This window comes from Kogia breviceps, chromosome 10 (assembly GCF_026419965.1).
Source record: "Kogia breviceps isolate mKogBre1 chromosome 10, mKogBre1 haplotype 1, whole genome shotgun sequence".
Classification (NCBI taxonomy): domain Eukaryota; kingdom Metazoa; phylum Chordata; class Mammalia; order Artiodactyla; family Physeteridae; genus Kogia; species Kogia breviceps.
In genome coordinates this window covers 18097449-18241574 of record NC_081319.1, presented here as the reverse complement: position 1 = coordinate 18241574, position 144126 = coordinate 18097449, and the positions used below count along the sequence as shown (strand labels likewise).

General features: G+C 43.4%; 2 protein-coding genes and 1 non-coding gene across 3 annotated transcripts; all 3 read right to left on the bottom strand.

Moving 5' to 3' along the window:
* Nucleotides 1-40902: 40902 nt before the first annotated feature.
* On the bottom strand, nucleotides 40903-41352 carry LOC131764552 (large ribosomal subunit protein uL11-like). Its single transcript, XM_059077937.2, has one exon. It carries the CDS (start codon nucleotides 41350-41352, stop codon nucleotides 40903-40905), a length of 450 nt encoding a protein of 149 aa, XP_058933920.1.
* Nucleotides 41353-47109: 5757 nt separating this feature from the next.
* Nucleotides 47110-141130, bottom strand: SHQ1 (SHQ1, H/ACA ribonucleoprotein assembly factor). The gene is given in 12 exon segments (XM_059077918.2): nucleotides 47110-47867; nucleotides 47869-48372; nucleotides 85050-85170; nucleotides 105275-105398; nucleotides 107782-107835; nucleotides 109862-110016; nucleotides 120616-120743; nucleotides 127616-127728; nucleotides 133675-133835; nucleotides 134837-134959; nucleotides 136813-136877; nucleotides 140850-141130. Coding segments are annotated over 12 exon segments (1731 nt in total). The 5' UTR covers nucleotides 140993-141130; the 3' UTR covers nucleotides 47110-47827.
* On the bottom strand, nucleotides 50524-50627 carry LOC131764753 (U6 spliceosomal RNA). Its single transcript, XR_009337951.1, has one exon. It is a non-coding gene; the product is annotated as a U6 spliceosomal RNA (small nuclear RNA).
* Nucleotides 141131-144126: the final 2996 nt, after the last annotated feature.

Below are 144126 nucleotides of genomic sequence, written 5' to 3'. Positions count from 1 at the left end.
GGCATGTGTCCCTCCTTTCCCCTGCCGTGGGTGACCCACAGGTCCTCACATCACCTTGGCGACTTCTGGACCTCCGTTTTCCCCTCTGGTTGTGTCGACAGGAGGAAGGGACGTTTGTTGCTAACACAGCAAAATGTGGTCCAGCGGCCGGGAGTCTCCCTGGCATGATTAATTCATGTTCCGAACAAATGAACAAGACTTTACAGTGTCGGAGGGGTGCTGCACACATGGGGAGGCGGGGCCGGAGGGTGGGGAACTGGAATCTGACGCTGGTTGTCGGCAAGTCCCTGGAGGCACGGACACGGCACACAGAACGAGTCCCTGCAATGCGCCAACTCCCATCTTGGGCTCCGGGAGCCCTTGCTGTTAAAAGTCATAAGCACATACATTGCCTCTGCGGGTGAGAGGGGGCTTCCAGCACAGCATTGTGCATCTCAGGTAACGTTTTTGAGCAAGGACAGGTTTACAAAAAGATAGGAATACAAATGGAAACAATGAATGGGTTGACTACGAAAAGGAGGGGGAAATTCCTAAGGCAGAAGCAACTTGGTGAGTGAGGTGTCCAGGGAAATGCCTGAGAGGAAAACGAGTAAACTTCCCCTGCCAACCCCACCCTTAGGCCCCCATGTCTTGGCAGTTTGCTGCCCTTGGGACCACTCATTCATCACTAGAACTGACACAGCCCTTTCTGACAGGCAAAAATGGGGGCTTTATTGGCTTATGTGACTGAAAAATCCCGAGATTAGGTAGCTTCAGGCATGGCTGGATCCAGGAGTTCAAGAACTGTCACCAAGACTGTTTCTCTCTCTCTGTCTCTGGATCTGTTTTCCTCTGTGCTGGCTGGCTGCTTCCGTGTGGCAGCCACTCCTGCCTAAAGAATGCTTCTCTTTCCTAATAGTTTCCCCAAAATCTCAGGCCTGAGTCTTATTGGCCAGGCTTGGGACATGTGCCACCCCTGGAACCAGGGATAAGGGATCAGTCCCACTCAAACTGGGATGCTATTAGCCAAATTATGATGAATGGCCATTGCACAGACAAAAACAACAGATGTGTGACCACAGAGCTGTGCTGATAGCCACAAGATGACAGCATCCCTCCCGCAAGAATTTAAATACAAATGCTGGTTGCTAGGGAGGGAATGCTGAGGACAGCCCACACATTGGTACTTTTCTGGGACAGAGAGAGCTGGGCAGACAAGATTCCTCCTAAGTGGTCTCTTTGCAGAGTGTACTTGGCAAGTACATCCTGGTGTCTCCAGAATTACCACACCTGCAAGGAGGCATGTAAAGACTTTCCTGGGATGCTATTCAATCATTCATTCATCCATCCATCTAATCATCCATTCATCCATTCATCACTCTCTCACCTCCTCAACTCTCTGCCGTGTGCCTTCTTCCTATATCTCTCAGGGAAGCTTGTCCTTGTGAAAGTTGCCAGTGAGTTCTTTTGTTCAATCCCCTAGACAATGTCGCTCCTCTTCTTCCCTGATGTCTCTGACTACTGGGTACCATTGCCTGCCCCCCTCCTGAAACCTGCCCGCCTCCTCCATGGCTCTGGCCCCATCGGGCTCATCCTTCCCCTGGGAGCACGCACACACCTGTGGCTTCGGTTTCCATCTCTCTATCGGCCCCTCGTCCAGATGCACAGCCCAGACCACCCTGCTGAGCTTCGGTTTCGTGAATCTAAGCACCTCCTGGAACCTCCACTCGGATATCCCCTTGGCATCTCAGACTCAACATGACCCAAAACTAAACTCCTCACGGCCCCACCCCAAGCCTACTCCTCCCCCAGGGTTCCCCTGGCTGAGGGTCTGGTACCACCATCCCCCTACTTGCCTAAACCGGAGACCAAGCCTTGGCCCAGCCTCTCTCTCTCATCCCCACCTCCATTCAGTCCTTGGAAATACCCACCTTCTCCTCCCCACCCCCACCGCCTCCTACTGCGGCTGGCCCCCGCCGTCTCGCATCAGTATTTCTGCCAGCAACGTCCCAACTGGCCTCCCACCTTGTCCCGCTCCAATCCATTATCTACTCTGCAGTCAGGTTCTTCTAAACACATACTGGATTCGGCTGCCTAATTATTGGCTTCTCACTGCTCTTAGGAATAAGTCAAATTCCTTGAGGTGGCATTGAACGCCCCGTTACAACCCAGGCCCTGCTTGCGCCTCCAGCCTCCCTTACCTTTTGTCACTCTCTTCTCAAACTCCACGTGCCTGCCACCCTGCACTGCTTGCCTCCCTCTCTGCATAGGCTGTTTCCTCTGCCCTAGGGTGCCCTTGCTCTGCCTCTTCGCCCTGCTCCTTCTTGCTCATCCTCCAGGTCTCCTCTTATATCTGTCGCTCCCTCCAGGACAACTTCTCTGGGCACCCAAGACTAAGCTAACTACCTCTCCCATGTGCCCCCAAGTGTGAATGAATGAATGAATGAATCAATCAATCAATCATCAGTCAACTCTCCAGGGAAGATGGTGGTAGTGTTTAAGTTCTTGATGAAAAGGAAAGGTCATAAGAGGAGAAGGGAAATCTAGCAGTATATTTTTAGGCAATAAAGACTTTCTTTTTGACACTCATTTTCCAAACAAAAATGTATTTGGTTCTTAGCCTGAGTCAGCTGCAGCTGTGCTGGACACAGATATACCAGCAAACAAGCCAGATACATACCTTACCCTTTAGGAAATGATAATCTAGCAGACAAGATAGATACTAAATAAATAATTCAGCAACATTTAATGTGTACTGGCCCCAACCCTCTTGTAGTAGAGCGTATTTTCCAAAGACGGCTGCACCAACATATATCCCATTTGATAATGCCCTCTCACAAATGTGACACACTCGCCATCGAGATGCGGGGTCTGTGTTCCCTCCTCTGGAAACCAAGTGGACTTTGTAACGGCTCTGACCAACAGATTGCTGTAGAAGTGACACTGTTGGGACTTTCAGTTCCATAAAGGTAACATGGTTTCCACCAATCTCTCCCCTCACCCCTCCTTCTCTCTCTCCATCTTCCTCTCTCAACTCTCCTGTTTGGAACTCAGTCCACCATGTTGGTGAGGAAGCCTAGACCACACGAGAGGCCATATGAGGATATTCCACCCAACAACTCCAGCCAGTGTCCCAGACGACAGACAGCGTCAACCTCTACTCATGTGAATGAACAAGGTTTCAAATGAACCCAGACCCAAGCCTTTGGCTCTTCCAGCTGAGTCCCTAAACACCCAGGAACGGAAAGAAGCCATCTTCATTGTTCTCCGTCAGATTTCCAATCCACAGACTCCGTGAGCATAAGTGGTTGTTTTATGCCACGAGATTTTGGAGCAATTTGTTCTGCAGCCATGGCAACCATATTACCTCTCCAGGCTTACTTGCAGAAAAGAACACTGGACTTGAAAGAAAGAGCGTGAAATATACTGCTGTCTCAGTCTTTTAATAGCTGTGGATATTCATGGGCTGGGTGAGCTTGGGCACGTCGTTTCCCATCTCCGGGTTCTCAGTCTTCCCGTGTACAAAATAAGGGGATGGGGCTGGCTGATTTCTAAGAGCCTAGGAAGTCTAAAAATTCTACCAACGGAGACTCGCTTATGGGATAATCCAGTCAAAACCACTTCAACTGATATGGCAAGAGGTGAGCTTTTGATTTGAAATTCCTGATTATTTTTTAAAAATCTTTCTAGGAGATGAACTCAACTAAAGCCATTAGAAAAACAAAAGGATTCCTCTAATGCATAATTCATGAAAGGAGAGTGGGTTTGACCCAGCAGGTCATTTGGAATAAAAGTGCCATAAAGATAAAATATGTTTCCCTCCCCTTCTCCCTCCTCCGTCCCTGACACTAGCTAATGGAGGGGGAAGAGTGAATTAAACTGGAGTTCAGGTCAAAGGTTTAGTTGATTCATTCCAGAATGGTCATCCCCTCCAGACGCTGCTCCAGTAACGAAAGGCACTGCAGATGTTCAGGCTGGTTTTGTGCCCACCCCAGGGCCCCTCTCCTGAGTGTTAAGGCCCCGCCTCCTTCCCTGGGGAGATGACCTCACCTTCTAATGGCCTGCCCAATTAGGAAGCACAGGAGCCTGGTGAGAACACACCCTGTCCCCTTCAAAAGCTTTGGGGAAATTCCCCAAGGGGCCAACCTGTTTCGCAAAGGCAGAGAGAAAACAGTAGACAGCCCGTAATTAGTATAATAAACTGTTCGGATTCTACCTGCCTGTGATTTCCCCAGCTTGTTCATCCATTCATGTATTCATTCACTCAGGCAACAAATATTTACAGAGCAGCTGTGATGTGCAAGCCCTGGAGAAAAGACAGGTCCCCCAGAAGGAGCTAACAATTTGTGTGCAAGTGATTGATTAAGGAAGTGCTCCCGGGGGGGATCTGGTGGGGAATGGGGGGAGGTGGAGGAAAGGAGGAAAGGAGAAGACTCATTTCAAGCAAGCCCAAGCCTCAGCTGGATCCTGCAGGGAGCTCTGGCATGGAAAGTACACCTCACCATTTGTCCCAATCCAAAGCAAAGGAGTTGAGCTTTCACACTTCTGCACCAGTCATTGGTAAGGGCTGCCCAGTAGGAGCATAAATCCCAGGTACTCTTGTGCCCTGCACATGCAATGTGGCTCCAAAAGTCACTTTGTAGAAGTGAAACAGCACAGAGGTCAGGGGCAGACATTGTTCCATTCTGCCATGCCCATTATATCAGCACTATCTCACCTCATGGTTGCAAGAGGGCTGCAGCAGCTCCAAACATCCCATCCTCTCACAACAATATCCAAAGGCAAGAAGGGAGCTAGTCCCCCCATAGATCTGACTTGTCAGGAAGTAAAATTACTCCCAGAAGCCTCCAGCACACTTTGCATCACATCCTACTGGCCAGAAGTGGGCCAGCGCACACTTTTAAACCAATCATCACCAAAAGGTGACAGAAATACCATGAATGGTTTCCTCGATTGAGGAGGGGTCACCTTCCCTGAGCATGTTGCCCACCTGCTTGATAACTAATGGGTTCTTGTTGACAAGAAAAAAGAGGAAATGGCTTTTGGGTGGACAATGACCTGTATGTGCTACACTGGCCAATCAGAGAGCACCATGCTTCCTGGGCTACAGTGATTGGTTCAGGGATGGGCACATTATTCAAGCTAAACCAATCAGAGTTAATTCTGAGAATTCTGCTTTAGTCACCAGGAAGAGACACTTACTCCTTCCTGAACGCATCTTAGGCAAGAGTTGTGGCAGCCACTTGGCATCATGAGGAGCCTGAAAATAAAACCAATGCAAGGAGGAAAATGAAGTGGAACCAAGAATGGTAGAGAGATCAAATCTGGATGACTTATTCAGAATCCCTGAATCCAGGATTGCCCAAAGCCACTTCCAAACCTGGGCAGAAAAAAGTCCCTTTTTGCCTAATCCAGCTTGGGTTGGGATTTCTGTTCCTCGCAACCAAAAGATTCCCAAGTGATACAAGTGGTGAACAAGGCAGACCCAGCCTCTGCCCTTATGGGATTCACAGTCAAATGGGAGAGGCAGGTGCTGAACAAAGAATTACAGGTGTAATCTGGGCAACAAAGGTCAAATGCAGAGGACTGGCAGCCAATAAAGACAGAGGAGCCAGGCTGGTCTATGGTCTGAGAAGGCTCCTTGGGGAGGGAGGTGTGGTCCAAGCTGAGATGGGAGGGGAGACGGCTGTGTTTTCCAGTGATCGACTCCAGCATGACCCCTGTACTTCACAGTCACTGCAGGCTCTCACTTGGGTAGCCCAGGGATTCCATCCCGCTCTGACACGCCCCTCCCTCACTCCTTCATCCATTCTCCCAATACTCCAATTTGTTCAAAAGCAGCCAAGAATGACCAGGTGTTTTCCCTGCACTCCTGTAAAAGCCTTTCATTCTGGAGAAAGACTGTGGTGTCTTTCATGGTCAAGAGTGTTTTCCTTTTCATTCCTTCATTCCAAATCGGAGCCGTCAAGTCAGGTCTTGAGGTAACAGAGGGATATAAAGAACTCCCAGCCAAGCATAGGTTGTTACTGCAGCTCCAGGAAAAGTGGAACTTATGCCTCCCCAGATAGAAAAACCACTCATTGTTCTCTCCTAATCTGGCCCAGGGATGTTTGTTCCCTGGCATCAGTCACTGACTCAGAGAAAGAAAAACTCTAGGTTCAGATGCCTTGGTGCCACCTCCTCTCCCTAGCTCTGTGGTCTCACACAACACAGCTGTGAGTGAGCGCTCACTCAGAGGGCTCGGGGGGCACCAGAGCTGATTTTCATGGTGAATGTGTTGCTTCTGCGGCCCCCGAGCAGAGGGGACAAGCTTCCTGTCCTCCTGCTCTGCTGACCACACCACCAGTGGCCAAATCTTCTGTTCAGCACTGCAGCTTCCACAGCAGGCACTGGACCAAAGTGGCCAGTTGGAAGGGTCATTTTATGGTTCACCACCTTGGGATGGGAAGACCTGTGTTTAAGGGCCATCGTGTGCACTGCTTGAGGCTATCTAACTGGCTCCTTTGGGGTCCAACTTGGCCACCAGGCCCCTCATCCTGATTCCCAAACGGAAGAGCTGGAGCAGGTCCATTTTACCATCCCCTTTGTAACGTACAGGACTCACCCCCGAAGCCCAACTCCATTCATGTGATGGGGATGAGGCCCCTGGAACTGTGCCACTCAGCTCGGGGTTGATACTTGAACACAGCAACTCTGCCCAGCTTTGCAATCACCACTGGAGCCTGCGGGCATCTTAACGCATCAGGACAACCTCGGAAACAGCCCCAGGTTAGTCTTAAAAAGGTAGGAGGCAGGCAACAGTCTGGGTGCCTGTGGGCAACCTTGGCCTCCGCTCCTCAACCATCCCTGGCTTTCCAAATGGTGTTTCCAAGGCGGTTTCAGAGTTCCCAGAGGAAGGGGGCCTTGTTGGGGGGGCCTCTCTGCACCCTGCATATACAGCACCCCCGTATCCCAACTTCTGAGAGAGCAGCTCGAGTCCTAAACATTTCAGAAGTGGGCTCTGAATAAGAATGTGTTTGGGGCTTCCCTGGTGGCGCAGTGGTTGAGAGTCCGCCTGCCGATGCAGGGGACACGGGTTCGTGCCCCGGTCCGGGAAGATCCCACGTGCCGCGGAGCGGCTGGGCCCGTGAGCCATGGCCGCTGAGCCTGCGCGTCCGGAGCCTGTGCTCCGCAACGGGAGAGGCCACAACAGTGAGAGGCCCGCGTACCGCAAAAAAAAAATAAAAGAAAGAAAGAATGTGTTTGAAAGAAGGGAAAGCAGGAAGGAAGGGGGGCTGACAATTAGGCTAGTGGGTTGTCAAAGCTCATCTACTTTTCCCATTTGATGACTCGCCTACAGCTAAGAATCTCTGATAGACATTTTCGTTCTAATGCCTTCAAGGAGACGAAGTCCTTTCACGGCTGATGTGGAGTCAGTGGATCAGCTCTTTCTTAATCCAAAACAATGCAAGTGGCTCTGAGATAAAAGATTCTTTAGAGCAGCATTACTTCTCTTGATGTGCTCATGGATCCCCTGGGAGCTTGTTAAAAATCCAGATTCCTGAACTCCACACTCCCGAGGGTAGTGACTGCAAGTTTGGGTTCAGAGCCAAGACCGGGGGCCTGGAGTCCCCTCCACCACCCAGCAGCTCTGTAATTTGGAGCCTGCCGTTTACCTGCTCCGTGCCTCCGCTTTCTCATCAGGGAAGTGGGTGTGATCATGTACGTATCCTAGGGTTTGTGAGGCTAAAATGAGTTAGTAAGTGAAAAAGGCACTTAGGACAGTGGCCAGCACATAAGACATGCTCAATAAATGTGAGTTATTATTAATAACAGGTTACAATCTAGGAAGTTGTCATTTAACAAGAAGCCCCGGGCGATTCGGCTTCAGAAGATCCCCGGGCCCCAATACAGGAACCTCAGCTCTACAGGTACACAGAGCAGCCTTCACCACCTGCAAGCGACTCCTTTCCCTTTTGTAAAAAAATAAGGAGTAAGGTGCTTTGGGACCACCAAGCCATCTGTGCCTCTGAAGAGGCAGCAGCTATTTTGTCCTCAAATGGAAATAGCTTGTTATTCCAATTAGACGTGTAACACATGCTAATTACCCCCCAAAATCAGAAAGGTCAGAGAGATGGAAAGAAAATACATCTATCTGTAAGTAATCCCAAAACCCAGGGAAACCAACTAGTAAGTAATGTGTTGTTTCTATACCTACACACACACACACACACACACACACACACACACACAGGGAAAGAAATTTATTTTCTTTTACCATAACCACTCTTTTCTCTTTAATAATGTGATGGGAACATCTTGCTATGTCAGTAAACATAGTCCTGTAACATAGTCCTGTAACATTCATTTCAATGCTGCCCAGTATTCCTAGGTATGGACATAACATAATTTAGCCAAACCCTAATTGTCAGACATTTAGGTTATTTCCTTCGTGGCCAGGCTGATAATCAAGGATGTCCGAGTCGCAGGTTCCCATGGCGCCCTGCACTATTCCTTCAGTAGCAGTGAACATGTCTAGGTTTGGCCAGCCCAATGTCGGCCTCACCTGGGGTGCTGAAAGCTCTAACAGGAAATGGTTATAAGCTGACACTCTCGAGTCAAACCCAGCTCCAATGCTGGTCAGCTCTGTGACTTTGGGCAGCCAGTGAACCTCTATAGGCGGATGGGGGTGGTGGCATCGCAGGGGCTCGCCCTGAGCAGTCTGTGAGATCACGCGTGTGAGGTCTTAGCAGGGCACCTGGAAGTCACTTACCAGGCACTTACCAAATACTTAGTGTACCGAAATGTCACTAAATAGCTTTGCACTTTAGTCAAAACTCCTTAGGATAAGTTCCTAAGGTCAGAAGGGCTACACTTTTTAAAGACTTAACTGATACTATCAAATTGCCCTCCAGAAACACCTTATCACCCGCGAAACATACACAATTAGGTATGTGCTGGGTTAATGTGTCTTCGTTTTGTGTTGGGAGGGGGGGCCTGGAGCTGGCATAGCAGTTTCTTGAGGCTGTACAGGTGAGGACTCCTGAGTTGGGTCCCTGTAAGAAACAGCGAGGTGGCCAGTGTCCCCTGCGGGCAGAGAAGCATTCACCCTCCCTCACTGTGCTAAATCACAATAGACGTGTCTGGACCTTGGAGTCACGTCTGCCAACGTGTGTCAGTGGAACACTCAGGCATCTCTATCCTGGACCCCGGCCCCCAACCTGGCCTGTCTCTAGTGGGCGAGGGAAACGTGTGGAACCAGCGCCGCCCCTTCACAGCGAGGACTAGGGACCGGCACGGATGGTTCTCCGCTTCTCCCAGCCGTCCCGGAGCCTAGGCCTCCCTCCAAGCCCCTCCTCCTCTCCCAGCTGTGACCAGCTGGGGCTGTTTCCAGCCGCCAATGGCTAATTCCAGGATTACACTTTGTAAGTTGATGAAATGTAATATCCAGAGTGTAAAAACTGTGGACGTGCTCCCAGCAGCAAAGTCCAGGGCGTTTCTCCAGGGTCTGATGGCCTTCAGACCACAGCAGAGTACAGCCTGCGCTACTAAACCCTTTCACGCCACACAGTCCCGGGACCCAGAGGGAAAATGCAGGCCCAGAGGTATCCACTTTATCACAACATGTTTTCAGCTCTGGAGGAATTGAAAAATCTGCTCTGAGTCATGTTCTCCAAAATGTGTGGAAAAAGGTTGGCGGGGGGGGGGCGCGGATTTCTTCCAGGTGCTTCGACATCCTCGCTCCAAAGTTTCACACTCAGAGCGCAATTAGGAAAGGGGTTTTGAGGATCATAGAACAAAAAGGAACATTTTCAAAACGGAGCTCTGTCTCATCTTCTGCGGTGACTTGACACCTATCACAAAATAACTTCAACCCACAGAAAAGCCTTTTGGAGGGCTGTTTTTTAAATTTCTTTGTCACTTGAAGAATCTGGGGACATTTTCCCCAGATTTTTTTTTTTTTTAATTAGGCATTCAGAGAAATCTAAGAAAAGGAAATTAGTAAAAAAAAAAAAAAAAAATAACAAGAATCATCATTTATGAAGCACCTAACGTGTTTAAGGTTTTCACTATAATGCTCACATCCACTGAATCTCAGTATAACGATAGCCCTGAAGAAGAAGGCTACAGTATCCATTTTTTTTTCCATTGTTTTAAAGGTAAGGAAACCAAGCTTACAGGGGCAAAACCATTTGATCAAAGTTGGCTAACGTGTTTCTAACCTTTTATGAAAATACGCATCAGAAAAATATACACATTGTAAGTAACCAGGGGGATGGATTTCGTGAAGTGAACATGTCCACGTGTTACCAGCATCTCAGTCGAAAAGCAGAACATCATTACCAGCCCCCCAGGAACCCCTTCTGTTCCTCCCACCTACTAACCCCCAAGGACAACCGCTGCCCCGACTTACACCATAAACTCACTTTGCCCATTTGAAAATGCACAGAAATGGAATCGTGCAGTAGTCACCCTTGTCCGCAATTTCCTGCGACGTCCTGCCAGTGACGTCCTGGAATGGTGTGGGTTTCCATTCAGTAGCTGACCAACTTCTGGGTCGTTGCCAGTTGGTGGCTCTTACAAATGGGGTGGCCATGCCCGTTCTCGAAGGTGTCTTCTGCTGCACATAGGTTTGCTTCTGTCAGCATGCACTTCAGAGTGAAAGGTTCGGCTTTAGTAGAGTCCGTTTTCCTAAGTGTTCGGACGCAGCTACACTCCCGCCAGTGGCGTAGGAGAGTTCCAGTTGCTTTATCGCCTCATTAAGATTTCGGATTGCCTCTCACTTTTGTTCTAGGCATTCTGCTGGGGTCAGATCAACTTTGGGTAGAGGGGTTGAGCGTCAGACCTAGGACACGCATTTCTAGGACAGTGTCTAGCCTGGTGTCTGGCAGCACTTGGCGTGCTCACGGGGTACCGGCTGAAAGGACGAATGAATGGCCCCGATGCTCGCGGCGTTTTTTTCCTACACCATTCTGCTTGTTGCCGCCACCGCAGTCCCGGACTCCTGCCTATTACAGCTCCCAACGTCTCCTCTGAGACCGCACGGTTTCACACATCAGGCAGACCAGCTTGAGGTTACACCTTCGGTCTCCAAGACTGGGAATCAGGAGCAAAAGGAAGCCAAGGCAAGCTGTGAGCTGACTCGGGAGCCGTGGCTCTGGGAAGCAGGCACAGACGTGGGTGGCGTGGTCCTGGGCTGCTGCAGACCAAGGCAAACATCCCCGGGGTCCACCTGGGACTAGAAGTCAGTAGAGACTGTTCCCCTCAAAGAAAAGTCACTGGAGCAAAAGGAGGGAGAAAAACAAGAAGACAGCTGTGCCAACAGCCCCGCGCGTGTGCACTAACACGTCGCACAGCAGAGGAGAGCGACCTCGGGATGGAGAGGAGGCTCTTAAATTCCCTTGCAAACTACACAGCTTCATTAGGGCCACTCTTTCAGAGGAAATCAAATAAATGACTGTTCCAATGTTAAATGCCCTCCTGAGAACAGGATTAAGTATGATTAAGACAATTCTATTCATTGGAAAAAGCAGGCGGCTGCCCAGGGCCTCCTGCCCTCAAACACACAGGGTCTGAGAGCTTTCCTCCTTCTGCGTCTTCTTCGTCATCCTACCAGCAAAGTCTGAGAAGGGAATAATAACAGGAGAAGCATTTTGGCGTGCTTACTACGTACTAGGCACTGCCCCGAGGAGCGCTTTGACGGAGTCACTTCATGGAATCTTCACGAAGATCCTGCCAGCCACGGACTGGTCCCATCCCCATTGAAAGGTAGGAGACGGAAGCTTGCAGAGGTAATAGCTAAACATCAGAGAGCTGGTTAGCAAGCGGTCAAGGTGGGCCTCGGACCCTGGCGCTCCAGTTATGTACCACGGGTAGCAAATTACCCCGATATCTGACGACTTAAAAAGACATCCATTAGGGCAGGGATCCACTCCATGCGGCGTGGACTGGGGTCACCTGGTCATATTCGGCTGGTGGAGGGGCTCCTCGGGAGGGTACGAGACAGCTTCTCTTGCGTGATTGGTGCCTTGGCCGGGAGGCTGGGTAACTCAGCTGGGACTGTCACCTGGAGGGGACAGGCATGATCTCTCCAGCACAGCTGTCTCACAGTAACTGCACTTTGGCATGGCAGCTCAGGGCTCTCAGAGACTTCTGAGGGAGGCAGTGGAAGCTGCCTGCGGCCTGGGGGAGCGTCGACCCAGCACTGTCAGAGTCCAGCCAGATCCAGGGGAGGGGACACAGACTCGACCTCTCAGTGGGAGGAATGTCAGAGTCTGCAGCCGTCTTGAGTCGCCACATTTTGTCTTCGTTGGATTCCAGAGCCCTCGGCCATAACCATGAATTTACACTGCCTCACTGGCTATTGCTGACTTTTCTCCTCTGTGCCAGGCGTTTGATGTATTTATAGATCTTGTTTCACTTAGTCATAAAAGAATGGAAAAGGTGGGGGGAAGACGGAGGAGGGAGGAGAGGGAGGGGAGGGGAAGGGGGGAAACCTAGGAGCCCAACATTTTATAGATGAAGAAACTACAACTCGGAAAAGGGAAGCCCCTTGTCCAAGGTCACATGGCTAGCGAGTCAGGATATGAAGCCTCTGTTCTTTCCATCCTTCACACTTCCTTCCTTCTGGGTCCGTGAGCCCTTTGCCCTGGCGAGTCTGCAGCCATGCTTTTTCCAGGTCCCAAATACCGCCCTACGTGTAAGAGTTAAGGGTATCTTTTGACCCTTCACCCTTGCTTAAAGGATCCCCAGTTTCCAGAACAGCCTCTCCCAAGAGTTTCCTTCCCTGAGCAGAAGCTCTGGTTTGTTCAAAGGTAGAAGAGTGATTACAGGGATCAGCTCTGATGGCAGAGAAGATTTTCCTCCATCTCGCTCCCTTTCAGGCCTGATTTCCCCCAAAAATGCTCTGTGGAGACAGATATCGAAACTACACATGCCATTCAGGGACAAAAAAATATATCTATCCTAGTGGATGTCCAGTGCAGGGGCAGCTTTGAGGATGTACATAGAGTACCCAGAAAACGACCGACAAAGCCAAAGAGCTTTCTGCGCTAGATTTCTCATGTCCACGCCCTGACATAACACAGGAGCTGCTGCTTTTCCCGCACTGTTTATCGCTGTGATGTGACAGTGCGGGTAACAGAAAGCAGGCAAGGTAGGCTTAATTATAAAAAGGAATCTTTTCAAGACACGTTAATTCCCTCTTTTTTTTTTTTTTTTCCTGACAAGAACTCACACACCAACACAAAAATGTGACCCTACCTTAATCTGGGGCTCTCAGAATTACTGCTACTGTGATATCTTAATACCCGTTGGTTCAATGGTACAATTTCAAAAATTTCTGGCTCAGATTTTCTGTGGCTGAAGGCAACAGAGCAAGGAGGTTGAAAGTGTGGGTTCTAGAGACAGCCTTCCTGCCTTCGAATTCGTCCCCTACCCCTCAGCACCCATGGGGCCTCGACACCTCACGCCCAAGCCTCAGTTTCCTCACGTCTGAAATGGAGATGCCAACAGAACCTGCCTCCCAGCCTTGCTGTGAGGTTAAAGGAGACAAATATGAGAAGAACTTAACACAGTCCCTGGCACTTGCGTACTAAGTGTTCATGTTTATTACGTATCAGCTATTTCCATGTCATTATTATCAGGTAGTCCAGAGAGTTCAAATATCTAAAGAGTCACATACGCCACATGGATATGTGTGTCTCAGTGTACAATGACCAAGTATACGTGCCTCTTGTCAGTCACTTCTAAACATGTGAGTTATTATAAAAGTAATTTGTTTACTGTAGAAAATGTTTTGAACATAGAAAAGTGGAAAGAAAAAATAATCACCACCTATTATCCAACTACCTGCAGATAAACTTTTTTTTTTTAAACATTTTGGCCTATGTCCTTCCAGGTCCTTTCAGTGTGCATACATATATTTAATTTTTTTTTCAAGGTACTTGCCTTTTTATGAGACTGATGCCTTTCCTATTGTGCTAAGGAGGCAGGTTGGTACTTGCTTTTTTATAACGTGCTCTCTTCACCAATCACATATCATAAATATAGCCACGTGTCATTAAATATTCCTAGATAACATCATAATAAACAGCTGTGTAGCCTTCCATCTCCTGAATATATCACTATCCATTGAACTGATCCCCTACTGTTGGACATTTAGGATCCTTCCAATATTTTTACAATATTAAAAACAACACTGAAATGAAGTCTCGGAAATAAACTACTGCGTACTCCCAAGGTCTATTCCCATAGGAAAAATTCCTAGAAATAGAATTCCCAGGTCAAAAGTTCTGAACATTTTTAAGGTTATATATAGGACCACAGCACCCTCCAGGAAGGGTGCATCACCCCCGCAGTGGCGAATGAATATTTCTTTTCCCTATATTTACCACCCCTGAGCATTCCTTGTTCAATTCTTTCAACAATTTTTTTTAATTGAGCTCTCACTGTTTTCCAGCACTGTTGGAGATGTCTAGAACACAATCTCATTTCAGTCTGGCAGCTTTATCTCTCAACTTTACTGTCAGAGAAATAGGACTGTCTGATAAGTGCAACAGGGCGGGAGACAGGGCTTCAGCCTCTGAGACTATGAAGGGCCCATTCTTTCTGCCCCTTGGCCAGGAACGTGCCAGTCCTAATGCCCCCTCCTTGCTGCTCTTGGGTCCTCTGTGCCTTGGTCTGCTCTTCTGGTCCAAGCCTTCTCCATAATGCGTGGCAAGAACTTATAACCCAGACAGGAAGAGGGTTTCAATGCAAACACCTACTCTAGTGGATTATAACCTGGATCTCTGACTGAGAAGGATTCTGAGGCTATATTTAAGCTCAGTTGAAAGAGTACTATGATTGATTAGTGATGTCTGCCATTGACAGAGGAATTGTAAATAGTGGCATGTGTACTTATAGATTCTGTTATTTACTCAATTTCCAGGCTTTGGCTGGCCTTAGGGCGGAATCTTGTGGATTCATGTGCCATTTTCCTGTACTTCTGATTTCTTTTGCTCCCTTCTTCTTCCTTATACTCTCCCAGTTCACTTTTTCCTTCTTTTTTCTTTCTGCACTTCACACACATTTCTCATCTCTGTACATCTTGTTTCCTACAGACCATACCGCCATGTGTTAAGCTTGCCGAGAAAGCTCACTGTTGCACTCTCTCTTGCCCCTTGATCTTTCTTTCTCTGCCTCTCTGCTCCTACAGATCATTCACTCAGTTTCTCCTCTCTGCGTTACCAGAAGCTGTCAAAGGCAAATGGTGATTCACTCATGCTGGACTGACCACAGGAGAGGGCTGTTTCCCTCAGGAAGCCCCATTGTTCAGTCAGGAGAGGCCTGACCTCTGATAGAGTCACCAGGAATCCACTCCCACAGGAAACAAAGCACATCATTTATGATGCCTTGTTCACATTACAGCATCCGCTGATTGCTTCACAAGCTCCTGGAGACTGGTAAAATGTCACTTGGAGAACAACTCCACGCTGGCCGGAGGCCTGTGGATAGCACTGAAATAGCCTCAAGGGGTCAACAGTCTTTGGGTTTAGTATTACATTTCCCATAAACAGCCTCCTCTGACAATGGATCTTGCAGGAGACGTGGGCAAGGGGTTTGCATGCATTTGCACGCATTTTCTCAAGGAATCTTCCTGCTCATTTGGAAGCTGGTATCATCACTGCTCCGTTCTATAGATAAGAAAACCGAGGCTCAGGGAGTCTAAGTAACTTGCCCCCAAATCACTCTGCCAGGGAGCTGAGGAGCCTCCAACTGGTCTGTGCCGCTCCACATCATACGTTAGTCAATATAATACATTTCTCCTTGTGCGCGGACCCAGGTGTCCCACCTACCCATCCTGTCCCAGCAAAGAACTCGCAAATCACGAAGACAGAATTGCCATTTTGGAGTTAAACCATAGAGTCAGCCCACAGTGGATCCAATCAGCAAACTGCAAGGTGCTTTTAAAGAGATAGTCTGGCTCCCAGGTTTCTAAGAATGAAGATATTAGCATATTTAAAGAAAATAATTGTCCCTCTATAGGAGGCTGGGCTTAGGGCTTCCCTGGTGGCGCAGTGGTTGAGAATCCGCCTGCCAATGCAGGGGACACGGGTTCGAGCCCTGGTCTGGGAAGATCCCACGTGCCGCGGAGCAACCGGGCCCGCGAGCCACAACTACTGAGCCTGTGCGTCTGGAGCCTGTGCTCCGCAACAAGAGAGGCCGTGATAGTGAGAGGCCCGCGCACCATGATGAAGAGTGGTCCCCGCTTGCCACAACTAGAGAAAGCCCTCGCACAGAAAAGAAGACCCAACACAGCAAAAATAAATAAATTAATTAATAAACTCCTACCCCCAACATCTTCTATTTAAAAAAAGGGGGGGGTACTTAAAGGATGCCCATCAAGAACCACCCAGGAGAGAGGTGGGTACACCAAGTCCGCTCTGTTAGGCTATGCATTCATTAAACTATCATGTTCAGAGCACCTGCTATGTGTCAGCCACTGTGCTGGGCACTGTCCCCGCGCTCACGGAACCTACATCCTAGACAGAGAGTGACGTACGTGAACTAATGAAGTCTGAGCATTGAGGCCCTCCCCTGCCTGGGCCCCTCCAAGAGCCGTATCAGTGTGTTCACGCGGTCACACGTTTTTGTAAAATTCGTCGGTGTAAGATCCTTCAGTGGCCACCAGTTAAGGCCACTGTCTCCACTTTTATTTCCTCTCTGTATTTAAAATAAATACTCACTTCTGTGCTGACTTAATTTGGTTCCCCTGGACGCAGCCCCTGGGACAAGGGTGGGGATACGGTTGGTTTATTTGGGGCGTGTATTGGCAGGCCTGTGGGGAAATGAGACCTGGAAGGGTACTCAGCCAGCAAAAGCCACGTTATCAAGCCAGCTCCCACTGTGGGTATCTGGAGCTTAATCCCGTGGAGGCCTTTGGGGAACAGAACGTTTTAAAACAGGAGATTTCTTATTATTTAGCTAAGGCAAGGCCAACAGATCAGGAGGCGAATGCCATCGAAAAGATAGTTCCCAAGAGGAGGGGGCACGGCACATGGGGAGCCACGTGGAGAAGCACAAGCGTTGGTCAAGAGGCAGAGTGACAGGGAACCATGAAGAGCCTTTACTGTGGTTTCTGCAGGAAGGAACAGGTGACGCAGGGTAAGTATGCTTACCGTTGGCTAACTTGACTAATTTCTCTGGGCTCTGGGCACAGGGCTGTTCCTAGTTGGCTGGTACCTGGCCCTGGAATGGTTAGGGAAAGGGGATGGTGACTTGGAGTCGTGAGAGCCTGATAGACAAGGAAGGTGCTTGGCTTGGTTGGTTTGCATTGGAAAGATACACCCGAGGGCTAACCCTGGGAGGGAGTATTCCCCCAGGGTCAGTAAGGCCCCAGAGGTCAAAACAACAGCCATACAGAAGATAAAGACATAGTTAATGTCCAGGGTAGAACACACACCTCAGAGCAGTCCCACCCTGGGGAGAGGGAGTCACTGGCTGAGGGCTTCTGGTGGGAGTTATTTCCCCAGCACTCTTGGTGGCCAAGGGCACTTGGAGAAAGCTGGGGGTCCCAACACTGAGTGCCAGAGCTTGTGGGACATGGGCAGGGCACCAAGAGCTCTGCTCCCTGCACCAAATTCTACATTCACGGCTGTATATTCTTTTTTTTTTTTAATCAAGAAGGCTTCCAACATTGTATAAGCTTCAGACTCTACAAAACTGGGTCTGCCCCTATGGAGAGACAATCAATACCTGATTGTTAGGGATTGAATTGTGGCCCAACTCAAATTTGTATATTCAAGTCCTAACCCCCAACACCTGAGGATGTGACTGTATTTGGAGAGAGGGCCTTTAAAGAGGTGACCAAGTTAAAAAGAGGTCATTAGGGTGGGTCGTAATCCAGTACAGCTGGTGTTCTGATAAGAAGAGGAGATTAGGGCAGAGACGCCCTCAGAGTGAAGACAGAGGGAGAAGACAGCCATCTGCAAGACAAGCAGAGGCCTCAGAAGACACCAACCCTGCTGACACCTTGACCTTGGACTTGTAGCCTCCAGAACTGTGAGGAAATAAATTTCTGTTGTTTAAGCCACCCAGCGCGCGGTACTTCGTTAGGGCAGCCCCAGCAAACCAATACGCTGAGGAAGTTCCGACAGGCTGGTACCCTTCCACGTTGGTGTCCAAGAACGTCCCTGGCTGGGCCCAGCCTCTGGGATCATCTAATTTCCCATACAGCAGGCCCCTGGCTGAGCCGGGGCTATGGCACTCCACACGGTTCCTATTCCTTCTAGAAAGGGCAGTCATCCTCGGCTCCAACTGACTGTTCCCAGATCTTCTGGTTTCCCAAGAGGAGCCAGAGATCTGCATTCTGTACGAAAACTCCCTATTTTTAAGAGTTGGTAATAAATTCAAACGTTCTTAAAGAAACACTCTTCAGGCCAAACAAAACAACGCTGCAAACAGGATTAGACTTGCGTCCATCGTTTGCAGCCTCCAGCTGTATTTCTTCCTCACAGGGAGCTACCAGGTTCCCATCCGCCAGACATTTCTATTTCTTGTTGTCAGTGAATCACTTGGTGTTGACTTGGGAGACAGATCAACCCGGGTTAAAAATCCCAGCTCCACTGCTTACTCCTGCAGAAGCTTGCACAGCTCACTTCTCCCCTCGTGCCTTGGTTTCCTCATCTGGAAAGTGGGCATCACAAGGATTGATGAGCTGTGAAGGTCAGAGGATGGCCTCAAAGGGTGCAGCAGGCATCCAGGAAATGACAGCACTTTACACAACCCTCATCCGTTGCTTTCCTGGCTGATGTCTGCCTCCCAGGAATGTTGCAGAAGGCAGTGTCTGAGCCTGTGTGGGACCTGTGATAGCTGACTCACAGGGTAACTATCTCCTGGTCGTGACCTTGTCAGGCTGCTGTCCTCTCCTGGGGGTGGCCTGACCTTGAGACATTCTCCTTTCCAGTGTCTGCATGTTGGAATGAGGTACTGTTTGGTTTGGCCTTAGAGGGTCCACAACGCTGAGGGTTAAAAGCTGGAGCTTTTTCCCTGATCAAAATCACTCTTTGAAACACACACCCGGACACTCACTTCCCAGGCCCCGGGTCACCATGTCAGTGGGCTCCAGAAGGAGGTCGGCTCCAAAGCCATCCCTGGTTCTGCCATTGGATTCACTGCATCACACATGTTCGTTTTTAATTCCCATCCAGCCGTGTAAAGACAGGAAGGCACTGCCAAATATTGATCCCAGGAAATGAGACATTAATAAAGCTAATTCTGTCCACCCGGGGCCTGTTCCCACAGGCGGGCTAGAGAGGCAGGCAGAGCCAACATCTTCCTTTTTTTATATTTTTCATAAATTAAAACTGACACTCGGCCCCGTGGATCAATCTGAGAACACAGGCAACGGTGCAGCTACGGTAGGCCAGGTGTCCTATGGATCTGGGGAATATTTTTGTGAGTGTTTTGTTTGTAGAAGGGAGATGGCATAGCCAGCACGTGGAAACAAGTGTCTCAGTCCAAGCTTGATTATTTCCTTGCTGTGTGAGGACTTTGAGCAAGGTACTAACCTCTCTGAGCCTCAGTTTTCTTACCTGTGAAATGGGTAAACAGTAATACCTACCTCAATGAGAAGGTAAGAGGAATAAACAAGAGACTGGGAAATGCTCAGCCCAGAGCTGCCCTTAGCTGCTAAAAGAATCATGTGCAACTCTTTATGGGAACGTGTATTTTCCAGACTATATGATTTTTATGGCACGTTCTCTGGTTTATCTCACAGAGTTCAGCAGACGTTTAAAAACTGAAAAAAATAATTTGTTGTACCAACACATGCTATGACATGGACGAGCCTTGAAAACATTAAGCTAAGTGAAAGAAGCCAGTCACAAGAAAACATATCATATGATACTACACAAATGAAATGTCCAGAATAGGCAAATCCATAGAGACAGAAAGTAGACCAGTGATTTCCTAGGGATGGGGGGTTTAGAGGGAAACAGACAATGACTGGTAATGGGTATGGTGTTTCTTTTCAGGGTAATGAAATGTTTATGGTGATGGTTTCACAGCTCTACGAATACGCTAAAAACCACTGAACTGTATATACTAAATGGATGGATTGTATATAATGTGAATTATTTTTCAATCAAGCTGTTAAAAATTATTTGTTAAATGAATGTATGATTTAATAATTGGATGATTCTATGTATGAATGAATTTTGTTTCCTTGGCTGTTTAATCATTCCAAAGCACTTCGACATTTATCTGTAATTCAACACAGTTATCAGACATTTATTAAGTGCCAGATACAGTGCTAGGGGCTGGGGGTTCAAAGACAGAGGAGACACGGGATCCATCTTCTCAAAGACACACACTAGAGAAAGGGAAACAGACTGTAGGTGCAGCTGCGAAAGATAACACTGACACATCACTTACAATGAGCCAGGCACTTCCATTCTGATTATAAATATAAGTACAAATATATGTTTTTTCATTGAATCTTCATAGCAACCCTTGAGGAAGGTACCGGCATTGTTCGTAGTCTTTAGATGGGAACGCAGACCCACAGAGAGGGTCAGTAACTTGCTTAAGGTCCCTCAGCTAGTAAATGGTCAGCTGGGACTTGCAGCCCAGAAAGCCTGGCTCTGTGCCCATGGCCTTGACTCCTGTGCTCCACTGCCCATGCAGGGTGACACTGTTCCAATGCCGAGGGTCCTAACCATGCCAGTGATGTGAGAGCCAAGGGCACTGTCACATCCCCCCCACCCCTTGGGCTTGGGTTATCAGCCCTGCAAAATCTGTCTTTACACTTTCCTCCCTCACCCTCCTCTCTCTGCCTGGCCAGCGTTTGGCCCTGACACACTCTGGAGACCACAGGAAAGGATCCCCAGCCCTGTCTCTGGCATCAAGTACTGCCCCGTCACCTGTCTGTTTCTCTTCCTTTCCTGTGGCAGAGCAGAAACACCACACTGCTTGTTATGGACTGAATGGTGTCCCCCCCCCCAAATCCATCTGTTGATGTCCTAACCTCCAATGTGACTTCATTGGGAGATAGGGATCTTATGGAGGTGATTCAGGTTCAGTGAGGTCATGAGAATGGGGTCCGGATCTAATAGGACTGGTGTCCCTACAAGAGGAGGAAGAGACGCCACGAGCGTGGTGCACAGAGAAAAGGCCACGTGAGGACACAGCAAGAAGGTGGCTGTCTACAAGCCAGGAAGAGAGGCCTCTCCAGAACAATGTTGCTGGCACCTTGATCATGCACTTCTGGCCTCCAGAACTGTGAGAAATAAATGTCTGTTGCTGGGACTTCTCTTGTGACCCAGTGGTTAAGAATCTGCCTGCCAATTCAGGGGACACGGTTTGAGCCCTGGTCCAGGAGGATCCCACATGCCGCGGAGCAGCTAGGCTTGTGTGCCACAACTACTGAGCCTGCACTCTAGAGCCCGCGAGCCACAGCTGCTGAGCCTGCGTGCCACAACTACTGAAGCCCGCACGCCTGGAGCCCGTGCTCCACGACAGGAGAAGCCACTGCAGTGAGAGGCCCGCGCACGACAATGAAGAGTAGCCCCCGCTCGCCTCAACTAAAGAAAGCCAGCGCGCGGCAACAGAGACCCAAAGCAGCCAAAAATAAATAAATAAGTAAATAAAATTTAAAAAAAAAAGTCTGTTGTTTAAGCCACCCAGTCTGTGGTATTTGTTATGACAGCCCAAGCCAATTAATATACTTCTCTGCACCTGCTCCTCTCAGAGAAGAAGTGGCCTGGCCCTGGCTGGGAGGGGAGAGTGACACGGGATGGGAAGTTCTGAAGTGCTGGCCCTTCTTGGAAGCCTCACCTGGCTATGGACACTGGGTTGAATCTCATCAAACCACTGTTGTGCTGCAACCAGCATACCCTCCCGAGAGCTGGCTCTAACATTTTTAGGAATTTTCCAAGCTGGTTATTAAAACATAGCCATAATTAAAAATTAAATGATATAAATTTCTATTAAATAAATTTTATTAAATATAAAGGTCATAAATACTCAAACCACCTCTTCCTAAGTATTTTACTATGTTTTACTATTATGTGTACTTCTGAGGTTATTTATATCTCCTGTATCTGTAAAGTGGGTATACCACATAAGGGCATACAACCACACAGCTCTTCTGAAACCCAGTTTCACTGACCTCACACGGGTAGCCTCACACAGGTCGAAGTAGGAGTCTTTACACCACAGACATTGGCCAACACTACACATCAGAGCTCAATCTATTGTTTTGTTGATTGTCTAGACTTAAGAGAATTGTGGCGAAAATGTCAACAATTAAGCACATTGTATATACAGCTGTTACACTGTGAATAGAGCAAAAATCAAGGAAATAGTCTTCCAGTATTCAAATACTGTTATCCAATTCAGCAAAGAAGTCACTCATGACATTGATGAATGCGTAACATCCTGACATATGTCTTTGTTGTTTCACTTTCATCTTCCTCTTTAATATAAACAAAAATATCAACCAATATTCACGTCAGAACCACATTCATTTGTCAATTGTAACTGCTGGTTGGATACTGATAGGAGAGTTGGGCAAAAATCAACAAAAGCATTTTGTGAAAATTATCTGGCTATGTGGAATGTATAATATTCTATGTTTTATTATTTTAAATTGTATCTTATACATCACTAATATCAGTAAACTTTATAATAAGCAAATGGTATATATGCAAATACATATATCCATGTGTATACATACATAGTACATATATATACATGTATACACATACATGTACTTTTTGGGGGAGAAGCATTTATTAAACGTTAAACGTTCACCAACACATTGCTGCATCGAATCCTCCCCACGTGAGGAGGGTGCGGTCCAGAGGGCAGAGCACCTGCTCCAAGTAACACACCTAGGTCTCCCGACCGCCCCACCCCCGCCCTGTTCTGCTGTTTCCACCGCATCACAGCACCACCTCCCACCCTGTGGGAGGACAACCCGGCAAGACAGGAAAAGTCCCTGGGGTTCCAGCACTTATATTTGTTCCTGAAATCCTCTCCATGCCATACCAATAGCTAAGCCATAAATCCTAAGGGGTACATAACTTCATTACTCTTATTATGCTTAATTAAAATAACTCTGAGCCTGGGCTAGTGATTAACTCTCTCTCCACCTCCCTCAGCCTCACACATTAGGGAAATTTGCTTCTGAACCCACTGAACAAACACAGGCCAGGATTGTGTTTTTCCTCTGGGTATTTTGGTTATTTTTCACGATTATTTTCTTAGCCCTTGAGGGTCTGATTCCTCGAGATGGACCTTACTTGGGAAAGTGGAAAGGAACGGAGGGCAGACAGACCTTGGTTCAAAAGTGGTTCTGAGAGACCATTAAGGGTATGAAAAGGCTGGCCACATACTGGGGGAGAAATCATATTATATAATGTAAACGTGTAATGTGTCCACAATGTATAAATGTACAAATGCATAAAAATAGTATACATAAAGCATCATTTAACCTCAGTAATAATACGACAAACTATCCCATTTAAAATGGGCAAAGGATCTGAAGAAATACTTCACCAAAGAGGATACACTACTGGCCAATAAGCACATGAAAAACGATCAACGTTATTAGTCGTTTGGGAAACAAAAATGTAAGCTGCAAGGAAGCAGTGCTGGACACCCAATTCAATGCTGAAAGTTAAAAAGACCGACCACACTAAATGTTGGTGAGAATGTCGGCCCGTTGGAACTCTCACATGCCGCTGGTGGGAACGCAAAGCGCTACAAACACTTTGGAAAAGAGTTTAGCCATTTCTTCTAAAGTGAAACACAGAGTGATGATACAGTGCAACAAGTCCACTCCTAGTCACCTACCCAGGAGAAATGATACTAGGTGTCCACACAAAGCTTGTACGTGAATGTTCGCAGCGGCTTTCTCTCTGATAGACGCAAACCAGAAACGATCCAAATGTCCACCAACAGGGAAACGGATAAAGAAATTATGGTCTACCCATATAATAGAACAGCCCCAGTACTGAAAAAGGGATGAACGGTTGTACACAAAGCAACAGGGATGAATCTCCAATAATCCCGCTGAGCCAAAGAGCCAGGCATAAATGAGTATTCGCTATATGATGCCATTGTATAACACGTTCTAGAAAAGGCAAAAGTATAAGGGCAGAAAACAAATTAGGGGTTACCAGGGGCTGAAGGATATTGACTGCAAAGTAGCACAAGGGAATTGTTGGGGGTGACAGAGAGGTTCTGCATCTCGCTTGGGTGATAGTCACATGGGTGCGCCCACTTGTCAAGTGCACATTGAACGTGGATGCTCTGTATTATTAATGAAATGTATACCTCAACAAAATTCATTTTTAAAGTAGCTTTAGAAGTGTAACCTTGGACAAGCTATTCTACTTTTCTGGGCCTTAGTTTCCTCATCTGTAAAATGATGATAATAACAGTTGCTATGTCATGAAAATTAAAGGAGAGAATATTACAAACACTGAGAATTTGGATGTGTACAATAAGCTTGGTTTGCTTGCCTTGTTGATTTTCATTAAACTATTAAAGGCCGTATAACAGGTATTCATTAATTCATTCATGCAACAAGTATTTATTCAGCTCCTCCTACATTCCAGACCTTGTTCAAAGCAAATGAAACACACCAAAGTTTCTTTCCTTCCTGAGATTTTAAATTCTGTTTGGGGAAGACAATTAATAAATAATAAAGATAATACAAGTAACTTATATATGTTATATACAATATTATATAGGTATGTTAGAAGACGACAAGCGCTACGGGGGGAAGAAAAGAAAAAATAGAATAAGGTGACAGATAAGAGCATTCAGGGCTCACACAGATTGCAATCTGAAGTAAAAGAGCCACCAGAGATTTTAGTGAGTAGATGATGTTTCAGCAAAAACTTGAAGGATGCATCCTGATGAGAAAAAGGAAAGAACAGAGGCAGGAAGGAAGGGAGAGAGGAGTCATTATTTCCCAATTCAGTAATCTATCAGTTGCCTAAAGCTGAGTATTAATTCTACCAAGTGGTGGGGGGGGGCGGGAATCACACTCTTTCTACCGTATCAGTTGGAATGATTGTGCTGGAGTATAAACACTGAGGAAATGACAACTAAAGTGAAGAATGTTTACAAGTCACAGGAAGGCACACTGGCGACATGGATTCGAAACACCTAGACTGAAAAGTCATCACAGCCACCTATGAGCCACACGACTTCTGTCAGGTCACTCAACCTCTGCGAGCCTTAGTTTCCTACCCGAGGGAAGGTGATAAGGGTCCCCAAAAGCGCTGTGAGGGTTAAAGGAGACAAGGGAGGAAGGTTCTAGCAAATTCCAGGTGCCCTTCTTGGCTGAGACCCACTCGGATGGGCGTGGCTGCCCCAGGGAGCAGGGCCCCCTCGCTCCACCCGCCAGGGAACAACAATGACTCATCTGCTCTCTGCAGTCCCAGCACTGCTTCCGGGACTCGCCAATTAGCCTGTGCAATTTCAACACTTCTCCAATGAGAAGATGTTAAATTCACATTCAATAATTTATGGAAATGGATGCTGGTATTTTCCCCTCCCCCACCTTTTTTTTTTTTTTTTTTTTTTTTAAAGAGGTCACCCAATTTCTGACACTTGACACAGTGGATGAGCAATCTGCCCGGTGGCTGAGCGGTGCCACCTTTGTCAGAGCTGGGCCTCCTGGGGAGAGCCAGGAGAAAAGAGAGCTTTCGCGAACATTTTAATTGTAAGTGGAGTTCATTAGTTTAGATTCCTTTACGATAAATTACCAGCCACTGCTTTCAATCTTAACAAAAATGGACCCTGCCATGATTAGAGTCTCCTATGTTTGTAGAAAGACCCTATAATAAACCTACACTCGATGACAACTACAGCAGATTGGTCCTCAAACAAATAGGTTATTTGTCCCAAGAGGGAAATCCCCCCATCTGACAATCAAAATAGAAACCTAGTTTTCTTATACTCAGAACATTAACACTGATCCACAGGCAAATCCAATCACGGCACGTGTTGGCTTAAAACCCTCCATGGTTTCTCATCACGCTTAGGAGAAAGTTCTGTCAAAAAATAATGTTCAAAAAATAAAAACCCAACTCTTTTTTCCCCCCAGTTTCACTGAGATATGACTGACGTATAACATTGTATGAGTTTAAGGTGTACAACATAATGATTTGATATTTGTATATATTATGAAATGATCACCACAGTAAATCTAGTTAACATCTGTCACCTCACATAGCTACAACTTTTTTTTCTTATGATGAGAATCTTTAAGACATACTCTCAGCAACCTTCCAATATACAACAGTACTGTCAACTGTAGTCCCCATGCTGTACACTACTTCCCCAGAACTTACTTTATAACTGGAAGCTTGTACCTTTTGACCCCCTATATCCATTTCGCCCACTCCCTACACCATCTCTGGCAACCACCAATCTATTTGCTGTATATTTTTGAGTTCTGGTTTTTTAGCTTCCACATATAAATGAGATCGATCACATGGTGTTTGCTTTGTCTGTCTGACTCATTTTACTTAGCATAATGCCCTCAAGGTTCATCCATGCTCTCACAAATGGCAGTATTTCCTTCTCCTTTATGACTGAATAATATTCCATTTATATGTACACCACATTTTCCTATCCGTTCGTCTGTCACTAGACACTTAGGTTGCTTCCATGTCTTGGCTGCTGTGAATAATGCTTCAGTGAACACGGTGGTGCATATATCTCTTTGAGATACTGTTTTCTGAAAACCCAACTCTTATTGATATAGGATAAAAATGTGTCAGATGTTTATTTAACTCATTAATGAGAGAACCAGTGATATAGTAGAGCTGGTTCAAAGAGCATTTGATGACAGGGGTTTAAACAGTCCCTCAGGAAAGATGTATGGAAGTCAATTTTTATTTACTTGTCCCCCTTTTTTTTGTTGTTTACACTGTGAGACTTGCGGGATCTTAGTTCCCCGACCAGGGATCGAACCCGGGCCCACAGCAGTGAAAGTGTGGAGTTCTAACCACTGGACCACCAGGGAGTTCCCTACTTGTTCATTTTTTTAAAGTTAGAAACAAAATTGACTAAAGTCCTTCAGGGTAACAAAGCGAGAATCTTTGGGGTAGTCTTCTCTACCAGACAGAAAGCACTGACTTCTCTGCAGAAGGACAGCTCTCGACACATATACATGTAACTTCAGAGAGTTCAGGCCCAAACGGTAAAGAGTAAAATCAAACAAAGGTACAAGCTCATAGAGAATTAAGTCATCCTTGGGTGGCTGTGTAAATAATGCTCTGGTCTGACATCAAAGAATCTCTGGTCTTCCTTTTTGCCCTCTTCCTAAGTTTTGGATCCTTTTTCTCACAAGTTCTACGTTTTCAACATGGTGGACAACATCAGCTCCTCCCCCGGCCCAGCCCATCCGTAATGCTGCCCTGCTGAGACAGCTTCCCCAACCTGGGCCACCAGGGCTGCTTCCTTTGTCTGGAAGCACAAACCTCCTTACTCCTCCCCTTTCCTACTCCTGTGCTCAAGTCTTCAGCTGAAGTCTGTCCTCGAGGGAACTTCCCTAACTCCATGGACTAGGTCACACCCCCATGAACACCTAAGGCAGCCTTCGGGTCGGCCTCCCTCTGGCACTTCTTACAACTCTGGTCAATGACCTCATTGTGCAGTTAGCTGTCCAAAGTCTGCCTCCCTGACTGGACTATAACCTCCTGAGAGCAGGGGTGGGTCTGTTTCACTCATCACCGGATACCTGGGGCCAAGCACATAGCCTGAAACGGGAGAATGGGGGAGGGCAGCATCTCTCCTTAGGACCCAGAGTCTCCACACCCGGGGGTCTTGTTGTGCCCAGATCTGGACAAAATCCCAGCTGAGCCCTTCGTGTTTCAGGCAGCTCCCGTGAGGCCAGCTAACTGGTCATGGGGACACGGAAGCTGCACCCCCCGGCTGCAGCCGCCTTCACCCCTCACCCCCATTTTGCTTGACTCTTGGAAAGCTTTCAAACAGATTTCAATTAGTTGTCAACACTCAAGGTTTAGAGTCCAGAATTTCCCGTTCCTCTTGGAAAATCATTAGGCCCAAGAGGCCACACTTGGCGGGAGCTGAAGAGCAGCGATTTCCTACGGTCTCTTTGCTGACCGAGCTGGATTACCAGCTGCGTCGACCACGGTGTAGGCACCCAGCCCATGTCACATGCATCTCCCTAGAACAAGGGCATTTGAGTTTTCAAGCCTTGTGCTGAAGTCTCTATGAACCAATGAGGTCATCAGAAAGAGACACATTACTCTGGCTCCCATAAATACATCCTGCCCAGCCCACAGCTCAGATTCCGTGATGTCCCCTCCCTCTACTTTCAGAACTCACCAGAAGGGAATCTCCGCACATTCGGAAAAACTAAATCATCTGAGAAATTTAAATTAAAAAGTGGCTGAGAATCTTCCATCGTATTTCTCAGTTCTCCTTCCACAGAGAAGGTCTCAAGAATGTCCCCTTAGCTTTACTGGAAGAAAACGCTTTTCTCTTTTATTGATCCGCTCTGCCTTGTTTTATTAGCAGATGAGAACTCAGAAACCCACTCATGTTTCTTTTTGAGCTTTGGCTACCAGGAAACTCAGAGTTAAATTCTGAGCTTGCTTCCAGCGACATTCTTTAGTTTCTGGTTTTCTGGCAACTTGGACACTTTGCTTACTCTGCCCTACACCCTCACTTCCCTTTTGGAGAACTATTCCTCCTGTCCAGACCCCCATCCTTACTCAGAAGCAACCGGGAGGGCAAGCGTGATCCCACCCCACTCTGGCAATAGCGCATGGGTCCAGGAATGGACTCCTGGCTCAAGCCAGCCCCTAAGTCCTTAGATGAGGCATGCTGGAACTGAGAGATGCATTGCTCTTGAGACGTTGGATTGTGGAAGTCAAGTTCATATGACAAAGGAACTGTTGGCTCCGTGTGGATTGGGGTGTAGAGAGTGCAGAGAAAACCCAAATTGGGGGTGGAGAACTCATCCTCCAGTGTTCAAGCCCAGATCTGTTTTTGCCCATGGCTTCTCTAAGACATTCCCACAGTCTTTTAAGAAATCTTCCCTTTTGTTAAAGCTACCTAGAGTTGGATTTCTAAACGTTTTAAAATGGTAAAGGAGGGGACTTCCCTGGCGGTCCAGTGGTTAAGACTTCACCTTCCAATGCAGGGGGTGCAGGTTTGATCCCTGCTTGGGGAGTTAAGATCCCACATGCCTCATGGCCAAAAAAACAAAAAACATAAAACAGAAGCGGTATTGTAACAAATGCAATAAAGACTTTAAAGAAACAGAAGAAAGCAAAATAATAAAAAGAAAAGATTTAAAATGGTAACGGAGACTATGCCATTTGTCTGCTTCAAGCACCCAAAGTCCTTAAAATAAAAGTCGAGCACTTTACCCGATAAGGCCCTGCATGATCTGGCCCCAACCAACCTCTACAAACTGCTCTCCTTCCTTTATTTTGCTCCAGCCACAACAGCTTTCTTGCTATTCCTCCAACTCTCCAAGCTCCCACCTACCTCAGGGCCTTTGCACGTGCTGCTCCCTCTGTATGGAAAGTTCTCCTCCCAGAGCTTCACATGGCTGGTTCTTTCTTGTCACATCAGCTTGTCAGAGAGGCCTCTCCTGATCACCCAACATGTATTTGCCCTCCACCCCACTCCGCCCTTTCACTCCATCCTGTTTACTTTCTTCACATCTCTGTCACTCTGAAATCATCTCATTTATTTGGTTGTTTACTTGGGCTTTGTACAAGTAACACTCAAATGCAAGCTCCACGAGGTCACTGCTGTTAAGACCAGTAACGAACATGCTGGCTGGTACGCGGTAAGTGATCAGTACATAGTCATTGGATGAATAAGAGTTCCTTGGAGCCCAAAGAGCCCTCCTTAATACAACAGACGACAACCCTCTCTCCTTACCCCGTTCCTTATGTGGTTCTTGAGTTCCTCAGTCATTTTACTGGTCTCTGTGTATCTTCACTGGTGGATTCCTCAGAATCTTTCTGGAGTGGACAGAAAAAAATAAGAGAACTTACTTACTTGACAAATACTATGTGCCAGGTATGTTTCTAAGCACTTTACCAATATTAACTCATTTAACCCTCCTAACAACTATATGAGGATTGTAGCATTATTATCACCCCATGTTACAGATGAACAGACTGAGGCAACAGGGGTGGAGTCACTTTCCCAAGGAAAGCAGCCTATTAGGGGCAGAGCGGGAATTCATGCCCAAGGAGTCAGGCTTTGAGCCCACCTCTGTGGCCAGTCTCCCCTCCCAGGTGAAGGGCAGGAAGCGTCCTCACTCCTGGTAGGCGGCCATGCGTCCTTGGGCCCCTTTCTCACTCTTATATTTGGGCTCTTGAGCAGGACCCAGGAAAGCATGTACTCAACCCAGCACAAAGCCGGGGTGAAGCACGTCTGACGAGGGCTATGACAGATTGCAGCGCGACACTGCAGGATGGTTGAGGGCTTCGTCTAATCACACCGCTTGGTATAAATTACTATGGTGGCCGCCCCGAGCCGCATCTGTGGGATTTACACCTCATTAGATCAGCAGTGCCAGATGAAGCAACAGGGTTGGGCCATCCCCTCCTCGGGAGCTGTGTCTGTGCTGGGCAAAAGCCGTCAAGGGGAGCTGGAAAGTAGCATCATAACCCTCCAGGGAACGACAGACAACCGAGCTGGAGGAAACAGAAACGAAAGCAGTCGCAATTGTTGCGTTTGGGCGTTTCTGATTTGAATCCACTCTTTACACTTCTGCCAAACTCCCGCTTCAGCTCTTCTGCAGTTGGCGGTTTAGCCTGAGAACAAGCAAAATTGCAGCCCCAGGTGGTCCGGGGAGAGTGCTGGAAGGCGCCGAGGGTTCTGAGGTTTGGGGATTCAGCCCAGGCAAGGATTCAGCTTTGTTGGGGGAGATGCCAAGGGTCAACTGAGACTCCTCCAAGTTTCCACTGGCCACCGCACCCATGAAACAAACAACGTCAGAGAAAGTGGCACACACAGCTTCAAGATCACCCCAGCACTTCGCAAGCCCCACTCCAGAACTTCGCGCAGCAACTCCAGGCAGCCACCTCCTGTTCCTGCCAACCCTTCCGGAGGTCCAGAGGATAAAAACAGGAAGGCAGGAAGCCAGGAAACCTGGATTTCCTTATTGGCTTCCGAAGGTGGGGGGCGGGAAGGGAAAGAGGCAGAAAACGAAGAAAGGGTACCTCAGAGCCAGGAACAGAGCCCGGACTTGATTATAAAGTCAGGAGGCTTTATGTCATGATGCTGTTTTAGCGGCCATGGGCTTTTTCTCCAGGCAATGTCACAGATGGGTGTCTATGCTCACCCTACAGTTGATGAATGGGCTTGGGGGGGGAGCATAGATAATCACTTGGGTCGATTAGATCCAGCAGAATAGAAGTCTTGGACCCGGTGTCAGGTTCACGTAAAGGGCGCCCGGGTAGACGCTGGCTCCACCCTGCCCAGATGTCCTCTGCACACACCTGCAACCAGGGCAGCTCATCAGGCGGGAGGGCTGTCTGCCACCCCGAGAGCGCGACCTGCGTGTGGGGAAAGTGGAACAGACCCCCGGAAGCAGCCCTGAGTGATGGCCGAGGAGGCCCTGGGCTGACTTCAGGGCAATGTTCTCTGCTGTTCCCCAGAGCTCCCCGCCGCGAGCCGGGGCTCTGGTTGTCCACAGTGACAACCATCTTGATACATACCTGGATAATCCTGCCTCCCCCTTCCCTGCCTGACTGCCCTCCTCCCTGCTAGTGCTTCCTGGGATCCCCTCCCAGACAGAAGACTTGCACTGCAATATTGGTCTCCGGGTCTGCTTCCAGGAAAACCCAAACTAAGACAGTGTCTTTGTACAACTTATTAAGAGGCACCTGTCTGGGTAGATGTGGTCTCAGGGGCATAGGACGGGACAGGCAACCCTCTCTGGCCTAACGAAGACCAAAACCCGGGTACCGACCGGCAGGTGACATGCGGGCTAGACTTCAGCCCCCACCTGAGTCCTCTGCTGGGCATTTTGCCCGACGCAGAGGCACCGTGGCATCTACCTCTTCTCTCTTCTCAGTTTCAGGGAAGGAACAATTTACTGGAAGGGACGCCCATCTTTTTTGAGGCATACCAGAAATTCCACCAACATACTCTTGAGAGCCAAGGAGTTCCGGGCAGCAGCGGAGTATGAAAGAAACAGTGCGGGGGTTTGAGCGTGACTGCTCTGAATTCGAATCCCACCGCTGCCACATCCTAGCTGTGTCACTTTGGGTTCACCTTTTTTGTTTGTTTGTTTGTTTGTTTGCGGCACGCGGGCCTCTCACTGTTGTGGCCTCTCCCGTTGCGGAGCACAGGCTCCGGACGCGCAGGCTCAGCGGCCATGGCTCACGGGCCCAGCCGCTCCGCGGCACGTGGGATCCTCCCGGACCGGGGCACGAACTCGCATCCCCCGCATCGGCAGGCGGACTCTCAACCACTGCGCCACCAGGGAAGCCCTGGGTTTATCATTTTAATACTCCGTAGCTTCCACTGCCTCAGTCGAGAAAGGACACATATTGCTTGAGACATAAAGTCAGGAAGGAAATCATGTGTGCAGTGCCTGGCAGTCAGAAGGTGCCCTTTCAGTACTGGTCCCTCCTCATTCCTCCTGCACCCCTCTCCCCAAATAGCCAGAGGGGCTCGCCGAGTGTTCAGGGTCGGGCTGGACCGCATGCGCATGCTCAGAACCCGGTCAACCCCATGCTAGTGTTGAATGCTCCCGCTGTTAATGCCAGGTTATAAAATGTTAATGAAAGGCGGCCACCCATCAGGTGATGGTGACAAAGCTCCCGTCCCATCTGTTCTCCCCCTCCCTCCTCTTCAGGCTGGCGTGAAAACAACTCCTCCACTACGCCTCTGCTGGGTGAAGTGATGCACAAACACCCCCCTCAGGAGACCCCACGTCAGGAGAGGGTACCCGCCTTCTCTCTGTATTTCCTGACTCTTGTGCTGTGAGTGTAAGGGTCATGGCTGTCACTGGATTTCTTAGCAGGTCCTCCTGGGTTTGGCACCGTCTAAGGTTTTCCTCACCTGGAGGTGCTGACTGACCATGAGTCCTGGGCCTCCTTACCTAAGCACAAACCTTGCCAAGCTTATTGTTTCACTCAAGGGAAAGAGCCAGGAGGACCTGCAGAAATAAGATCCTGGAAGCCTGGAGACCCTGACAGCACCTCCTCCAGGCTCCCCATCGACCCACCCCCAGCCAAGCAAGCCTGTTTTATCCATTAGGACACATGCATAGACACACGCACGTGGACACACACACACACACACACACACAGACACAGAGGCACACATGCACACGCCATCTTCCAGGTCTCACAAACAAGTCAGAGAAGAGGAAAAAATAAAAGGCATTGGCTTGAAACATTTAAAGAAAAATATGCAAAATCAGAATGAATAAATGTGTACAAACATTAGGTCCACTTTGTTCACGGTCAAGTTTAGTTTTCATAAAGATTGTATTACATACGAAGACAATCTGTGAGCTGGTTACCTTGCTTTGCAAGAACTCTTGATTATGCATGATGATTACTTAGAAAGCAGAGCCAATAGCAAATTAAATGAGTGACTATTCATAGCCAAGTAAGTTCAAAAGCAAACTTCTAAAACTTCTTTACAATATAGATAATATATAAAAATAAATATATCTACATATATACATATGATAGGAGTACATTATAATATGTGGTATATATAATATAGGTATTATATATAATATATATTGTATATATATTATGTATAAGTATTATATATAATATATATTATAATATTATATATTATATATAACATAGGTATTATATATATGTATAATATATAGAATATATTATATATATATATATATATATATATATATATATATATATATATATATACACTTATGATGTGGTTGCGATGTAATGTTTGATACAACGTATAATGTAGGGTGTGTGGCTCTAAAAGAGAAACCAGAGCCAATAAACCTCTTTAAATGGCCTGCTATGAGGCAAAAGTCACAATTGTTACTTATTCTTGGGGAACTCTTTACTAGAATATACCTCCCTCCTGAGGAAGGCCCTATTTTTTTCCCCTGGAGACCCTCAGTCACTGGTCATGAAAGATGCACACGAATCATTCCTGCCTTATTATTTCAACATAGGAAAATGGCCATTTTGCCCCTTAGAATTAACCAGCAACCCATATATATGTCTTCCTCGGCCTCTTGTCCTACAGATTTGCTGCCACACCTATTACCTCCAGACATTTCTAGAAGCCGGTTGCGTTCACAGGCAACTGAACCTCTTCTTGAAATCTCTGAAATCTTACTGCCTTTCCCCCACCCCTGCTCCAGCCCAGGAGCCAGCGGCGTGCACCAGGCCTCCCAGGGCGGCCACCGCAAATGTGCCCGTGATCAGGCCCCCCCATCCTCTGTCCCTGATTCTCAGAGGCCGTGCCCTGTGAAACCTCTGAGACTAGAAAGCCACGTGCCCCCGACCCCTGCCCGGCTGCGGCCAACCTCTTCAGAGCCAAGGTGTGAGGGGGCTGTTAGCCACAGGTCATTAGCGGAGCCCGAGCTGACGTGGCACCAGGGCGATCCCCTCACAGTGGGTATCCCTCAGCCTTTTGTTTTCATGCCGCGTCAAGGAGCAAATTGATTTCAGATACACACTTTAGAGCCTCTTGATCGCCTCATCATCTCTCCAATTAAGGCAAAAGGCTCAGGGGCTCGTCTCCACTCTGAGGAAACCACGGGGGTGCCCTGGGCAGCTCTGGGTGCGGAGAGGTGCCAGCAGCGCTGACTGGAGACAGATGGGTGCTGGGCTTGTCAATGAATAATTCACACCCTGAGAGCCCTGCTGATACTTGGCAGTGAAGAAGGATTCTTTCTGAGCCGGGCCGCTGTGCAGATGGAGGGTGGGGGGGGACTCGCAGGCAGAGGCCCGAACAAGCCTGGGAGAAGGAAGAAAGAGGCACGGCTGGAGCTGCACCCACTGACTGCTTCAGGACACGCATCAGACATCTCCGCCAACTAACTCCCGAGCTGCTCTCCCAGGCAGGGCGGCCAGGGCTGAGTTCTTAACAGCACTGCAGGCCGCTAGATCTGGCTCCTGGAGGGTTGTTGAGTGAGATGAGGGTGGATCTTTCCCCTGCTCCATGCAAAGCTTTGCTCCTGGACCCCCCTCCGCCCTCTGGTCCCAACCAGCCCTTGGGAAGCCACTGTTAGTCACATGTGACAGAACTGCAGTCTCACAGAAAGAGAGAACTCACTTCAACAAACACGTATGGAGTGCCTGTGACGTGCCAGGCACCGTTCTGGTGCAGGGGATGTGGCATAAACAAAATGACCAAAACCCAACTTCTCAGGGAGCTTAAACTCTACTGCACGGACTCTCTGGAAACCAGTATGATCCAGTCTTCTCTGGTGGACGAAAAAGTAAAAGGGGTTGAGCTCCAACTGTGGCCCTAACGATGTGTCAGGAACTTTATATTTCTCATTTGATTCTCTCCCTCAAGATGAAATTGTCACCCCTGCTCTAGAGAGGAAGAAATCGAGGCCCCAGGAAGTTTGGTAAGACGCTCCAGGTCATAGAGCTAATGGGCGGTAAATCCTGACCTGTCTTCAAAGCAGGTGATGGGTGTCCTTCATGAAAGCTCCCCATTTCTCTAGCCCATATTATTAGTCTACCTTTAAAATAAAACCCAGTTTAGTTGCTAGTGCCAATATTTAATATCTTTGTGAGCTTGGGCAAGAGACTTGGTTTTGTCATCTGTAAAATGGGACTGATGGCACCCATATCCCTGAGTTGTAGTAAGGATTAGAGGAGATCAGGCCAGTAAAGCCCTTTGTCCAGAGACTGGCAGTTGGTAAGTGTTCAATAAGTGTGAGCTGTCACTAATACTAGTAGTAGTATTTTCATAGTTGATATGAACAATCTCATATAGGAAGAAAATTATAAATTACACCTAGCAGACCACTCCCAATAAAAGAATAAAAACTAAGTCAGAGAGACTTTTATACTAAAAGTAAAAGCATACTGTCAGACCTATAGAAGAACATGTGCTGGGGCCATTATGAATACAGCAGGTGTTCAATGCACTGCGACCTTTTGACTCTGACTGTCACAGCTTTAGGACATAACTAAGAGAAATTCGAAATTGTTAGATGTGTATCTGACCACTCCATCCTAAAGACAGATCTGTGCTGGCCGTGATGAGTGCAATGAACACTGCCCAGAATGGCTGTCAAGGGACAGTGCCAGGCACGGTGCCTACCTGGATGGCTCCTCTCACAATTCAGTAAGTGTCAGGGGCTGCATGCTTAGTACAGATATACCTCACTGTATTGTGATTTGCTTTACTGCCATGGGTCCACCCCTGTGGGGGGACCAGAGTGTAGTGTCAGCCCTTCAGACAGTCAGGGAAAGAGCACCATTATTGTAGAGTGGGACAGGAATGGTTTCCCCGGGAGGATGCCAGACAGACCAAAAGACACGTCTACTGTCGCCCAGGAGCTCAGGTGATTATGGGAAGATGCTTCGTATGACAAGCTTTTTAAAATGTTCAGAAAAGAAGATGGGAGAAGGACTCCAGAAAGGATTACAAAAGTGCCACAGCTTTTGGAAAGACGATCGTGAAGCAGAACTCCACCATTGCTAATCTCAGGAATGATCAGGTAGTTCTAAGTCACTCCCCATCCTAGGAAAACAAGTATGACCCTGGCTGGCCCCTGTGACAACTACCAATGGTGTCTTTGGTTTTTTTTTTTTTTTTTTTGAAAGCAGCCTCCATCCCCTTCCCCTTAATTGCCCTCCCAGACTGGCACACAGAAGCCTCACCCCTCTCACCCCAGCCTCTCTCAGACCCTCCCCCTAAGAGGGCCTGGAAAACCCCAGAAGCCCCGGGCCAGGCACCCAAAATGCTACTGCATAAGTACCCATATCCCAATTCTCCTAAACCAGGGGTCAGCAAATTTTTTTCTGAAAAGGGCCAATTGGTAAAATAGTCTAGGCTTTGCGGGCCAAAAGGCAAATTCAAGGCTATTACACAGGGAAACATACAATGAGATGTAACATATGACAAGAGAAAAAAATTTCTACAAGTTCTTTTCAATCATTTAAAAACATATATATATATATGGATATATATTTTAATTCTCAGGTTATGAGCCATACAGAAATAGGTGATGGGATGCATTTGGCCACAGCGAGGTCTGGTTGGTGGACTCCTGCCCTAAACCATCCAAAGGAGAAGGAGCCATAAGTGAGCAGAACTTATATTGAAGGGAAGAGGTTGCTCTAGGATCAAAATCACAGCCACAGAGGGGGAAGGAGGAAGGGAAGGTAACTGTAGGGGCAGAAAGTGAAAGAGTCAGAGAGGTTTGGAGAGGAAAGGTGACTCTTCGTTTGGGGGCGGGCAGAGACTATGATAAAAGAGTGATAGAGAACAAGAGAGTAAGAAACAGAGAGAGGGAGGCGGACGGATTTACAATATTTGCTGCGCCTTACAATGAAATTCACCAGGGACTATAATATTCAATTGCTTTTCACTTATTGTGTGCACGGGGTTTTCTTTCTCTCTCTGTCTCTCTCTCTCTCTCTCCCTCCTCCCCCCGCCACCCGCCCCCAAGTCTGGGCCCACAGGGGCATGTAATTTCTATGGGTTGCTTTTCCAATCCGCTGGGGTGGCTAATTCGCCCCCCTCTCTGTCCCAGCCATCAGAGCAATGCGGTTCCCTCACCCATCACATCCCTCCACCTGGGACACGCTCTTCCCGCCCCACCCTCCGCCTGCTTAACCAACTCCCGTTTATCCTTTCTTATCCTTTCTTCCGCAATGTTCCTTGACTCCCAATGAGTCCTCGGCTCCCGCCGCGCGGTGCCCTCCCCCGGGAAATCCTGAGCGCCTCTCCGCTTCCTCGCTTTGAAATGGGCCCACCCCTGCTGAAAACCAGGCAACGGAGAAGAAAACACTTTGAAAACTGTAAAGCTCATATTGGCGTTTGGTTCCGAAGACAGCCTACTTCTGATCGTCCCCTCTGTGCCTTCCGCTCCAGGTGGTACTTCCACGGGGCCCCGGAGCCAGGTCTCCACACACAGAGAAATAAGGTGATTGGGAGGGGAATGAAATACGCTTGTGATTTAAGGATCTGCTTCAGGCCAAACAATGTAGTCGGCTTTGGGGGTGGGAGCGGGCGCTCTGACTTCTCCATTACAGCCTCCCGGTGTTCCAGGTGATGATTTTTACATATCAGGAAATTCTGGGCGCGCCCACCCCCAATTAAAGACGCAGATGTCTGCCCTCCCCGGCAGCTCCCAGCCTGCTACCTTCTCAAGCTCGGCTCCGAGCTCCATCTGAACCTGCCTCCTATAATTCTTAACTAAAACAGCCCCCTTCGTCGCTGTAATTAAGCATATACTCAGCCGCGGCGAGCTTGGCATCTGCACCTGCCGCTGGGATCCCCTTTCTCCCGGCACCTGCGCTCCACCGCCCGCCTGCCCCGCCCCCGCTCTCACGCACGCGCAGTCGCGCAGCCCCGCCCGCGCCCCCTCGCCCGCCTCCCGACGGCGCGGGAGGAACAGATGGAGCGATCATCCTCTTCATTCTGCCAGAAGGGCCCCGTTGCTCTGGGGGGAGTTCTGCAGTTGTAAGACACATAATTAGACACTTCAGTGGACAATGCGGCGGATTAGAGGGGGGTGGGGCTCGCGTCACGGAGGACAGGCGTCCTCATTGATGTGCGGCCCTCACGCCCGCGCCCAGCCCGGAGGCAGCAGGGGCCAAGCGAGCGCATCCCGGGGGGCGGACCGCCCGCCTGCTCCCGCGCTTTGAATTCCCGGCCCTCTTCAGCGACGTCTGACTTTTTCTTTTAAAACACCGTGCCAGGAAGAGTTAGGCGCAAAGGATGACAGGCATGTTGACGGCTCACCTGTCAAGTCCCCAAGCTCTGCGGGTCAGTGGGTCCCGCAGCCTGCGCGGTAGACAGACAGTGACGATCTCCACCGACAGCCCTCGACCCCCAGGTGTGAAGAAGTCAAGAAAAGCCCTGGTGGGGCCAGAAAAAACCCTGGCTTCCCTGGTGGTGCAGTGGTTGAGAGTCCGCCTGACGATGCAGTGGACACGGGTTCGTGCCCTGGTCCGGGAAGATCCCACATGCCGCGGAGCGGCTGGGCCCGTGAGCCGTGGCCACTGAGCCTGCGCGTCCGGAGCTTGTGCTCCGCAACGGGAGAGGCCACAACAGTGAGAGGCCCGTGTACTGCAAAAAGAAAAAAAAAAAAAAAAAAAATCAAGAAAAGCCCTCTGGAGTGGACACACGCCGGGACTCAGCCTCTCCTCCCACCTGGAGCTGGGTGACCTTGAGTGACTCAGGCCACCTCACCAGGCTCCTCGAGGACAGCCTCTAAGGTTGTAAAGAGCCCGGGCTGCAGAGAGGTGAAGATCTGATTTGGAATCCAAGGCTTGCCCCTTGCTGCTTGGGTGACATCAGGCTATCTACTCAGCCTGGAACCCTGGTCTCCTCTTCTGTATAGTAATGGGGATAGTCTTTGCCCCTCAGGCACTGTGGGACTCAGTACGTTTGAGCTGAGCTCCTTTGTGAAATTAGAGGTTCACTTGGAAAACCAGAGTATGTCACGGGGGTCCTGTGGGAAGCAGAAGCCAAGAGAGAATTACAAGTGCATCCTCTGTGAAGGATAAAGAGGAGAGGAAACAAGAGTAGGAGGAGAGGGCCTCAAGCAGAAAGAGGACTGATATATGTGAAAGAAAGGAGGCAAGGAAGATCTGGTGGAGAGCCCCACAGGAGCCTCAGCCTGAGAAAGTCTCAGAGCTGTGAAGGGGAGTCCCACGCTGGGTAGCAATGGCCCAGCATTAGCACCTGGGAACAGCCTGGGGAACATGTGGCCCCCGCAAGAATGCTGTGCTGGATCAGGAAGTGAAGCTGCGGCGGCCTGTAGCTGTCGGCTCGCCACATTCCCCAGCAGGTTTTCCCTGGACTGCGGGCTGAGCTGACACTCCTCTGCCTATCCTGCTCCAGGGCTGGCCACTTGATTGAGAAAAAGCCAGCCAGCACATTTCATTGGCCAACCGTGAATGACTGAGCGTGTCCCTAAACTGATCCAATCAGAGTGAACCTGAAGGCACGTGCTGCGGATGCTGGAACACAAATACTCTCTTTTTTTGGATGGATGTTAAGAAGAAAGTAGGTAGCTGCAGGGGCTGCTGGCAGCTGCCTTGAGATGTGAGAGGTGTCCAAACTGGGATGAAGTCAACATTGAGGATGGTAGAGAAGACAAACCACAAGAAACAGGGCTTTGGTCACAAAGTCAGCAGCTGGGTTAAGCCTCTCCTGAAATCTACGCTATCACTGGACTTTCATCATGAACTAATAAACCCTCTTTACAGTTTGAAGCAGCTGTCTCAGGTTTCCTGTTACTTTAAGAAAGACCTCTGATTTGACCAGCAATAAGGGAAACGGATGCTCTCTGATCTCAAAGAGTGAGCACAGGCATACCGTCAAGCCTAATGGAACTGGAGTTGGTGAAAGGGTGGTGTAGGGATCCAAGGCTGCTCTGGGGTCCTCTTAACAGCTTCATGTGTCTGCATCCTTCTCCACCCAGCCACTCTCTTTTCCATGACCAGCTGGTGTCTTCAACCCTCTCTGCTGTATCTTTTCTCCACTGCACAGATCCTTCTAAACTCCTGTTTCTTTGCCTTCCTCTGTGAGTTTGCAAGACCAATTCTAGATCTCCTTCAATGCATCTCTCACCCTCAACATCTGCTGCCCAGGGCCTGATGCCCTCTGCATTTCCCAGTGCAGATTTCTGAGAGCATGAATCTTTTTTTTTTTGTCAAATAACACTTTATTAAATTATTTTTCTTTGTAGTTCTTAACCAGCTGGGCATTCCACCACACAACTGCTGATGTCATCTATGATGTCATGAGGGTGGTGGCCATCAACACTGCAGCCGACAGACTGGGCAGGATCTTTTTAATGGTTCCAGAGAGTTCTCTAGCTAAAGACCGATGCAGCATCTGTCGGGCAATGCTGACGATCTCATCAAAAGTGATGTTTCCACTGTGCTTAATGTTTTTCTGCTTCTTTCTGTCTCTTGGCGGTTCCTTGATGGCTTTGATGATCAGGGCAGAGGCAGAAGGTACCACCTCAGGCTGGGCCTGTCTGTTCTGAATGGTCCGTTTCACTATAATCCTCAGAGGCTTCCACTCACCAGTTGCCTTGGTGATGTCATCACCAGTGTTTTTTGGAGACACACCCAGGGGGCCGATCTTGGGGGCCAGGGCAGATGTCGCACTGACATCCCTACCAGTGCACTTCAGGTACACGACTTTTATCTCGTTGGGGTGGAACTTAGGCGGCATGGTGGAGGCGGCTGGTGTCAGATGAGCCCGGATTTGGGAGGAGTGAAGAAAGTCGCACCTTGACCTCCTCAGAGCCGAAAGCCGAAATCGAACAGGAATCTTATTATTCCACTTTTTGCCTGTTTAGACATCTCCAGAGACTCTGATTCCATTGTCTTCAGAGAAGACTGGGTATCAGTATTTCTCTAAAGTTTCTCAGATGATCCAAGGGTGTTGCCAAAATCGAGAATCCCTGGTTTCAATAAAGCACTCTGGACTAGCAGATCCCACCTTGGGTCAAGTACGAGCACGATCCAGTCAGCTAAGAACAGAGCTACCTGGTCTCAACATACCCAGAGCTGCCCCCATCGGCGGGTCTATGTCTACAGAAGGACTGACGTGGAGACAGGCCCTGCTTGACATGCTTAGGACAAGACAAGCCTAGCACACAGCTTGGTACCATGCAGTGGTTCCACAGTGATGGATGTTATGAAAATCCTGTCTCTTCTCTAATTCAAGGGTATTCTTTCTATAAAATACAGCAGGCTGCAGTAATGCAACTGAGGAAAAGTTGCCAAGGAAGTACCTAGAGAATCTAGGTGCCCATGCTTGGCAAATACACTACACAGCAGGAAAACTCTGATTAATACAATTTACATCTGAGAGTAATCTCTTCTATTTCAATAAGACTACATCAATGCAGCCAGGAAAAGCCTTATTTTAGGAGGTTATTCAATGACTTATGAAAATATTCATGACCTCTTGTTAAGAGAGAAAAATGGATTTACAAATTTATGTAGTGCATGATTCTATTTTTTTTTTTAATATGGGTATATATCTGTATACAGATACGCAGAAAAAAGACTGGAACTACAGATGCCAAACAGTTAACTGTGATTCTCAGGTGAGAGAGTTTCTCTTGTAGGTAAGTGTGTTGGATTTAGAGGACTATTATTCTGAAAGGTCCTTTTACATTTTTGATGATAACACGTTTGTATGGAAGCATGGTTTCAGTAGAATATACGGCCTGTATACATCTATGAACAAAATTAAACACTGGCAGCCTTGTACTCCTCCCTACCCCCCACCCTCGTTTTCTTGTTTCTAATTTCACAGAAGTCTGAATACAGAACTCTGGAACCCACTGCCCTAGGGGACAGCCTGGCAGGAATCTCTCTTCCCTGCTCCAATCCCTTCGGCTTTCCTTGGATTCCAGGCTCTTCCAGCAGGGCCTAGCCCTGATTCGGTGTGAGTTCAGAGGGAGAATGAAGGGTGACCTCCTGGAGGAGGTGGCATTTGCTTGGGGCAATCTGGGCAAACTCACAGGGAGAAGAGAAAGCAGTGCACGAGCAAACAGGTGGAGGTGGGAAAACACAGCATGTACAGAAACAAAGACAGTAAATATGGAACTCTGTGCTGTAGGTGAGGCTCCACGGGAGGCCCTGGGTTGCAGTAGGGCTCCTGTTTTCCGGGGGTCTCTGGGCTGATGGTCAAACTGCTGGAGCTTCAGGCTGGATGGACTATAGGCAGGGCTCTCCAGTCGCTCGGCTGCTCCTTCCGCTGAATGCTCACTCCAGCAAGAGGTGAGGAATGTCCCCCTGGAAAGAGCTTAAGAGACAATGGCCTACCACTTGCAAGACCTAAAATACCAGAGGCAGAGCCTTCAGCATGTGGTCCCAGCTAGGACCCAGGCTTGCGTGGCCCAATCGCTGCTTCCAGCATTTTCTGGGGGAAAGGAAAGCAGATCCACGTAGCAAGATTCTTCTGGGAGGTACATCCTTTCTGTTTGTTTTTTTTTCTAAGTGCTAAGGCATCTGCTCCCACATTCATCCTTTTCCTCCAGCTTATCTTTCCATGACTTTGGAGAGCAGTCTTCCTTATCTAGGAAACAAATGGCCTCTGCAGAGAGTTCAAAACAGCCGAGTCATTTATCTGTTTGACATGTGTTTCCCTGTTTGTTTTCTCCAGCCTTGAGACAAGAGTTGTGTCAACTGTGGATGGCTGAGCCCCAGTCACTGGAGAGGCATGAATCAATTTCCAGCTGCATTTATCACTTGCTGCCTTAAATCAAGTCTAATCAATGCTTCCTTCACTTGGTATGGTCTGAAACTATACATAACACACTTCTTTAGAAAATGGGCAGGAACGGGAGCAGCCGATCACGAACAAAAACTCCATCGGGGATTTAGATGGAATGATGTTAAGGAAAGATTTGCAATCTTTGATTTGCTTTTATGGAGACGCCTGACCAAACAATCACAGAGATATGTGTTTATGAAGCTTTAACTTCAATTTACCAGACATGCAATGACATTACATGACCGATCATTTGCTACAAGAGGATGTCGGCATCTTCCAAGATCTTATAATTAATATAGTCTGAAGAGTTGGTATATTTTTAATACAGCGGCAACTCGAAAGCTGCCTAGTTTCCTTCCTATATTGTCTTTCATTCATTTCCATTTCTTTTAGATGTATCTTTTGTCACCATTGACTATATGGGTCAATTTCTAGTTACAAGATGGAAAATAAAAATCTCCTTATAACAAAATAGATATCCAGGAGTTCCCTCTGATTTAGAAGAATTTTATCAAGTCTTATGGCTGAGAAAACTCGATCCTTTCTCTCATATGCCCAATTCTTGGTAAAAGAATTTGATCCATGCAACCCAAATGGATTTTTCACTAGCAGGTGTGAAAACCACCCCCCCAGCTGTTCAACCAATTTAGAACGTGATAGGGAGTAGCCCTGTGTCATCTGTAAATTAATCCCGTGCCAGTGAAAGATGATATCAATGTAGTCCCTGGCACCTAAAACGGATCATGCCCACAGCGAGGCCCTGTGTCGTTCTTCAAGGATAATGGGAGAAGAGACAGAACATAGAAAACAAGTCAATGATAATGCCCTCCCAGAAGATGAGGCAGTGCTGTGATTCACTGATGTAATTAACATTTCTGTCTAATCTGCTGAAGCGCGTAGACTTTTACAACGAGCACGCCTCAGAAGCGATGGACAGGACTCTCACTTTCCAAGGGCCGGCTCCCCCAGAAACCTGTTGTCAGGTAGCTGAAAAGAGCCCCGTGCAGCACTGGGAAGTGTGACAATAATAATAAACTCTTATGCTGGTTTAATACTTTCCAGTTGATAAAGTGTTTTGAACGTGCAGTCTCATCATCCTGTAAGATTAGCCAAAAAAGTCGTTGTATTCCCATTTCCAAGAGGAAGGGAGAAGTTCAGAGGTTGGCATACCTGCGAACTATGGCTCTGGGACTCGATGCCTTGTCTCCTCAGCCCCGAGGCCCTGGTTCTTGCCACTGAGCTGCAGCTAAGCAGCTGCTGAGGTCTCCTCTCTGTGCTTTCCCTAACTTTTTATTTTTTCTTCCATCACCCAGGGTTCTTGGGAAATGCATATGGCTATAGAAAAATCCCTCGAGTTGCCTGGCAGGTCATCTAGTTAAATATATATATATATATATATATATATATATATATATATATATGTATTTTTGCGGTACGCGGGCCTCTCACCACTGCGGCCTCTCCCATTGCAGAGCACAGGCTCCGGACGCGCAGGCTCGGCGGCCATGGCTCACGGGCCCAGCCGCTCCGCGGCACGCGGGATCCTCCCGGACCGGGGCACGAACCCACATCCCCTGCATCGGCAGGCGGGCTCCCAACCACTGCGCCCCCAGGGAAGCCCTAAAAAAAAAAATATTAAAGGCAGCACCTTTGGATGTGTTTTGGATTACAGACATGGTATGGTGTTCTTAACTCATCTTAAACAAAGACAGGGTAATGCGATATTACAAAGCTTTAACCCTCTGCGAACAAAGAAAGGGTAAAAGTAACGTGGCAGACACGGAATCTAAAATTAAGGCGCTCACTCACGTGGTTTTTAAAACTCAGGAGAGTCGTTCAGCAGGTTCCTCTGCTTTGAGGACGTCCGGGAAGGATCATGTTGGCCCATCCTTTGAGGAAGAGAGTAACAGATTTTTCTACCCAAGACGATTCTCACCAAAGTAGATCCTGTTTAGATTCCTAAGGAAGGACAGAAGGTGATGGAAGGAGAAATTTCCACGGCTTTAAACTTTTAGACAAGAGTGGATTTGCTCAACCTGACGTCAGTAGAAGTAAATGAGGGGGGAATAACGGATAATGCCTTTTCAAACTGGCCTCAGGTCATGTGCTACTGAGGAGAAATGCATTTTCAATGGTCACAGGGATTCTGAAGGTCTCTGGGGAGCCTGAGCAAAGTCTCGAACACATTCTAAAGAAGCTGGTAGGGTGTTCAGGAGTTAACATGTGTGTCAAATAGCACAGTCACCAAATACACAAACACTTGCAACCTATACAGACCCAGAGTAAAAGGGATCATACCGTTTCCTGAAATAAAAATGCTTCTGAGATTAATACATATCAGATTTCATTTCATTTCCTCCCTAAAGCAAATTGGTTTATTTCATTTGTTCATTCATTCAACAAATATTTATGGAGCTCTGAGAATATGGGCACTGATGATGCAGTGGTAACAAGACACGACACAGACATCACTCCCTAGGAGCTTACACTCAAGTAGGAAACTTCACATTTAAATTATTAATGGAGGCTTACGTTTCCAATCAAGATGGGGTAATAGGGACCAGATGAATTTTCCCTCCTGACATAATCAAACAAGAAAAACAGAAATAATACATGAAACCATGGTTTTCAAGACACTGGACATCAGGCAATGAAAGACAGTGATCCCAAGGGATGGAAAGCAAACCCCAGCATCAGTACGAGGGCCTCGCCTACTGCCCTGGAAGAATGTCTAGGCTGCACAGGGAGGGGTGACCCAGGCAGAACCCAATGGACTCCGGAGTTCAGGAGACAGAGCCGGGGGCTTGGGGAGTCCAAGGCAGCCTGAGTCTGCAAGACAAGAGTACGGGAGAGGGGAGAGCTACAGAGAACCCCAGATACCTGGAGAGGGTCGAGGACTCAGAGGAGAGCCTATAAATGAGGCCAGGCAAGAACCACATGAAGGGGTTAGAGGGACCAGTGCTCAGCACCCACACAGCTGTCTATTTCCATCAGCCGGATTGGAACACTCATAATCCGTGGGGCATGGGAAAATCGTTCCTGAGGACGGAGAAATAGTTTGTCCTAGGTGGAGCACTGTTCCAGACCTGCCTATCAAATTACAAAAGCAAGACCCACAAGGATCAAACTATTTCCAAGTAGCTTAACTGCATCCCCAAACAAAGCTAAAGAATATTTTTAAGAATACATATCCAGTACCCAACGGGGTGAAATTCACAACGTTTATGCAATCACAGATTATCAGGCATGCAAGGATGACTCCTCCGGGGCTTTGTATCTAGCATTTATAAAGAACCCTCCAAACACAAAAGTAAGAAAAGCGACCCAGCTTAAAAAAAATGGCAAGAGATCTGAACAGACACTTCACCAAAGATATGTGGATGACGCATACACATGTGAAAAGACGCTCAACAAAAGAAGTCTTAAAAATGCAAAACAAACCCAGGAGATACCACTTCACACCTATTAAAATGGTAAAAATGTTAAACATGGACCACACCAAGTGACGACAAGAATGAGAAAGAAGTGAGCTCTCACAGGCTGCTGGTGGGCGTGTTAAATGGTACAGCCACTTTGGAAAACAGTTTGGCGGTTTCTTCAACTGTTAAACATACACCTACCATACGGCTCTGTCATTCCACTCCTAGATATTTACCTAAGAGAAATAAGAGCATATGTCCACACAAAGACTTGCACACAAATGTTCATAACAGCTTTATTTGGAACAGCTGAAAGCTGGAAACAACCCAAACGTCCATTTAATGAAATACTACTCAGATATGGAAAAAGAAAAACCACCCCCAAACCTCGATACATGCTACATCAATGTATCTCAAAATAATTATACTGAATGAAAGAAGCCTGACAGAGAAGAGTACACGTTATACGCTTCACTTTATATTAAATTCTAGGAAATGCAAACTAACAGATGGAGGCTTGCCTGGGGAGTGGGGGTGGGTGGCATGCAGAGGCGGGGGTGGGGGAGGGGTGACGAAGGGGCAGGAGGACACCTGGAGATGGTGGGTGAGTACAGCATCTCAAGTGCACTACTGGTTTTATTCGGTGTCTGTATCTGTCAACACTTATCGCACTATCTGCTTAAGATATTTGTGGCTTACTGTAATGTCCTGCGTATCTCTGTAAAGCTACTCAAAATATTTTAGGGCTTTACCTTCTAGAGATTCTGGCAGAACTATTATTCTCATCTCCAAATATGAATTACACTTGTCTTTAAGAAATACTTTAGAACTTTATTTTTAAAGGTGCAACAAGAAAACCGACTGGTGTCAACATTAGCTCACTGACAAACAATGTTGTCTACACTAAGGGAAAGTACAAAGTGAAAATGAAGAATTCTTATTCGGTCAACAAAACCAAATCTGACGCAATTCTCAATAACGAACGAGACCACTCAGAGTCAATTCTTGGGCGTCTGCCGGCTGTCTCTCTTCAGCACGCTGTCCAGCAGCAGAGCTCTTGGGCTCAGAAATCTGAACCGAAGTCTCCAGTTGTTCTCCAAGCTCCTGGATTAGAGGCTCAGATGCCCCAGGAGCCCGGGGAGAGGCGAGCGGCTGTCCCTGACCATCATCAGACCCTGGGAGGACCACGCTTCTGCACATCCCACCACGGTCAGCAAGCAGGGCCGTGCTGCTGTCCTCAACAAAGGGACCGAGCAAGGAAGGCCCTGCCTCACATTCACCACCTCTGGGCTCCTCGTGTTCCGAGTCTGAGTCCTCGGTCTCAGATGATGCGCTGCTCTCTGATTCCTCCGAATCGCTTGTCTCAGAGCTGGAGGAAGGCGTCTGCTGCCCGGAAATGCCTCGGGCTCCTGCTTTCGATGCAGCTTCTTCCTCCTGGACCAAGAGTGCCGCTGCTTCCAGTTCCTGCAGTTCCAACCCCAGCTGGGCCTTGGTCGGGGATGCTTTCTTTAAGGCTTCTGCAAGAGCTGCCAACTTTCTGGACCTTGAAGACCATTTTAAGAAGAAATGTTAGGACTATTCATTAATTGGTCTGGGGATAACAGGGTCCACAGCTTAAAGAGATAACAAAATAAAGTTGGATCCATACTTCATATGGCACACAGGATGAATCCCCAAACAGATCAATGATATGAATGGAAAAAAGGAACCAAGTATTACAAGGAAACGCAGGAGATTTCCCTCATGAGCCTAGCATGAGGAAGGCCTTTCTAACTAGGACTCAAAATCCAGAAGCCACAAAAGAAAGGCAAAGATTGATAAATTCAACTAATAAAAATCAACAAGTTCTGTAGGGCAGAAAGAAAAAAGAAATTACAAGAAAAGTCAAAAGGCTAATGCAAAATTGAGAAAAATATTTGCAATTCATATCACAAAACAAGGCCTAGTTCCCCTAACAGAGTTCTTAAAAATGCAGATAATAATCCATCAGGAAAATTGGCAAAAGACACAAGCAGACAATTCTCATACAAAGAAATACAAATGGCTCTTAAATATATGAAAAGATGTTCAACAACTTCAGTCAAATAAGAGAAATACAAATTAAAGTCGTGGTGAGCTATATTTTTCATTTATCAGATTGGCAAAAATCCAAACATTTGGTAACAGTGCCAGCAAGGCTGTGGAGGAAAGGCGCTTTCATACCCTGCTGGTGAGAGAGTTAACAGCTACAGTCCCGATGAGGGAGAACCTGGCAATACCTTTCAAAACGGAAGACGTACATACCCTTGACCCAAGCAAACCCGCATCTGGAAATTAAACACGTAGGCTACACGACACAGGCCCAAGATACTATTTACTGTGGCATTGTTTCTAATACTCCAAAATAAGAAACACCCAAATGTCCATCAACGTGGCATGTGGCTATGGCATAGCCACACGAAGGAAAAGTCTACAGCTATGTAACGGATGAGGCTCTCCAGGGGCTAACCCAGATATATTGTTTAACAACAAAAGGCCTGCCATGTGTATATGCTGCCTTCTATGTTAAACACACACAACAAAGGAAAGAAATGAAAACATCTTTTATTTGCTTGTACACTTATCCATGAACTCTGGAGAGCTGCAGAGAACACTAATATTTATGTGGAGGGGGCACTGCAGGAGCTGGAAAGATGGAAGATGATGGTGACAGGCAGACTTGTCACCGCATATTGGTTTTTATTTTTAAATTTTTCATTAGAGTAGAGTTGATTTACGATGCTGTGTTAGTTTCTGCTGTACAGCACAGTGAATCAGTTATACATATACATATATCTACTCTTTTTTAGATTCTTTTCCCATATAGGTCGTTACAGAGTACTGAGTAGAGTTCCCTGTGCTGTACAGTAGGTCCTTATTAGTTATCTACTTTATGTATAGTGTTAGACCTGAACGGTCTCTGAGGGGTCCCAGCTCGCCCAAGAACCGCCAAGAGTCGAGAGTCGCTGCAACACGCAAGAGGTTTATTAGGAGCCGGTGCACCGGGGTTCCTTGGTCCTCACGCAGGAGGCCGAAGAGGAACCCCCCCAAGCGGAATTACATACATTTTATAGTTTTCATTATGCAAAGTGTGGATATATCAAGGGTTTTTTCCTCATTGGTTTGTTTGTTCCTGGACCGGAGTGGGGACTTGGCTCTAGTTCCTTGATTGGTTAGCTGTTGGATGCCTGCTTTACATTTACCGGAGTGGGGGTCTTGGCTCTAGTTCCTTGATTGGTTAGCTGTTGGATGCCTACTTTACATTTACCGGAGTGGGGGTTGAGTCACATGAGTTATGGTTGGCTAGGGCGACCTTTAAACTCTGGCTTAATCATTCTTATCACCCGCCATACTGGTTTGCTGAGGTTTCATCCCCCGCCATACTTGTTTGCTCGGAGCGGTTTCTGCCCAGGGCGGGGACATTCCATTATCTTATTGCCAGCGAAAAAGCTTAAAGCTCAAAAGTATCGATAGGGAAGTAGGGGTGTAAGTATAGTTGAGGCCCTACAATAGCAGTGTGGATATGTCAATCCCAATCTCCCAATTTATCCCTGCCCCCTTCCCCCTTGTTAACCATAACTTTGTTTTCTATATCTGTGACTCTGTTTCTGTTTGGTAAATAAGTTCATTTGTACCCTTTTGTAAGATTCCACATATAAGCAATATCACACAATATAAAAATTTGGAACACTTCACAAATTTCAGTGTCATTCTTGCACAGGCGCCATGCTAATCTCTGTATTGTTCCAATTTTAGTATCTGCGCTGCTGAACCAAGCACTATCGTTCCTTTTTAAACCTATGTCAATGGAATACCTGTTCAAATTTTTTAACTAAAAAAGAAAAAAAAAAGCAGTATCAGAGAGCGACATGGAGTGCTTTTTATTTTTAGCAGAAAACCATCTCATGCTATTTCAGAGGATATTTTTGCTCTATTTATAACATTACATTATACTGAACAGATAAACTTTTTCATTAACTTGGATTCATTTTAGTAGTTCTGTTTCTGAAGCAACGTGTAAAGCATACTGCAGTTCTCCAAAAACGGCATGTTTGCTGTTCCGTAGAAGAAAATCTGGTGTGGCAAGTGAAAAACAGTGTCAATGAGCGACATGTCTTCTGGGTTTCCGTAGCTCCAAAGATTAAATGGGTGGCTTGAGACAAACTGGATGAGGTGAGTTCACAGGATAAATTCATTCGTCAAAGCGCAGTCCATCCCATAATACTGGGGAAATGAGGCTTCATTTCAACAGAGCAAAAGCGACAGACGGGGACTTGGGGACTTTCATCGAAGTGCCTGGATGTACCTGAGACCCCTTTGTCTCAAAATACTTAACGTAACAACGAGCTTCTGCGCCCCGCCCCGGCCCTCCACAAGTGTAACCAGGACCGAAGCTTCCACTGCAGTCAGTGTCCAAGGGAGGGCAGGACAAGGACAATGGCCGTCATGGATGCACAACTTTCTCTTAAATGAGGACAACCCTATGTCTCAGTGCTGGAATTGCCAGAGCTTAGAAAAGGAAAGATGGTCCGGGGTAGAGAGGAAAATCTGGATGAGATCCACTACAGTCGGTGAATGATTCCCAAAGGGCTGTAACTCTGAGTGAACTCTGGTGGGCTTGAGACATCTTTAAAAGCAGTTATGAAGGGCTTCCCTGGTGGCGCAGTGGTTGAGAATCCGCCTGCCGATGCAGGGGACATGGGTTCGTGCCCCGGTCCGGGAAGATCCCATATGCCGCAGAGCGGCTGGTCCCATGGGCCGTGGCCGCTGAGCCTGCGTGTCCGGAGCCTGTGCTCCGCAACGGGAGAGGCCACAACGGCGAGAGGCCCGCGTACCGCAAAAAAAAAAAAAAAAACAACAAAAAAAAACCAGTTATGAAATAAGATGATTGCAATATAATCTACATCTATGTCCAAGACAGCTGTAGATGATGTCCACCATATATTTTGAAACCTTGGCTACGAGTGGCCACGGATCTGGTCAGAGCCAGTGGACCAGTTTAAAACCTGCTTACTGCAAGGCCCTGCCAGCCTAAGGACTAGTTCACTGCCATCTTTCTCACTGAAAAAGGTCCTCTCTGGGTAATGACACACAGCTTTAAGAGATAAAGAGCCATGAACTTGGGAAAGAAGACAATGCCCCACATTAAATTATCATATGCAAAATAAAAATCTGAAATAAAAGCCTTTACACTTCAGTAACCACACACCTCACATGTTTAAGAGCCATGATCAACACTTTCGACAATATGTGAAGGACGACGTTCCACAAACGTCTCATTGCACTTGCTCCTAACGACAACCCTATGAATCAGGTTCATTTTTAGCCCCACGTGACAGATGGTGAAACAGAAGCTCAGAGAGGTTAAGAGACCAGCTGAAGTTCACCCCGCTGATGAGGGTCAGTCAGGACGGGAAGTCCAGGCCTCTGAGCTCTGAGCTCCGGCACGGCACTCTCTCTTCACCACAGGGCCTCCCAGGAATTCTCAGGCTCCGCAAAGCTTCCCTTCTTAAGCCCACATTCTTGATTCCTTCCCAATGTGCTACCCCTCAACACGTCAAAGGAGCAAGTTCTGACGTGCCTAAGGCCCAGAATTCTCCAGAGAAACTACGACTGGTCCCTTTAGCTCAGCAATCTTAAATGGAGTATACATCTAAGCTTTACCTACAGAGGTTGTAGAATCCCAGGGGAAAAAATGTGAATTATTTTTGTGGATATTCGTGAATACAGTCGATATATCTACTCAAGTTAAAACTATTTATATCTTTGTTATTGTCTACTATAAAAATATTACATCTGTCACTTACAACCGCATAAATGTGGAATTTCAAAGCTCCCTACCTGTCATCATGGCTCTTTTCAGAAAGCATCCCCCACAATGCTGGGACTAAAAAGTGTCACCTCTAACAGGCAGGAAAGCGGCAAGGATGAGGCACAGGACCCAAACAGAAACTCGTGCCTCTTACCAGCTGAGATGACTTTTTATTCTTCAGAGAAAAGTTTCTCACTTTTAGCACTATATTATGTTTAAAATGACCCATTTATATAATGTGTGTAACAAATGGATTATATGTTTCTTTTTTTAATTCCTTGCCACCCTGATTCATCTCTCTTTCTTTTTTTTTTTAAAAATAAATTTATTTCTTTATCTTATTTTTGGCTGCGTTGGGTCTTTGCTGCTGCGCGCGGACTTTCTCTAGTCGAGCGGAGCGGGGTCTGCTCTTCGTTGTGGTGCGCGGGCTTCTCATTGCGGTGGCTTCTCTTGTTGCGGAGTACGGGCTCTAGGCACCCGGGTTTCAGTAGTTGTGGCTCGTGGGCTCAGCAGTTGCGGCACATGGGCTTAGCTGCTCCGTGGCATGTGGGATCTTCCCAGTCCGGGGCTCAAACCCGTATCCCCTGCATCGGCAGGCGGATTCCTAACCACTGCGCCACCAGGGAAGTCCCTCTATTTCTTATTATCCCACTTTTACTACCTTAAGCTGTCTAGTTTCCCAAATTGATATTAAACTTCTGATAGAAACTCTACAGAAGAAGCATTTTGACCTCTCTTCTTAAAGAATGCTGGGATAAAAAACTAATTAAAATGTTCAAAATATCATTGGTGTAGAATATGACCCAAAAGCCTGAGGAATGAAAGTTGGGTTTGTTTCTATTCAATTATTTTACACAGATAACTTAGCAGTCACTGTTCACAGAAAAGGAAATTATTCCTTTGGAGAAAAAAATTAAGCCATGAAAGAGTACCCTCTTTGTTCTTTCAAACACTGGCACAATTGGAGTTGGTTCTAACTCTGCCACTCCTTGTAAATTCTAGAATCTAACTCTGTAATGGCCTTTCCATTTCAGAAAACACCTCATTTAACGCAGTTTGTGGTTTTCCACTGTCACACTCAAAACAGACCAGGCTAGGTCATGTCAAAAAGGCTTGTCAAATGACATTATTAGTTAACTAGAATGCTTACAAAAACCAGGTACATATGGGTATGCTCAATGAACACATACGCTGAGTCACTAGTTGTACTTATAGTATACATTTTATGTCTAAGTGAAAAACTCCTACCTGTTAAGATGTATTAATTACAGAGTGAAGAGATTCAGCATTTAAAAGACACATGATAGACTGTACTAATGTCATATTTTAATAGAATTATACTCAACACAGATTTTTCTTAGAAAATTTTTGGAAATGTAATCCAGCCATGTAGCTTTAAAAAAAAACAACTCTGCCATTCTGTTTACAGATGTGAAATAATATCCTATCTGGAGGAATTTTTTTTAAATTAAAGACTGCCTTCTGACAAGTTACAGTAAATCCAACTGCCATGAAAGAGTAACAGTAACAGCTGAGGGTATACGCCTTTACTGTGGCTAAGCTGATATAAAATTCCCTCAATTATTTTATATTTGGCGACTGAATTTCGGGGAAAAAAAATAAAGGGAAACGTAGCCTTATGAAACAGCCAAACAAAGTGCAAAAGGAGCCCTGAAATGCAGGAAAAAGAAAACTAGGTATAAATAGAAAGCATACATCCTGTTTCTTGCTGTAGAGTTTTGTCTCAAACTATCAATCAACTTTTCACCACTTCCTGCAATAGGAGGCCTACTATAAATCTTGTACTAACTGACTAGGTTTCATTTCCTCTGCCAAAACCTGCTAACCTGCCAGGCATGACATACTGACACTAGAGCCAGCAACTGATAATGTAGGACAGGACTCCAGTGAGGCCACTCCAGACACATTTCATACTGGATGATGGAATACACTGACTTGGCCTTTTAATTTCAAAGCACAGACACACACACACACACACACACACACACACACACACACACACACACACACACACTCGGGTTCTTGCCGGGAACAAACAGCATGTCAACTTTCTTTTTAAAAGGCAATGATGATAATGACATATAATCTTAATTCTTTTCTACTGAAAAGAACCAGTTCCAAATTTTAAACTCCCCTGCCCAAAATACATTTATGCAACCTGATCTAAATAAAAGGTAATGCATTAGCTTTAGGTAGAAGTTGCTAGTGAAACTCTACTCTGAAGAGTGCCATGAAAGACAAACAGCAACTCATGCACAGATGAACACAGAACTGCCTGCCCTTAGTCTCTAAGAGTAAAAAACATTTCCATCTCAGTCATTAACAGAAACAACTGATCTCTTTGAACAAGAAATTACCGATTCTGTATGTCATCTGACATACGGCAAATACTGCAAAGTAAGAGTCATTCATGGAAGCAACTTAAGTGTCCATCGACAGATGAATGGATAAAGAAGATGTGGCACATAATACAATGGAATATTACTCAGCCATAAAAAGAAATGAAATTGAGTTATTTGTAGTGAGGTGGATGGACCTAGAGTCTGTTATAAAGAGTGAGATAAGTCAGAAAGAAAATACTGTATGCTAACACATATATATGGAATCTAAAAAAAAGGTTCTGAACCTAGGGGCAGGACAGGAATAAAGACGCAGACGTAGAGAATGGACTTGAGGACATGGGGAGGGGGAAGGGTAAGCTGGGACGAAGTGAGAGAGTGGCAGGGACATATATACACTACCAGATGTAAAACAGATAGCTAGTGGGAAGCAGCCCCATAGCACAGAGAGATCAGCTCAGTGCTTTGTGACCACCTAGAGGGGTGGGATAGGGAGGGTGGGAGGGAGACGCAAGAGGGAGGGGGTGTGGGGATATATGTATACGTATAGCTGATTCACTTTGTTATAAAGCAGAAACTAACACACCATTGTAAAGCAATTATACGCCAATAAAGATGTTAAAAAAAAAGAGTCATTTATGCCATATTGAGTTTGGGCCAATGAAATAATTTTTCATCCTATTTTCAACCTGACTTAATACCATTCTTTGGGGCTGGATTATGAAAAACAACACCTAGTCCATGGATCATTAGAATAATTTTCCGAAAACTCCCTGTATTAGTTTCCCGTGACTGTCATAACAAACTACCACAAAGTGGGTGGCTTCAAACAGCAGAAATTTATCCTCTTACAGCTCTAGAGGCTAGAAGTCCAAAATCAAGGTATCAGCAGGGCTGCTTCCTTCTGAAGGCTCCGAGGGGAGAATCTGTTCCATGCCTTTCTCTTAGCTTCAGGTGTTGCCAGGAATCCGTGGCTTATAGACACATCACTCTTAAACTCTGCTTCTGTCACCACCTGCCATTCTCTCTGTGTGTCTGTCTGTCTGTTTCTTTGCATGGCTGTCTTCCCTCTGGATGTGTCTCTGTGTCTCTTCTCCTCGTAAGAATACCGGTCATATTGGATTAAGGGTCCATCCTACACCAATATGACCCCATCTTAACAATAATTTATATCTACGACAACCCTATTTCCAGATGAAGTCACATTCTAGGGTTCTGAGAGGATATGAATTAGGGGGACACTATCCAGCCCAGTGCAGCCTGTCTTCTAGCCCCCCACCCCCCGATTCATGGCTGTCCCACATGCAAGATACATTCACCCATCTCAACATCCCCAAGGTCTCAATCCATTCCAACATCAATTCCAGGTCCAAAATCTCATCTAAATCTCATCTCAATCAGGTTTAGGTGAGACTCTGGGTAGGCTCCATCCTGGGGTAAATTCCTCTCTGTCCACAGACCTGTGAAACTAAAAAACAACTTATCTGTTGCAAAATACAATGGTTGGGCAGGTGTAGAAAAGACATTCTCATTGCAGAAGGGAGAAAATGGAAAGGATAAAGGAGTTACCATTGCAAAGCAAGTTCACAACGCACAGGTCAAATTCCATAATTATTATTATTGTTTGAACATCTTTATTGGAGTATAATTACTTTACATTGTTGTGTTAGTTGCTGCTGTACAACAAAGTGAATCAACTATACGTATACATATATCCTCATTTCCCCTCCCTCTCGCGTCTCCCTCCCACCCTCTAAGTGGTCACAAAGCACCGAGCTGATCTCCCTATGCTATGTGGCTGCTTCCCACCAGCTATTTATTTGACATCTGGTAGTGTATATCTGTCCATGCCACTCTCTCACGTCGTCCCAGCTTCCCCTTCTCCCTCCCCGAGTCCTCAAGTCCATTTGCTACGCACGAAAGCAGACTTCTATCCCCGATCCAGGCCCCTGTCAAGACCAGCTGGTCAGCAGCCCAGCACACACACCACACCCTGCTGGGTACAACCACCTCTCGCATGTAGGGAATGGACGTAAAAGTCTGCTCAGGCTTGGACTTTCAAGAACTGCCTTAGGAAGCCTTGGATTTGAAAGCCAGACTGCACGACAGCGCTGACAAGCGTTCATCTACAGAAAATCAAAATCGAGGAAGGCCAATTTTCTTAATGCTTCTTATGTTCTCTCAAAAACTACTTTAGGGCTTCCCTGGTGGCGCAGTGGTTGAGAATTCACCTGCCGATGCAGAAGACAAGGGTTCGTGCCCTGGTCCGGGAAGATCCCACATGCCACGGAGCAACTAAGCCCGTGAGCCATGGCCGCTAGGCCTGCGTGTCCGGAGCCTGTGCTCCGCAACGGGAGAGGCCACAACAGTGAGAGGCCCGCATACCGCAAAAAAAAAAAAAAAAAAAACAAAAAAAAAAACCTACTTTAGTTCAACTATAGTGAAAAGCATTTGTCTATCAGAACATCCTTAAGTGACAGTCCCTAGCCTCTCCACGGAGAATTTTAAAATAGTTTTAATAAAGGTAATTGATATCAATGACACATATTTAGTTTCTCTCCTTAATAAAGCCTTGCTACTTAAACTGGAGCCCCTGGACCAGCAGCAGCAGTATTACCCCAGAATTTGTGAGAACTGCAAAATCCCAGGGCCTCTCCCAGCCCCCTGAATCAGAATCTGCAATTTTTAACAAGCTCCCAGGGGACCTGTATGCTCAGTGAAACCTGAGAAGCACTGCTTCAGACAGTCGTGACCGTGTCCGAGTGATGATTATGACCACCTTACACTTTACAGCTCCCGGCATCGCTGACTCAATCTGACCAAACAGCTGGCAGCGTGGGACTGGCACGAGGCTCTCCCCGGCTCCTGGGTCAGCTCTGAAGCCTCAGCCTGCAGCCACTCAGCAACCTCGGCTCCAGGTCAAGGTGCGAGGAGCCCTTCTCTAATGGCCCTCTGGCTCACGAGTTCTCTCCGTGGCCTTTCTTCTAGGCCCGCGTGATCCTGAGGCTCATTCTCAGAAACATCTCATCTCCCAGCACCGATTCTACAAAGCTGGGATCAGCTGCTTTCTTGCACAAAATCTTCAGCCTCTGCAGAGATCTCTCCCAAGGCCAGGCTCCAGAAGTCTGCTCCTCCCCCACTCCCTGTCCAGCCCGGTTAGACCCCACCCCGTGCCTGCCTTAGCCCCGCCCCCACCCTCCACCCATTGCTTCCTTACCTCCAGTATGGGCCTCTCCTACAAGTAACCTCTACCTCCAGGTCTCACTGAAACAACGCGGCAGACGCATTTCTCATTCATTCATTCATTCATTCATTCAATATCTACTGAAAGTACTATGTGCCCAAGCACTGAGCAAAACAGATAAGGACCCTCATGCTCATGGAGCTTATACTCTTGTTTAGGAAAAGATAGACAACAAACAGAAACTAAGTAAACATAGAGTGTGCTAGATGGTATAACTGCTTTGGAAAAAACAGAGCTGAAAAGTGGCCCAGGAGCGCTAAGGATAGAGGGGATTCAATTTTTTACGTGTTTATAGAAGACCTCACTGAAAGGTGACATGAGGGACCAAATACATAGAACAGCCTAAAGTGTGGGACCTGGCTTTATTCTTGCTTTTTACTTAGTCCATTTTTTTCCTCGCTTGAACCTCCAGCCCACTGAACTTGGTACAATACTCACATCCAACCCCTGCTCCCAGCCTAAAAGCCACGTGGATGTCAATTCCCATGTAGCTGTCTCTAATCTGCAGATCGTGTATCCATGCCTAGAAAACTGCTTCTCCTACCTTCCACTCACCTGAGCCTGATACCCAATCTGTGCCATCCCACGTTCAAGGAAAATGACAACGGGCTATCTTATTGCTAAAAAGGAAGACCCAGAGGTTTAGTAAGATAGGAGAAAAATTCTGGCCAAGCCAGAATTTTATAGTATTTCATACTATAAATATAAGCTAAATAAAATTACTTAAGGGCTCAAGAACGTATCTTTCTACAGCTAACTTTTCTCTGCTAAGAAACTGTAAAAGAGGCCATAGGAAGGCCTCACGCTCAGCCACCAGGGAGACAAGGGCAAAGATTACAGCAGATCCACGCCCCTGGTACGGGTGGAGGATGGGGCATTAAAGGCACAATTAATTCTCCTTTAAGGGCTGAGCAAGCCACTCTGTTGAAGTCTACACACACGCAGGCTGGAAGGAACCTGAGAGATAACTGAGTGCAGCGTTGTCTGGCAGAGCTGTACGTAACGATGGAAATGTTTTAGATCTGTGCTATCTAACGTGGTAGCCGCGAGCCACATGTGGCAACGGAGCACTTGAAATGTCCAGCGTGACTGAGGAATTGAATCCTAAATCTTATTTTATTTTAACTAATCTACACCAAAATACCCTCACGTGGCTATCAATACAAAATTCGACTACCAAGATCGAATCGAAAGCCCTAATTTTCGGTGACAGAGACGAGGCCTAGACAAAGCCAAGAGCACAGGGTTACCACAGCCTGGAGCACCCATATTCCACACAGGCACCAGGCTGGAGGGTTTAGAACTGCTTTCATATGCGTGAGCCTGTGCGATCCTTTCCTCAGTCACACGGGCTAAGCAGGTATGCGTGGCGCTCCACACTTCACCAGTGCTCACAGGCCAACGTCTGCCTGATGCCAGAGGGTGAGTCCGGGGGATGGCCAGGGCTTCTAACACACAACCTGCTGTGTGCTAGCTCCCACCGAAGCAGTGACACCACCTGGGTACTCAGAGGGCTTATTACCTACGTGAAACAAGATGCTGGAAGACCACACTAGCCAGGAGAATCACTGAAGAATCTACTGTTGGGGGATCCAATCCTTGACAAAACATTTATGCAAATTAAGCCTTCTAGGCTTAATTTAGGCTTAATTTACTAGGCTTAATTTACTCTTACTTGTATCAGGATGGGGACTAAAATTTATTCTCTATTTTAAGGTAGTGACCATGACTCTCAAAAATTAGTTTGTTGGACATCGCTTAAGAATTCTATGTTCACTTTAGCATCAAGACATACAGGCGAAAACTCTGCTATCATTAGAACTGAAGAGTTGCCAAGTTGTCCAATCAGACCCAAATTACTATCTACGAAAATTACTGATTACTAAAAATAAGAATGAAAAAGTGACTCCAAAATATCACTTGACTAAATACAGGAATACACAGTACAACAGAAACCCCCCAGTTAGATGGCTGTGAGTACCAAACCTGCTGGCTGAACAGCATTTCGTGTTCCTACAAGAACTGGATGCAAAAGCCTAATTATGGTTAGATTCAAACGATGGGATCAAAAAGCTTCCCACGTGGGGCGAGAGACGTAAGGGCTTTTCTGTGGGGGCATCCGGGTAAGTTTTTTCTTGGAGCCACCTCACTCCAAAGGGATGAATCCAGCCCCACCAGGAACACTTGACAAAAAGGCAGGCACGGCTGGGAGCGCGGGGCTGGGCTTTGATCGCAGCCGCAGCTGCGGCTCCCACCTGTTTAAAAAGGCAGCCATGGCGATGCGGCACTTCCTCCCCTTGCTCACAAACGCAAGAAATCGGCAGAGATACGCTGACACGGAAAATGTTACACAAATCGCTGACCCTGCTGCAGGCGGAGAAGAGCTGCCTCTGCTCGGCTTTGATTTTCTGGAGCCAAGCCCCGGGGGAGAGGCGGGTGGACTTTCTTCTTTTCCAGGGCTTCCGTGGCAAGGTGCGTGCAGACGGAGCCCAGAGGAACACCACGTGCAGAAGAAAGGGAAAGAAAGAAATAAACAGAACAAGAACCTGGGCTAAACTGAGCCGTGGCGGAGAGCTGCCATCCGCAGCCAGGAGGAAAGATCACATCCCTAGTGAAAAGCAACTGGGGTTTTACAGGATTTGTGAAATCGCACAGAGCTGGGAGCGCTGGCTGTGCTCTAAGTCGTGCTGCTGTTCCTGCTGAATGAAACCAATAAGTATGTGCCTTCGGTCTTCCTGATGCATTTTCTCCTCGTATTGTTCAGTGTGTGTCTGAAGAAGAGAACAAGAGCGTACCTCCCCGTGTCCGGGAATGGGGCTGGAAACAGAGCAAAGCACAACCAGCAGTTTTCTCCTTGACACACACGCAGACCGTTCTCGACTTCGTAAGCATCCTGTTGGCTGTGTAAGGGTCATCCACAGCTTTCTTTTTAAAAACAGGGCTTAAAATGAGACACCTGGTTGACTGCTGTGCACCTCATCCGTACGTGTTCAGCTTCGGAAAGTGAGCCCACTGTAACGTCACTGCTGCCACCCACGTGCCACGTTGATTGAGGGCCCGAGATCTGCAGGGTGTTTTTCTAGCCCGAGCAGCGCAGCAGTGCCCAAGCAAAGCCTGGATCCTGCTCTCATGGAGCCTGCAGTTTGAAAGGAAGAAAGGACAGGGTCCCCTGAGCCAGTCTCAGAGCCCGTATCCATGAGGCCAAGGTCACAAACTCTGCTGCCCTCACCAGTCAGGCAGATGGAATCGCATGGAAGGGGCCGGGGGTCTGTGCAGAATGGAGCACCCTTGTCCCGTACAGGGGAGACAGCTGGCCTCAGCTCCAGCCAGTTGTCACCAAGTGGGGACATGGGCTCAGCAACTGCCAGAACTTCTCTGTTAGTTCCAAAGCAGCTGTAAATCCAGACTTTGACATAAAATCTTCCAATTTTTAAGTGCTGATAACCAATTCGAAGTTTTAGAAAATTCACTGAGAACCAGTAGTGACCCAAGGGCCACCAGCTTGCAACTCTTACATGCTACAGACTTAACTGCATCTCCCCAATGCTCTAACATATTCTATATACCCCAGCACATTCCCGCTCCACCAGTGTGACCAGTTCACCACCGCCCTCACTCCCAGCACAACTGTTTTAACTTCGGGGATTTGCCTCAAGTTGTATCCCTGCCTTGCACACCTCCCTCCTTTCTCTCTGTGCCTGGTCAGACCCGACCCATCTTTAGTTCCCAGGTCAAGTCCAATACTCCACTCAGCCCTGTAGATCACGCCAAGTTCCCTCTTCTATTAATCAATACCTTTTATTTTATTTATTTATTTTTGGCTGCATTGGGTCTTAGTTGCGGCACGCGGGCTCTCTAGCTGTGGCGTGCAGGCTCAGTTGCCCTGTGGCATGTGGAATCTTAGTTCCCTGACTAGGGATCGAACCCACGTCCCCTGCATTGGAAGGAGGATTCTCAACCTCTGGACCACCAGGGAAGTCCCTGAATCAATATCTTTCTTATGGCTGTATCACCGGCTGTATCACTGACAATGAGGCGGATTCTCTCCGTAATCCACTAATTCTTCCATTTGCATATGTTTTCTCCCCAGCAAGACTAAATGCTCACTAATAGAAACCACACTGGAACTTCGTCAACAGAGACAGAGCATGCAGTGTTAACAAAAAGGGTGGGTTAATGTTCTGGAAGATGACAGGGGACTGACCGACCACAGCAAGGAGGTTAGGAGCTCAGGTTCTGACAAGCAGGCCTGGGTTTCTTCATCTCTTTGAGCCTCAGTTTCCATACCTGTAACCTGGGGCCATAATAAAATGGGGACACAACCCAAATCATATAAAACCTATGAGATTAAGAGACATGATGAATATAAAGCACTTAGCACAATGCCTGGCGTGCAGTAAGCTATTATTATTATCATGGACCAATTGCCTGATTCAGCCAATGTCATTGTTAAGCAAGCAATGCATCAATGGAGGCACTTTGTTGTTTGCAAACCATTAATTGACTACTTAGTCTGTGCTAACGTGCTCTAAGCATACTGCATGTGTCAGCTCATCTAATTTGCCTAACTCTACCAATTTTGTGGACAGCTGAGGCACAGAAAGTTTAAATGACTTGTTCAAGGCCGTACAGATCTGAAGCCAACCAACTGGCCCAACTGGCTCCCATACTCTTAACCATGATACTCAATGGCCTCTCTACATTTCTAATGGCAAGGGACAACTTTCCGACCCCAACCTTTTCAAATCAAAATCAGAATTTGGCTTTGTGGACCATGGCTTAAGATGACAGAATGATCAGGGCTTCATGTGGACCAGACTATATCTCAGAAGTCCCAAGAAGAAGGAGTTTGCTTCTCTGTCAATTTGACCAAGGGCTGTCTTTTCAATAAAATGAGAATGATGAAGAAAAGAGAAAAAGGTCCAGGAAGTACCATAAAATTACAGCTATCGTTATGGAAGGCAAAAACTGTGACACGGATTAATACTAACAGAAAAGGCATTTTGCTGATCACAGAAAAAACTGGAAAGGGAATGAGAACAATGTTTCTAGCCTCCAACATCCAAACAGAAGACAGGAAAGAGGCAAACGCATCTTGCTTATCTTTCAGACGGTGAAGAAGGAAAGTGATGAAACTGTGGACAGTGAACTCAAAACCAATGAACTGTGTGCATTAGGAGATGAAGTGGTGTCCCCAGGAGCTGGCATGGGTTCACAAAAATGGATGCCACCCCTTGGACTGGCCTCAGCCTGGGAGCCCTGGGTAAAGATTGTGCCTGGGTTTTAGGACGGCATATGACAGTCTCCTGTGGCTTCTTTATGGGTGAAATACAGAACATGGGGTGTATGGTTATAAAGCTGACTGGACTCACATTTGACCTTACAGGTTAAGATTAATTTCAACCTGAAGGAAGGGACCTCGTGGAAGAGTAAAAAGTTTTGACGCCAGACTTCTTCATTCAACATTTATTCACTATCTTAGGTGAAAACATAGAACATTCATTCTAATTCCTTAAGGGCAGAAGGCTTACTAATTCCTCTTCAGTTCCCGGATCCCTGATCTTGCGCTTCACATACAGAAGAAGCTCCAAAAGTGATTACTTACTGGATTTCAGGAGTCAAGTTTACAAAGAGTGTTACAAAAGTAAAAAGATCAGGAAATAGCTGGGATGGTAGTTCCAAAAAGGGTAAAGCAGGTGCATGGGACAAAACCAAATTCACCACGGTAAAAACCAGGGAACAGATACAAAGTTATCAATAGCTGATACATGAGAAATTATAATTGTAAATAATTAAACAACGTCTGAGACAAATTATAATTAATTCAACAATGTCTGAGACAAAAATCTTAAGGGTTTTGGTTAATGGTAAACTAGGAATAAGGAGTGTGTTGAGGTTTCCAACTATAAGTAGATGAGCTCCCAGACCACATTAATACAGGAATGGTGATAAAAAATGAGAGTGACAGCTCCTTTCTACTTTCTGGCCAAACCTGGAGGATTACATTTAACCTGAAGGATACTTTAAAAGGGTACTGACCCCAAAAAGGAGAGGGGAGGCACTGACCAACTAAAATTTGCCTTTTAAAAAGAGATCAGGAAGGGGGACGTCCTTGGTGGTCCAGTGGGTAAGACTCCGCACTCCCAGTACAGGGGCCTGGGTTCACCTGGTCGGGGAACTAGATCCCGCATGCATGCCGCAACTAAGAGTTCGCATGCCGCAACTAAGGCCCAGTGCAGCCAAAATAAATAAATAATAAATAACTAAGTAAATATTAAAGAGAGAGAGAGAGAGAGAGACCAGGAAGGGCAAAGTAGAAATTTTGGACCTGTAAGAATCATTTAAAGGCAGAAGAGGCTGATCGAGAAGACTTAGAAGGAATGCAATAGCAATCCCCTAGACAGATAAAAACAGGTATTTGAAGAAAGAAAGGAGTTATTCCATATGCGTCCAGAATTAAAACTAATGAGAAAAAAATAGATTTCAGTCCAATTCAAAGGAGAACTTTCAAATAATCTAAGGTGCTTCAGAGTAGAACCAGTGCCCTCCTCCATCAGTCAGTCTCCAGACATGCCAAGTGTCTCATGCCAAGGACTAGAAATCACATAGTGTCGACAGTGCACAGGGAACTGACCCACAAAATAAAGGCTGGCAAAGGAGGAGATTTTGCCAGGCATCTCAACTCTATGACTGACTGGATAACAATGATCATCACCAAGACAAGTGATGTCAGCGTTAGCTTCAAGCCTTACAATGGAGAGATGACTTTGTTGGTGTCATTAGAGAAAGCTTCAGGTAAAATGTAACATTTCTGGTAGAGAAAATGGAATGTACAAAGGCAATGAAGGGCTGAAGCTCTTGGTAAATTTGGGAAACGCTGAGTGTATCTGGAAGGAGAGAGGGAGGGTGCCCAATCAGCAGGAGTGAGGAAAGAAGTAGAAAAGATGAGGAAGAGAATGCAAAGGGTCCTGAACCCAGCTCAGGTGTTCATTTAGGCTCTTATCCTTGGCAAGGGGGAACTGTGGAGAACTGCTGAGCAGGACAGCACGGTCAAAATGGCATTTCAGGAAGACAGGATTGGCATCGTTGTTGGAAAAAAACAAGACAGGGAGTGAGACTCTGGGGGCAAGGAAAACATAGGGGACACAATGGCAGGAAATGAGAAAATATAGGCCTGAATTAAAGGAAAGGCAGTGACACCAAAAAGAGGAATTTAAGTGAAAGAAGTTATATAGCACAAATTTAAAAGACCTGCTGGATTGATCCAGTGTGGAGTGGGGTGTCAGAGACAGACACTCCTGAATCAGGGAATCCAGACAGGACAACGCACCTAATAGTAAGACCAGAAACCCCCAAAACATCTGAACTAGTTCCCAAATTACTGATCCAACAGAGCTTTATATCAAATGTTCAGTATACAAAAAAAAAAAGATTTTGTAGTTATCTTTGAATCTGAAACCAGTCATCGAAAGTTTATTGAAACAATGTTCACAAAAATTAACTCCTCCAAGGACAGAAAGAAAATATGCCAGGCAAATATTAACCAAAAGAAAGCTGGGATCTCCATATCAGTATCAGACAAAATAGACTGTAAGGCAAAAAAGCATTATCAGTGGTAAAAGAAGACCACTACATAATAAACACTGCAGTTCTCCAGGGAGCTGTAACTGAGAGACAAAATATTAGTTATTGTAAACTAATAGTGCCAAATAACATGCCTCCAATCATAAAGTAAAAACTGACCACAAGTCGACAGGAAGAAATTGACAAGTTCACTAATATACTAAGAGACTTTCACACACCTTTCAGTCCAAAAGTTGATAGATTAAACAGACAAAATAAATCATTGAAGGATATAAAAACTTAAACAGCCCAACTGACAAGTTTCAACAATAGACACACATACAAATTAGCAGCTAACAATCGAGCATAAACCTTACTTTCAAGCTTCAAAATTTAAAAAAATGATCATGCTAGGCATAAAATTAATCTCAACAAATTAAATTCTCTGACAGAAATGCAATGAAGTTAGAAATCAGTAACAAAGACATTACATAAAAACCCCATACACTTGGAGAAACACACTTCTAAACAGTTCATGAGTAAAATCAGAAAATTTTGGAACAGAATAATAATGAAAATTCAGTATATTTCACAACCTTGAAGATGCATACAAAGCAGGTATTTGGAGGAAAGGTTATAGACTTAAATGAAGAAAGGTCCAGAGTTAATCAGTTAAGCATCTACATAAGAAGTCAGAAAAAACAGCATAACAAATTTCCCAAAACAGAAGGAATAAAATGACATAGATAAAAGCAAAAAGTAATGAAATAGAACACAAAAAGAGAGGATCAAGAGAGTAAAATATTGGTTCTTTTTTTTTTTTTTTTTTTTTGCGGTATGCGGGCCTCTCACTGCTGTGGCCTCTCCCGTTGCGGAGCACAGGCTCCGGACGCGCAGGCCTAGCGGCCATGGCTCACGGGCTTAGTTGCTCCGCGGCATGTGGGATCTTCCCGGACCAGGGCACGAACCCGTGACCCCTGCATCGGCAGGCGGATTCTCAACCACTGCGCCACCAGGGAAGCCCAATATTGGTTCTTTGATAAACTAATCAAATATACTCCCTTGCAAGATTGATCAAAAAAAGAAGAAACAAAAACAAGAAAGCACAAATACACAGGAATGTAAAGTAAGAAAATTATAGATGCTGTAGAGAAGAAAACAGATAAGAGGAAATAGGAACAACTTTATGTTAGAAAGTTTTGAAAATTTAGATGAAAGGGACAAACTTCTAAAAAAATATAATCTATTAAAACTGACTCAAGGAGAAACAGAACTAGAATACTTGTATAGCAATTGGAAAATCTGAAAGAATAGTTAAAAAATTTCAAAAAGAAAAATGTCAAGATGGCTTCTGGGATGAACTTTACTGAAAATTCACGGATGAGATTGTTTCAATCTTACATAAGCTATTTCAGAGAACAGAAAAGGCAACAACCCCCAATACACTTCATCAGGCTGGCATAACCTTGATAACAAATGTAGATAAAGATAGTAGGAGAATGGAAAATCATAGGCCAACCTCCTTCCCTTCCCTTCCCTCTCCCTTCCCTCCCTGTCTTTCTCGCTTGGTCTTCTGTTTCTCTCTTGCACATGCAATACACACACACACACACACACAGAGTTAGCAAACCAAATTCAGCATCATTATTTAAATAATGCATCATAATCAAGACAGGTTTATCTCACGAGTGCAAGGGCTAATTTAAGTTAGAAATTTTATAAATGCCATTCGTTACACTAAAAAGTTAAAGGAGAAAACACTAAAGGTCATCTCAAAAGATGAGGAAAACATGCAATACAATTTGATGACCATTTGGGGTCAAAACTCTTGGCAAACTACGAATAACGTGAACCCTTCTTAACTTGATACAGGCTATCTACAAAAGCCTGCAGCTAACATCACATTTAATGGTGAATTGTTGAAAGCTTTTTCTAAAAAATAAAGAGTAAGATAGGGAAGTATGTTACCACCGTTATCTATTCAGTATTTTTTTTTTTTTTTTTTTTTTTTTTTCCGGTACGCGGCCTCCCACTGTTGTGGCCTCTCCCGTTGCGGAGCACAGGCTCTGGACGCGCAGGCTCAGAGGCCATGGCTCATGGGCCCAGCCGCTCCGCAGCATGTGGGATCTTCCCGGACCAGGGCAGGAACCCGTGTCCCCTGCATCGGCAGGCAGACTCCCAACCACTGCGCCACCAGGGAAGCCCCTCTATTCAGTATTTTACTAGAGGATCTAGTCAGTACAAGATGATGAAGAAGAATAAGAAAAAGAAAAAAGAAATGAAGATTGGAAAAGAAGAAACCTGTTATTATTTGCACTGCTATTATTGCCTATATTGAAAACTGGGGAGAATCTGTACATAAGTTAATAATAGAGTTTAGCAAGGTAGCTGTATACAGAAATCAATATAAAAAGGTGAATTACATTTCTATATACTTTAAACAAGGAGTTTGAAAATAAAAAATTGTTTAAATACCATTTACAATAGCAACTCAAAAAATAAAGCAATAAATCTAGCAAAAGACGTATAAAGTTTTTATGGAGCATATTATAAAATTTTATTAAAAGACATTAAAGAAAACTTAGAGAGTCACACCATGTTATCGCAAAGAGACTAAATGTTTTAGTCTCCCCAAAAACTGATTAACAGATTCAAAGCAATTCCAATCAAAGCGTTATTCATGGAACTTGACAAGCTGATTCTAAGATACAAAGCTGCAGTAATTAAGAAAGTATGGTATTGGCACATGATAGACAAGTAAATCGGTGAAACTGAAGAGACAACCTAGAAACAGATCCATGTGTATATGCAAACGATGTATGAGAGTGAGCACTGCAGGATGCATGGAGAACGGATGGACTATTTAATAAATGAAGCTGGGATAAGGTTATCCATATGGGGAAAAAATGAAAATGGATCCCCTATCTCATAAAATACATAGAAATCAGTTCCAGGTGGACTAAAGACTTAGATGCTAAACCCAAAAGAATAAAAATTTTAGAAGATACTATATGAGAATATCTTTATGACAAGCAAATCAAAAAACTTTCTTAAACAAGAAACAAAAAGCATACCCATAAAGGAACATATCGATAAATTCTACAACATTAAAATTAAAAACTTCTGTTTATATAGACACTACAAGGAGACTGGAAGATAAACTACAAACTGGGGAGAAATGTTTGCAACATATTTAATCAATAAAGGACTAGTATCTAGAATACCAGGGAAACCTAAAAATCAAAAAGAAAAAGATAGCCCTAATAAAAAGTAGGCAACACAACAGACAGACATTCACAGAAGAAGGGGCATGAGTGGCTCACAAATACATGAAAGGATGCTTAGCTTTAGCTTCATTAGTTACCAAGAACATGAAAATGAAAATTACAGAAGAAACTCTTTCACAGCCATGGAGAAGGCCAAATTTTAAAATCTGAACAATACAAGTGTTGGTGTGAAGGTTGAGCCAGTGAAATTCTCATTGGTGGGAGTATAAGTTGAAATAAATTGGTACAGCCACTTTGGAAAACACTTTGGCATTACCCAGTAAAGTCTAACTGGCCTCCAACCATCCCCTAAATCCCACCAATTCCATTCCTGAGCGAAGGGCTTACTCAAAAAGTTGCACAAGTGCACCATGAAGCATGGACAAAGATGTTCAGAGCAGGATTTTCCTAATAACCCCAAATGGGAACCATTCATCAACAACCCAATCTACACTACAATACATAAACTGCAGTCGATTCAGAGAGCAGGAAAATAAATTAAGTTATTATTTATTTGCATCATCAGGTTAAACCCCCCCAAAAAGAAAAAGCATCACGTGGAAAATGCAAGTAACAGTAGAACACATACAGTATGATTCCATTTACATACAGTTCAGAAGCAAGTAAAACTAAAACTAAACTTGGGATAAATACACAGATGGCAAAACCACAAGGAAAAGCAAAGTAATGATTAATACAAAATTCAGGATGGTGGTTACCAGAGGGAAGAGGGAAATATGATTGGGATTGGTCTCACGGGGTACCTCTAGGAAACTGGTAATGCTCTATTTCTTAAGATTGGTGGTAAGTACATGCATGTTCACTTTTTTATTATTCTTTAAACTGTACACATATTTTATATTATTTTAATATTTTATATTTCATAAGAAAATATTTTAAGAAAATAACCAAACTCTATACACACACAGAAAAGGCAAATAAGAGGTAACCTTCAGTAGATAACTGAACCCAATAGTTCCACTTTTAAAAAATAGGGACTTCCCTGGTGGCGCAGTGGTTGAGAATCCGCCTGCCGATGCAGGGGACACGGGTTCGTGCCCCGGTCCGGGAAGATCCCACATGCCACGGAGCAGCTGGGCCCGTGAGCCATGGCCCCGGAGCCTGTGCTCCACAACGGGAGAGGCCACAACAGTGAGAGACCCGCGTACTGGAAAAACAAACAAACAAACAAAAAAAAATGGACTTCCCTGGTGGCGCAGTGGTTAAGAATCCGCCTGCCAATGTAGGGGACACGGGTTCGAGCCCTGGTCTGGGAAGATCCCACATGCCGCAGAGCAACTAAACCCGTGCGCCATAACTACTGAGCCTGCGCTCTAGAGCCCACGAGCCACAACTACTGAGCCCGCGTGCCACAACTACTGAAGCCCGCGCGCCTAGAGCCCGTGCTCCGCAACAAGAGAAGCCACCACAATGAAAAGCCCGTGCACCTCAACAAAGAGTAGCCCCCGCTCGCCGCAACTAGAGAAAGCCTGTGTGCAGCAACAAAGACCCAATGCAGCCAAAAATAAATACATTAACTAAATTTTAAAAACCCCACAGAGGCAAAGAAAGAAAACTAGCCATTATCCAGAATTATGAACTATACAGCAGATCACCACAATAGAGGCTAAGTTCTGTGAACAGAAGAATTTCTCTAACAAAAGCCAATTGCCTGAGAATTATTCCTCCTCCCAAATGAGGTCTCATCACTTGTTCAGCTGCGCAAGCCACAGACTCAGGCACTGAACTCCGTGATGGCTTCTTCCTCTCTCCCCAAATCCATTTTAGTCCCTAAATCCTACTTCCCTGGTCAGGCTATGCTCAACCCTCACAAGGAACTTTCTAGCTGGTATAACATGCAATTCACACTACTACCCCAGTGATCTTCTCCCATCGTGTGCCTAAGATCCTTCTCCAGCTTCCCACTGTTCTCAAGATCAAGATTCTTAACATTACGCAGAAGCTACTGTACAGTCTGGGCCTTGCCTGAACCACCAGCCACATCTTGATCCATCCACACACACATATACCTTTTATGTTTCAGCCACCCTGGCTGAACATCCTCTGTTCTTTCAATTTCTTGAACACATACAAAATTCCCTCCTGCCACACAACCTCTGCAAGTAGTGGGCCTACTACATTCTGTGAAATCCATCACCTCTCTTAAATTAACTCCTGCTTGTACTTTGGTACTCAAAGCAAGTATTTGCCCAAGGAAAGCTTCCCCGGTCATTACCTGCCCCCTCCTCGTATCCCCCCACCAGACCAGGTTGGCTATAATGTGCTTTCACAGGAGCATGAATCTTTTTTCTTGGAGCACTTTCCAAGGTTTTGCTTTTACTTTTTGTGTATGCGATTATTTGATTAACATCTCTCTTCCCTTAGACCATAAATTCCATGGGGCATGGGAGCATGTCTGGTTATTGCTTACCAATGGAGGCTCAGAACCTTAGCACAGAATGCTGCCCATAGTGAACTCATAAATATCTGCTGAATGAACAGATGGTTGGGAGAAAAGATACTCTAGCCTAAAGCAGTCACAACTTACAAACCAGCATCACTGCCACTTGGTAACAAGACCCCCAAAGATGTGAAACAGAGCAGGTGTGTGGCCTCACCTCTCACTCCCAAGCCTCAAGGGGAGAGCCCATCTTCAAATGGCAGATGACCTTTGAAAAAGCATGATCAATGGAAACATGATGGAAGATCCGTGTAAGCTTGTGTTTAAAAACAAAAACAAGAATGTTTTCCCATAAACCTGGAGCAAGACTGGATCTTTCTGATAAAAAGGTAACATAAACCTAGTACGTACCTCCTGAACATTCTAGATTTGAAATTTCCATCTGAAATCATGGGTTACGATAACACTTCTGAAGCATAACTATGTATAGTACAGATGTGTTCAGAATAAAAGCTTCACAACTTCCTGAGTTTTGAAAGCTTGGATTTTATTAATCCAGTATTTAGTCAAGTGGAGACCATTTGCCAATAGTTTTATTCATTCAGATGGCTTTAGCTTACCCAGCTGAAGTGAAATCCTTTTAACTGTTTTATCTGTTAAAACAGGTATATATAGGATGTGTGCTGACAACTGTAATTTTAAACCTCAAGTTAGAAATGAAGTGAATTTCTTTCAGTAAGAACTAAACCCTTATTTTCTTGACGCTTAGGATATTCTAAGGATAGAAAATCTAAACTGGCTGGCAAGCTTACTTGCAATGGCCAAGGGTACTTAATACTAGATGTGAGATGGTGTTTTATTCTTTGCTCAAAGTGTCTTTGAGTTCTAGGAAGGTATCAAAAATGAGATCGCCGAAGAACAACTTTGGGTGTGTATACGGCTTGAGGTTACAGGGCAAGAAAGAGCCTGAAGAAAACAAGATCATCAGAACAGACATCACTTTTCACATTTCACTGTCATTTAAGGCACACCACATAATTATAAATGTGTGATGTAAAGTGATATTTCATCTATCACAAGGCTAACGGCAGGTCACCTACACAAAGGACAAGTATGCCATGATATCAGAGTATATTCTGCCACTTGATGTATTGTAAAACTGAGAACACATACACAGGAGACGTCTAACGGTCTGGTATCTTTTATCTGCTCTATAATTTTATATTGAATAAATAATAAAATGGTGCACCCAGCAAGGAGAGAAACTCCACATTTGAAGATAATGTCAAATTACTACTTGACTTAAATGCTAAGTTCATATTTGAGAAAGCTCAAGCAAGTGCTGATAGATTATCTATTCACTATGTCTATTTCATTTCATTCAGGACATAAGGGCTTTCTTTTTTCATTCGTTTACTGATTTAGTTGGGCCTTAAGCGCAGATCACCGCACTTTTTACTTCATTCAGTTCTGTAATATTCTCTTACATGTAAGGAAAAAAAATAACAAGCACTGATATCACCCTTGTAACTTCCTAAGATGCCCATAAGGGAAAAAATAAAATACATGTTCACTGTAAACACACCCAAAAAGTAAGTATAAAACAGAAAAGCCCCCGTAAATCCACAAGCCAGAGATAACTTTTATCAACATTAATGTGCTTCCTTCTAGAGTTTTTGTTCTGTGAGTACATATTTCTTCTTCTTTTTTTTTTTAAGTAACATCACTTTAGAATGAACAGCCATGTTGGCCAGCCTTTTATTTTTAAAAATTATTTATTTATTTTATTCATTTATTTTTGGCTGCATTGGGCCTTCGTTGCTGTGCGCTGACTTCTCTAGTTGTGGCGAGTGAGGGCTACTCTTTGCTGCGGTGCGCAGGCTTCTCATTGCGGTGGCTTCTCTTGTTGCGGAACACGGGCTCTAGGCACATGGCCTTCAGTAGTTGTGGCACACAGGCTCAGTAGTTGTGGCGCACGGGCTGAGTTGCTCCGCGGCATGTGGGATCTTCCCAGACCAGGGCTCGAACCCATGCCCCGCCGCATTGGCAGGCGGACTCTTAACCCTGCGCCACCAGGGAAGCCCAATACATATTTCTTAATGTGCTTGAGCCATCTCAGCATATACAGCTCTATACATGTGGCTTTTGCCATTTAACTTTCCAGTTACGATTTTTCATGATAGTGTAGTATCTTTAACCTTCCCAGACGGTGGGTTCCTTGATGTGGAAATTCTGACCTTGATCTAACCTCCAGCACTGAGTACAACGTCGGTCATAGTAGATATTCAATAAATTTTGGATTCAATCAGACTCTGAATTCATTTAAACAAATGAACCACAAAGAAAAGAAATATTTATAATGATAAATAATTGAGTTTAATAATTAAATTATCATTAATATATTATTAATAATTAACAAGCAATTACAACTATAAATATTTTAGATAAACAAGGTGTGTGTAATCTAAGACACAATTACACATAGGTATCTCCCTTTTGGAAGGAGAATTAAATTGAATGGCTATCCATGACATCCTTCAGTTACACAGTAGATCGCCTGTCTGTCTCCTGCTCGGGTGTGTAATTTGGAGATGACCAGGGGAATGTCCTGGAATTGAAGGCCAGAGTACCCTCCTCCTCCTCAACCGGCTCATGTTCTCTGTCTCGGGACTTGGGGATGGCGTGTGGTTGCTGGTCCCTTGATGGCTGATTCTTGTGCCTGACTCCTCGGGGAGGTTGCAGGGCAGTCCCCACACCACCTCTGGGCCAGCACTGCTCAACAGTAAGCAGGGGACATGGAAGTGATCTAAACATCCATCCACCCAACCATCCGAGCCTCCACACACTGCTCTCTCTCCTACACCTCCAGCCCATTTTGACTTTCTCAAACCTGAGTAGATAATCACCTGCAAAAAGTTCTGTTTCCTTTGACATCCATCTGGACACATAACATCTGTGTAGGTAAGTGCATGTGTCCTTATCTTGTGATTAGGACAAAAGGAACAGGACATACACCGAAGGTCCTAGAGACAGAGGTTTAGGATCGTGTAAACAGAGGGTAAAACTGCTATTTTTCATTGAAGCTTTTTACTGAATTAGAAAGAAAATGTTCAGTTCCATGAACATTTACTAATAAGTGACTGGCATTCTGCTAGATGCCAGGGTACCAAGTTGAATAAGTCCTTTGCCCTTTAGGACATTCACAGTCCAGATTTCTTGGGCTCTTTTTCTTTGGATCAGTAATTAACAATGAAATCACAAAATCACTCCTCATGGAATCATAACATCTTGAGATTGAACCTCTATTATACCCCACTCCCAAACCTATATGAGCATCCATTTCAAATTTCATTCTTTTTTTTTCTTAAGGATAGTCGACTTTTTGTTCTTTCACGTTTTAAGTTAATACATAAGAATCCCAAAAGCAAAAGACAAGGTGTCTGGGCACAAGAAATACATGTTATCATCATGACAAAGGCTCTGCATTCCCGAGTTAGGCTTCTTTCTCTCCACTCATCAAACAGAACATAAAACTAAAGCAGGAAGGGACCATTTTACATCTGGCACAAATCTCAGGCTCTGGAAGTTGAGTTTCTTTGTCTTCAACTAAGTTCAAGCAACTGGCAGAGGCTGACTGGAGTCCCTGAACCCCAACTCCAGTTTCTTAGGCAAGACAACCCCTCCCCGGCCATAATTCAGGCTTTGAGAATAAATGTACTAAAGTGCTTGCCTTTGGAAATAAAGATGGCTATTCCTTTAAACTTCGGATCAAGTAGCCCATCATTTAAAAAGTTTGGGACCTACAAAATATGACTTTTGCCACTGATCCATACATTAAATATTAGTGAAGCTTAAGATTCTTCTTAATCAATAAACAGATCTATTATAGTTTTCCCGCACTCTAGAAAGATTGTTTTACATACTCCATGGACTTAAGTGAATCTCACTTTAGAGGCCACTATATGAGAAGATTTGGAGAATAAACGTCTAAATCAAAATCACAATTTTACAATATTAGAAAACTATCCAGGAAAAAGAAGACAAACATATAATAAAAATAGAAAACAGTGCCTCATGAAAATACTAACTTATCATTTTAACAAAAGCAGAAGCTTCTATGAGGAAAAAACAACATAATAAGCATCTAAGAGTTGACATTTTCTTTAGTTTAAACCTTCCAAAAGGCCACACTAAGTAAAAACATCTAAAAATGGATCAGAAATTTGCTGAAATCGGGCTTGCCTGGTGGCTCTGTGGTTAAGAATCTGCCTCCCAATGCAGGGGACATGGGTTCGAGCCCTGGTCCGGGAAGATCCCACAAACCGTGGAGCAACTAAGCCCGTGAGCCACAACTACTGAGCCTGCGCTCTAGAGCCCGTGAGCCACAACTACTGAACCCGTGTGCCACAGCTACTGAAGCCCACACGCCTAGAGCCTATGCTCTGCAACCAGAGAAGCCACCACAATGAGAAGCCCGCGCACTGCAATGAAGAGTAGCCTCTGCTCGCCACAACTAGAGAAAGCCCGCACGCAGCAATGAAGACCCAATGCAGCCAAAAATAAATAAATAAAATTTTTTAAAAACTGCTGAAATCTACACACTTAAAATATACTCTGTCAAATTCCTCCAATGCTCTGTTAATATCTATATTTTGAAAGATAAAAACTATCCTTGGAAAGCTGTTTAAACTGAGAACGGCAAATAATCAATGATACAATTATCTACAATTAACATCATACATCACTTACAATCTACGAATATACCTCAAGGAGGTCCTTTTCCCACCCTGGCACAACAGTACTCTCTAAAGCTCTATTTATAATTTTCCCAGCTTCTATTTATTCAGGAAAGTAGTCAGAGCAGGAAATGGGACCAGTCAAATGATCACAATCAATCTCATCACCTTCATAACATGCTGTGAATGTAATTAATCTTCTATTTGTTTAGGGGACTTCACACCCCTTACATTAAGGCAGCAACTCCCGGCTGGCTTCAGTTGAGATAATTATGTTATAACAAGGATTGGGTTTCAGTCATATTTGGCAGAAGAAAAAGGAAATTGTACTTGAAGTTGTCAGTTTTTTAAAAAAGCTTTCTTATGACTCCATTCAAAGGACGCTCTTGACAAAGCTCTCCTTAAACAGAGCACTTTCTAAGTAAGATAACCACACATATGCCACATTAATCAATGTAAGCCTCTTCTCTGAGTGAGACGTGAAGCGCATCCACGCACAAGGAAAATTCTATCTGAAGCAGAGAATACGCGTTCACAAAACCTGACTACATCAATTCCCACCTGACTCACTTGATCCTGCGAGTCTCCCTCCCACCACCGAGAATCCTCCCAAGACCTATGACGTGCAAAAGTACATTAGAACAGGGAGGTGAAGGAAAATACCAATTTGCTCACATAGTAGCTAATTATACTCTGTGAAAAGCCAGGGCTCCAGCAAGCCAAAACCAAGGATTTCAGAAGTCTGGAGCCAAGTATCTGGAAACAAAACGAGTAAGGACAGAGACAAAAACCAAACACAGCCACCCAGCTGAAGTCCTTGAATGGCCTGACACATACAAACCTCCCTGTACAGATAAATGCCGTCACTTTCCAGTATGGGAGCTGCCCACTCACCCCTGCAAGTCTGTATATTTTTTATAAGAACTTGTATTCACACTTTCTCCTCTAATGTCTACCACCTTTAGAAAATTAATATGAAAATATAAAGCCTTGCTCGCTTTATTTTTACAAACCTTCTCTATTTTTATTAATATAGCAAAATCACAATGCCCACAGTACAGGTAGAAGTAAAAATGATAAATGAATTATGTTTCCAAATTTCTAAACATTCTCCCATCTGCCAAACCTATTTTTTTCAAGGTCTAGATTAGAATGTTTGTATGTAATAAGCCCCTCAGGCCTCTTAATATATCTCAATAATATTCCATTGCCTTTCAATAGCATTTAAGCTCTTGGAAGAACAAAATGTGCAAGAAACGGAGCTTTACTGATTTGAGTTCCAGTTCTTAGTAAAAAACAAAACAAAATGTGGTATCCTAAAATATGAAAAGGACATTAGGTAAAAACTAGGAAAAGCTAAATGAATCTGTGGACTTGAGCTAATAATAATGTATCAGTAATGGTTCATTAATTGTAACAAATTACCATACCAATGTAAGAAGTTAATAATAGGGGAAACTGAATGTGGGATATCTGGGAACTCTCTGTTCCATCTTCACAATTTTTCTGTAAATCTACAACTACTCTGAAATAAAAAAGATCACCTTAAAAAAAAAAAAACAAGGATAGATATTACACATTTAAAAAAAACAAGTAAAACAACAGCAAAAAGCTCCACAAATCCTGAACATTCAGATATAGAATTCTTTGGCTAGTTTTCTCAATGTGTACAGTTACATGGAGCATTCATATCTTTACAAAGGTTTATTTTGTCCTGAAATCTTTAGGAACATTTGTAATCTCATGATTTATCGGCACATTTCTTGTTAGAGAAGTCTAATGAAGAGCAGCAGTCCCCAGTGGGCATTGCTGAACTACCGGTGATAAGGTGAAGAACCATTAAGTAAATCCTTCTATAGGAAACCGCACTGAAGGGCTACGGTGAATGGATATTGGCATGTACTAATCTTTTCTTATGGAGATAAAACCCACTCCCATCCAGGACGAATTGGTGGATTTAATTAAAAACAAACAGTAAAACTGAGGAGCAACCTGACAGGCCCGAATAAGCACCTTACCAAGAATGACTTCAATTCAAGGGAGGTTTAACTTGCTGGAAATTCTGCACAATTGTTGCTTGAAATTTCTACATGCTAATCATTAGCAGCTAATGTAACCCTTAATGTTGTACCATCTGTCAGAGAAGTAACTTCCCCTGCAGAAGTGAAACCACCTAGAGTGCCTGATGACCATCTGGTATGCCTGAACTGAACAGCCCTCTGAAGTCAGCCTCAGCACTGTATTTTATCATGAGTATCAGTGACACAGGCGGTGGTAGGTGTCAGGGCTCACCCTTAGCTATGGCTCAGAATGGTGTCATGGAATTCCAGCAGCATCCTCTTAAGGGGTCCGCATGCCCCACATGCACCCTGCTCTGAGAGAAAGGCCACTCACTGGTGACAAAGTGGGCCCTGGCACCGTGTGTGTACCACTTCAGGGGGCACCCCCACTCCACGCCCTCTGTGACCAAGGCAACTAGACCAGGAAGAAACACGGACCTGGGCTTCCCTGGTGGCGCAGTGGTTGAGAGTCCGCCTGCCGATGCAGGGGACACGGGTTCGTGCCCTGGTCCGGGGAGATCCCACGTGCCGCGGCGCGGCTGGGCCCGTGAGCCATGGCCGCTGAGCCTGCGCGTCCGGAGCCTGCGCTCCGCAACACGAGAGGCCACAACGGTGAGAGGCCCGCGCACCAGAAAAACAAAAACAAAAACAAAAACACAGACCCATGCTGGGTCAACCACATTCTCCCTCCCTTGGAAACATAAACAAGGGACTCTAGTTTCCACATGGAAACTCAGAGCTGTAGAAGAGCCATTCTCCTCCACGTGCACCAAAGGGAGAAGAGCAGCAGGGACCTGGAGAAGTAAGCAACTCGAGGGACCACATGTCACCAGAAAGTAAGCCAACCTCACGCTTTGTGCCTTGAGCTCACGGGGCCCAGCTGTACTCAGCACCTGGGTCCCAGAAGATAACCTGTAGCCCCCCAATAAAGTCCCCATTTTTACTATAAAAGTCCAACTGGTTTTCTCATATGTAACCAAGTGATTTTTTTTTTTTAATTTATTTTTGGCTGCGTCGGGTCTTTGTTTTTCTAGTTGCAGCGAGAGGGGGCTACTCTTCGTTGCGGTGCACGGGCTTCTCACTGCGGTGGCTTCTCTTGCCGCGGAACATGGATTCTAGGTGCGCGGGCTTCAGTAGCTGTGGCACGTGGGTTCAGTAGTTGTGGCTCGCGGGCTCCAGGGTGCAGGTTCAGTAGCTGTGGCGCACGGACTTAGTTGCTCTGCGGCATGTGGGATCCTCCTGGACCAGGGCTCGAATCCAAGTCCTCTGCATTGGCAGGCGGACTCTTAACCACTATGCCACCAGGGAAGCCCACCAAGTGATTTCTAAGTCAAAAATACCACTGACAGTCTCCAGCACACCGAAGGGAGAAATAAGCATTTCAGATCTGGCCCTGTTACGAAAACATCATGACCTCAGGCTAACTGCAGACTCTCTTATTTAATAATAAAGGGAAACTAAAGGACAGATAAAACTGTGATCCAAATGCAAAAACGCCTCACGTCCATTCTTGCCCTTCTAAGCCACCGGAGCTACAACCAGGAAATCTGTTCTCCACGTTGCTTACATGTTTGACTTGTCTACTCCTCTGCATGATGCTATCTCCCAGCCTGGAATGCATCCACTCCTGATTATTATTATACTCATATGTGTAACAGTACTGTACAACCAGAGACCATTTTTTATGTTTTGCTATTAATTCATATCGCTTCTTTGTCCAACTCTTCTCTATACATCTTTTCCAGCTGTGATCCAAATGTTCCCGACTCTTTCTTTATGGATACTCCTTAGAGACCTCAAATTAACATTTCTAAAACTGAACTCGTCTTCCCACCCTCTCACTTCTCTTCCAACCTACCCCCTCCAGTATGATTTAATTTCAGCAAATGCACCTCCGACGGCCCAGTTAACTGGCCCAAGTCAAAATCCAGACCTCACCTTTGACTGCCCCCCTTCTCACTCTCCCCTGAGGTCCAATCCTTATTCAGTCCTGCCTCATCTACCCCTTAAACCTGACCACTAGTCTCCTTCCCCACTCTCACTGCCCTAGCTCAGGCTACAGCTGCCTTTTGCCTGGATCACTCACCTCCTAACTAGCCTTTCAGCCTGAGTCTGAGCTCTGCCCTCACCCCAGTTCATTCCGCACAATGTAACGTGATGGATCTTCCCAGAATCTAAATCTCACTGTGTCGCTCACACAGACACTCCATCGCTTAAACCCTTCAGCTGCTCCACACTCTCCCAGGACAAACCTCAAACATCTTCATGTTTGAGGAGGAGCTACAGAACTCTCCAGCCTCATTTCTTTCCTCTCATTCTTGTACCAAGATCCAACTGTTCTGAGCCTTCAAGCTCTTTAAAAGGGCCACATTCCTCTGTGCCTGTTGTCTGAAATGCCCTCCACCCCTGGCTCCCCATCTGCATCTGACCACCCCTTCCTGACCTTTCGGCTCTCAGCTTCAATTCTTCCTTCCCCAAGTGGTTTCCTATACCCCAAGACTAGGCATGTGGCCTCCTAGGTGCTCCCACAGCACCCATACTTCCCCCACTGTAGCTGCTGCTATCAGGCTATGGCATAACATTTTCCTTCTATCTATGTTCCCCACTAGAATCAGCTTCAAGGTGTTGTGTCCCTTGTTCACCAGAGTATCCCCACCAGCTATCTCAGTACCTGGCATAGAGTAGAGCTCAATAATTAGTGGTTGAAAAAAATAAATAATTCCGTTTCTACTTTCAGTGCTGATGTTTTACCTCTGCACATGAGTGACCCCCACTCCCACGGCTTTTGGCAGATAAACCAGGAACAAGAGAAAGCTAAAAGGAAGAGAGCTACACTGTTCTCAGGAATATAACCCTTAACCCCTACCAAAGCACATACACAGAGGAAGCAAAGCGGTACGAAACAACGATAAGGTCCTAAGTTTTCTAAAATTTTAAGATTCCAGTGCAGAAATGGCTCGGGTTTATCACAACTGAGGAAACTGAGGTCCAGGATTTATCAAATGAAACAAAACTACTAGGTGATGGAGTTGTTTCCCTCTACAAACTTTGCACATTAGTGTCCAAAGGGTTGCAAAGTAAGATTTCATTTGTTGCGGGGGGTGGGGGAAGAATACGAAAAAGCAGTGAAAAAACAAATGCACGGAGAGTATTAATCACAGTAAACCATCTATCAGTTCAATGTAAAAAGGTTCAGTGTTTCAAAGACATACATTTTATTTTTCCCCCATAAGTACCTACCTTAAAAAACTACACTAGAGAACACAAAGATACAGAACCTTCATGACAAGCTCAGACTTGTACTAAAGTTAGCTGGGATTTTAGATCTTAATTTCTTTTTTTAAAAAAATAGACAACCAAAACTTTTCCAAGCAGAAAAACAAAATAACACCATATTCTATCCCGTGTCATTTCAAATTACACCATGCATTAAAACCATAAAGTATCAAGTTTTCTTCAGGGGGCGTACACTTCTTGTATAATGAGGAACCAATTAGTTATTTTTTAAAAATACTATGCTATGGATATTATTCTATAAAGGAAAATGATTTATAGGGTACTATTATAAGTATTAAACATGGTACAAAATGATATGTGCAGTATTATTTCCACTGGTTTAAAAATGCACTGGAAAATAGAGAAAATACTAAAATACTAACTCTGGGTGCATTAGATGAAGTGATGGAGTGACTTGCTAAGGTCTTATGGTCCATGAGAGGCAGGGCTGGAACATATTTTACAGGACAAGTTTTTCCACCCCAGCTTAAACCAAAGGGTGTAAAATGCTAACCTTTCAGTAGGTCAGAACTACCAGTGCTACTGGTGAGTGCAGCCCACTGGAAAAGAAATGAGGGGAAGGGTGAAGTCTTTTATTGAATGTAGCTAAAAATGTCAATACAAATAAGTTAGAGCTAATTTACAGTTTGGTTCAAAAAGAAAGAAATGAAATGCTCCTTCAACTGGCTCTACTAGATACCATTCAATACAACAAATTTACTGTGCTCACAAGGGACTGTAATGGGCCCGACAGGTGCTCATTCACGTGGACTTTAAAATTTTAGAGGGAGACAGAGGTACGCCCAATGTGAGGCAGACAGGACATGTGCCGAAGTGATCTCTAAACCAAGCGCTCCGGGATTATCCCGGAGGAAGACAGAGAAATCCTTAATCCCTCGTCCTACAGGAAGAGGGCCCTAGAGCGCTCTACAGAGAGGGCTCCCCGCACACCGCCTCCCCCCGCCCCCCATACCATGGGCAAAGACAACGGCTTGTCTAGGTGGTACATCTGGAAAAACATGAAATCTGGAGCCAGAAGACCTGAGACTATCACAGACCCATCCCTTACAAGCTATATGACCTCAAGCAAACCACTCTGCATGCTGCCACCCAGGGTGTATTTGCTGCAGGGGCCACCACACTCAAAACTTCCAGTGAAGCTTACAGCAAAGGATGGCAGGAAGCGTTCCTTTTCAGAAAAATAATGTGCAGAGTCTATAACTCAAAAATGCAGGAGCTTCCGTTTTTAAGCTCTGCAAATGTGCTCTACAAGACACATATCACAAGGAAAACTAACTACGAAGCACTAAAGCAAAACTTACCACAGTTGTTGCCCTAACTTCATAAACTCGGTGTAAGAATGACTTTGCTACCCATATTCCAGTAAGTTTTTGCCAAAGTAAATGTCTGACTGTAAAAATGGAATGCTAGTCAGAATTTAGCACTTGCCTGGTATTTCAAATAAAATTTCACACAGTCATTATTATTATAATCAAAAACATCAAATAGAGACTAAGAAAAATGCAGAACTATTTTAATACATAAAAATAAGGTGCTAGATTTCACTAATAAACTGTATGGGAAAGAAATAAAATAGAAGGTGAAAAGTAAGGAAGAAATTAATTATGGAAATTATGGACATTTACCACAGTATTATTAATTCAGAGCCAAGAAAGTTCACAGTAAAGATGATACTGGAAAGTTCAATCATGCTGCGCTTGAAAAATTAAGAATAAATTTAGAAAATTTAATTAAAATTAGGCTCTCTTACTTCAAGGGGGAGGGGAAAATAGCTGGGCTAGACTAGAGTTAAAATGTAACACACAAAGTGAAAATGACACAGCTTATTTAGGGATAGGAAAGTTACAGTCAAATTGGTAAAGGGGAAAAATTTTTTTCCAAAGTAATTTGAACAGTTCCTGCTGGTTTTTCTCTTCTACCTTGCTCGCAATACATTAACATCTTTTTTAAAATTACTATTATCATAACAATGACTAGAAACCTAAGAATGTCGTTTCATTTCCTGCAACTTAAAACCTAGGGAAAAAAATTTTTTTAAGTGAAAAAAAGTCCTATTAATCCCCACATCAATTTGAGGGCGTATACCCTTCTAGTTCAATGAAATACGATCTTCTCTCAAGTCAATAAAGAATGCCACAAACAGAGCAAGGAGGCACTCACAGAAACGGGATCCTAGCACAACCGTCGATGCTCATTACATGCTTATAAAATCCTCACCCCGAAAGAAAAAAAGAAAAACCTAAACCCTCACAAATAGGCTATTTCAATTTAATTTTATTATGAAAACAACAGGAAATGGCAGCAGGGTGTTCGATAAGCTCAATTAGCAGGAGGATCAAATGAAGTGATGACATACCATCATGACCTCAGGGGTTAAAGATGCAATTTTCCATCTGGCGAAATCTAGATTTCCAACTCGAATGCTGACACCACCTGCTGTATGTTATCGGCGATATCTTGAGCAGTCCCTAAGCATTTTGCTTACAACAGGTAGAGCCTCAAGTTTTTTTTCTTATTTCACTCTGCAATATAACTGCTTCCCCATGAACAGAAATCAAAAATAAATTCTATATAATGCTTCACTCAAAACAGACATTAAATACCATCCTAAAGCATTCACTACCAATCACACTAATAGTAAAAATATCATGATCATTTTTCTTCTAAGTCACAAATGATGTTGTGCCATCTTTTTCTGTAGCACCTTAGAATTATTCCAGTCAAAGGCTCTCTTTGTATGTTCTCCATTAACAGTCTCTTGCTACTAAAATGGATATTTGGGGCACGTCTGATAAGAATCAGGTCTATAGAACACCCTTTACAAAATGAAAATTCACTGCATTTTTAAACTTGATATGCTCCCTTGAGTGAGGCAATGGCAAACAATTAAAAAACTTTTTACATACCAAGTTCAAGGAGGCCATTTGTAAATGTTCAGACCCTTAGATACATTTTATTAGGCTCTGAAGACTTTTGTTCTTCTACTCTGAATAAAGGATTCCGTAAGCCAGTGATTAACCAAAGAGGGCACAGCTCTCGTTGTGATTAGATTTGATTAGGTTTGTATCCTGTGATGTTTACCCATATGCCTGCACACACACATTCCCATTCACACCCCACTGTAATTAAACCACAGACACAGGTTCAGATAGACCAGTCTTGGGATTTCACGGAGGACAGTCAATAGCATAACAATGAAGAGTCACAACTGTCGGTTTCAACACATATTTTCCAGGTGGTACCAATTTTTTTCTAGGAAAATTAACCTTTTGGTCATCCGCACCTCCTCCCTAAGCAACTTCACCAAGTTCCCCGTGCTGATCCAGGACTTCTCAAGTGTTTGGTAGCTGTATGGGTTTGTCCCTGATTAAAACTTATCCTCCAGCTTATTTCATTTTCTTCCTCCCGGGTAAGTAGGTGTTCCAGAAATGGGAGCATGTAAAATTCGTAACGGAAAACTTACTTGGCTTTCTGAATCCACACACAGTAGTCTGAGATGTAGAGATCGTTTAGAATGTAAGCTGGGTCATTTTCCTGAAAAATCTTGTGAATGTCCAGTAGACACTTTAAAACTGCACTTTTACCTGAAGGAAATTGAAAAAACATCAAATCATCCTCAAGGAAAAACATCTGATTTTTTTTTTAAACCGAGAAATTCACACACTGAGGGGTAATATATTTATGGCAGCTCAGAGTTTTAATCATTTTTCGAATATTTTTCATATTCTTTTATTGCAAGAAATCGTATCAGTACTATTAAGTCCAAACCTCTTTATTTCTTTCCTTAAGAATTATGAAAAAATCTTTATACTCTATTGTTATAGCTGATTAATTGTGGTTACCTTAAAAATAACATAAAACATGAGCAGGTATGTTAAATGACAGCGAGAGAAGTTTCCTAAGTAAATGAGTATTTAAATGCATCATAACTTTAATTAGATAATGTTCTTCTAATTCAAGCTTTCAAAATACCATGGAAAATTATATTTTAGTTTTCAAATGTCTCTATTTCTTACATCAACATTTTTTGTCAAGGAATGATCTAGTACGAACTTCAATTTTTTCACCTTGAAGAACTGAAGAAAACTCAGACTGAAAACTAAAATATCATAGCCCTACTTCAAAAACAAGCTGACAAAACCACTTGGCAAAAAAGCCATCAAATACTGAAGTCTGGTTCAACCTAATTACTTCCTCCTGGTTGTTAAATGAACCTAATCTTAATTCAAACCCAAGCCTACAAAAGGAATCGCACAACTCAACAACAATTCCCTAGGCGTTCCAAACTTCAAGACAGTCCCTGAAATTTATTAACCATAAGGCAAATTACTAAATCTACAGTAGTACCACTTCCTTAGATCTGTGAAATATGGCATTTTCAGTTTCACTGTTTTTTTTTTTTTTTTTGGTACGCGGGCCTCTCACTGTCGTGGCCTCTCCCGTTGCGGAGCACAGGCTCCGGACGCGCAGGCCCAGCGGCCATGGCTCACGGGCCCAGCCGCTCCACGACATGTGGGATCTTCCCGGACCGGGGCACGAACCCGCGTCCCCTGCATCGGCAGGCGGATTCTCAACCACTGCGCCACCAGGGAAGCCCAGTTTCACTGTTTTATTCTTATCTTTATTGTCCTAAAACATGAAAATACTGCATACTGATTTCGTGAAGACACTGGGTGTGCTTTCATTGGCATTTCCCACTTGACTTCTAGATGTGATATAAAAGGATCATGAGCTACCCAATGACATCACAAGATGCCAAAATTGCTGTCACTAAATTTTTCACACAATTAACACTAGAAAGTGAGCTTCATGAGAGCAGGGACTTCTGTTTTATTTAGTCATTAATCCCCAATACCTAGAACAGAACCTTGTAGCAGTACATTTTCAATTTAAGTATTTTAAAGATGGATGAATGAATGAATGACACAGTAATCACCTGCTTAAACCCTCACAATGTCTTCCATCCCCTAGCCTCACACACCAAGCCCTGACGATTTTTCTCTGGAAATGCCTCTTGTAGCTGCCCTTTCCCCACCACTAGCGGACCACCCATCCTCACTCATGCTGAGATTATAAATCCTTCCGTGACCCTCGGACTCTCTCCCGCTGAGCCCTCTGACATTGCATTTTGATGCACTGCTTTCATCAAGGGCCCTCCCTGCGCTTGCTTTCAAGGCTCTATGGACTTGTCTGTGGCCCATTGCTCAACTGCTTCCCTACACCTGGAAGGCCTTTTCCTCTCTGTTCCACCTAGAGGGATCCTAGCCTGCCTTCACAGCCCAGCTCAAGTCTTCATCCTGCAGGAAGCCTGGACTGACTTCCCTAATCATCATATCTCTTACTAAACCCTGCAAAGGAGAGAAGTGGAAAGGAAACTCGGCTGATTCTCCTCGTAACCTCTTTACTCACTTCACAGAAGGAGAAACTGAGGCTCAAGGACCATTAAGAGACAGTGCCATTGAGTGGAGGGCCCAGGATACAAATTCTGAATTTACTGACTCCCGAAGCGACCCGCTATGCTACCCATGTGTTCTTGGGTCATTGGGTCTACATCACGTTTTTATTATTTGAGTTAGACAGGTAGTAAGTTCAAAAAGGGGGCCATGTATTTTTCAAAAATTTTCACTATGTGGCTTCCTCATACACAGAGGGGAGGAATGTCAATAAACGCTCCACTGCTCAACGGGTTAAAAGAAATACTTAGAAGGCCTAAAACTACACTTGGTTAAGTAAAGGTCTTTGTGTCTATCAAACTGGCTCAGGCAACTACATGTAATGATGAGTGGGGATCCCCCCATCCCCCAGGCCCAGAAGGCAGAGTATGATGACAGGAGGAGAGACTACAATCAAAACTCACTATGGAGAACAGTATGGAGGTTCCTTATAAAACTACAGATAGTACTACCGTACGACCCAGCAATCCCACTACTGGGCGTATACCCTGAGAAAACCATAATTCAAAAAGAGTCACGTACCACAGTGTTCACTGCAGCTCCATTTACAATAGCCAGGACACGGAAGCAACCTAAGTGTCCATCATCAGATGAACAGATAAAGAAGATGTGGCACATATATACAATGGAATATTACTCAGCCATAAAAAGAAACAAAACTGAGTTATTTGTAGTGAGGTGGATAGACCTGGAGTCTGTCACACAGAGTGAAGTAAGTCAGAAGGAGAAAAACAAATACTGTATGCTAACACATATATATGGAATCTAAGAAAAAAAAAAAGGTCATGAAGAGCCTAGGGGTGAGATGGGAATGGAGGCGCAGACCTACCAGAGAATGGACTTGGTGGGAAGCAGCCGCGTAGCACAAGGAGATCACCTCTGTGCTTTGTGACCACCTAGAGGGGTGGGATAGAGAGGGTGGGAGGGAGGGAGATGCAAGAGGGAAGAGATATGGGAACATATGTATATGTATAGCTGATTCACTTTGTTGTAAAGGAGAAACTAACACACCATTGTAACGCAATTATACTCCAATAAAGATGTTAAAAAAAAAAACCTCACAAAACTGATGAAACCAAGTTAGCCGTGTTATCCAAAGAGAAAAAAATCAAGGGAGAACTAACTAAACTGTGAGAATTTTTGGAACAGTTTATATTGCAACAGAGAAAAAATATCAGGGCAAGCATATGCCAATTTCTTACTTTCTCTCTCTCTCTCTCTCTCTCTCTCTCTCTCTCTCTCTCTCTCTCTCTCGCTTGTTTGTTGGGAGGGGGGCAGGGGGCTTTATGACAACTACTAACTTAAAGTTTTAAAAGTCAGCCATAGGTCTTTACCCCAAAAATAAACTATTCACTTGAACCTTGTATAAGCTCCTCTACAGCGTGATGGCCCTGAATACCGCCTCTCGAGGACATGCCTTACTAACAGAAGTGGGTTAACAGAAAATGCAGGACTTGGAGCTGGGCCTCACAGCAAATAATTCAGTAAGTGAAGAAACGGGGTAGGTATGCCAGCTTGGAGGGCGGTGTGAAAAGGAGCAGAGTGGGACTTAAAACAGGGTAGGTTTTGGGGGCACAACAGAAAAAGACCATTTAGGTGGAGCAGACGGTTCCAGGAGAAGAACAAAGGGAGTACACGGGCGAGCCTGGGAGAAGCCAGGCTGTGACAGAGAGCAGGAGATGAACGCAGTCAGGCAGGACTGCGGGGACAACACCTAAAGGCAGATGTGCACGGCAGCGACAGAAGACCCTACACATCAGAGAGTTTTCTGAAAACGAGTGTGGAATTAAGGTCACATATTTAATGAGAACCCATTGCATCCGTTACCTAATGAAATTAGAGGAGCTCTTTTCTATTGATACTTGCTAGACGGGATGCTGCCCAATTCATGAATCACTGAATAAAGCCAACTAAATCTTTAAATTAAAAAAAATGTTCCTAGTTTCGTTTTGCGGACATGCCTAAAGTGAGGTTGTCCCTTGCTAAGGGCCACAGGTGAGTTGAAATCTTCCAGTTATCACAAAATAACAACAACAATAATTATAGCAACGCCCAAAGTAATCAATTTTTAAAATTTAAAGTGAAGCTGGGCTTCCCTGGTGGCACAGTGGTTGAGAGTCCGCCTGCCGATGCAGGGAACACGGGTTCGTGCCCCGGTCCGGGAAGATCCCACGTGCCGCGGAGCAGCTGGGCCCGTGAGCCATGGCCGCTGAGCCTGCGTGCTCCGTGGCGGGAGAGGCCACAGCAGTGAGAGGCCCGCGTACCACAAAAAATAAATAAATAAATAAATAATAAAAAATAAATAAAGTGAAGCTGCATTGTACTTACATGTTTTGATCCCTATTTTCTTAAAAAAAAAAAAAAGACAAATACACATGGAAATAAACTGTTAAACATAAATACCCCCAAATGATATTAATAGTATTTGTCTCTATAGTCACTGAACAAATATGTGAGCACCTGATGTGTACCAAGCATTGTTTCACACATGGGATTACAATTATTCTTCTTTAAACTTTGCCCTATTTTCAAAATTCTCCACAATAAACATTTATTTATTTAACAAAAAGTCAGACATTCCTGACTACATAGCTAACCCTTAAAATACTGACAAAGAATGTTAACATTTTAAAATTCCTATTTCAATTTTGTTTACTTTGTATTTTTGCACAACTGAGAAGCAATATTTAGATCAGGTGATTCTAGAAAATCACATGCGAGGCACTTTTGAAAGAGAAAGTTATGCATTCTTCAAAAGCTTGTGTTTTCATTCTCAAACTATTTTCAGTGTGCTATGTGACAAATAAGGTAAAAGAAAACTAGGCTCCAGGCAGCTGACACTCTAGAACACAAAGTACATTAAAACCATCCTGCCCCCAACATTGTGTGCTGTTACCCCAAGGCCATACTTGACCTCGTGTGTTCCCACTAAATCACCATAGGTGATTACAGCATCAATAGATGATTACATTACAGCCAAGAAGCTCAGGAAGCATGCAGCTTTTTTTTTTTTTTTTTTTTTTTAAACATCTCTCTTGCACCGACTGCTCCTTCTCTCAGGTTGCCAACCACTTATCCAACAGCTACCAGCAAAGGAAAGAGCTGGCCCTCCTCCAGGCTGTCACACAGCCAGTGGTTAGAAGAAGGGGACTCAGTGTACCTGCCTCCTGTGGGGCTGTATCCAGTCACGGGCTCGTCACACATCCCATGCGCCTAAAAAACTGCTCAGGCCTAAATCCGAGAGAATCATTTCTGCTCAAAGGCACTGCAGGAAAGTGACCGTTTTTTGCCAGCTCACTGCCTGGTCCAGAGCAGGAAAAAGCAGGTACCTTGCACAGTAACCATGGTAACTATTTTCACCACAGAGATGCAATAACAGGCCTCTCCAAAGAGTTAGGGATTCTCCATGCTCAGTCTCGTCCTCACTGAAGCCAACCCTATCCATGGAGCGAAGACTTCTGACACCAAGATCTCTCCAAGGGAGTCTAAAACCAGTGAAGGCAGTTTAAAACTAGTAACCTGGCATATAAATGACAAGTGCTATGAACGTTTTACCTCAGGGAAAATGGCTGTCTAATGACAACAGAGAAACATAATAACAACATTAAAAACAAAAAGGATGATAGTAACAAGCAGGTAGGCAGTAAACAGTATTTAATACAGTCTCTGGCTACGCATTCTCCAGCTTTTCTTTAAAGGGAACGTAAACTAAGAAAAATGTGCTTTCCTGTTCTGGACAGATGTGGCATCTCAGGTTAATGTATCTTAAACCAGAGACAAGATTGAGCTGTTCTAAGTTAGAACCCACTGGCTATTTGAAATCTTCCTATTAGCCGACGAGGTCTGGCCATGATCACTCACTGACAGACCAGCTCATGGTTGAAGACTCTTAAGAAATGGCTCCCATCTCTAGGAGATTAACAGGATAGTGGATGTTTTCACTGGCTAAAAGCCAGCATAGAAAAAAAATATATATAAACTGCTAACTCTATATAGCAAGAGCTGAATTTCTTTTCAACTCTTGGTACATTATAGCAATGATATGGCTGTGGTTTTCAGGGTATCTATTTCTGTCCTGGAGAGTTTGAGCCATACAAGACAAGAAGCCAAAAAGAGTAAAGGAAAAAGAGGCGGTTATTGAAAACACCTGGAGGAAAGCACTACTTGGTCTTCATTTGTAAAATCATCTCAGAATGAAAGCCAACAGGGCTATCATCCTAAAATGCATTAACTTAGTAGATATCTGGCTAGAATTCTGGGATTTTTGATGAGACCACATTATCAGGAGGGATAATTCATGAATTATTCTTAACATTAATTTTCAGAGATCATCTGACCATAAAAAGAGATGACAGAAGAACTGTGTCAAATTAATCCAAGTTAAGAGAATCGAAGTGTGGTAATTTGCTTCAATATCGGGCCCTGTCAGGAAGTAGAATAAAGTCCAGTCCCTAACAATTAACACAAACATGCGTTAAATTTAACTTTATGAAAGCTTCTCAGTCTGTTTAGTATTTTTATCCTCAACTTCCTCGGATGCCATTTAAGCTCTTACATTTTGGGGCTGTAATAAGAAACAAATACTGGAAGCCATGATAGTTGTTATTTTGAGCACAAATTCACAGCCCTAAGTAAATTTTTAGATTCCTCTTTGCTATTAAAATTACATAGACTATCTGTAGAGCCACAGACAAAATCAACACAAAGCAAACATACACTTTGTAAGTGTTCCCTCTGCCTGGAATGCACAACCCTCAACCCAAAGCTAACTTACCATCAAGTCTCAAAATGAGCATATACTTCCTTAGGAACTGGCTTCCCACTCGCCCAATCCCTACCCCGACCCAAGCCGGCTGGAGTTGTTTCATAACGCCTGCCACACTGTCCCTTACGGTAGTTAATAGCTACCCACTTCTGCTGCACCAACTACTCTCCATATACTGCATCACTGAACCCTACTAAGGTTGGTGACCTCTTGCTCATTTCACACATGAGAAAACTGAGACTCAATGTAATGAAAGAGTTGGCCAAGATCACAGCTGGGTGTGACCTTGCTTGGCCAAGCAACAGTCAGGATGAAAACAGGTAAGTCTGCCTCCCAGCCACTGCGTAACATATAGCGTCACTATTTATCACATTGTGTGGCAACCTCCTTGACAGGAGAGAACACGGCTTCTCATCTGTCTTCCCGGGTCTAGGACAATGTCTGGCAAACTGTAGGATCTTGTTCAGTAAAGGCTGGCTGTTAATGTAGCCTGGCGCACACAGAACCTAAGTTTCAAAGCACCTGGTCAAATTGCTCAGTTAACACGTACTAGTTGTAACACCTTTGTGATCTGTACACTTAAGCCATGACGTCATGACAGATGTGGGGTATACAATGGGTTTGCCTCCCCTTTGACTTCTATTCCCTGACAAGAAAAGGATGTAGCTGTACCAACTTTCTTCTATGACCACACCATCAGAAGTTCAAATAATGAATTTAACCCACGGCTGCTTTTTGCCTTTTCTGCTCTAACAATCCCTGCCAGATTTGTTGGTTTGAAAGGACAGCTTGGACATTCACTCTATCCTCCTCCTTAAGTCACCTGTCAAAGCAGTGGTTGTGTCAGTTTAGAAATACATGGCCAGATGTCATCAAAATTACGTAATGGCAGCATGACTAATTTTTCTTCAGACAGTTAAGAGTGAGGCACCCAAGTTCAAGGTAGAACATTAAAAAAAAAATTCCCATCTATACAGTAAGTATAAAAGTAGAAAGGTTAAGAAGTTGAACATGCATGGAAAAAAGCTCTTGAAACAGTTGCAATGTAGACCTGAATTTCTTTTTAAAAAAAATCCATAAGCACCTAAAACTTCTTAATTCTGTGGATAAAATTTCATTTCAACTATTCCACCTTACGAATACAGCATGTATCTCAATGCCTGGTAGCTCAATTTAAAATAAATTCTTTGCATTGCTGCTTTAATTAAGACTATTATACTTCATTTTCCCAGGAGCTATTACTTAATATGAAAAGTTCTGACTTTTTTTTTTTGGAATTAGCTTAGTTTCCAATTGGGAAAACTAAGACTGTACATGCAGTCAGAGAGAAGAAACATATATAGGAAGAAAGACAACTGGATTCCTTAAATGGCTCATAAAAGGGAAAAACAAACCCAGTCCAACCAGACTTAACGAGTCCCTTTTGGTGATGGGAAATACTGACCAGGTCAAGGTAAAAGGAAAAAAAAACCAAAGCCTTTCTCAACAACCTCACTGTATCACAGTTGAGGATGTCTGTGACGGCTGAATGGTTTACATACTGGGAGAACTGAGTTACGCTTCTTTACATTTTAATCAGTGTACAGAAAATAGAATCTAGTAAAGATGATTACATATCTCTATCTACATGTAAGTTTAATTTATATTAAAAAATTACATGAAAACTTTGATTATGAAATTAAGGTCTTAGAATTCTAGTCCCAAAATTCTAAAAGGCTAAGGAAAGATCATTAAAAAGCTACACATAAATAATCTTGTGCAGTTCTTAGCTAATTTCTTTACGAAGTAAAAATAACAATGATAACTCTTGCACTGTGGAACAGTTGTACAGCCCAGAATCTGCTTGCCCTTGGTGTCATTTCTTAGCTGTTTGGTACTTAAAATCTGAATCTGTTTCCACGTCTGTAAATGGAGAGGGGAAATTCTTCAGAACTGCTGTGGGAATTCAGCGAGACAAGGACATGTAAGCACTTTACAGACAACAAGAGAAGGAGGACATCAGGTCATATAGGATCAAGGGCCCCGGGACTCCCTTGACTAGCTCCTACCCTCCTACCTGCAAAGCACGTGCCAACATACTCCTTCCTCCTCCGCACCAGTGCTGGCAACCCAGTCCACACCCAGCACCTGTCCCCAAACTACTCGGCTTCAGGTGAGAATGGAGGTCTCCTCTATTCTCCACACCTCGAATCTCACCCCCTGCAATGACTCTACCCTTGGTGTTTCTGCCAGATCAATGTGACTCCATGGGCCTGTCACAGACCCCAACGCCAGACTCTGCAGTGGTCCCTCACTGAATGAGACCTAGTCTCTTCAGAGAAAGACAAATCCTGTATGGTATCACTTATATGTGACATCTAAAGACACACACTCACAGACAGAGAGAACAAACTAGTGGTTACCAGTGGGGAGAGGGAAGGGGGAGGGGCAAGATACGGGTAGGGGAGCAAGCAGTACAAACTATTATGTATCAAATAAGCTACAAGGATATATTGTACAACACGGGGAATATGGCCAATATTTTGTAATAACTCTAAATGGAACGTAGCCTTTAAAAATTATTTTTTAAAAAAAATCAGACCTAGTCTCCTTAGGAAGCGCTGCAGGCTCTCCACCGTGCTCTCCAACACACCATTCCCGCCTCTTCCTTCAACTCCCCTCACAGTCCAGGCCTCCAGACAAAGCAGAATATTTGTCATTTCTTAACATGTAACTCTTTTCTTTTCCTCTCCCTGATTTTCTTTACTCTCTGCTTTCTCAGGAAATACCTTCCTCCACCTCTTTTCTAAATCCTACACATTCTTGAAGTAATAAGGGCCGTGCACCTCATGCATCAGGCTGTTTGCTTCTGCTGTCTAGCCCCTCCCCTCCCCTGTATCAAAAGCACCCTTTGGAGTCCGAGTGAGGTATGGTACTGGAATCCTGGGACTCATCCCCTCCACCCGGACCAGGCTAAGCTGAGGAGGGTAGCAATACAAAAGCAAGTAGAAAGAGAGGTAAGGGATCTGGGTTTTGTTCTGTTCTGCTTTTTTAAGGTTCCTGGTCATAGTCACTTAAGAGAATACAGGACCTCCACCTCCTTCCCCACCTCATCTAGGCACCCACACCAGGGTGAGACTGGGTCTCAAGCTGCGATGGAAGGAGCAGAGACCCGGTACAAGGCCTCACTGCAGCTGGAAATGGGCAGGACCAAGAGGGTGTGAGAAATCAGGCTGGCACTTAGCTTGCTTTAGAGTTGAAATCATAAGACAGTATGGTACTGGCACAAAAACAGAAATATAGATCAATGGAACAGGATAGAAAGCCCAGAGATCAACCCACACACATATGGTCATCTTATCTTTGATAAAGGAGGGAAGGATATACAGTGGAGAAAAGACAGCCTCTTCAATAAGTGGTGCTGGGAAAACTGGACAGCTACCTGTAAAAGTATGAAATTAGAACACTCCCTAACACCACACACAAAAATAAACTCAAAATGGGTTAAAGACCTAAATGTAAGGCCAGACACTATCAAACTCTTAGAGGAAAACATAGGCAGAACACTCTATGACATAAATCACAGCAAGATCCTTTTTGACCCATCTCCTAGAGAAATGGAAATAAAAACAAAAATAAACAAATGGGATCTAATGAAACTTAAAAGCTTTTGCACAACAAAGGATACCATAAACAAGACCAAAAGACAACCCTCAGAATGGGAGAAAATAGTTGCAAATGAAGCAGCTGACAAAGGATTAATCTCCAAAAATTTATAAACAACTCATGCAGCTCAATAACAAAAAAACAAACAACCCAATCCAAAAATGGGCAGAAGAACTAAATAGACATTTCTCCAAAGAAGATATACAGATTGCCAACAAACACATGAAAGAATGCTCAACCTCATTAATCATTAGAGAAATGCAAATCAAAACTACAATGAGATATCATCTCACACCAGTCAGATTGGCCATCATCAAAAACTCTAGAAACAATAAATGCTGGAGAGGGTGTGGAGAAAAGGGAACCCTCTTGCACTGCTGTTGGGAATGTAAATTGATACAGCCACTATGGAGAACAGTATGGAGGTTCCTTAAAAAACTACAAATAGAACTACCATACGACCCAGCAATCCCACTACTGGGCATATACCCTGAGAAAACCATAATTCAAAAAGAGTCATGTACCAAAATGTTCATGGCAGCTCTATTTACGATAGCCAGGACATGGAAGCAACCTAAGTGTCCATCAACAGATAAATGGATAAAGAAGATGTGGCACATATATACAACAGAATATCACTCAGCCATAAAAAGAAATGAAACTGAGTTATTTGTAATGAGGTGGATAGACCTGGAGTCTGTCATACAGAGTGAAGTAAGTCAGAAGGAGAAAAACAAATACTGTATGCTAACACATATATATGGACTCTAAGAAAAAAAAAATCATGAAGAGATTAGTGGTAGGACAGGAATAAAACACAGACTTACTAGAGAATGGACTTGAGGAAGGGTAAGCTGGGACGAAGTGAGAGAGTGGCAGGGACATATATACACTACCAAATATAAAACAGATAGCTAGTAGGAAGCAGCCGCATAGCACAGGGAGTTCACCTCTGTGCTTTGTGACCACCTAGAGGGGTGGGATAGGGAGGGTGGGAGGGAGGGTGACGCAAGAGGGAAGAGATATGGAAACATATGTATATGTATAACTGATTCACTTTGTTGTAAAGGAAAAACTAACACACTATTGTAAAACAGTTATACTCCAATAAAGATGTTTAAAAAAAAAAAAAAAAAAAGAGTTGAAATCATGACCTGGGTGCCCAGATATGCCATGGCTCTTACAGTATCACATTAAATCTTCACATCATTGTTCACATTCAAACTTTTGAGCAATTTTATATTAAAGATCATGACTTTCTACTTCTTTTTAAGTCCCTAAAGGTGGCAACGCTACATATGCACATGGCAGCAACAGGCTACTGATGGAGCATGTACGTCTCCAGTTCACACAGGCCTCACTGCTCCCATGTTTCTTCAACTATGCCACCCTCATTCACTCGCCTGATTGGTCAAGTAGGCATCTGTGTTTCTTCTAATGTTGAAGGACCTACTCTAACAGGAACGAACTAGTTCAGGTCTGTCTCATCCTGTGGGGAGGACAAAAACAGCTGACAGGATCCCCTTCAATACTTGCTCCTATCTAGAATGGAAGGCAGCCAAAGACTCTGGCTCACTTGGAGAGGGCTCCCCTCCAATCCCGTACACAGCTGACGTTGAACAACGAAGGGATTAATCCGCGTGTAACTTATAGGCAGCCTCTGTATCTGCAGTTCCACCCCATCCACAGATTCAACCAGCCACGGACAGTGTAGCACTACAGAATTTCCTACTCAAAAAAATCCACCTAGGCGTGGACCTGCCCACGATCAAACCCACGTTGTTCGAGGGTCAACTTCATGTATACCTATAGCAAAGGGAGGCACATTTTTTTCTCTGAAGAGCCAGAGAGTAAATATTTTGCCTTTGCAGGCCACATAATCTGTTGCAACTACTCAACAACTCTGCCATTATATCACAAAAGCAGCCAAAACAATACCCAAGTGAAGGAGGATGACTGTGTTCCAATAAAGCTTTATTTATGGGCACCAGAATTTGACGTTCATATAATTTAAATGTGTCATGAAATGCTATTTTCCTTTTGATTTTTTTCAACATTTGAAGATGTAAAAAGCATTTTTAACTCACAAGCCATACAGCACGGATTTGGCCTGTGGGTGGTAGTTAAGGTATTTTCTTAAGGGATTTTTCTCCTTTGTGTATTACAAATACTTATATTTTGTATACTATCTTTTGTCTTATCATTCCTGTTACACAATAAACTCAAGAGCCAAGGTCAAGTCATATATAGTCTCATAACTCTTTGCTGATTCTCTTTTAATGCCTTGCACTGAGAAGGGATTTGAGTTGTCTGTTGAATAAATATCTGCTTGCGTGTTATTTTTCAGTATTAATTCCTATTGAAAGAAACCCTAACTTGCAAAAATAGGATTCTTCCATGATTTGCATTTAACATATAAAGTATTATTCAACTCACTTCATCTAGGTCTCAGTATCACCATGCAACAGGACTTTCACTCACTGGGGGTAAATTTGTCTAAAATATACACATTTTCCTGCCTTTATCTGCTTACTTAAAGAAAGTAAACTTACAGTTACTTCCTTAAAAATTCAGATCAATAAAAAAAAATCTCTAAACTGACTTTAGATTTATTAAAAGAGGCACTAACCATAGAAGTTCTTTTAAAAGCCATAATATCAAACCATGTAGCTCACCTCCTGGGGGTTCTTTTATACCGCTCAGCTCAGAAACGAACAAAAAGTCTTACACAAATAGTACAGGAAATACAATGTGGATTTAAATTGGATATATGTATGTATATACATACGTACACGCACAGACATATATGTAAATATTTAAGAGATCAGCAGTGGATTTTGAGCCATCACCCACCCGTAAGATACTTTAAGTGATTTTTTGGAGCAGAAGAACCATAAGAACTTAATCATTTGTGGCAATTAAAACGCATTTGTACACCATACAGGAAATGCTGCCCCCTAGAGAGTACTTTAAGGGAACAAAGAATGTTTTATACAAATGTAACCCAGTGATTACGACGTGAGCAATCTAAAAAAATTTTAGAGATTAACAACATCTAATGATTAACAGGATCCTTAGAGGAAACAAGTGTCTATGGAGTTGATCGGAATTTGGTTTTCCTCCCTTTAATGTTTATGCGCATACACAGCATCCTTCCATACAAAAGTGTACGTATAAACCCACAAATGCTCTGAGGGTAAATAATACAGACAGATACCAAGAAGGTGCCAATTTAAGACTCGGAACCCAGATTTAGGCTCTGATGAAGAGGTGTGAGTAAAAGATATTTGCTTTGCCTGGTGGAAGAAACCCAGGAGAGTGAGGCCAAAGACGGGCACATGGGGACCTCCCAGCAGAGTCCTACTCTTTCCCACACACGTTCCAGCTGCAGCTCCCACGCTTCAGGGCTCCGAAGCCCCTCCTTTCTTAGGTTAGCTGCTACGCAAGTAAGCAGTCAGGAAAAGCAGGTACCAAAAGTGCTTCAATATTTGATCTGAATTCCACGCTACTGAAAATTCCTGAAAGCACTAGGCTTATTCCATTCTTTGAGAAACTTTAACTGTGATGGGGAATTGACTAGGAAATGAAAAGTTCAAGCACAACTTAGAATGAAGAAGAAAACTGAAAGAATGATCATCTCCTGGTTGGGGAGCAGGGAATTAAGTGATCATATTAGGGAAGCAGAGAAATCACTTCTGGAGACCAGCTGACTCAGGTAGGAAAGGAACTGTCAACTAGTTTTAGAGGTGTAGAGCAAATCTCAGGGTCAGAGAGCCTATCAACTCCCAAGTTTCACTGATGAAATCATGCTCCTCTATGAACTGCCTCATGCCCCGCACTCACCATATTTAGAACACTTCTCCTACCCTCCTATGTCCAATACGACCCATCCTTCAAGTCCCAGTTCAAATCTCACGTCCCAAATGAAGCTTTCTCTGATCCCCAGTGAAATGTCACCTCTCCCTGTTTGGAACTACTTAGCTGGCATTCCGCCTAAGGTGCTCACCACTGCCTACGCTCTATTTTACTTGTGATGGACATCTTAGCTCCCCTACTCACGCACGTGCTCCCAAACACAGTACCTGAATCTAGTTCTGCTGCTCTTCATATGTACAGGGCGCTTTGTATAGTAGGTACTGACAAAATACCTACTGAATGAATAAATAGATGGACGCATCAACCAATGTACAAGTACTTCAGAGCAAGAGGAAACTGAAGAGGAGCCGACAATCCGAAGTCAAATAAGGCAGAAGCTCCCCTCTGTAGGAGGTTACATGTCTTACGTGACTTAAAGCTCAGCCAATTTTCCTGGCTTTATGTTTTTGCCCGCTGTATTTCTGCTTTGGGCTACTTATTACGAATGTCATTTAAAAAAACAACTGGTAGCTGTGTTATTCCAGGGCCCCCATTAGAATTTTAAGTTCTCTGAGTGTGAGTCGCATCCTTCCTGCTCACTCCTGGATCTTCAGACCCAGCTCAGCACCTTGACATAGCAAGTGCTCAACAAACACTTGCTGAATAACCCTCAAAATCATTTTGCATAATGCACCTTAAGGAGGAAAAACGAAAAGGTCTAATGGTTCCTTAAAATGTCCATAATAGAGAAGCCACAAAAATTAAATACAGGGCTTCCCTGGTGGCGCAGTGGTTGAGAGTCCGCCTGCTGATGCAGTAGACACAGGTTCGTGCCCCGGTCCGGGAAGATCCCACATGCCGCGGAGCGGCTGGGCCCGTGATCCCGTTGAGCCTGCACGTCCGGAGCCTGTGCTCCGCAACGGGAGAGGCCACAACAGTGAGAGGCCCGCGTACGGAAGAAAAAAAAAAAAAAAAAAAATTAAATACAGATAAATGTCAACACCGAAAACTCCTAGTGATTTCATCTTCTAGTTTTCAAGTTAGAGTAATCTTTACAATTCAATAAAAAAGCAGCATATGGACTTTTGACTAAATAGAATTCAAACACTAAAAACAAACTCATTTTCCAGGTTGCATGAGGACTCAGAGCTCACACAACATACTGGCCGTAGCTCAATTTCTTGAACAATCATTTTCCTTAAAGGAAAAGATCAGCCCCCAAGTCCTGTGCTGTGGTTCTTTTCTTTCACATTGATTGTGTTATTACAACTATCGACAGAAGAGGTTTGTAAAGCAGTCATTTCTGAAAAATTGATTATTGAGCCCAGTGAGACTAATATGTAAGGGCTATTAATTATATGAAGTAATGCCAGCTTTTACTTGGTAACAATAACTAACCTCCAGAGCCTGTTTCTTAGGTTACAGTCTGCCATGCAGCCACTAGGCATCAGACCCCAAATGTTCATGGAAAGGCAGGTTTCTGGTTAGCCCTAAACACAAAACAGAACCAGAAATAATAATAATAATACCTTCAAATGTGTATTTTCATTAGCCAAAAAAATTTACACAAGTGTCTGCACAAAAAGTATGTTTTCTACAAAATGGCGAATAAATTTAAAACACAGATGTATAGGGTTTAAGAGTCCAGACTTAAATAAAGGAAGATCACAACATGTACAAAGAGAGACCACAGGATGGTGAACCCCCAAGTACTCCTCACCCAGCTTCAGCGAGTACCAACTCGTGGCCAGCCTTGTTTCCTCCACACCCTGCCCACTTTCCCCCGACCCACTGTGGACTACTGTGAAGTGAATCCTGGCTTCATATAATTTCCTTTACTATAACTATTTCAATACTTCAAAGGGCACAGACTGAGTCAGACAGACAAGGCGTCCAGTCCAGGCTCCGCCAACTCCTAGCTGGGTAACCCTGGGTAAGTGGAGTGAACTTCCTTGAGCTTGTCTTCTATCTCCAAAATGGAGACAGAAATCCCGACTTCTCAGGAAGACAGTGGATGAAATGAGGAACTGAGCCCAGCGCTGGCACACAGAAAGGAGTCAACAGGGTGCTGCAGCTAGAATGCCTACTGTGCTAGCACGTTAAGGCAGGACTCTCTCTGACTCACTTCCAACAAGGCTCACAAAGGACAAAAGAGATATCGAGTGTTCCCATATAGTAACAAGAGATGCTAAAACCCTCTGTGCTAGGCTTGTAGAGACACTAACCAAAAACTGATTTATGACCCCTTAGAACAATATTCACCTCCGGGAATTTAAGTGTAAAGAGGTCCAGAAAGTCTCTTGGGATAAGGTTGCTGCAGCGCTCTGGGGTTTCTACCACCACTCATGAGGGAGAGGAAAAGGTACGTTCCTACCACCTTAAACCTCCAAGAGAAAGGGGGTTTTGCGGGGGGAACCCTGGAAAACGTAACCTACCTGGCCCGGAAGCTGTGGGGATATAAAGCCTGGTGTCTGACCCGAACCTGATCACAGGCCCCCAGGAAGAGGCAGGAAGGAGCAGCCCGCGGCCGAGTGGAGGGCAGCTCTGAAAGCAAGCGGAGCTCTGCAGCAGGGCAACGGGCCCCTCCCCACTGCTGGCTTCCCAACCTGATGCAGGCCCGAGCTGGGGAAGGCAAGATTTATTTTTTTAATCAAGTTCAAAGGAAACACTTTGAGTACTGAAATCAGACTCCTCTTTTAATCTAAAGCAATAGAAAAAGTTACAGAATATTTATCATATATTATAGGATAAACGTGTGTGATGTGATATTTATAGGATATATATTCCATCCAGAAACAATCAAAGAAAGACTCCACAGAATGAGCTCAAAGGGGGAACGGGGAGAAAAAATTAAGTTTTTCCCCTTTTACCCCTTGAAGTTTAACCCTTTCAATCTAACAGTTATATTATATGTTCAATAGCGGCACAAGAGTATGAAAGAAAAGTAAAGAACCCCTTTAGAAAGCTGAATGAAATGTAGACAGGAGTACAAACGGTAAGTTGTATAAACAATGTATAATCAAATACTAAACTATGTCACTTCTAAAGAGAATACAATTTCTTAAGACATATTAGAAAAGCTGTTCTCTTTTGATTCCTTTTGTTCATTGATTCTTCAGGGAGTAACAGCACCTAAGTGATGCTTCCATGAAGGAGTCTTCCCCAAAGAATGGAACAAGGAGGAGGAGGTGACAATTGCTAAAGAGACAGGAACAGATAGAAAAAACGGGGATGATCATGTGCCCCAAGAATATCAATTCGGGGAGAGCAATTCCGCATGCAAGGCCCTATGTTAACACTAAAATAACACTTACAGGGACAAAGTAGGTTTTCTGGCCTTGCAGGAATTTGAGCGAGACATACAGTAACAGTGAGGGATGAATGTACAGTCTTCCAGGGTGGGGAAGGTACAGCAGAGAGAATGTAAAATTGAAAATAGCCAAAGGCACAGTTAAGAATCTTTGTAAATGCCTCTGTGAAGTCAGGTAAAGCAAATTCATGGCTGTTTAAAAACTTAGCTCTTGGGCTTCCCTGGTGGCGCAGTGGTTGAGAGTCCTCCTGCCGATGCAGGGGACATGGGTTCGTGCCCCCGTCCGGGAAGATCCCACATGCCGCCGAGCGGCTGGGCCCGTGAGCCATGGCCGCTGAGCCTGCGCGTCCGGAGCCTGTGCTCCACAACGGGAGAGGCCACAGCAGTGAGAGGCCCGCGTACCGCAAAAAAAAAAAAAAAAAAAAAAAAAAAACACAAAAAAACCCACAAAAACTTAGCTCTTAGTCAATCTTCTGTAGATTCTGAAACCAGCCTTCCTTCATTGGTTCTGGAAGAGCGTTTCACTTAAGATTGGTATTTCTTCTGGGGCAAGACTTATTTATTACTTTCAACTACAGAAGCACTAAACTGACCTTTATAATAAAAGTATGATCACTCTTTTGAATTATAAGTAGGCACGAATTCATTCTTGGAAAACATTAAATGCCAAACCAGAGCTACCTGCACTTAAGTTATAAGGTGTCTAAACAATTGAGACTCTTCCATGGCATTGAAGGCACACCAGTGTCACCCACCTGTATGAACAAAGGTTTCAATCCTCATCCAGAACTTGCCATCCCCTTAGCTTATGGTGTGGACTCTAGACAATCCAGCTCTCTATTTCAGCACTAACGAGCCACAGCCTAAGTGAGCCACAGAACATACTGTGCATGATTTATAGAGGGTTGGTACTCATTTTCAGCGTGCTACCTCAGTTTTTCTGTTGCTATTACAACACAGCTGATAAGCCTATTTTTTGTCAGATAATGATGGAAAGTTAAGTCTAAATTTTCAATTCCAACCTACTAAAACTGTGAGTAATTGACTACAGTGTAAGTCAAGGCAATCAAATTTATTTTTAGTTATGAATCACAGAACTGCTTACTTTTCAAATAAAAATCCAGAGAACTAGATTTCCCAGAATGAAAAGTAACCAGTAAGAGGGTGTGTGTGTGCACGCGTGTGTGTGCGCACACACACATGCACATGGGGGTTTTTGCCAGTTTTCCATCTCGAAGCCACGATATAACAAGATAATCACCAACTGCATTCTCACTGTTTAAATCTATGAATAATGCGCAGATAATCTAGCATAACTTAAACAAGAAATTAATTGTGATGTAACTCAAGTTTAACAATCAGTCATTTACAGTAGATTAATTTTTCAAGGTAATTTTTGCAGTTCAAAAAATATCTTGGACAGAAGGCAAGAAGAAAGAACATGCAAAAAAGAAAAAATCAGTTTTTTTCCCACTGTTAAAGAAGACAGATTCCTCAAAGGTAGTAGCTCTGCTGTCCTATAATCAACAATCCTTTAAAATAAAATATGGCCAGTCTGAACCAACAGGATGAATAAAAAAGTATCTTTCATTTAACTATGATTCACTTTTACAATTATTATCTACTTTGAAAGAATCTACTTCAAACATGAGTTTTTCCCCCAGAGCAAGAAGACTGTAGGTTACACAGAAATCAAAGAAAAACCTAGATAAACCTCTAGGAGGGACAAAACGTAAGAGATGTGATTCTTCCCATTAAGCCAATGAAGTCACCTAGATATAAAGGAAGGAACTTCTTCCTTTCTTTCTCCTTCTCCTCAAGTCTGAAAACTAAACCCCAGAAGTATTTTTATCTAAGGACAAAGAAATGATATGACTCACAGAGGAAAAATATAAGAAACGACCATAAAGTACAGCAAGTGACATTTGAATAAATGTGCCAGAATTAAGACATACAAATGGATGTTGCCTTCAAAGTCATTACCTCGGAAACTATATACTTAATCCAATGATGCTGTTATAGGCACTTCGGAATTAGTTTCAGAGCTTAGAATTTGCCACATCCTTAAAAATAGCAAATATTTGTCTTTTTGGGTTTGATATAGCAATAGTCAAAAGTCCTCGGAGTAGCTGTGCTTTCTTTGCAAAGCCTTTCCTGATTTCCCAAGTCCAGGTCCCATGCCCCCTTCTATGATCACTGTCCTTCCCGCAGCAGAGAACTTTTCACTCAATGTTGGAAATGCTTACTTACTTACCATCTGTCACCCTGGCAAAACGGTACACTTCATAAGAGCACAGAACTTATTTAGCGTTATACTCACAATCCTAGAATAGTGCCTAGAAAATTACAGGCACCTGAATGACACAGAAATACTGCACGTTACAATCTACTATAACACAAGATGGTTTGGAAAACTGTCTCCATTTACCCTCCCCACTCCTCTCTGAAAAGAGTACCATACTTCTCTGTGTGATTATACACCTATATGGAGGCACTAGTACTTTATATAATACCTGGGAGGAAAAGTGGTCGGATGGGATGATTTTCATTACTTCTTTTTGTACGGGGGGAAAAAAAAAGCAAAAGTCATGATTATATCCTCACAGACTAAAAGTGTTTAACTTTTCACTCTCGAATTTGCAAGCATAATAACATCTTACCTAGTTGCAACATCTTTATAGTGTCTCTGTAGGCTTGCATCACCAGCTTGAAATGGCGGTAAAGTGGATAGCACAAAACTCTTCTTCCAAAAGACACCAGGATTTCATGAACATTAGTCCAAGTCTGTGAAGTATCATTTAAATGAGTAATCATTTCCATATTACACAAAACAAAAGCGCACAATGAAATGTAAAACTATTCTCAATTAAAAATTAAGTTTGGATCAACATGAAGCCAAGTGAAAGACAAATACAAAGTCGTGAAGTGAGACTCTTTCTGTAAACCTTACAATAAAATTTTTATCTCAGTCTTTGTAATTTCTCATACTTTATCAACGTATCATAAATGCTCCTTAGAAATCACATACATAGCAGGAAAGTTTTAAAAAGTCTTTTAAGAATTACCAATATGAATGTAAAACACATGGCACTAACAAAATACAGATGCACATAAAAGACATTTCTAAATGATATATGTTTCATGTTTTTGTCTTTTAGGACCATTCGAGATAATGCAGATGAAAAATATAGAACTCTTTAGTGAAGTGTGTTCTCAGTTCCCCCTTCTCCCTCTTTTGATTTTTTGTTTTTTGGGTTTTTCTGCTTTGGGCATGAGTAATACATGGTATTTACTTCAGTAATTTGCTTTCACTTTTCAAAGAGAAAACTACTCATTTCTGGATAAAAAGCTTCATCCTGAATGGTAATGGTTAATGGTCATGATACCATTAACAATGCAAAAACTTACCAAAAACACTAAACAAAGGCAATTTTCTACAAAATTGTTTTTTAATTCGGTTTTGATTAAAAATGTATTAAAAATGTAACCCATATATAAAAATTAAAATATAAAATTAAACGTAAGGGAGTATATATCATTTCCATGTATATTCATCCTTAACAAATGAGTGATCTGATTATGAATACTGAGTACCCAACAGAGGATACTTTATATCTAAAAAGGAATAATGAATTTCTAAAAAATTCTGGCAAAAAACTAAACACTTACAGAAGTTTGACAGAGCTAGGTACGTGTCTGGCAATTCTAAGTTATCTCAAAAACAACAAAAATGTCAAAATAAAATCATAAATAGGTGACTCTCTTCATGCAGACTTTTACAACTAAACTATGAAAGTATCTAGTCACCAACTACTTTGTTTTCAATATCGGAATAATCAAAGCAATTATTACAAAAGCCAGTTTCTCCATTATATGCTCAACTCAAGGGAGGTCGCGGAGAACAGCACTTCTCCATCTTAAATATGCATATGAAGTCCTGGAGATCTTGCTAAAGATTCTAACTCAGAGGGTCTGGAATGGGGATTCTGACTCTCCATCAAGCTCCCAGCAGAGGACACTGGTCAAGCCGTTGGTTCATGGACATTCATGAATAGCAAGATTCTTTGCTAAAGTTAAGTGTTTCAGTTCCTTGTTTACATGTTATCTATTATTTGAATAAAGTGATGCCATGAAACAACTTTGATTTTCCAACTTAAAATGTACACTGTCTAGGATTCAAACTGGAAAAAAAAAACAGAAACAAAACTAGTTGCCTTAATAGATAATGCAATGATCAACTGTTTAAATAAACACTGTTTAAAAGCTTCTGCTTTGATGGACAACAGTGTGTTCAAAACTAGTAAATTTATTTATTTTATTTTTTTAAATATTTATTTATTTATTTTGGCTGCACCGAGTCTTAGTTGCAGCACGCAGACTCTTAGCTGTGGCACGCAGACTTCTTAGTTGCGGTATGCGAACTCTTAGTTGTGGCATGCATGTAGGATCTAGTTCCCCGATCAGGAATTGAACCCGGGCCCCCTACATTGGGAGCATGGAGTCTTACCCACTGGACCACCAGGGAAGTCCCCAAACTAGTAAATTTAAAGATACCATTCTTTGCTATATTTGGTGAGCCCTACACAACTATCTTCTACAAAATAGATATAAAAGCAATTATTACTATACTATAAGAGTTATCAGATCTAAGCATACTAACTGTAGGACCTAGGATAAGTTATTTAAGCTATATGATCTAAGTTTCCTCATCTGTAAAATACCAATAATTCTATCTCACAGACTTCAACAGAAAGGAATAGGTAAAGTAATATACATAAAAGCCTGATTAGCACAGTCCCTGGTGCTAAGTGACACTTAATAGCATCACCTAGGTTTTCTGCCCATCTTTGAGCTCTGAGCCCCAACATATGCCGACTTACATACACGCCTCAAACTCACACCAACATCTGCCCGCAATGGACAGTATACCCATTCCTTCTCCAAACTTCCAAGATACCCTACAGCTGGACTTATTAGTGTACTATGATTGAAGTAAAAGTAACAAATAAAATCAGTTTTATTAAAAAGATGGAAAAAAACTTTGTGCAATAAACCTATCACTTTTAAAAAGCCAAGGAATTGCTTGAATTACCCCAAATGAGCTAATAACAACAAAAAAATAATTCTGAACAAACAAAATCTAAACAACTGCAACTGACAATCATACCTCAAACCAGCAGAGGGTTGGACTCAGTTTTCTGATATTCCATGCGGATTCAACCTTTATTTGTTTTGAAGAAAAGGATAGTGTCACATTAGAGGTAAAGTCATTCAAAACTAAAGCAAATATATCCACTTATTCAACTAGTATATAAATAGTATTGACATATGTAAAACCTAAGAAGCATCTATGACTGCAGGAAAATAATGGCTTTACTGATGTCAAGAAGATCAAAGGCAAGTTTCTGTCTACTTTCCTTGGAAATTTATAAAGTAAAGCTGTTGCACTGATATGAGTACCAGAACACAAGAGCACATAAGCAAGGGCTTTGAAACTAAAGCAAAGCAATGCGTGCTCAATTTCTGTCCTTCTCAACTAGGTTACCTGCCTCCCAAATATTCTATAAATAATCTACCAAAAGACTCAAAGATAATGTCGAAGTGCTCTTTCTGGCACTTCGAAAGCTGCTCAAGAATTTGGCCTTTCAGAGAATGCCTGTGAGAATAAGTGCATTCTAGAGAAGATCCTGAGGTTGCAAAACTTCATGATTTCAAATACGTGAATCCAAGAATCAAATCAAAAATGCGAAGTTATATCAAGCATAACTAAACACTCTCACTCATCTTCTCAAGCAATATGAAGCACTTTTTTGTCAATGAAAACATTTTTGCTGATTATAGTATTCTAAAAAGATGAGCGGAAACAAAACCCATTTTCAGTTATGGTATGCCCTTGTTACACTCATTAATATTCATTTTGGAGACAAATGCAAATCTCAAAAGTCACCTTTGAAATTTTCAGAATCCCAGCTGCAAAAAGTTTGGTCCATATCAAATCCTTCTCCTAACACTATGCTCACGCTATGATGGTGACTGAGAAAAGCAGGTTAAATAATAGTATATACATTATGACCCAATGTAAATACACATACACGACAAAAGAATCCTAGGAGAGAAACATCACCTTGTAAGTGTGGCTACCTCTGATGGCTGAGATGACACGAAATTTTAATTATTTTCTTCCTGTGTGTAGTTTTCTTCACAATGATATGAATTGTTAGTGTAATTTTAAAAGAGGGAGGGGGAGGGGCATGATGGGGTAGGAGATTAACAGGTACAAACTACTATGTGTAAAATAAATACAAAAAGATGGTGTACAGCACAGGGAAATATAGCCAATATTTTATAACTTTAAATGTAATAAAATGTATAAAAATACTGAATCACTATGTTGTAAACCTGAAATACTTTCACTCCAATTGAAAAAAATTTTTTAATAAAATAAATAAATGAAAAACAGGGAAGCATATGCACAGCTCAAAAATAATCCCTTGAGCAAAGACTACTATAAACCGATGCAGGAACACATTAACTGGAAACGTTTTTTTGTTTTGTTTTGTTTTGTTTTCCAGACTTGATTTAAATGTATGCAATCAGTGACATAGGTAAGAAAGAAGTTTAGCTCCTCATTTACAAAATCAAGCGTGGTTTAAGAAGAGATACAGTACAGTCTATATTTTTTTAAAAAGATCATTTAAGAAACAACACACTTTACAAAAGGATAGGATTTCACCGAATACCAAAAAGATACAGTCCAGGTTTTTAAAATCTGATTTACATACAATTTTTCAAAAGTACACACACTATTTAAATTGAGGAACACTGGCAGATAAATGCTCACATTCCTTTCTTTATAAAATACTATACCTTACGTCTGTTAACGGACAGGTCGGAGAAAGACTAGAAATGGGTATAGTAAAGTTTACCCCTTGCCAATGTCAAGTGTCATGTAGCAACAGCCCTCTCATTTGGTCACTTCATCTCCTAAAAGAGATGAGAGCTCAGGATATCCTTTTTCTCTACCCTCAGCTTTACTTCCTTACTCTGCTCTTTGGCAGAGACTAAAGCCAAGAGAGAAGAAAAAAAAGACCAAATGAAAACATTATTGGTACCCATCACCAACACACCTGTGCGCCTCTGCCCAGAGCATCACGGTAACTAATCACGACTGGTCTCACTCATGACATTAATACAGTTTACTCCGTACAACAGTCTATGCCAACCTGCACAGACACACGTGCACTTACATTCTTCTCTCCTTCGGTGACACGAGTTTCATAGCAATATGCCAGAAGGATATCAATCAGACTGTAGTACACTTGACGGCAGGCTCTCTTGTCCAGCAGGTAAGACTTATTGACAAATTTTCGCAGCTGATATTTCTCTTCTTCAGAAAAAGACACTAGAATAAAATGCATTTAAAAATTAGTTCCTGGGCTTCCCTGGTGGCGCAGTGGTTGAGAGTCCGCCTGCCAATGCAGGGGACACGGGTTCGTGCCCCGGTCCGGGAAGATCCCACATGCCGCGGAGCGGCTGGGCCCGTGAGCCATGGCCGCTAAGCCTGCGCGTCCGGAGCCTGTGCCTCGCGATGGGAGAGGCCACAACAGTGAAAGGCCCACATACCGCAAAAAAAAAAAAAAAAAAAAAAAAAATTAGTTCCATTACGTGCTGTAAAACCCCCATTGCAGAAGATTCGTCAAAATTATAACTTGGATTACAGAAGCTGAAATAAAAAGTTATTTCACTCTGGACATAGAAACAACTTTTTAACTAGACGTCACAGTTTTATTAAGAGCTATGTATTTGCTTAAATCTTAGTAGGGTTAAAAAAAAAGAAAAAAGGGCTTCCCTGGTGGCGCAGTGGTTGAGAATCCGCCTGCCGATGCAGGGGACATGGGTTCGTACCTCGGTCTGGAAAGATCCCACATGCCACAGAGCGGCTGGGCCCGTGAGCCATGGCCGCTGAGCCTGTGTGTCCGGAGCCTGTGCTCCGCAACGGGAGAGGCCACAACGGCGAGAGGCCCGCGTACCACAAAAAAAGAAAAAAAAAGAAAAAAATGTCTAAACAATATCTATTCCTTATTTCCAGAAACCCCCAGCCCCTGATCTTTCCCTACTACACTGTTCTGTACTCAAGGCACCTAAATGACAGTTACTGACTTTCAGCTAGTTACATTTTGACAACAGAAAACATATAATAGCTAAATGAAACACTGTAAATATTCATTATCTACTGTGAAAGTTCTATACAAAGAAATGGAAATATTCCCATGTATTAGTCAATTTTAAGGGCACAATATTTTTTTAATATTATTTACACAGAGAAACAAAGCTTTACATAAATATGCAAATGTGACCATACCACACATATCAGACTTGTGGGAAGAGGAAGTTTCCTCTTCTCCTTTTGCTTGGTACCCTGTTTCCATCCTTATCAACCGCCTCTCTCATGTTAAAAAAATCTAGTATGTATCACTTCATATTTTTCTTTACAACCAGACATACAAATGTGTATACAAGCGAGCTGATACCGTCCCCCCCATCCAGAGAATTAGATTTTTTTTTTTCCATCTAGCCTATCTCACTCAACAATACCTCTAGGAAAACCCCCCAAGTCACTTGGTACTTAGCTAATTTTGTAAAGTAGAATACTCCATGGTGTAGCATGCTCTATCCAACCACTCCCCCTACTGATGGGCATACACTCTGCTTCCAGCTTTATGCCACTGCTAATAATGCTGCAATAAATGTTATATCATATGTCACTGGATACTGGAGGCTTTATTTCCATAAAACATATTCCCAGGAGTAGATTTACTGGGTCAAAATGTTTATCTGTTTTTAAGAGATACTTTATTTAAGGCTACAACTCTCCTTTCTAATGGTCATGGATAGAAGTTCCCTTTCCTACACATATCTCTTGCCTGCTCCCAGCAATAAATGCCTTTTAAAAAATCATTTCCCAGGGACTTCCCTGGTGGTGCGCTGGTTAAGAATATGCCTTCCAATGCAGGGGACATGAATTCAATCCCTGGTCGGGGAACTAAGATCCCACATGCCACGGGGCAACTAAGCTCGCGGCCCACAACTACTGAGCTCGCGCGCCTCAACCAGAGAGCCTGTGTGCTGCAAACTACCGAGCCCAAAAGCTCTGGAACCCGCGTGCCACAGCTAGAGAGAAGCCCATGTGCTGCAACGAAGAGACCATGCGCCGCAACAAGAAAATCACATGCCTCAATGAAGATCCTGCCTGCCGCAACTAAGACCTGACGCAGCCAAATAAATAAAAATCAAAAGAAATTTTAAAAATCAAAATCATTTCCACTTTAATGAATGTGAAGTGACTGTGGTGAGAAAAATTCTAAATTGACCCCCAGTGAGTCACATCATTTGAGTGTGGGCAGGACCTGCAACTTGCTTCTATTTTAAAAAATATGCCAACGGTGTTATAATTATTATGATTATGCTCCATGATCAGCAGAGTGGAGCCAGAGACTCCCCTGCTGATTTTAAAGAACTAAGATGCCATGTTGTGAGGGGCCGCGTGGCAGGGAGCTGTGGGTTCCTCTAAGATCTGAGAGTGACCCCGGCTGGAAGGCAGCAAGAACGCGGGGAGCCTCAGCTCTACAGACGCGGGAATCAAACTCTGCCCACCGTGATGTGAGCCTGGAAAAGGACCCTGAACTCCAGAAAGGATCGTGGTTGCCAACATCTATTTTTAAAAAAAAAGAAAAAGAAAAGATGGCCACAGTTGTTTATATCCTTCCAAGACCCTGAGCAGAGGACCCAGCTAAGTCATGCCTGACTCCTGACACGTGGAAACTGAGTCAAATTCAAACTGTGTTTCTGTTTTGTGGTAACGCGTCATGCAGCAAGAGGAAACTAATACGGTGACATATCATTGTTACTTCAGTTAGTATTTCTCTAACTGCTAAACTTTGAACGTTATTTCATAGGTTTGTTGGCAATTTGGATTTGCTCTCTTGTAAATTACCCATGAGACTATGTCTTGCCCAATTTTTTCTGGATGGCTTGTCAAATATTTAAGAACTCGGCTACTATGGATATGAACCCCAGTCATCTCTCCAAATCTACGGCATCTCTACTGACTTTGTTTAGGGGATCTTCTGCCATTGAATTATTTATGTTTGTGTGTAGTCCAGTATATCTATCTTTTTTTTTTCACCAGACTATGAATTTATAGCCTTTGATAAGGTTTCCCCAATCCCTGAATTGTACATGGAGTCCCTCAGCTTTTCTTTAAGATTTACTTATTTTCTCTTTTAAATTGAAGTCCTTAAAACGAAATAGAGTTGTGTAGCAAGGTGGATGGACCTAGAGTCTGTCATACAGAGTGAAGTAAGTCAGAAAGAGAAAAACACATACCATATGGTAACACATATATATGGAATCTAAAAAAAAAAAAAAATGGTATTGATGAACTTAGTTGCAGGGCAGGAATAAAGACGTAGACATACAGAATGGACTTGAGGACAAAGGGTGAGAGGGGGAAGCTGGGTGAAGTGAGAGTAGCATCGACATATATACACTACCGAATGTAAAATAGCTAGTGGGAAGCAGCCGCACAGCACAGGGAGATCAGCTCGGTGCTTTGTGACCACCTAGAGGGGTGGGATAGGGAGGGTGGGAGGGAGGGAGGCTCAAGAGGGAGGGGATATGGGGGTGTATGTATACGTATAGCTGTTTCACTTTGGTGTACAACAGAAACTAACACAGTATTGTGAAGCAATTATACTCCAATAAAGATCTATTAAAAAATAAATCAATAAAATAAAAAAAACTGAATCTTTAATCCATCTGCAAGTTATTTTTTCAAGTTTTAAGATTTTCGTGAATTCCAGATGAAGAGTTAATTGTGCCAGCACAGTCTGTTCAGTAGTCCACCTTTTCCACTGTATTGAACCACCGATTTTATCAAATAAATCTGCTGCTTTTCTTGCTAGGAACGACTTGCAAGCACTTTCGGGTTTTACCTGCAAATATAGTATTTTTTCCCATTCCCAATAAATTACTCATAGAAGAGACAGAAGCTATTTCTTTTTATGTATCAGTCACCTTACCAAATGTTGGCTACCCAGACCAAAAAACTAAGATATTTAATAAATGCTAATGATTAAAAAAAACACCTTTATGTCTATATTGGGAAGGCAAGCAAGTCTAAGACTGTAGTTCCTTCCAAGTTGCCTTTAATGTCTACAAGTTAGGTAAGCTGTCATAAAATACACATCTTCTCAAGTTAACAAAACATGAGCATTATCAGTTCCTCATTACTACACATAGAAAGTAAAATACGTCTTGTCTTAGAGCAAGATTTACAGAGAGGGTAACAGCTAATCACATAGATGTGCTGAGTTCCTAGTTAGTATGAGTAAAACACAGCCTACTACTTTCTTAGAACAATGTTTAAAGAAATGTAAGCATCTAGATACATTGTTACCTCTAAATCAGGGCGTTATCGATCTCTTCCCTTGCAAAGTAATCCTTAATTTTCCTTCCATGTCCTATCAGACAACCACTTTCAAATTCACTTTAAAAGCTGTTCAACCCAGTCAAGAGGAGCATTCATCTTCTAGTGCCAGTGCATATCAAAGTAACGCCAAAATAACTTTGAAGCCTTTTTCTCCAGGTTTTAGAACTGTCCATTATATGCAGGTCAGGACAGGCTAAACTGCTGTATCAGACAGACCCAAAATACGGTGGTTTCAGTAAGACAAGTTTTTCTCTCACGCTACTAATTGGAGTGAACGATCCAGGATGGGTGGGCATCAGAGTCTCCACCATATGACTTCCACTGATGGTCTAAGATGCTGTTCCAGGTTTTAAAACTTTCCAACCAATGGGAAGGCAGAAGAAGAAGAGGACAAACACCTCCTTTCTAAAGACTTGATCCAGAAAGTGCACACAGCACTGCTACTCACTTCCCATTATCGAAGACTTAGTCTCAAGACCACACCCAGGGACAAGGAAGGAAAGGAAACTCGGCCAATAGCCAAGGGGGCATGAGCCCAGCTCTAACTCAGGAAGCCTCTTTTTGGAAGAGTTAATAAAAGACACGTGTCTCTGACACTTTCTCAGAGACCAAAATTATTAAAATGCCTTTTTTAATATTCCCAGAGCACTCTCTTGATACCTAGTCAAGTCCCAGTCCCTTTCTGTCTCTGCTCAACAAAAGACTGCCCTTCTGTTCATCACAACTGGGCAAAAGCCAGAAGGAAAAGAATATGATTGATTACTCCCACATAATGGTCCCTTCTCACCTATCATTTTCCAAACTCACTTCTGTACTCGCTTAGGAGCCTTAAGTTTAACATGGCTTCTTTTTGCTGTAAGGCTTCCTTCCAGCACTTTTTAGCAGCCTGACCTCTGGGGGAAAAAAATCTTAAATACACTTACTTGATATTACGAGAAGCAATATTCCTTTACTCACTAAAATACATTTATGCCAAAAACAACAACAACAACAAAGTTTTGACATAAAATATGTATTTTTTTCAGCCATGTTAAAAACCCTATGTTTAAAAAAAAGTTTTAAATGTATTTGTACAAGCGTTGCTTACATAAACAACAAATAACTATGAGAATGTATTTATTTAATTTGCTGGCCAGCAATATAAAGAAATTGTGTATATTTTTAAACTTAATGCAGGCGAGTGTCAGGTGAAGCATTCTTTAAAGACTGACATTCAAAAAAGAAATTCATGTGACAGATCAACTGGGTGTTGAGCGTCCCATTACGGGGCCCGTATGAAGATTTCTCAATTTAAAGAGAAGCCCTCGGTTCACTTAAAGTGGTCTGATGTAAGGAAACTGTAAGAAGGAACATTTCTTTACTACATGAAGAACGTATTAACTCACAAAGTACGTGAAGACCCCTAGAAGGGCTGAGACAATATTCCTTCTCTAAGGTACAGTTTTGGAGACGTTCATTAGCTTAGCTAATAGGAAAGTACCAGGTGTCCGTGACCACAGTATCTCACTAGAGAAAAAGCCTTCAGATCTTAGTTGGTTAATTAAAACTTCTGCTTCCATCGAAGTCTGAATCACAGAGTTAAGCGTGCCCAGAAACGCTGAACGACACATCAACTCATCCACATGTGTACTCCTTACTCTTTGGTCATCACACCTGTATGTGTTAAATGATCTGTAAAGGATGACCTGGGAACTGTGGGTTCTAATGTTACATGACCCACAAGTGCTTCCACATTTCACGGGTCACTTCCCACAACCATACACACAAGGAAGGCTAACTTGAATGTACTCTTCTGAATTCTTGAATGCGGAGCGCCCCTAACTTTCCTTTAAAACACCACCACTGGGACTTCCCTGGTGGTTCAGTGGTTAAGAATCCGCCTGCCAATGCAGGGGACACGGGTTCGAACCCTGATCCGGGAAGGTCCCACATGCCGCAGAGCAACTAAGCCCACATGCCTAGAGCCTGTGCTCCACAACAAGAGAAGCCACTGCAATGAGAAGTCTGCGTACCACAACGAAGAGTAGCCCCCGCTCGCCACAACTAGAGAAAGCCCGCGCGCAGCAACGAAGACTCAACACAGCCAAAAAAAATAGATAAAATTCAAAAATATATATATATATATAAATAAAATAAAATTTAAAAATTTAAAAATTTAAAAAAATAAAACACCACCACCTTTTTCTGAGTGGTTTTGAGTTCCATTTTGGCCTAAGTACTTCATTAATAATACACAGAAGTATTTAAATTCTGAAATTCAAAGAAACCAGAGATCATAAATAACAATAACAAGAGCCTGGGAAATCACTAGAGAAACCAAAAGTCTGAGCTCCCCCAGGCCTTTTTTATTAGAGCTGTAAATAATATCACCCAAAGGGGATCTTGGGGAGGTTTGCACACAATCAGGTCTAACCAAGCAGCAACACTAGAAATAACTACAGACACGGTGCCAGCAATACTTGGATGATTGCCACCACAAGTAACATTTGTCAAGCATTTGTACGACTCAGCTACACGACAAAGCAACTTTGCTATATACTGATAGTTCACAACATTTCGGTTAATTATACTTCTATACATAATCTACAGTCAAACAAAAGCCAGCTTCAAGCTCAGTTCATTTGGGGAAGAAACTGGTGCCCTAACACTGAAGCAAAGGGCCCAGGACCAACTCCCAACATGAAAAACCCCATCAAAACATTTGAGGACTACCCAGGGGCTCCCATCAAAGTGGAAAGCGACCTTGTCATTTCACTTCGAACATCACCTCGTTGTGTTACTTTTAAATCTTCTCTTCTGCCTAATTCCCCTCCCAAACATCCCTGTCTTCCATGGGTCAACAATTAAATCATCCATGCTCTGGCTCCTCTCAGAGGAATGCAAATGCATTACATTGTCCACTTTCTGGAAACAGATCAAGGGAATCAGAAGAAAATGTGCTGCATTCAAACCCTTGGCCCACATGGGCAGCTCCACAGTGCTGCAGCTTTCAGGGCTGATTCTGACAGCTCTGCAAACACTGGTGCCAAACAGGATGTCCCTGGTAGGAAGTTCATTGACTATAAATGTTATGTGGTGTCATAACAAGCAATCGTGTGCCAAGATTCCTGGGCTGAGATTAACCACTGAGAGACAACATGGGAAATGCGGGAAGTCCATCCTCGTGAAACCAGAGCTCAGTGCGAGTACAGCATTTAACACTTCCATTTACAAGCCTTCGGGGAGGAAGATCCGGATCATTACAAAATTGAAGATGGCAATGAAAGTCTCTGTGCTGTAACTCAGGGTGACGATGAAAATGACAAGAGTCATAACCTTGTTTTTGGCAAGGCAAAGACGGGGGGCAAAGTTCACCACCTAAGTCTTATCTGGAAATCAAGACAACCCAGCTTAATATTTTATGAGGAGGAATCAAAGGTGCACCCCTCACCTGCACCATTATATATGCCTGGCAACGTGCCACTGCAGTGACAGAGAGGAAGGCCTGGGAGGCAAAGAAGAAAAAAGAGTTAGAGGAGGGAGGGAAAAACTACAGCAGCATCACGCTGCTTGAGTGAGCTGAGAACTTTAAGGTGTTTTTTTTTGGTTTATTTCTTTTTTCTCCTATTTGAACCTGGTTCGACACACTTCAATTCATACCTCCAATTCTGGGTGTCTCAAATATTTGAACGAGAAAGAGAAACTGAAAGAGGAATCATGTTAAAGAAGTTCCCCTTAAAGCTGTGTAAATGTATAAAAATTATGATTTCAGGGCTTCCCTGGTGGCGCAGTGGTTGAGAATCCGCCTGCCGATGCAGGAGACACGGGTTCGTGCCCTGGTCCGGGAAGATCCCACATGCCGCGGAGCAACTAAGCCCGTGAGCCACGGCCGCTGAGCCTGTGCGTCCGGAGCCTGTGCTCCGCAACGGGAGAGGCCACAACAGTGAGAGGCCCGCATACCGCAAAAAAAAAAAAAAAAAAAAAATTATGATTTCAAAAGGAAGCCAGTCAATTCCTGGCTCTCCTGCCACTGATTTACTCTACAATGACAATTTCCAACAGTTACAGTATGCTAAGGATTTCAAGTACATTGTCCAGTTCAATCCTCATGACAACTCTATGAGGTAGGTACAGGGCTTCCACAGCAACCCTGAGAAGTTGCAATGTCAACACAGCCAGCCTACGGAGGAGCAAGGCATTAAACCCACAAACCCATATTTACCTTCTATGCATAACCTGGTACTTGGCACATTTACAAGAGGCACTTTCTGTACAACACAGAATTCAAGTTGTTCTACCTTTATTACATGCCCTTGCTGTTTTTAAAGGTGATTCTTAGAATGAATCACCGTAACAGCTAGCAGAATATGAGTGTGCCTGAAGCACCAGTCTGGATATACGCCACAGGTCAGATAAAGATAAAGGGTCAGGAAGGCCAATGGTTAAAGGCACCGACTGGCTTAACCTTCTGTTAAAACTGCACGTAGAGAACTAACTCAAAGCACGGCTGCCACAGAAAACAGGACCTAGAACGAGATGCAATTGATCAAAGCAGAGCAAGTTAAAATTTAAATCAAAGGTAATGCCGTCTCTTGATTTTTAGGGCAACTAGCGCACCCTTGTGGACAGAAAACTTAACTACACAACCACCAATTCCTCCCCAGACCACTTCAGTAAAATCCTGAACCCAAACTGGGGAAAATGATTCACTAGAGTGCACTGATGATTTAAGTTTGATCAAACTTTCTGAGCAGATCCACATGGCATATACAGTTAACCATCTAAACTGTGTTAGCAATCTCGTACCTGAAAATTCGCCTACATGATATGGGAGGTCTCTGAAAGATTCTTAAACTCAAATCAAATATAAAACCAAGGATTTGTCGAAAACGATGTAAACAAGAGTCATTATTTATAAATGAGTTTCCGTTGTGCAATATAGAGTCCATTCCAAAAAATTACAGTGGCAATATTTCAACCTGGTAGAGATCACCTAAACTAACAAAACCTAACTACAAAAATATCTACTGCAATATTTATTTATTCTACAAATAGTTATTGAGTACCTATTACATAACAGGTTCTTTCTAGGCTCTAGAAATAGAGCAAATAGCACGGTATTGCATTGCTATGCAAAGGATCAAAATATTGTGCTGCAACAGCTACTTCAGAATGAGTGATCGAAGAAGACCACTGCAGAACCCTGTAAACAACCCGAACGCCCACCAGTGGTAAACAGACCACATGGTCACTAATCATGACACAAATATACAACAGAACACTAGGCAGGCATTAAAAGCCTCAGGTAGGACTGTAAGTGCTGATGGAAGATGTACAACATACACTACAAACTGGAGAAAGCAGTGAGAAGAGAGTGTATATGAATCTATGTGAATACATTTCTTAAAGCAAATATTTAGATGTCAGGATATGCATTAAAAATACCCCAAATTGTTAATAGTGATTACTTTCAAGAGAGGAATTTGGAGTGGGGAAATTCTATATTCCATTTAACGTATTTGTATGTGTGTGTGTGTGTTTGTGTGTGTGTGTATTCCTTTCATTTAAACACTAAATTTGGGGTGCGGGGTGTAGTAAAATTGTTCATTCTCAAATACTGCATAGAATAGACTTCTAAAATTTTAATACATATACTTTTTATTATATAATTTTCAAGTATACAGCGTTAAAATTCATCATTTGTATATACTACAAAGTGATTTGTATATACAAATTCAGCATTTGTATATACCACCACACCACAAGTCTAGGTGTAGTATTTTTAATATATAATTAAAAGCTAAATCAGTGTAACAGAAAACACTGACCTAGTATTCTTGACCTATTTGAAATTGTTTTAATTCTAATTTACAGACTTAACAGACTTAACACACCAACCTCCCATTTAGAGAAGTGTTAATAAAATGCCCATCTAAGAAATGACTCTGTGTATAACATTTGGCTTAATATTAAATATGGCACAGCAGTCTCTTGCGGCTCATAAAACCCCCCAGCTCAGCCTTCGTTGGTAGAAACTGGCTCACCTGCTCTCTGTAAGGTACAGAAAGGAAGATAATTAGTTCTGCTTCCACATGAAACCACATGTGAAAAATCTAGGAAGAACTTATCAAATTCATTCAACAGACAAAGGGATTGAAAAGTGGGTCTCTTCTCACCATTTCTAATAGTCAAATGCCCTTGCCACAGAGGAGCAGTCAGATCTCTCAAGAAGATTATTCAACAACTACAAATATCCCGTGTGTTAGTGTCCCTAAATTTGATAAAAATATAAAAAATTAAAAAAAAAATTTTTTTTTAATTTAAAAGACCCCAAAGATTCAAAAGTAAAACATATTCCAAAAGAACTTTCCAAGACAAATAAGCGTAATTATTGAGTGGCATTTCCCAGTCTGGGATGAAGACCCATTTCCAAAATTAGCAAATCAAAATAATATCTTCACTCTGTGAGGCAATTATAATTGTGTGCTTAGGAAAGGCAGGAAACAAATGACCTAATTTTGAGTTTCTTACCTAACGCAGCAAGATTTTCTTGTTCCTGACTCTTTCCCGAAGAAGCCATCATTTTTGAATACAGATCAATCCACCAAGGATTATACTCCAAAACCTGTTTAACTGACTCATCTTCAAAAAAGTCAGCTCTGGGGAAAAAAAAAAAATATGAAGGGGCTTGTTACACAGAATTAGGCTAGTTTTCAGTTTTTAAAATTTTACCTTAACTCAACACATCTGCACTAGAAATACAGAATAAAAGTACATTTCAAGGAAAGACTGAGCACTGCTATTACTTTCGTTGTGGTTACTAATGGTCATAAATAAAAAGTAAGCACTGGACTAAAGGGATATTTGACATCTGTGATCTCTTTAGACAGAAAGTACAGAGAAGACCAGTCCCCTTCTGAAGTCCCATGCCCTGTACCACAGCCATGTGGGATGACGTGAATCTGAACACACAATGGACTGAAGCCTAGGGCTTGTGCAAGGTTTGCAAATATCACAGATTTTTGTAAGGTTATAGTTAAAGGAAAGCATCTTTTAACTCCACCAACAAAAAATAAATAAACACAAGATTTAGGATACTACATATCCACAGATGTCACATACACACACACACACACACACACACACACACACCTTATTTTTTAGCATGTGCACTCATGTTTCTTTCCATGATGCAATCTATTTTATTTAGCTATGCTAATCTTAATAGTTCCTTAATTTAAAACTATTGCAAAAGATAAAAAAGCAACCTTTGTAGAGAACAGAAAATTAATTTTCCCGCACTTTACTTTCTCAGTTTTAACTAGGAAAATAACTGCTGCATTCAGAATATACTCTTGGTGGACACTTATTCAGAAACTATACGGTCTTGCACTCAAAGCTGGAAACTCATATTCTTGGGAAAAGAATGACAAAAAGTGTAACTCATGGTGGAAAATTCATTTATATTTCAGGTAATTAGAACCTCAAGACACTGGCTGTTTTGGTAAAATGGATTTCCTAGCTCATAGTTTTCTGACCTTAAATATTTTTTTTTCAACTGAGATATTGAAATTTTTTAAAAATTTATTTATTTTTGGCCGCGTTGGGTCTTCATTGCTGCTCACAGGCTTTCTCTACTTGTGGCGAGCAGGGGCTACTCTGTTGCAGTGTGTGGGCTTCTCATTGCAGTGGCTTCTCTTGTTGTGGAGCACAGGCTCTAGGCACGTGGGCTTCAGTAGTTGTGGCATACGGGCTCAGTAGTTGTGGCTCGCAGGCTCTGGAGCGCAGGCTCAGCAGTTGTGGCGCACGGGCTTAGCTGCTCCGCGGCATGTGGGATCTTCCCGGACCAGGGCTCAAACCCATGTCCCCTACATTGGCAGGTGGATTCTTAACCACTGTGCCACCATGGAAGTCCCTGAAATATTTTTAACATTAGAAAGATTACAGATAATTTACTGAGTTCTTTGGATGTGCCAAGCACTGCACTAAGTGCTCTTCATCAATTATTTCCTTGAATCCTCACACCACCCCCATAGGTAAGGGGTGCTATTAATACTCCCCTTCTACATGAGTGGAAACTGAGGGTCGGAAAAATTGTATATCATGGTTAAGGTCAAAGAACCAGTACGAAGTGTGGCCACAATTTGGATCCACTGAAGTCTCAGTCTGAAACCCAAGCTATTAACCAATACAAACATTCCATTTTTATGACTGAGGACATAAGGCACATATTGGACAAAACGGAACAGCAATTATCTTGAAATAGTAATTCTCAATATCAATTCCTGTCAGGATCAGGCTGCTGCCCAGGACTCTGGCCTCGACAATTCGGGACCGCAGTGCCCTTTGCTAACACGGGATGTTAGCAGACACGACTGGAGAGGGAATAGCTTCTGCTTCGGGATGGGCTGTTTGAGGTACCCTTGCAGGACATACAAACAAAGACCTGTCCAACAGGCGGTCAGACATGCAAATCTGATGCTCAAGAGAGACAGCTGGGAGTCCTGAGCATTCACACAGTTACTGAGGCCAAAAAAGAGGACAGAATGCCCAGGGAGAAAGAAGTGGCACAGTGAGAGTAAAGGGTGTCGAAAGCTAGGGTACCAAGGACATTTAAGTCAAGGGTAGAAGAAGAAGAGCCCATCTGAAAAGATGCTGTTTTCTCCCCAGGAGAAAAATACTGGGGAAAATTGCTTCTGTAGAACAGTATCTCTGCCACCTTCATGCCCTGTCCCACAAAAAAGTTTCAAGTGTTTTGAGTAAAATCTCACTAATACAGTCCCTCATCTAAATTGGGATGCTTTATTCTTTATGATGCCCAAGATCTGAGGTCAACTGATGTTCTACTTTTCCAAATAAATTATTTTCAACTTTTTTTTTTTTTTTTTTTTTTTTTTGCGGTATGCGGGCCTCTCACTGTTGTGGCCTCTCCCGTTGCGGAGCACAGGCTCTGGACGCGCAGGCCTAGCGGCCATGGCTCACGGGCTTAGTTGCTCCGCGGCATGTGGGATCTTCCCGGACCAGGGCACGAACCCGTGTCTCCTGCATCGGCAGGCGGATTCTCAACCACTGCGCCACCAGGGAAGCCCTATTTTCAACTTTTTAAATGCCATTAATTCAACGAGCATTCACTGAGGGCCCTCTATATGCGGGGTCGGGCAGACAAAGATCAGTAAGGCTCACCCCCTGCCCTTCAGGGCACCACAATTTAACAGGAACCACAGACACAAACACAAACCCAGAATGTTAAAAAACCATGCAGTAAAAACAAGATGAGCTATAACACACGAGCAGCTCCTATGCCAACTTGGAAGGGAGGGTGCCAGGGGGTGACAACTGAGCCCAGCCTTAAAGGGTAAGTCAAAGTTTTTCAGGGAAAGCAGGATGGGGTGGGGAAATAGCCAGCAAAGGGAAACCAGGAGTAAAAAGTGTGTGAGAAGCAGTGTAGTACAGGCGGGGAGATGCAAACATTCGTCACCACCATCGTATGAAACATGGGCAGGGGGTGGCAAAAGAGATGCTACAGAGGCAGGTGGCGTCCAGATCACAGAGAACTTTCTATACATGCTAAGGAGTTGGGAGCTTATGCTGTAGGCAAAGGAGAACCCAGTAAGGGTTTAAGCAGATTTTCATTCTCAATACCTAAGACATCAGGCTGGTAGTCTTACGGTTGATGGATCTGCAGAAGTGCAGGCTGGAATGAGAGATGCCAGCTGGACATTAGGGGACAGCTGCAACGAGCCAGACACATAATGAGGGCAAGGAAGAGACGGAGTGAAGGACAGAGCAAGGAGATAAACGGTACAATTTCAGGATTGATTGAAAGGGTGGGATAAGAATGAAGTCAAAGACGAACCCCAGGTGTCTAACCTGTGTGACTGGGATGACAAAAAGGGCATTCCACCAAGCAGAAAATTCAGGAAGACTTTACAGGTAACATGATGAGTTCAGTTTTGAACATGTTGAAACAAAGGAGTCAGTGAGGTGCCCAGTTGCTCTCTAAACCCTTAACCCGGCTTTTATTCATAGCCCTTATCACAGTCCAAATACTATCCACTTCCCCACTAGAGTGTCAGCCGCATGAGGGCAGCTACCTCGTATTCACCACACTCTCCTTGCTGTCTACAACACTGCCTGGCACGGAAGTCATTCAAACAAACATTTGTTGAACAAATAAGTGCATATGTGAATGGATGAGTAAGCGACATGTTTATCCCAGTGCTTTTTCCTAAGGTTACTGTTTTGAAAAAAGAGCCACCTTGGAAGCAGATGATCCTCTTCTCAGCCTCCTAATTACTACTTGTCATTTGGAGATTTCCTCAGTAAATCCAGAACCTGATCAGTCTATCATCTTCTTTAACTAATGTATAGCACTGTACAATTTTACTTAACACCCCAGATTAGGAGGTACAAATTACTGTGTATAAAATAAGCAGGCTACAAAGATATACTGTACAACACAGGGAATATAACCAACATTTTTCAATAACTTTAAATGGAGTATGATCTATAACAATTTTGAATCACTATGTTGTACACCTGAAACAAATCTAATATTGTAAATCAACTATACCTCAATAAAAAACAAACAAACAAATAAATAAAGAGGGCCTTCTCTGGTTCCAAAAAAAGGCACCCCAGATGCTATACGATCATTTTTGTCCCTTTTCTTATCTCATAAGTATTTTGAATGTTGACGAAATTCTTTTACTTTCTCCCAAAGAAGGAAATAAATGAGATTTTATGAACTGGTTGAAGTAAAAAATATGCCAACAATTAAAAAACACTTTGCCTGGGAAGGAAAAAAAAACACCACTCTCAGCAAGAGAAATATGAAAACTCAGCCATAATAAGCAAAAGGGAAAGGACTATGAAGGAATGTTTCAAGATGCCTTCAACATATTTTACTGTAAAAATAATACTCAAAAGGAATTATAGGGCTTCCCTGGTGGCGCAGTGGCTGAGAGTCCGCCTGCCGATCCAGGGGACGCGGGTTCGTGCCCCGGTCTGGGAAGATCCCACATGCCGCGGAGCGGCTGGGCCCGTGAGCCATGGCCGCTGAGCCTGCGCGTCTGAACGGGAGAGGCCACAACAGTGAGAGGACCTCGTACCCCCCCCCCCAAAAAAAGGAATTATAAATGGCAAGAAATAGATAGTAAAAAAATAATAATTGTTTATGGATCATCTATATGCCCAGCATTCTGCTGGGCTGCAAAACATAGGGGGCAAAAAAAAAAAATCACACACGGGTACCCATACTTTACAACAGAGGATTTTAAAAACAATAATAATCTGAAGTCATTTATATGTGCCTCTGAAATGTGTACATTTTTGTATATAGTCAATTTACCTTTCTGCTTTAGGATGAAATTAAAATTAGTTTTCTTTAAGCTCCTAAAAAATCTGACAACATGAAGAGACATCATGACTTGTGAGGACAAGTCAAACAACTTGAAAATGTCATATATTATGCTAATGTAGTATATTTTATATTATGTATTACACTGGCATATATATGCATTATGTATTACCCATTTACATATATTGATATAAATGTCTAATACAATGCATGCAATGTATTGTCTGTATGGTAGATAAGAATTTACAATAAACTTTTTCTTCCACTGTACTAAACATTAAGAAAAACAAAAAAGGCACTGAGCTAAAAAAATTTAATTGAAAATTCAGAAGAATTTTGCTTGCACTTCATTCAACGTAATACATGTGGGTGAGTCAGTCAGCTAACGTAAATAATGAGTAATGCAAAAGTGACAATTAGCCGAAGTCTTATTCCTACCAGAAAAGTCACAAAGAACCTTTATCTCCTGACACCCACTCTCCACTTGCCCGTGACTAAATTTAAGCCACTCGTGTAAAAAAAACTCTTCCTGGAGAAATGCAAAGAACATTTCATGCATACTCTTAAAGAAAATGTGATTTTCTGGATAAAGAACCAGAAGATGGAGAAAAATAAGGGCTGCTTCTAATATCACACTAAGTATAAATTCCAATTTCTTAATTTTCTCAGGCCATATCGCTATACTTTGTGTTTTAGAAGAGAAGAGATAGGCAGTTCTGCTAATTAAGCTCCCTCCCACTCGAAATTTCTGTCTTGTGAAAGCTCAATCTGTTTTCATGCTTGCCCGGGAAATTTGATGACAATGAAATTTTTCTGCTTTAAATATTCAGCATGATTTTAAATGCGTTTCTTCAAATTGTTCTTCAGTGGACCTTTAAAATCACAACTGGAGAGATAAAGGTAATTAGAAATGGCAATGTAAATGGAGTTGAATCTCCCAGATGTCCTCCAAAATATAACCCACCCTGCTCTTACTCAGCTTCCCTCAGGATGTCGAAGAGTTCCCCTCTTCATCACTACACATCACTCAGCCCCCATTTGCACATCACAGGATATATTTCTGCCATTCCAATTAGTCTCCCACTGTGTCACAGGAGATAGAATGTTAATCACAAGAGCAACAGCAGTTAAACTGAAATAGTGTACATGAAAAGGAAATACAAAATGACAAATGGAAAGACTCTTTTCAAGTCCTGGCCGAGCCGCTTCGAAGTGGTGTGACCTTGGATGAGTCCCTTAACCTCCTTTCCTCAGCTGTTGTGAAAACTGAATTAAATAATCACACAAGAGCACTCGACAAGCTGAGAGCACTATACAAGTATAAGGGAATATGATGATGACAGCTGCATGTGTAACAGTTTAAAAATCGTGGGCCCAGAACTTGGGAAGAGTAATAAGTGAGGTGTACATCAAAACACGACTCACATCCTAGGAAAGTCACTGAGTATCCACAGAGGCCCGGGGACAACCACTTCCTTGAAAGAAGTGCTGCTATTGAGGCCAAGGAGAGACATCACAATCTTTCCGAGGCAAGTGATTATTTACCTACCCATTAATTAGATCGGTTCCTTAGACAAATATAAGCCTGATAGAGACACATGATGGCTCAAGACACAATTAATGCAGGTGGGAAATACAGCAAAACTTAAAAATAGATTTTATTTATACCCTACACCAATGAACAGTTATTTGCTAATTTGAAACAGATCCTCCGTTACAGGTGCCAGTGGATGAAAGTGCTGGGAAAACCCTGGATCAGCCAAGAAATGTGGGACATGTAGATTCAAATTCTTAAAAGAAATTGAAACATGTTTTCAATTATATATACCATTTATCACAACAAAGAGTCTTCTGAAAAGAATGGTACCTATTCTCATGAATGCAATGTTCTATTTTTAAGTTTGGCAAGGAAAAAACTCAAAGTACATTAAAAGACTTCTCTGGTGCTGTAATGAGGTGATGAAAATCACTATCTTACAAAGATCACAGAGATATAACAGTTGTAGGTTAACTCAAATGTCAACTAAGGTTGTGAGCCATCACTAAATTCTAGAGTCCAAAAAAGCACATACCTAACAGTTAAAAAGATACTCAAAAATTTTTTAAATACTCAACGTCAAGTAAATTATTCAATCCTCCAAAAAAAAAAAAAAAAAAAACCTCAATACTCACAGATAATGATCAGGATCAAACTTGGCCAGCTCAGCAGCCAGGCGTTTCTGCCTTCGTTCGGCTGCAGGGGTGAAATCTGGATCCTTAAGATCGATAACATCACTCAATTCATCCTAAGAACACCCAGGAAAGAAAGAATAATTGCTATCTCCTATTTTAGCTGTGAAAAATCTCATTTTGTACAAAATGCCCAAACACAGGAAGAATCTAATTGATCGGTAAGCCGTGATACCACCTGTGACATTTAGATTCAAATCCAGCAAATGTGTGTTAGACGCCTACTACTTGCTAGGCCCTGTTAGAAGCTTTCACATCAATTTCAATTAATCCTTAAAACAGCAAACTGATTAACATAGATTAAGGCTATAAACGTTTAACATGAAACACAGAATAATCCTCTGCAAGCAAACAGGAACATTTAATTCTGCATTCATTCCCCCATTTACTCCCAGAGATTTGAAAGTTATGAAAAGCAAGTTGAAATAAATTTCTAGACCCAAGGCAGAGCTGCTGCTGCCAGGGGCGCCACGTCAGCAAACCAAAACTTGGTAACTTCCTTGTCCCTGTAAATACTTGCCTTGAACAGAAACGCAGGCTATCCAGTCGACCCCCGCAAGGCCAAGCCAACTCTGGGCTCTGTCCTCATTTCCTTGTCCCTTCTCACCCTTAACGGGAATTGTTAAGGGCAATTTTGATAGATATGACTTTCCATTTGAAAATTTACAAATCCAATCCCAAGTAATATTCAACTTTACTGTAATCATCTTCAGCTGGATGAATACATACTGCTATGTGGCTTGTTTCCTAAGCCCAACCCTACAGAAAACAGCTGTATTAGTAAAACCACCTACAATACCACATGGTCTTTTTTCTTTTGATCAGAATTATGAAGGAAAGAAACTTTGTACAATGCAAAATACTCCTAAAGCTCTTTTTTCTTTCTTCAGTCTGCCCGTTCCTACTACCAACCGCAAGGGATAAGTAGGCAAACCGGAAGCAGCTTGAAGACTATTAGCTGAAAAGAAGTCAAGGGAAATAACTTGGTAGACAGTTGTGGACGCAAACCATTAGAACAGACTTGTAAATTGAATGGTAGGTTAGTGCCTAATACCCAGGCTTAAAGTCGACAGCTATAGCACAGCAAAATCACTACAATGAAACCAGCTACACAGAATCGGCCAGGGAAAGACTAGGATACAGAACTCCCCACACAATCCTAATTTCTGCACTTAAAAAAAAATATCTCGCATCCCTATCAGAATCCACTGAGCTCAAGTAACGTCAACAACATTTAATATAAGCACGTTCTAGTACAACGAAGGGGCCCAGGGAACATTTTGGAAGTCACATCCAGAACATCTTAATACTTTTAAGTACAAACATTCTGGGCAAAAATCAGATCACTGGCTGTCCCCAAGCTTAGAAAAATTTTGCATTCCAGAAGTTCTTTTACAATTTACCTTTGGAAGACTCAGAATGTATTTTCCTATAGACATACTATGATAAATAACAGAGATTCTCAGGGCAGCCCGCAAGTTTATTCAATTCAAAATAAACTGTAAATAGAGCACTCACAATACAAAGTTCACAAGCGTGCAGCAATGCTTCCACAGGAAGACGCTTTCAGAGCTCTAGTCTCACCCATCAGAAGCATCTCTCCCTGGAGCAGGACAGCCTGGGCTCTTCCTCACATCTCTGCCTCCTCACCGCCTGGCATCGGCTCCTCAGCCACAGAGCCAGGAGGGGCGGTGATGCGGGTCCTGCGGGAGACGAGGACGGTGCTGTGTCCGCAGGACTCCCCTCCGCTGGATGAGTACTCAGAGCCGCTTCCTGCCGGGGGACCCCAAGTCCCTCTCCCCAGCAGCCTCCAGTCCCCGGCTTTGTTTCCTCCTTCGAGCCCCAAGGAGTTCCCTGCCTCCCGCCCACCACGACACACACACATTTCTGAAAACAGCCTGATGAGGTAGAAGAACTGTGACTTTGGAGTTAGACAAACTCTGAATTCAAAAGCCAGGTCCAGTCTAATTGTGCAACCTCTCTGAGCCTCAGCATCCTCACTGAACAAACTGGACACGCCTCCATCCCAAGGCTGGGACTACTTTCCTCTTGCTGCTGTAACGAACTGCCACAAATGTGGCTTAACACAACACAAACGTAGAGGTCTAGAGGTCACAAGTCCAAGGTCAGGCTCACTGGGCTAAAATGAAGGCGAAGGCAGGGCTGGTTCCTTTTTGGACGTTCCGCGGGACCGTGTGCTTTTCTGCCCTTTCCACCTTAGAGGCTGGCTGTCCTCACTCCTGGCCTGGGAGCCCCTCATCACAAGGCTCCTTCTCCCTCAGCTTCCATCATCATGCGCTTGCTTCTCTGTTTTCACTTTGACTCTCTTGTCTCCCTCTTGTAAAGACCCTGTGCTTAGATAGGGCCCACCTGGATAATCCAGGATAATCGTCCCATTACAAGATCTTCAGCCTCATCACATGTGCGCAGTCCCTTTCACCATGTAATTAGTACATGGGGGTCAGTACATGGACATCAGGGGCAGGGGTGGGGCACAGCATTCTATCTCCCATAGGCGTTAGAAGGGTTAAATGAACTAATAGGAGCAAGGCATAAATACAGGGTGTGATCATTCAAGAACATCAGTTTCTTTCTCTCTGACTCCCTGGCTCCACTGCAATTTCCTGTTGCTCAGGGGCTGACTTCCTATTGAGAGCACATACCCTCCCTCCTCTTCAGCTGCCTCACTTGCAAGTAGTAAGAAAAAACAAAAAAGATTGGGGAGCTGGGGAGGATTATAATGTCCTGCTTCATTATTTCATCTGGACCAGATACAAGGTCAACAACAGGGTATAATCTTTCAGACTCACATTTCAGAGGATAACTGGAGCGAAGTAACCCCAGGCATTTCAAAACCCTAACTGCACCAAGAATAAACCCAGACTCTTACCATGGCTCAAAGCTCTGCAGAATCTAGCTGCTGTCTTGTACTTCAACCTCATCTTCTACCTTCCCCTTCTGGCTCAAATACACAGGAGCCACACACCAGACTTCTTGCCATCTCTGGAACACCGAGTCTCTGCGCTTACAGCACCCTTCTCGTCATTCAGGACTCAGTGCAAATGTCACCTCCTCCAAGAGGCCTTCTCGGGGCCTCCTGGCCAAAACAGTACCACCCCGCCCTGGCTCGCACATCACCCCCTTCTCCTTCACTTGTATCTGAAATTATCTTGTTGATTTGCACTTTATACGATTACTATCTGTCTCTCCACTAGAATCTTCCATGAGGGCAGAGATCTGGTCTGTCTTCTTGCTTACTGTACCCCCAGCACCGTGCCTGGTGTTCAGTTTCAAATCGTTCATTCAGCAAACAACGTGTGAGGGTCTGCTCTGGGCTAGACGCTGCTCTGGGTGCTAGAGACCTGGAAATAAACATACAGACGAGGCCCCTGCTCCCATGGGAGTGAGAATTCAACAGCCAGAAGAGAATTCTCCCCCTCCTCCCCCAGCCTCCAGACTCAGGGCATCCACACAGCTGTGCAGCTCGTGCCCTGCCAGAACATGAACGTCCACAGCAGTGCAAGCCCCGCCCAGGCCTGTCCTTCGCCGGATCATCCGCAGCGGCCCTGTGCCCACTGGACCGTCAAGAGAAACTGGAACTAAAAAGTGAAGTTAGCTTGGGGTAGTGAAATCAGTCTAAGGCATCTATCAACCAAAGGGAAGGAAGAAAAGAGGATGAGAAATGACACACTACAGCGGGGTGAAAGTGATTCTCTTTGTTTTGAAAGCATCGCTAAGGTCACTCCTAGGAGAGCTATTTAAAGACCAGAGACTCTAGGATTGTTGCTGCTGGCAGCCACTGTCACCAGGAGCCTGCTGTGAAGCCCTGACTTGGAGCAGCCAGGGCAGCTTTCCAAAGGCACCCTGTGGCTGGCAGCAACTTCAGAAAGGAGACAGAGAGAGAGAGCACGCGCACATGTCTGTATGGGGAGGGGGGTGACAGAGAATTTGTTTCAGCACACATATTTTTATTTCCTTCTCAGTATCAGTATAAAATACAGACGCTCACAAGCCAACCCTGTGTAAATGGCTGGTGGAAAAAAAATATGAAGGACTATACCCTCTCCCCCAATAAAGGGTTAAATTATTCAATTCAGAGAAGATACCTGGGTATTGGAATTATGGATGATGTTTTACTTTCTTTGTTGTATTGTACTTTCATAATGAATATGTATCACTTTTATCATCAGAGAAAAATGAAGCTATATTTCATTTAAAGGGGTGGTGGCGGAAAGAGACTAAAAGTACTAGTAAAATATGAGTAGTCAGCAAAATTTTATGGATATTTTCTCATCCAAAGGCAGCACCAGAGAAACTATAAACTTGTGAGAAAACATTTTCTCACTATTTGAGAAAACAGTGGTTTCTTAAACACAACATTTTAAAATAGATGTTCTCAAAGCTCTTATTTATACAATAATGGTCTCAGTTTCCTCTAGCTGGTTTACTAGCAGAAAAAGGTCTTGGGTGGGGGAATAAACTAGGAGTTTGGGATTAACATATACACACTACTACATATAATAGATAACCAACAAGGACCTAGTGTATAGCACAGGGAACTATACTTAATATTTTGTAATAACCTATAAGGGAAAAGAATCTGAAAAAGAATATATATATATATGTATATATATATATATATATATATATATATATATATATATACACATATATATGTTTTTTTTCCTCTCTCTCATTCCTTTATAGCTTTAGACGGGTAATCCCAAAATAGACTGACCACAAACTACTCTCGGCCAAACAATTAAGATCCATTTGCTGTAGTTTCTACTGTAGAAAAAACTGACTCTACTCTTACTACCTTAGAGATGACCTGGGAATGTGATTAGGGAGAGAGAATACAGAGAAACCGTAACTCAGCAGAAAAACATAAGGTTCTGAACGAAGTATCTCATCAGCAATATTTGCTCTTAAGTAACTCCCAATTTTGTTCCCTTTAAGGAGTCTTGAGAGCATTTTATATTTCTCAAGGGCAGAGGTCTTTCTAGTATCCTATTCTTTTTGTCAAAGAGTTTTCACAATGTACCATCTCCTTAAATTTTCTAAATGGCCTTATAAAGTAGGTGAGCAAATGTATCCCTATTTTACAAAGAGGAGACGAAACTTATTTGTGGTCAAATAACTGGCCTGCATCCGAAATCTAAACAGAGGTACAAGTGGGACTAAAACATAGGTCCTCTAACTTTCCTTAGTAGACTCAAACATGTCTTACTATAATAATCCACATGCTAAGAAGGTTTAACATCCTCTACCCAGACAGGGATGAAGTTAAAATAAAAAACTGTTCGCCACCATTTCTTTCATTAAAAAAAAATTGAGACCCCCATTATGTTGTTTTCTATAATACAACAACGTAAATAGAAAATAATCCAGAATCTCCATTTCATTCATGAAGTAGAATTTACTACGTTGTTTGAGGAACAGAAAGAGTAATGTCATTCCTTTTTAGCCTAACTGACAAATGATCAGATTTTAACAAGAGGTTACATTCAACCCCCATCAAGAGTAAATAAGCAAATGTGCCTACTGTATATATCAAGAACTAAACAATTTCATCAAAAGCCACAAACCCATTCTCACCAGGAATATTCTGTCTCACTTACAAATAAAACAGAAGAGACATCAAGCCACAAGTATAGGATTTTCATTTTTTAGAGGTATAACATAAAGCTTTTTAGGTAATATGATGAGAGAGGGGTTCTGTTCTACATTTCGGAAACTTCATGTCTACAATAACAAATGAAGTGGAAAAAAAAGGAGACCAGGACATGTGTAAGCACAGTGAGACTGGGCAGCACAGCCAGTGCAACGGAAGGGAGTGAATGTCCGTTTAACGACTACGTACAAGGAGCTGTGGTTTGTGCTCTAAATACGTCACCTCCTACCATCTTCATAAAAAACCTCCAGGTATGAGCAGAACTGAAATTAAAATACGCAAATAGTAAAACCCTTGGTATATACCACAGTCTTTTAGAAAAACATACCTGTAACCGCTGAAACACTCCTGAGCGTAAGTTTCCAAACCCATAGCGGCACTCCGGATTCAGAGTACTTTCTGGTACCTCTTCATAGGGGGACTGTTCAATTTCCCAATCAAACTCTTCATCGTCATCTTCTACTCCTTCCTCAGAAACCTCAGAAGCACCTAAATGTGTGAAATACTAATTTGTTAAAGCATTGGATTTCCTAGGTACAACTTGGCAAAGAAAAAGTATAGGAAAAAAATGCCTGCCCGTGTACCCCAAAAGACATGTATAAGGATATGAATAGCCCCGCTACTCCTTTTCTTTCTTTAATTGAAATACAGTTAACGTACCATACTAGGTTCATTTCAGGTGTACTACATAATGATTTGACATTGGCAAACATTACGAAATGATCACCATCTGTCTCCTTACAAAGTTATTACACTACTATTGACCATATTCCTTACACTGTATCACTGTGGCTTGCTTATTATGTCACTGGAGGTTTGTATGTCTTAATCTCCTTTACCTATTTTGCCCACCCCTAGTCTCACTATTCTTATTAGCAAAAAAAAAAAAAAAAAAAAAAAAATGGGGCCAATCCAAAGTTCCATCAGTAGTAGGATGCACAAATAATAAATGCAGTGAAAGCAAAACAGATCTCAGCTATATGTGGATAAATCTCACAAAAATGTTATGTGAAAGAAGCCAGATAGCAAACAACGCCTACTGTATGAATTATACATACAATTCAAAACCAGGCAACACTGAGGGTTGTGGTTACCTTGGAGAGTAAGGAGGGTGATATAACCAGGGTAGGATTCCAGGATGTGGGAAACGTTCCATTTCTTGACCTAGGCAGTGTTCACTTTATATTTATTACACTGAATTGTAAGCTTCTGATTTTAGCTCAAGAGGCCCAATATTTTGCCAAACACAGAGATGCTATTTCAATTCATCCCAAAACATGACTGACCTACAGGTTCAACAGAGTTGTTTATGTCTTTAAATTATGTGTCAGCAAATGAACTATTTTCACATGGTGTCACATGACCTCCTTATCTTGTCACCTGAAGTATTTTCTCCGATTTCCTATTTGCTATATCCCTTTTCCCCTAGAAACACACAGCATTCCAAATATTCGTTTACCTCTATTTCCTCCCAAAGGCAATAAACATACCTATTTCTTCCACAAGTGGTTTTGCAGTCCTGGATTTTCTTGGTGCCAGTAGAGCAGTTAACATGTTCAGCCCTTCAAAATGCTGGCCAGGAGTTTCTTTGGGCAATCGAATGGTAAAAATTCCTTAAAGATAAATTTGTTTTATGCTTAGTTAGATTTAAAAATTCAAAGACTTCACAAATGCATTTAAGAAACAGATATCTTGGTAAACTGTAATTCTATTACATTGAGCTCCAAAATCACGCCCTTATTATATAGTTAGTGAAAAAGGCTCAAACAAGATTTTTCAGAACCACTGATTCAGCTGTCACCTCTATGAAAAATTAATCTGTTAAAGCCACAGAATGCCTAAATCCTACCCAACATCACCTTCACCTATTTATAATATTAAAGCTTCAAGTCAAAAACGCATTGGCCTGAGAAGGCAACAGCTTAGGGTTAGCCGTAGCTACTCATACGATTTATTTCTGGACTGGGGGAGGAAATCAGGATATTTAATCCAATGAAGAATAGCAGCAGTTTCAAATATACATGAAATCTTAAACAAGGCAATGACGGCTTGATAAAGTTCTTGATATCTCAAGAGATATATCCCTGAAGTCTGTCTAATGCAGACCCAAATTCAATCTGTGTACTCCTTTTCTATTCTTGACTGGGTTTATCAGCTTCATCTAGGCTTGCCTATGAATGGATTACATTATTCACTCTTACATTTTAAAACAGCTTACCTCTTTCAGTGCACTTAACCCATATTCTAATGTATCAGCTACAACTAAACCCAAATATTTCCACATATACAACCTTCTTTTTTTTTTTTTTTTTTTTTTGGTGGTACGCGGGCCTCTCACTATTGTGGCCTCTCCCGTTGCGGAGCACAGGCTCAGCGGCCATGGCTCACGGGCCCAGCTGCTCCGCGGCATGTGGGATCTTCCCGGACCGGGGCACGAACCCGTGTCCCCTGCATCAGCAGGCAGATTCTCAACCACTGCGCCACCAAGGAAGCCCTCTACAACCTTCTTAAACCCCCATGTACTTTCAAGATTTAATAACTTTGCTTCTGCATGCAACTTACTGCAATTAAAAGCAGATTTACTACATAGAAAGGCAGTTTCATTATACTTTATTACCGCATTAGTTACATTGTGCTATGGTTAGAACTTTGTCATTTAACTCTTTCAGCCCATCTTTCCTCTCTTATCCTAGTTCACTGAGGTCAATAAATAGTCACTGAATAAATCACACAACTGTACACAAGTTTATTCTTACTCCAGATCCAGTGACAAAGGAAAATCCAGTGGTTTCTACAGAAGGAAAATAAATGGTTTCAAGACAAGCTGAAATGAAGGGCTTATCAATTAGGAGTAGAAAATTCAATCAGCCTTTAAATATCCCCTATGGATAGTTTCTCTCTCACCTACATTTAATTAAATTTTAAGATTGGAAATTGTACAAGAAAAAAGGATATATATATATGAATACATATATATATATGAATATATATATACACTAAATCACTTTGCTGTACACCTGAAACTAATACAATATTGTAAATCAATTATACTTCAGCAAAAAAATAAATTTTTTACATTTTTGAAAAGAAACATTCGACTCACAACTTACAAAAATCATCCACATCTTTTCTAATCAGTCACCTCTCACAATCTAACTTTAACTTTTAAACACTTACTAAATGGAGGGAGAAGTAGGAAATAAAACTTCTAGAAAGCAAAGCCAGAGTATATAACTAATTGAACTTTAAAGAATACTGTGAAGTACTTTAAAGGACTGAGGAAATTGTTATTGTTAAAAATCCATGAATAACAGGCATGGGACATTAAGAAACAATAAAGATTGGCAGGGGCAGACTGCGCTTGCCATATACCTAAAGGTCCCCATAGTACATGGGATTATTATTTAACTATTCCAACAGGACGAATCCAAAGGAAAAAAAATAACAAAAATTCCAAAGGCAATACCTTTATCTGCAGCATAGGATCCCTGCTCGCTTCCATTTTCTACAATTCTTCCAGGAAGGGTTAATCTGCAGATTTAATAAAAGGTCTCATGAAGTCCTTAAATTACAAAGCATCATAAGGGACCATCCGTGATAGTAAACATCAACCACCAAAATCAACAATTTTAAAAGGATAATCCTAGCATTTAAACCTTACAAACTAAATAACTTACATTTCTTCTCTAGTTAAGAAGAAAGAAATCAGAGATGACTCATCTTTCTGTTTGAATAGGTGCTGATAAAACACTTAAAAAGAAAAGCAACAATAAATATTAGATATCATTACTGTTACAGTTTTTTCCCTTCCTAGTGAGAGTTATTTATATACCTGGTGCCTGATACAGCATGGGCTCAATAAAACTGTACAAATTAGCTTCCAAAAAAAAAAAAAAAAAAAGGAATCAAGAAATGAGAAAGAGTAAAGAACCAACAAAACCAACTGTTTATATTGGGCAAATTACTACTTTTAAGTAGTAAAAAAACAAAAAAAGGCAGAAAGCAAAAGTGTTTTTCTCATATCTCATTAATACTATATGGGGATTTTCCCCTCTTTCCTACTAAAGGACATGAACTGATTTCCTTGTTTGCAGTTTTATCCTGGGTCAGTCAGTCTTCCACTGAGGCTCCAAAAGAGTTTTTCTGAAACAGAAATTTGATTGTCACTTTTCTATTTAAAAAGTTTCTATGGTTGCCTTGATACTGACTAGATAATGTAAACTCACCAGTACTACATATGAGGCCAGCTCCATTCCACTCCAAACTTAAAATATGAACCTCCTTTCCTCCCACAACCCCCTCCTCCATGCTACCTATTCTAACATCGTCATCATCATCATCATCATCATCATCATCATCATCAAACTTGGCAGACCCCAAAAGGTCCGGGGCTTTCCAACCTACCTACCTTTGATCCCAATGTTTCCTGAAGCTACAACACATTTTCCAAACAAAAATCTCTTCTAAACTCAGCCTAAAGATTCAGATACGAATGAATTAGTTATCATGCATACAAACACTAACTTTACTCTCCGAATCTGAATTAAGTCCATTTGTGGACTTAAGTCCAAGTTGTGCCATTTACTAGCTCTGTAACTTTCTTGGTACAATTTCATTAACTTCAAGGCTCATATTCGTCATTAATAAAAAGAGAAAAATAACAGAATCTATCCTAGGGTTACCGTGAGGAAGAAAGGATAATGCAAAAAGCTTAGTGGCTAGTACAGTAGTCAAGCATTCAGAAAATGTAAACTATTATTATCATCTCCCTTTTCCTAAACTCTTTGTAACTATAGAGTTAAATTCGTAATGCATGATGGTGAAATCATATTTGCTCACAGATCTGCCTTCCCCGCTAGACTCTCAATTCCTCAAGGAGAGGGGTGAGGTTTTATCCATCTCTGGTATACTGTAGCAAACTGTATTTCCAAAGATGGCCCATCTCACATCACTCCTCCCAACAGTGCAATCTATGTCCCCTCCCCTTAAAAGTGAGTGGGTTTCTGGAACTGTTTTAACCAATATAATATAGCAGAAGTGACACTGTGATTTCTGAGGTTAGGTTACAAAAGATGACATGGATTCTGCCTTGCTCTCTGGAATATTTGCTCTTAAAATCTTCAGGTATCATGGAAGTGGTCCAACTCCCTGAAGGAATCACAAACTAGACCATGAAAACAGACCACACAGGGAGGTCCTGAGACCACAGGAGAAGAGATTCCCTCCTCCACCCACCCTATCAGTCCCCAGTTGCTTCAGCCCTTCCTGTCCCAGGTCTAGCCACCATGTGACTACAACTAAATTAAAGACCTCAAGCCAGAACAGCTCAGCCAAGCCCTTACCAAACTCCTACGGCACAAAAACCAGGAGAGGGAGTTAAACGATTGTTGTTTTACACCATTAGGTTTGACTGGTTATTTGGCAGCAGATAACTGCAACAGTAAGATGCTCTTAATAAATAATAATACCGGGCTTCCCTGGTGGCGCAGTGGTCAAGAGTCCGCCTGCCGATGCAGGGGACACGGGTTCGTGCCCCGGTCCGGGAGGATCCCACATGCCACGGGGTGGCTGGACCCGTGAGCCATGGCCGCTGAGCCTGCGCTCCGCAACGGGAGAGGCCACAGCAGTGAGAGGCCCGCGTACCGCAAACAAAACAAAACAAAACTACTCTTTAAATTGCTTCACACATGTCCTCTTACTTTGTCTTCATCAAAAGTCCCAAACTTAAGCAAGTGGCTTTTATTTTGAAATTTTTATTGTATTGTATTTATTTTACAGTCCTATCTCATTTAATATCTTTTCTCAGAGCCTCTGCGCTCTCATCTGTAACATGGGTAAATAACAGAACCTACTTTGTAGGACTGTCCTAAAATCAAGTGAGATAATTTACATAAAGCACTAACCTGAAGTAAAAAATCAGTAGGGCTACCCTGGTGGTGCAGTGATTGGGAGTCCGCCTGCCTATGCAGGGCACGCGGGTTCGTGCCCCGGTCCGGGAGGATCCCACATGCCGCGGAGCGGCTGGGCCCGTGAGCCATGGCCGCTGGGCCTGCGCGTCCGGAGCCTGTGCTCCGCAGCGGGAGAGGCCACAACGGTGAGGGGCCCGCGTACCGCAAAAACAACAACAACAACAAAAAGTCAATAAATGTTTGCTAACACCATCATCGTCTTCTACCCATTCTTCATGTTCTGGCTTAAATGTCACCTCTTCAGAAAGGCTTTCCCGGGCCACTTTGTATAAACCCAGGTTCCTTTTTATTCTCTATCAGTGCACTTTACTTTCCTTCAGAGAAATTACCACAATTTGTAGTTATATGTTTACTTGTTTATTGTTTTTCTCTCCCCACTAGAATGAAAACTATGTAAGAAGACACCACCACATCCCCAATACCAAAAACAGAGTCTGGAATATACCATGAACTCGATAAATCAAGCGAAAGAACGAAAGAGTGAAGAAGTAGGGAAATGCAATATATTCAAATAGGTGGATTAAGTTAAGGCCTAATAGATACCTGAGCAAAACTGGTTCAGGCCCAGTGAAGGAACCAGCTCGACTCAGGAGCAATGTCTGCGCTGGGAAAGTATTTAGTTGGGCAGGAAAGGGAGGCTGGAATGAGAAAGAGGAGGAGAATGGATTTTCCCTCGGCGGAAAGGAGAGAACAAGGTATTGACAATGTTAAGTAAGAATAATCTGGCTGTGTCCTCTGTAAAATGGGGCTAATAATAATGCCTATCTCTAAGGATCGCTGTCCAGGTAAAATGAGACAATGCACACAAGTACTTAACCCGCCACTTACACGCACTGCTTGCCCGCCACACGAAAGGGGAGAAGAAGGGGCTAGCTGTTACCACTGCTGTTACGGTTCTTCAAGGAAAAAAATGCAAACAGACAAGTGCTGAAGGTCACTCCCTGAGGCTTGGGGGACGACAGCCACAATGAAGGGGCACAACCAAACAGAGAAGAAGCAGACAAAGAGGAGGTAGGAGAACGAGACGACTTTGGCGTCGGCGGGGCCAAAGAAGGCGAAAATTTCAGGGAACAGGGAGCGCAGCCAAGAGGTCGGGGAACAGAACGTGGACTGAGAAAAGTCAAATGGACAGGTCAGCTGGGAAGTCAGCGCGCGCCGTCCCAGGGCAAGGACGACTAACGCAGAGAGAAAAGAAAACAGAAAAGGGGACAAGAACTAGGGCAACACGACAGAAAATGGAAAGGCGATATGGTCCCAAACTCCACGTTTTACAGTGGCTCCGGAATCTCTTCCAGGCGGGGATGTAAGAAGGTTTAAGAAAGGATGAGCTTCTGCAACATCCAGAGCGCACGCTTGGAAGAGTTCGCTTCCTCAGCACGTGCTGCAGGGACCTCGGGAAAACGTAGTCGTGATGCCGAGAAGTGCTCTCTTGTTCTTTTATCCTCCCTCGATAAGCAGTTATTTAATGAGTGAATCGGTGTATAAATGAATCCCCCAAACACGCTTTTCCCTGAGCCAGGCACCCGGAACTCGCCTGAGAAAGTACGGCTTGGCGTAGAACTTGAAGTCGACGCCCTCGAAGTAGACGTCGAACTCGGAGACCCGGGCGTAGGGCACGCGGATGGCGACAGTCAGGAAGTCGGGGTCCTGGCTAAGGTCGAACGCCGGGGTCAGCATCACCACGCCGGACTCTGGTGCCCAAGTCGGTCACTCTCGCAGCAGTCGCAGTCCTGCCACTCAAACTCTCCAAGAAGTCCCCTCGCTCCGGTACCCTTTCTGTTAGGCACGGCGCTTCCGGCTCGAGGAGGAAGTGCTCGTGCGTGAGAAAGGAAGTCCCGCCTCACGGCGATCTCCGTGGAAACGGGACGCTGTTAGCGGGGAGGTGGAGAAGGAACGTGGTGAATGAGCCTTTGGGCGCAGAAACTGAACCCAGGGCATAACTTGGAAGAACCTGGGCTAGAGTCCGCCTTAGACCCACGAAGCCTCTTTGGAGGTTCTGAGAGATGATTTGAACATTGGCTTTGCAGGCAGAGAGACCCGCGTTTGAATCCCTTCTCTCCAATTCGCAGCTGTAAGACCTTGGGAAAGTTACAAAACCTCTCTGTACTTCAGATATCTCTTCTATAAAATGAGGCTAGAACATAGACTCGTAGAGATGATGTGAGTACAGCATGAAATTATGCATGTAAAGCTCTAACAACATACCTGGCAAGTTGTCAGTGTTCGGTGTGTTGGAGCCGTCACCGCAGTAGCCACAGAAGCATCGTTACTGTGGTTTTCCTTAGTTCTCACCTGCTTTGTCAACAATTCCCCTTTCTCCCTCTCCCTCTCCGTCTTTCTCTACCGATTTCGATCACCTCCTCCCCCTACACGTCCCTCTCCCTGTATCTTTTTCTGCCACTTTCTCTCCTCTTCCTAGTTCCTATTTAAACAGAATTTTCTCGTTTAGAGAGCGTCCATCCCACTTAGCTCGTTTAATCTACACCACGAACTCCGAAGAACACGACTCACAGAGATTAAACAATATGTCTTGTAATCACGCATTTTACAGTTACCAAAACCCAGAATGTCTGACTCTTAAACACTGTTAGTGCCTGCAATTGACGAATTCCAATGGCTCTGTACATTCCCCTCTTTCATTTTCTCCCTTTTCTCCTGACACTTAATCGAGGTCCTCTTTTCTGTCTTTTTTCCTTCCCTTCCTTGTATTTCCCCTCTTTACTCTATGCTGGTCCTACTCTCCCAACGCCTCTCTCACTAGTCTCCCTCCTCCCGTGCACGTTCCCTTGGCCTTCCTTCCCTCTCATTTTATTTCCTGTTATTCCACCAGTAACTAGAATAGTCCAGGAAATGTTTTTATTTCCTGGGTTTAAATATCAGTGGAAGATGGGTGAAAGTCATCTCTGGGGACAGTGGACCAGATAACCTCAAAAGCCTTTTCAACCTCCAATTTTTTATGAGTCTTGAAAATTAATTAAGACTCATGAAAGCATATTAACAGGAGTAAATAAAATAAAAAATTCAAAATAAAAATCACTCAGCTTAAATCTAGGAGTTTTGATAAAGACAAAGAGGTTACGTGTAAAACAGTTTAAAGAGCACTCTTTACACATTCATCCATTCCTTGGGTGGCAGAGGAATTAACTGAATTGACTGAATACTCACTGTGTGCCAGCACTGCACCGTATCCTTCATAATGATCTCATTTCCCCATTCTGACAGCTCCGTGAACTAGGCTTTATATATCCCCATGGTTTGCACAGGATTACACAGCTAGTGAGTGGTGCAATAGCAATTGAAACCCAAGTGAGTCTGATTACTGAGCCCAAGCTCTAAAATACTATAGAGCTGATTCCCTTTAATATTACCACATACCCAACTTTTTTCCCATTGTAAGCACAAGTCTCGCTGCTTTAGAACATATTGGGCCTTATAAATAATAGGCACTCGATAATGAAAATGAATTGATACAAACTTGGAAATAGTAACGCTCTCAAAAGGTTCCTTGAGATAGACCTTTGGCTGGATCATTCCAAATTAGCTTCTCTAAAAACAATCTTTACACTTACCATGGGACCTCATTCCTGGAGGTCACAAGCATAAATATTTTTAAATTATTAAAAGCTATGCATGAGGAAAGTCTGTTTGAAAGCACTTTACAAAGTAGAGCTGTGCATTTCCTGGATGTTTTACTCTTTGGCAACACACACACACACACACACACTCACAAGATTGCAACACAGAAAGACTATATGGTACATTGCTGCTGTTATTTATTTATATGAAATATATATTGCATTTGCTATATCATAAAATACTGATACATATAACAGGGATTTGTTTACTTGGATTTCTAATTAGTGATAAATTACACAAGTTAGAAGCTCATTCTCTTTTTTAAAAAACAGAATACTACAGATAAAGTTCCCTTGATTGCTGTCCAACTTCAGTCTTTTCTTCTGCTTCCCCAAGAGTAATCCATCTAGCCACTCTTGCAGAGCTTTTTATATTTCTATGTACATATTTCTACATACTCTGTTTCTTTATGTCTGTATGTGCATGGGTACATTATCACACTATAAATGTAAATCTGCAACATTATTTTATTATTTTTCTTGGGTACTTTTTTAGGCATATCAATATCGATTCAAAGATCCAGTAGAGTTCCTGTTTCTAGATATAGACATTGCTTGAAAACAAACACATCATTTCAACGTTTCATTTTAACTCTGTTTTAGAGGAAAAGCAAACAAGAATGAAAATTTTCATCATTTTTGAGCATTTGAAGTTGCTGTATTTATTTATTCTTGTTTGGTTTTTCCATTTTCTTAAGGCTTACTTTTGGATGGCCTTTCACTATTTTAAAAATAGTTTTTTCTGTGGCCAATTTATTGAGGACAAGCATATAACCTGCCATCTCCAATTATATTAAATTAGCCCCTCTTCTGGTCTAACAAAGTTAATTGTGATTCACAAGGCTCAAGATTAAATGGCAAATTTTAAAAACTTTTTTCCATAAACAGTTCCAGTTTCAACCCTATTACAAAATGCTACTATTAGGAGTCTTTTAATGAAGTGCTCCTAGCTTCCAGAAGGTGGCAGGCATTTAGGCAAGTAAGACAATGTTATCTTAAAGAACATACTTTTAACCTATGTTGGAAATATCTTCCAGAATAAGCTGTTTATAACTCTAGTTCATTCTCTGAGCCATTTTGGGGAGATGGTGGGATCTTACATAGAACCTGCAAACCACACCTTAACCACTGTTATTATTTTATTTTATTTATTTATTTTTTAATTCACATTTTTCC

What these genes read in the sequence shown, in the direction of transcription:
- LOC131764552 (XM_059077937.2), bottom strand. Translation starts at nt 41,352, where the DNA reads ATGCCGCCTAAGTTCCACCCCAACGAGATAAAAGTCGTGTACCTGAAG.